At 46.2% G+C, this 144,179-nt stretch overlaps 1 protein-coding gene across 1 annotated transcript; it reads left to right on the top strand.

Moving 5' to 3' along the window:
• The first annotated feature begins 41,961 nt into the window (after window positions 1-41,961).
• Window positions 41,962-104,665, top strand: SYNDIG1 (synapse differentiation inducing 1). The gene is made up of 3 exons (XM_008141149.3): window positions 41,962-42,441; window positions 59,895-60,032; window positions 104,507-104,665. Exons 1-3 carry the CDS (start codon window positions 41,962-41,964, stop codon window positions 104,663-104,665), a joined length of 777 nt encoding a protein of 258 aa, XP_008139371.2.
• Window positions 104,666-144,179: the final 39,514 nt, after the last annotated feature.

The raw sequence follows: 144,179 nt of genomic DNA, 5'->3' as shown, positions 1-144,179 counted from the left end.
GGTCCTGAATTTCCACCAAGCATCTTGCTGATGTTGTGTCCCTTTGAGGAGTGCAGGTTCAGGAGGTTCTCAAATTTGTTTGCAGAGTAGATTCATTTGGGGATATTGAAAAGTTGGTTCACATACAAATAACATAAAGAATATAAATTGACTTGGGTCAATGATATTAAAGAAGCATCTGAGTCAGTGGTGCTTACTGAAGCATCTGTTAAAGCTGCACTCGTCAAACTAATGCGCACACTAAACACCTGGGGTTTGCAGATGCAGATTCTAGCTCAGCTGGTGTGGGTGGGCGCTTGAGATCCTGCATCTCTAACCAGGGCCAGGGGATGACAATGCTGCTGGTCCCACCAGGCCACACTTTGAGCAGCCAGGTAGTAAAGGGCTGAGATGGAGAGGGTAGGGGGAGGCATGGAAGAAGAGGACTACATCTATTGACCCTGGTTTGAGCCAAAGAAGGGCAACAGCTGTTGTGGCTGAAGATGCCAACAGTGCAAGCTTGCTGACCACTCCAATACATGGTTTTATTCGCCTTACGTAAACTTACATAACCTGAAGTTGGGGTCAGGAATATAATATACTTAAAGTTTGTCTTATGTAAGGTATATAAAAAACACATTCTACTGTCTCTTTTATTTAAACACTTAGAGGTAAAAAAAAAAAAATGCTAGAGCTGGCAACCGCTGTGTCTCTGGGTTTATTGAGGTGAGTGTTGCAAGGACATGTGGATGGGGCCTAGGCTCCGAAGGCAGCAGTCCATGGCCATCCTGAGCTCCCGCACCTTTATCCTGTTTACTTCTTGGCATGCAGTGGGTCTAAATAAATACACTAATACATATTACACATACATATAAATACAAACACAATATGCATATATATGTGTGCACATGAATGCTTAATCTCCCTGCCCTACCTCCTTCCTCTTGTAATAGTTTGCCCATGTGAAGTATGGTAGATTATTTGTACACATGGGCGTCAGCAGTTCATTTCCCCACACACCCGCCTTTGCACTGTGACATTCCCACATGTCCCAGCAAGAAGAGGAGTCCAGGTCACCCTGCCCCCCTTGTGTTTGGACTGGATGTGGTCCTCTTCTCCCATGCCTCCAAATGACTTTGACTAACATAGTGAAGTGGGGATGAAAATGTGCCGGTTCTGAACCCAGGCTTCATGAAGCCTTGTGCACTTGAACTTGCTCTTTTGGACCTTGTCCACCAACTTGTGAAAGAGCCCAGGCTATGACGTGTTTCTGCCAACAGCTACCAACGCCAGTGGGACTGTCTCGTGCGCTTCAGACACAGTGGAACCCCTCGTGCCTGGAGTCTCGTAAGTGGCTCCAGGAGAGATCTGAGAACAGAGCAGCCCAATTCAGCTCCACCTGCTGACCCAGAGAATTGTGAACAAATGAAATAGCTGTTCTTTTAACCCACTAACTTTTGGGGTGGTTTGTCATACAATAAATAATAATTGATACATATGGCTAGAAAAAAATAACTGCATAATTATATATATTCTAATGCTCTTGCAGAGAGGAAATGGGAAGTGCTCAGCAAGGATCATTGAGTCCCTGTGGGAGATAAGGCCCAAGGTAAGCTGCTGGTTCACACTGAACCAGACCTGGAGAGCCAGACAGACATGTTTCATTCTTTAAACATACGAAGTGCTTAAAACAGTGCCTTATGAAGTAGCCTCCCTCATCAGCGTTTGATGTCTGTTTGCGACCTAACTGTGGCTCACACTGCCTGGTGGTGTGTTGAGAATGCTAGACCAGATGGAGAAGCACTAAGCGGGATGGTGCTTCTACCTCCGGCCTTTCTTTAGTCTGCGGACCAGAGACGGCAGTGACAAGCCGAAGAGGGGAAGGCTCTTCGTCCTGGGACCCATAGATGTGAGCGCTAGGAGTCCTCACACTGGTTCCTGCCTAGAACAGATGAATCTCCATTTTTTCGGCCTTTGCTGAGAATCCTCTTTCTCAGGCAGGCCCAGGTGTCTTTATCGATGAGCTAAGTGGGACCAAGGGGTGGGAGTTTCACAGAATAGGAGTTAAATGTGGTGGAATCCTCCACCAGGATTCTCAGCTAGAAACTGCTCCTGGATCTGCACTGCCCTTGACACCAGGCCTGGGCCAGGGCATTGCTGGGCTCCGGGGTGAAAGGTAAGGCATTGCTCTGCTGTTCTAGATTGGGGCATTGATCCTTGAGTCGGGATTTTCCCATGTAATAGGTAAAAACCTTTTCCATGTTAGTCTTCATTTCTTCTGTAGTGACTCAGCCCTACTCATGGTCTTGGCAGGTATAAGCTCCCTGCGGAGGCTGAGATTCCTGCAGGTGTCCTGATCTAGAACTGAACATCCAGCTTCTTTAAGAAGACAATATTCTAGACATATGAATATGAAGGTCACCTTCCCATCCCCATTTCTTCACATACACACACACCTAAACACACTCACATAGATACTGACACATATGGGTATATCCACGCAACACATTCACACTCACATGGGCCTACACAGATACTCACACACATACACTGTGAATAGTAAACCCTCGCCTGTGAACTTCACCGCTGTAGGGAGCGCTCCTGGGAGCCTGAAGGGAAGTGAGCCACAGGGCAGCACCTTGGGACACAGACAGCCATGTGCACCAAGCTGAGGATGACACCTTCTGGCCACAGCTCCTGGACTGCATTCAGAAGCCTCATGGGATGTTTTGTGCCTTCACCAAGCAGCTCTCCCCACAGTGTGTCTGAGCCTGTTTCTTCTAGCTGGTGGGATCTGGACGCAGTCCCCAGAATTGGGTTCACTGCCCCTGTGCCCATAAATACCAGCAGAGGGGAGGTGCGGAGGGAGGGAGGCAGACCGGAGCCTGAGAGCACGAGCTGTCAGGAGAGGGCCATGGGGAGAATTTGGAGCCTTAGGCTTTTATAAAAGTAGATTCTTTCTGTGCTGCTCCAGGTATTGACTAGAGTGGTGGGGAGAAGGCAAGTGGGAACTTTCCTGTTGTATTTGGTTCTTTGGGGGAGGGTCAGTTTGTCTCCATGCCTGAATGAAGAGTACACAGATCCCAGTTCCCTGAGTACTTTATGTAAAGCTTGTCTTTGTGACTTCTTGATTTTTATTTATAAAGAGTTATTTCACGCAAAATAGCAGTTACTGTTTTGCCTATGAGCTCGCAAGGATGAGATTTGCTTATGGCATTTGGGAAACAGGCTGAGAGAAGGGGAAAACAAGCCATAGTAACTTGGGGAGGGATTGACTGGGGCTGGAGAGGGGGTGGTATTGGAGTGTAAATGGGGACTCTGGAATGTACCTGGGGATTCTGCAGTCAGTCTGCCCAAATTTGAATCCTGGCTTACCCCTTACCCTTCGGGAAATTATTCAAGTAATTATTCAATTATTCTCTGTGCCTCAGTTTCCCTGTGAATGAAGAGGATGCACCAGTGCCTCTCCATGGTGTTGTCAAGGCAATTACATGAGTTGCAAGATAGGCAGCTTACAGTAGTGTCAGCCAAAGTGGGGTCCATCATGCAACAACTGATGCTAGTGTTTCCTTACCTGCATCCTTAACTGAGGTGAGCCCCTGGGAAATGGACTTGTCAGAATCCTTTGTCTAGGGCCGTGGTTGGAAAACTGTGGCTCGCGAGCCACATGCAGCTCTTTGGCCCCTTGAGTGTGGCTCTTCCACAAAATACCACGGCCTGGGTGAGTCTATTTTGAAGAAGTGGCGTTAGGAGAAGTTTAAGTTTAAAAAATTTGGCTCTCAAAAGAAATTTCAATCGTTGTACTGTTGATAATTGGCTCTGTTGACTAATGAGTTTGCTGACCACTGGTCTTGGGGATGAGGCGATGCTGAGAAGCTGGGAGGCCAGAGAAGGGGGTGACAAATGCCAAGTCATCAAACCATGTCCAATATTCTGTAGGCTTGGACCATCTGAGTGTGGCAAAGTCAGGGATGAAGCGAATCCCAGAGTACCTGGCCTAGACCAACCTTTCTGAGCCCATAGTGAGGTGCCACAGGGTCACTGCCCAGGACTTCTTTGTGGGTGTGATGCTGGTGGCAGGTGGGGGTTGGCCATTGAGGACTGGTACCAGGAGAGGGCAGGTGGAAATATTAATGGGACCAAGGTCCTAAAACTCACAGAAAAGAAATTTTCAAGCCAAATGTGCTTCATTCACGGGCCCTGTGGATTTGGTGCTTAAGACACCAGCTAATTAGCTGAACTAATGTGAGTTCAGTTTCAATCAGTTGTGTGAATTCTTTAAACGTACAAGTCGTGACCACTGGAATACCAAATGAAGCAAAGGAAAGGATGCCCCTTGAGATTCAAGATCTGTGCAGGCTGGGAGAATACCATTTGCAGCCAGACTAGAGAGAGCAGTATACTCATGGAGCCTTTGTGCAGAGCAAATCATGTCAGATCAGTGTAAACCCACGCCCCACAGGTAGGCAGGTGCGGCATATTAAAAGGGTTAGCCTAAGATGCTATCGCCTGGACGTTGTTAGCAGCTGATTTTGACAGAAGCTGGCCCACAGCAGAGCCAAGTACAGGGCTAACAGTGAGGGACTACTGCATGAGGGGGTGCTTTTGACATCTTTCCATGGTAGACCCAGGACTATTCCATCAACGATTCCTGAGGCCTGGGGTGAAGACAGACATCTCAGGAGTGGCTCCCAAGTGGGGATCCCACATTAACCTTTACACTGATCGAATGATGAAATAGGAAACCTAGTCATAATGACAAGTGACATCAACTTGACAGCACTTGGAAGTATTTGAGAAAAAAAAGAGGGATATGTCATGACTGAAGACAGTTCAGTTCATTAACTCACTGTGTCACAAGCCATTGGGCACCTACTGTATGCCTGTGCTTTTTGGAAACAATAAAATAGTAATTGTCATACCTTTCTTCAGGAAGCTGATAGTTCCCTTTGATTCAGGTACATCTTGGAAGCAAAAAACAAAAAGGTATAAAAATACAAGAAGAATAAGAAATACTGAGGATAGGTGAAGAGAGTAAAAATATGGCTAAATATACTATATCATGAACATGTTATGAGTTACTGTTAACTGCCGTTTAGTAGATGGAGTGTCTGGCAGGGTACAGGGGACCCAGCTGGGACCCTGCCCAGCCCTGTCTTACTAGAGAGTTATGCTTCCAAACACTGTACTTTTCTGCCTGCTGTGCCTGTGGTGGACCTGGGGCATCCACACAGGCACTGAGTAGAGACTTCTCTGTCCCTGGCCCTCTGGGGGTGCCCACCCCTTTTTGCTGGTTCCTTGTAGGCATCACAGTTTCCTCTTGGGGTTGGTGCTTTGCCAACACTGAACAGAAGAAGCAACCCCCATAGCTCTGCCTTGAATGGAGATCAGAGATGGGCATTCACTAGACAGAAGGCTGGGCCAGGCAGGGGAGGGTGGAATAGGGTGTGCACAACACCGCTCTGTTGTCTGGTCCGAGAAATTTGCTGCTGACTACCATATTCCTATCCCTGCTTGGGAGACTTTGGTAAACCTCCAACCTCCAAAGAAGAAACAAACAAAAATCCTAACAGTCACCCCCTTGCAGGATAAAGGACATGAGTGCCTTGCGTTTTCTGCAGAGAATGGGTTGAGTGAGGTTTTGCACACTCTTCCATTCCACACCACTGAGCTGGAAAGAGTATAAAAACAGGTAGTGTGTGCCAGGTAGAACTACTAAATATTGGACCTCCTCTCTTTCCTGGAGAATGAAGATCCTCCAGGGCCACATTGCTGCATGGGGAAGGACTCACTGGCCAGCTAGCTCTCCACCTATAAGTCCCCTCAAGCAGCCCTTTATGTGTCAGAGCCTGTTCCTGGCACCCAGCAGAAACTTCCTGCTGCCAGCTAGATCCTGCAGGCAAAGAGAAACTGCACATCTTGCACAGTGGCAGGAATTTAAGGTGTTGATGCAGGTGATGCTGGGGAATGGTTTCATGTGGGATCAAAACAGATTATGACAGTTCTGACATACTAACGCCTTTATAATGGAAGAGAAAATCTATGATGCTTTGGACAAGTAAAGAGGTTTGTAATACAAGACTATTAAAGTATTGAGGTGTCCTCACAAATGTTAGGGAAGCCATGAATCCTTGTGCAAAAATCTAACAGGTGCTGTCAAAATCAATTTCATTCGAAAAATTAACACCAGCAAACCTAAACAACATTCAATCATTCTTTTCTCTGAGAATTAATACATGTATGCAATTGTAATCAAATCTTGTTAAAGAGTAAATGAATTCACTTTTGTAGTTTTGGGTTTCTACTTTGAGCATCAAGCCCACATGTGAAGTTTGGTTCCTGGTTTAACTGGATTTATTGTAACTGGGTTTCCCCCCCAATATCAAATATCTTTGCAAGCAATAACCTCTCATATTAAAATAAGCTCCTGGAGATTTTCAAACCATCTTTTATAAAAGTCTCATATACAGGGCTACTTTGATAGCTCTGATTTTTGGGGTGCCTCTACCAATAAGGGCCCTTGAGCTCACCCTCAGTCCTGGTGACATGCTAAGTCTGGGGGAGTCCTAAAACAAAAGCTAGGGTCTCTGCCCGCTTAGGCAAGGTGAACACTTATGACTAAACCAGTTAAGAAAAAGTCTAATCACATGACCACAAAACAGTGACATAATGGTGGAGGGTGAATAGACAGTGGGCTGGTGAGTGATTCATATTGAAGGTGTCCTTGAGTTTGAGCCTCACAGGTTGGAAAAAGGAAGGCCCAACTCGGAGAGGTTGCCGGGGGCAAGAGAGGGGTGGCCAGGAAAGGGGCTGCCAGGACTACCCCCAGAGTTGGATTTGGGACCCTGAGGAACCAATCTGGTCACCCCTGCTCCTTGGCCATGAGGAAGGCTTAAGTGACTGCCCAGAGAAGCCCCTGTTGTGCTGGCTGTCAGGAACTTGGATGTGGCAGGTACCATGTAGTTCTAGTTTTCATGATGTCCTCTCCTTCCATCATGGCGACCAACCTACAGATGCCCTCTATCCCACTGTCAGTGTGAGGTCACCTCATGGAGGTCCTGCCCAGCTCTCTAAGTTACTATGTCTGTATAGGTTCAGCTTGAATTGCACTGTTTAGTTCAAGGTCCTAGAGATGCCAGTTCTCATTTGTTATGTAAAACTCACTCTTAATAAAAGTTTCTGGTTATAAGAATACTCAATAATACATCTATTACAATTGCGGTCATTAACAGTGTATTTATTATGCTCACCACTTTATGTACTCTTTAATCTAAGACCAGAATATATCCTGGGGCAAAGAACATATGTATACTTGCTCCTACTAGGATGGGATTTGCCAGTTAAATTTTGTGATCTGGACTTTTACAACATGGAGAGGTAGGGTGAGTTCCTTGTAGATTTCAGACAATAGATTTATCCTTACTACTCAGTAAACTAATTTCAGACCAACCCTCCATGCTCTCCTTGGCTTGATGAAGATCCCCCTACCCATCACTGCCCTTTTAGGAGGGGCACAAAACTCTCATCCTTTATTGCCACACTGGCTCCTTAACACTGCTTGTAGTTTAGGCATAATCCTGATTTATAATGTGAGCTGATGTCTTCATTCCCCGCGTTCCCAAGCTGACTGATTCTCTGTAGGATATTGGCATTCAGGCCAGGAATGTTGCGTGGGGGTTGGAGGTGGGGATGAGGAGGGCAACTTGGATACTCTGCTTTTCTCTGAGACACATCAAACTGACAATCCAAATCTTAGACAATATTGGTCATGGTTGGAATAAGCATGGTAGAGACATCCTTTGTAACAATGCCAGTGAGAGTTTATTTGAACAGAATTAGGATCAGATTCTAGGACTTGGACCTCACTTTCTTCATACAAAAAAATGAGAATAATAGAATACTAAGGTTATGGGGGATTCTAACAAGATCATATTGGTTAGCATGCTTAACCCCTAGGGCAGTGGTGGGCAAATTCATTAGTCAACAGAGCGGCAAACCGTGGCTCTCGAAGTGCATGTGGCTCGCGAGCCGCAGTTTGCCGACCACTGCCCTAGGGCAACAGCAACTGCCTGATAAATGGGGATTGCTTCTATTTTTATATTCAAAACTGTTAGATTGACTGCATGTTGCAAGAACAACCAGAGAGAAAACCTGTCTCTTGCACTTTTATGTGAATTTTAGGTTAAGCTTATCAATTTCTGCCAGAAGCCAGCTGGAATGTTGCTAGGGATTGCATTGAGTCTATAGATCAATTTGAGAAGTATTCCCATCTTAACAACATTAAGTTTTCCAGTTCATAAGCTTGGAGTACCTTTCCATTTGTTTAGTTCTATAATTTCTTTCATTGGTGTCTTATACTTTTTGGTGTACAAGTCTTACACAACTTTTGTTAAATACATTCCTAAGTATATTATTATTCTTGATTCTAAAAGTTGGCATTTTATATACTGGGCTGAGTGTGAGCATCCAACAAATGTGGGTGTAAATTCTGATTCTGTTACTAACCAGGTTGTAAACCTGGGCAAGATACTGGCTTCCCTGAACATGTGTTTCCTCATCTATATGGTGGGCATAATAATTTATTCCTGCTTGGGTTGGGAGGTTATTACCCAGGGAAATATATGTGACAATACATAGCACAGTGAAAATAAATATTAGTGTTATTCCTTCCTTTACTAACTCTGCAGTAAAATCTATTATTTTTTCACATATAATATCTTGTTCTCATATGCAGTATTAGAGTTGGGGGGAAAAAGATCTGACTACTTTTGTACTTTAGATATTTTAAAACATTTTTTCACTCATATTCTTCAGTGATAACATTTTTTATCTATTTCTAATTCTCAGCTTCTCCCTCCCGCACCCCAAAAAATCCCTTGGAGTTTTTAGAATTTTATATCTTCAAAGTAGCAGTCATATAATTTTCTTCATTTACTATCTCATTGCTAGCTTTATTATCTTAGAAGCAAGGGATTTTATCAGAATCTCATTCATATATATATATATATACACATATATATATATTTAACTATATTTCACCATATTTAAGAATGTAATGAAATATTTGGGGTTATTGATGCCCAACCCATTTAAATCAAGCAAGTTTATTTCCCTTCTTTGAGTTCAGTGCTTTTTTATCGTGCATAGGGACTGTTTAAAAAAAAAAAAGATTTCAGAAGGATAATGAGGGACTGACCACCAGACCTTGGAAGGACAGGCACCGTTGTCCTATATTTGCCACACTACACACACCATGGTGACGTGATGGTGAGCGTGAATGCCCCACCAGGATTCAGTTGGATGAACTAGTAAAAGCAGAACTTCAGGAACGTTGGGTCTTCTCCCCAAGTTAGAGAGACAAAGGGGCTTTAAAAAAAAACAATCACACTGGAGCCCTAGCCGGTTTGGCTCAGTGGATAGAGCATCAGCCTGCGTACTGAAGGGTCCTGGGTTCAATTCTGGTCAAGGCCACATGCCCAGGTTGCGGGCTCGATTCCCAGTAGGGGGCATTCAGGAGGCAGCCGATCAATGATTCCCTCTCATCACTGATGTTTCTATCTCTCCCTCTCCCTTCCTCTCTGAAATTAATAAAAATATATTTTAAAAAAACAACACTGGAGACTGTCACTATTAAAAAGAAGAATCGTGAGCTGGTGAAGAGTATCAGCAACAGGAGCCGAAAAGTTGAGTTTAGCTAACGACTCCTGTGAGCATTTGAAGATCACACTCTATTCTGATTTTGTATGTGACACATAGGTTCACTTCTGCTCGAGCTAGATGGAAAGGACGGCTAAATACTAACAGTGACGGCTTTCCCAACCTGGACTGTCAAAATCTATGATTTTACACTGCAAACAGTTCACACTTTCATACAGTTTGTCTTCAGTCTGATGCACTGACACACCCCAAACCCTCACAGCCCTCACTCCCAGGTGGCTTCCCCACATGCTGACATCACAGCCTAGACCGGGAAGGAGCAGCCTGATGGGCATGGATGTCACCCTGGTGAGGAGAGAGAAGTCCTTCCTGATCACAGGCGTGACTGGTGAGGAGACCGAGACTGTTTCATGCTCTCTCGTTCCCACACTTAGTGGCACACAGCTCATTGCAGGCGGCAGTGAAGGGCAATGGTTTCACATTCACCAGCGCACACTCGGTGGCACCAGGCAAGGCTGCAGTACCAGGCAAGGCTGCAGTACATGGCCATTATGCTATTTACCCATGAGCACATGAAAACTGCCCAAGTACAGTGCAACTGCAATGCTGACCTGCCATGGCATAAACATTTCTGTCACCTCATGATGTTAATGACTAGAAATAACGTGTAAAGGGTGGGTCAGTTCCAGCCCAGATTTACCAGCTTTGCCAAGAGCTTTAATGGCCAAACAGCGTCCTCTTATGCCGTGTGCAGGCAGAGGTTGCTGGTTGGGACAGAAGCAAGGAAAGGAAGCATTCTGGATAAGCAGGAAGTGGCCACTCTGTCACTTAAAAATTCTGTAGAATAAGATGAAAATCTTTATGAATGGTCGGGATAAATATATAAAGCTGATCCCCGATTATCAGCCCAGGGAGCAGAGATAATAATGCCTTGTAAAGTGTGCCATTGATCCTAATGATTCTGTGCAGAGCATGCTTCGGATACGAATAGCTGCATCTAGAAGTGTCACAATCACTCTCAACTGCATTCCCACACCTCTCCCAAGGCCCCCCAGGTGGGAAGTCAAATGGCCAGAAGGTGTCAGGAAAGGTAAAACAAAAATGGCCAAGAAGTCTTCCCTTCACCAGCCAGAGGTTTGCCCCCAGACTCAGGATCAGGTGTGACCTGTGCGGACAGGAGCACTGGGGCCGTGCTGGCACCTGGTCCTCTAAGTAACATTTGGTTTGTTTATTTGTATCATACTAATGACATTTTAGAAGATGCCAAATGGTGACTGCAATGCTTTTTTAAGAATGAATAAATATAATTGGAAGATGTAAGTACAGTTGGAGTCAATATAATTGGAAGAAAATAACAGAAAAATAGAAACTCCCTTTATGTTATTACTAGAGGCCCGGTGCATGCATACTACTATTGAATACTGTCCTTCTACATATAATTTGTGTATGGGGGGGATAAGGGGGTGTCCCTCAGCTCGGCCTGTACCCTCTCCAATCTGGGACCCTTCAAGGGCAGTCGGACATCCCTCTCACAATCCAGGGCTGCTGGCTCCCAACTGCTTGCCTGCCTACCTGCCTGATTGCCCCTAACTGCTTCTGCCTACCAGCCTGATCACCCTCTAACCACTCCCCTGACAGCCTGATTGATGCCTAACTGCTCCCCTGCTGGCCCAATTGCCACCAACTGCCCTCCCTGCAGGCCTGGTCACCCCTAACTGCCCTCCCCTGCCAGCCTGGTCACCCCTAACTGCCCTCCCTTGCCAGCCTGGTCACCCCTAACTGCCTTCCCCTGCCAGCCTGGTCGCCCCCAACTGCCCTCCCCTGCTGGCCCGGTCATCCCTAACTGCCCTCCCTTGCTGGCCTGGTCACCCCCAACTGCCCTCCCCTGCAGGCCTGGTTGCCCCCAACTGCCCTCCCCTGCAGGCCTAGTCCCCCCCAACTGCCCTCCCCTGCTGACCATCTTGTGGTGGCCATCTTGTGTCCACATGGGGGCAGCCATCTTTGACAACATGGGGCAGCCATCTTGTGTGTTGGAGTGACAGTCAATTTGCATATTACTCTTTTATTAGATAGGATACAAGAAAGCATTGAGCCCCTTTCTACCCAGTTCTGTTTTTAATCTCTTTTCGGTGAGTTTCTACAGAATATTAAGCTACTTAAGAGAATCTGATGTTTCTATAGGCAAACAAAAGTAGTGGCTTTTCTTCTTTTTTGCCTCTGCCTTAATTCAAATGCTGTGCACCACCCCTAGTATTCATGGAACATAAAATCCAGGGTGCTGATTGAGGTGCGTTAGACAGGACCTCCATGCCTGGCTCCACAATGCTCTTGGTAAAAGCACAGCTTTTAAAATGTTGCTCATATCAGCCCTGTCTATTTCAACATCAGCTCTGCCCTGGGAAGAGCACAAGACAGAATGTGTGATTTCTGCTTGGCAGCCTGTGCTATGGGAGATCCTTTTCCCATAAATCAAAATAGATTGTCATCATAGGCTGAGGCTGACAGTGCTAGGGACCCCAGGAGGTCCCAAGGGAGACAGATTTTAACTGGAATCAGCTTACCAACTTTACATTATAAACATTTGTTTTAAATGAAAAAATAAAAGATTTCATCTATTTAATCTAACTACCTAGATAGATAGCATAGTTGCATATTTCATATATTTAAGTATAGTATAAATTTTATTTTATATTTTAAACTAGAGGCCCGGTGCACGAAATTCGTGCACTGGGGGAGGGTGTCCCTCAGCCTAACCTGCACAGTCTCCAATCTGGGACCCCTCGGGGGATGTCTGACTGCCTCTTTAGGCCCTACAGGGATTGGGCCTAAAGAGGCAGTCAGACATCCCTTTCACAATCCGGGACTGCTGGCTCCCAACTGCTCGCCTGCCTGCCTGATTGCCCCTAACCACTTCTGCCTGCCAGCCTGATCACCCCCTAACCCAGTGATGGGCAACCTTTAGAGCTTAGTGTGTCAAACTTCGCCAAAAAACTGAGCATAACTCGGGTAGTGTGTCACTTTGAGGAAAAAACTAACTCCAAGACTCTAGTCGCAAATGTTTCATCCTCAGGAGCAGCAAATGTTTCATCCTCTACATGCTGCCGCATGTCATCAGAAATGGCTACGTGTGTCAGTGCTGACACACGTGTCATAGGTTCGCCATCACTGCCATAACCACTCCCCTGCCAGCCTGATCGACGCCTAACTGCTCCCCTGCCAGCCAGATCATCTCCAACTGTTCTCCCCTGACAGCCCGGTCACCCCCAAATGCCCTCCCCTGCATAATCTCTCTTTATTAGATAGGGTTTTTTCTTTAACATATTGGACTGCTCTAACTGGTTTGGCTCAGTGGATGGAGTGTCGGCCTGCAGACTCAGGGTCCCGGGTTCGATTCTGGTCAAGGGCATGTACCTTGGTTGGGGGCACATACTGCAGGAGGCAGCTGATCGATGTTTCTCTCTCATAGATGTTTCTAGTCTCTATCCTTTTCCCTTCCTCTCTGTAAAAAATCAATAAAATTTATTTTAAAAAAAACATATTGGACAGTGTACCTGCTGTGGTCTTGACAAAACAGTAAAAATGTAAACCCAAACTAAAAGAATCATAAAATAAACTCCTTAAACAGGAATTTCATGAGACTTGGAAAGGTGATATCCTGTGGTTGTTTCTTCCTTTTTTTCTTCTCTTTCTTTTTCTTGATGTTCCATCTTTTGTCCTTTCTTACTTTTCTCCTTCTATTCCTTTTCTATCCTCTCTTTCTCTAAACTTTTCCTTTGGAAGAATCATCAGTACTTGACTCGCTCCCTGGGGGGCGCGGGTGCCTCCCAGCCAGATACCTAGGGCTGCCTCTGGGAGGGGTTGGCGGGGTGGGGTTGAGGGGTGCCTCTGGGAGGGGATGGCAGTGTGGGGTCCTGGGCTGCCTCTGGGAGGGGATGGCAGTGTGGGGTCCTGGGCGCCTCCTATCCAGACACCCCGTGCTGCCTCTGGGAGGGGATGGCAGTGTGGGGTCCTGGGCGCCTCCTATCCAGACACCCCATGCTGCCTCTGGGAGGCGTTGGCGGTGTGGGGTCAGGACGCCTCCCAGCCAGACACCCCGGGCTGCCTCTGGGAGGGGATGGCAGTGTGGGGTCCTGGGCTGCCTCTGGGAGGGGATGGCAGCGTGGGGTCCTGGGCGCCTCCTATCCAGACACCCCATGCTGCCTCTGGGAGGCGTTGGCGGTGTGGGGTCAGGACGCCTCCCAGCCAGACACCCCGGGCTGCCTCCGGAAGGGGATGGTGGCGTTGGGTCCTGGGCGCCTCCCAGCCGGACACCCCGGGCGGCCTCCCGGAGGGGTTGGCGGCGTGGGGGCGCGGTTGGCGGCGTGGGGGCGCGGAAGCCTCCCATCCGGACACCCCGGGCGGCCTCCCGGAGGGGTTGGCGGCTTGTGGGCGCGGACGCCTCCCATCCGGACACCCCGGGCGGTCTCCAGGCAGCGATGGCGGCGTGGGGGCGCGGACGCCTCCCATCCGGACACCCCGGGCGGCCTCCCGGAGGGGATGGCGGCGTGGGGGCGCGGACGCCTCCCATCCGGACACCCCGGGCGGCCTCCCGGAGGGGATGGCGGCGTGGGGGCGCGGACGCCTCCCATCCGGACACCCCGGGCGGCCTCCCGGAGGGGTTGGCGGCGTGGGGGCGCGGACGCCTCCCATCCGGACACCCCAGGCGGCCTCCCGGAGGGGTTGGCGGCGTGGGGGCGCGGACGCCTCCCATCCGGACACCCCGGGCGGCCTCCCGGAGGGGTTGTCGGCTTGGGGGCGCGGACGCCTCCCATCCGGACACCCCGGGTGGTCTCCGGGCGGCGATGGCGGCGTGGGGGCGCGGACGCCTCCCATCCGGACACCCTGGGCGGCCTCCCGGAGGGGTTGGCGGCGTGGGGGCGCGGACGCCTCCCATCCGGACACCCCGGGCGGTCTCCGGGGGGCGATGGCGGCGTGGGGGCGCCGACGCCTCCCATCCGGACACCCCGGGCGGCCTCCCGGAGGGGTTGGTGGCGTGGGGGCGCGGACGCCTCCCATCCGGACACCCCGGGCGGCCTCCCGGAGGGGTTGGCGGCTTGGGGGTGAGGACGCCTCCCATCTGGACACCCCGGGCGGCCTCCGGGCGGCGATGGCGGCTTGGGGGCGAGGACGCCTCCCATCCGGACACCCCGGGCGGTCTCCGGGCGGCGATGGCGGCTTGGGGGTGCGGACGCCTCCCATCTGGACACCCCGGCGGCCTCCAGGCGGCGATGGCGGCGTGGGGGCGCGGACGCCTCCCAGCCAGACACCCCGAGCTGCCCGGCTCTCAGCGGCAGTCCTCCCTGGAACTGGGGAACTCCGGCGGGGATGAGCGTACTGGTCGCCGCCATCTTGTGGCTATGGGGGCCGCCATTTTTGTCGCGGAGGTACGGTTAATTTGCATACTACTCTATTATTAGATAGGATAGTAGTATGTATGTGCCTTGCTTTGAATACTGTCCTTCTACATATAATAAAAACTCTTGAACATTATTATTGTATTGGACTATGGGCTGAATGTTTGTCGTTCCTCCCCCCGCAATTCATGTCAAAGCCCTGGCCTCCATTGTGATGGTATTTGGAAATGGTAGCTTTAGGAGTTAATTGGGGTTAAATGAGGTCATGAGGGTGGGGCTCTCACAATGAGATTAGTGGCCTTATAAAAAGAGGGATCTCTTGCCCAGAAAAGGCCATGTGAGGTCATCTGCACAGTAGGAAGAAGACCCTCATGAGAAGCCAAATCAGCCAGCACCCTGATTTTAGACTTCCTAGCTTCCAGAGCTGTGAGGAAATAGAGGTCTGTTGTGTAAGCTGTGGTTGTTTGATGGCAGCTTGAGCTGACTTTGCATCACTCACAGCACACTAGCCCTGGGTAATGGCTAAGATATTACATGTGACGCTGCTGAGCAGCAGCAGCTAATGAGGACATTCCCCACCCATTTGCTGGGTCCTCTTTATCAGTGTTCATGTTTATTGCAGGCCTTATATTAGGCTGGGTCTATTTGCATGGCCAACTACACTTCTGATGGGAAACTATATGAAGCAGAGTCGGGGACAGGAGCTCTGAGGCCAGACTGATTGAGATCCAATTCTAGTTAAGCCACTTAGTAGCTATCTGACTGTTAGGAACTGGCTTTAGCTCTCTGAACCTCAGTTCCCTCTCCTGAATATGGTAGTGGTAATAACAGTGCCCTCCTCACAGGATGGTTGTGGCATACTGGGTTGTGGGGTACTTGGTTCATATCGCCTCTGATACTATCCATCCATCACACTGTAGGCTGTACCTTATGGAGTTCAAAAAGTATTCCACTTGTGGTGTCTCATCCAAGAGTTTTATGTTCAGGTATACCTTCTTCTTCTTCTTCTTCTTCTTCTTCTTCTTCTTCTTCTTCTTCTTCTTCTTCTTCTTCTTTTTCTTCTTCTTCTTCTTCTTCTTCTTCTTCTTCTTCTTCTTCTTCTTCTTCTTCTTCTTTCTTCTTCTTCTTCTTCTTCTTCTTCTTCTTCTTCTTCTTCTTCTTCTTCTTCTTCTTCTTCTTCTTCTTCTTCTTCTTCTTCTTCTTCTTCTTCTTCTTCTTCTCCTCCTCCTCCTCCTCCTCCTCCTTCTTCTTCTTTTCTTAAACATTGATTTCAGAGAGGAAGGGGGAGAGAGAGAGATATCAATGAGAGACAATCATTCATTGATGGACTGCCTCATGCACACCCCCTACTGGAAATCAAGCCCTCAACCCCTGCATGTGCCCTGACTGGGAATTGAACCCTGACCTCCTGGTTCATAGGTTGATGCTCAACCACTGAGCCACACTGGGTAGGCCAGGTGTACCTTCTGTACACTCACCTCTGCAAGTCCAAAGCTTCTTACTCCTAACACTTGAGATTTTTCTACCTGGGGGCTCTTTTCCAACAGTGGAAGAGCACTCAGCCCACACCAAGGCAAGTTGCAAGGGCCAGAGAGTGAATGTTCCTGGGGCAGCCGTGGACCAATGATGGAGAGGGAGCTTGTGTACAAATGCCCTGGTCCCTCACCCTCGGGTAAGACAATTCTGAGTGTGTTCTCTACATGGTCTCTCAGACTTCTGAGGCAAGATTAAGCCCCAGCTGCCTGTAGCATATACTGGCTTACTAGCACATACTCTTTTGGCTTCTCTCTGGCCCCTACCTCCCTTACTCACCACTACCTGTCCAATGCTCTGGAACCACCTCTCTAATGAACTATTTGCACTTCAATTCTTGTCTAAGGGCCTCCCAATGGGAAGACTTGGGCATCCCCATGGACATAGGAATCATAGCCTAATTGAAATGGTGGAACTGTTCTGCATTAGGCACTTCTCTCCTACTTTCTAAGTGGGCTCTTCCAAGGACTGGCAGAGAGCTGGGACTGCTGTGTCACACTGAGAGGCATTGTCACTTGCAAAGTGGCTCTGCTTGTGCATTGATGTTGCTGCCCTAATTCACAGAGTGTCAAAGCCTCTTCAAGATGAATCACATCCCAGCACAGACAGGAGTAAATCTTAGGGAGACAATACTAGTTCCTCACAAATGAATCTTCTCCTCTAGAGTCTAATTGGAAAGAATATGACTCTGAAATAATCACTCATTTGACCCCAGCAGCAAGAGTGTTATTCCATGGATGTCTCATCCAAAATCCCTTAAGAACATGCTCATTTGCTTTTTTACATCAAATGTAGATTCACCGCAGTGCATTGCCATTTGGCTTCGGGTCAGGAAAGTGTGAAGGCCTGTGGGGCTGCCCATTGCCATTAAAGGTAATAAAATTCAAAGTTGAAGTAAGATGAGTACTAGCAGCTTTATAATAATTAAGATGGACACTTCTGATATATATGGAAAGCACCTTCAATAGAGTTTTACCTGCATTTATTGTTTATTCTAGTACAAATTATGACTAATTAAGGTCTTCAATGGATATTTACTTTGACAAAATTATGTTCAATGATCATTCAGAAGTCATAGCATTAAGCATATCACATTTGTTTTCCAAGTCTCAAGGTGCTTTTACCCCAGATATGTGAATGGTCCTTTGCCCCAAATTCATGGTTAGGGTGTCAGGAGCTTTGTGGTCTTCAGGGGAGGCTGGTGAGATAAAACCAGGAGAGAGGTCAGTACCTCAAATATATGTGTTGATATCCAGAACTGGCTGTAAGCTCATCAGCAGCAATGAAGAGAGGGAGATGCAATCAGCAACATGACTCACAGTGTCCAAGTGGTAAAAATAGTCCAGGGACTCATGAGAAGCTCATCTATTTCTGTCACTGAGATGAGATGCAAAGTTCTCATTTAAACAATACTGCACTGCAATGAGCAGCATTTCCTGAAAACACTCCACTGGGAATGCTTCCCTCCCCCCAACTCAGCTCTCCAGTCTCTTACCCTGCTCTAGCTTTTCCATACTCTCATCAGCACACTTATTAAATCCCCCATCTATCGTTCATCTTCAGGTAGAACATAAGCGTCACAAAAACAGAGAGATAGAAACATCAATGATGAGAAACCATCATCCATCAGTTGCCTCCTTCGTTTGACTGCTTCCCCGCTGTACCCCCAGCACTGGGAATGCTGCCTGATACAGGGCAGGTGCTCATTGCATCTTTGTTAAATGATTGGATTGCATAAATTTTATTTCATTGGGTCTATTCTTAGAAAGGAGATCTGTGGAATCCAGCAAGAACAGACTATTTTGGTGTATGGATCAATGAGTGCTTGTTTCACTACAACATTGATTTTAGTATATCTAGTCCAAATATATATATATCACATAAATAACAAAAATGTTTAAAGAAGCACATTAAAAGAAAATAGGGAAAGGTGAGGATTGAGACAAAGTGAAAAAACCTTTGCAAGCTAGACTTGGTCACTCTCAGGTCACTTGTGGGCTGACCAGTCCTAACTTTGGCTCTAGATCTCCATCTATGGCTATAAGGCTATTTGAGGGGTTGAGTGATCAGGTTTATTTTTCCTGCTGTGTAGCATGCAAGTTATTAGTTTTCAGTTTTCTTCAGAGTAGATCAACATTTAAACTTGAACTCTGTAGTGTATGAACACAAGCTTTTACTTCAAAGAAGTGAAAGAAGGCCAGTGGGCCTGGAGCACAGAAAGTTGAGGGTGAGGGGAGGGTAAGAGTTGAGGAGTTGGTTTATGTTGGGTCTCGTAAGCTACACCAAGACCATTTGTCAGTACCAAGGGTCAGTGTCACTGAAGTAATTATGTAGGAGTGTTACAAGAGCAGTTGTAGTCCTGAGAGACCCCTATGGCCACTGCACTGACCAAGAAAGGGTGTGCAGGAAGAGCTAGAAGATAGTTGAAGTGGCATGGCTGAGAGAGATGATAATAGCTTCAACTAGGGTGATAGGGGAGATAGGTGGAAGAATTGACAGGACTTGTCAAAGACTCAGTTTTGGCGGTGAGGAGAAGGTAATGGCAAAATAGGCTCCTATATTTGAAACTTGGTGGACAAGTGGACAGGTGGTGGAACTGTTCATAGACATTGGGTGGGGTGATAAACCAGCAGAAGGTCTGATGCACATTGAGCTTGGTACTTTTTAAAAAATATATTTTTATTGATTTCAGAGAGGAAGGGAGTGGGAGAGAGAGAGATAGAAACATCAATGATGAGAAACCATCATCCATCAGTTGCCTCCTACATGCCCCACACTGGGGATTGAGCCCTCAACCCGCACATATGCCCTGACCTGGAATTGAACCGTGACCTCCTGTTTCATAGGTCAACCACTGAGCCTTGCTGGCCAGGCGAGCTTGGTACATTTGGAAAGTCCTAAGTGGAGATTCCAGTTGGTCTGGTGATCACTGTCATGTGGTTGATAGTTGGCACCAGGGGTTACAGGGAGATTATGAGTGAAAAAAAGGATTTAAATCCAACAGTTAAAGGCTGGATAGAGGAAGATGACAAAGAGTATGGGGGACTATCTGGGGAGGGAGTAGGAAAAAATGCAGTGGGGGAAGCCATGGGGAAAATTATCTCAGGGAGAAGGGGGCACATGTTTCTGAGAGTTGTCATGAAAAGTGAGGTAAAGCATGAAAAGTATCTTTTTGGCTCATTGATATTTAAGCCAGGGGTTCTCTCAGGGGAATTGAGGGAAGGGACCAGATTGGTTCCTGCATATTCATGCGCCAAACCTGCCCTTTCTCACTCAACATCACAGCTAAATTTGGGTAGATTTCAGGCATCCACATTGATTTCTTATATTTTTGGAGTTTGTTTTTTAGTAGCACTGCAATATTTATAATAAATTTTGAATTTAATAAGATCCCAGGTGACATCCACCTATATTTGTTGTTTCATAGTTTGCTTCTTTGGAAAAGGCAATAATGCTGGGGAAAAAAATAGAAGGCAGCAAGAAAAGAGGAAGACCAAATATGAGATAGATTGACTCATAAAAGAAGAGATAGGCTTGAGTCTATAGGAGCTGAGCAGAGCTGTTGTGCACAGGACATTGTAGACACCACTCATTCATAGGGTCTCCATACTGAAGGGCATGTAACACAGTTTGCTTTACTAACCAGCTCAGGGTGTGTAGGCTAAATATGAGATCTTCTCAGCATTTTCCTTAGAAAGCCATGTCTTAGATGTAAGAGCACAGTGAAGCTAGGGCTTATTCCGGAGATCAGAAGTCCAAACACAGGAGGAAAGATGCTTACTCTGCTACACGCAAAGCAAGTTTTGAAAAGTCTATAGATAGCCCTGACCGGTTTGGCTCAGTGGATAGAGCATTGACCTTTGGACTGAAGGGTCCCAGGTTCGATTCTGGACAAGGGCACATACCTTGGTTGCAGGCATATCCCCCCTGGGGATTGTGCAGGAGGCAGCTGATTGATGTTTCTCTCTCATCGATGTTTCTATCCCTCTCCCTACCTCTCTGTAAAAAATCAATAAAATATATTTTTTTAAAAAGAAAAGTCTGTAGATAATGACATGTCATTGAAAGTTTCAGTATTTCTCACCAACCAGAGGCCTACTACAGAACAACATGTGTAGAGGAAAATGGTTTAGTTTAAGGGGTTCAGAATATATGACCTAGGATGGCAGAAATAAAAGAGGGCCTGTGATATATTCTCATTGGTGACCCTGAGGCTTGGATTAGGATTTAGCTCCCACACCATCAAGCCCCGGCCCCAGTTTCTCCCAAGTGCTTTAATTAGGCACCACGAAATTCTATTTATAAATGATTTCAGGGAAGAATTTTCTATTTGGGTTAATTCAGCCTGTGGTTGGAAGCACACAGCTAGGGTGTATTAATACGGGCATACCTATCTTTAGCAAGCTTTAAGACCAAGGGCACATGAAATAAGGTAAGCTAAACCTTTATCTAAAACATGTGTCCCACTGGCAACACACCCAACATACCCGGAAAGGAGAATACAATTAAGATAAACACATCCAAGTTGTCAGGAAACCAAGCCAGGCTTTGAAGAAAGAAACTCCCCCCGAGGAGATTGAGAACATAACAATCTACCTGGGACTGGTGAGAGTCCAGGCTTTCTGGAAGATGTTGCTTGGAGCTCACCTCTTAGCCTCCTCCTTTGTATGAAGCCCTGTTCCAAGCTCATGCCTCTGCACCAATAGGAATGTAAACCTTACCACCATCAGGCGGCTGGGAGCACAGGAGCTCAGAAGGAAGGGAGCTGCAGGGCCCATGAGGAAGCTCCTCCTTGCCCTTACTCAGCATACAGTGCAGCTGTTGCCAAAGCTGCCCGTTCCTTCTGTGGTCCCTGAAGACTTCCCTCCTGGGAAAACAAAGTGAGCAGCAAGCAGGTGCGAACAGGATGTCTGCCGCCAGGCATGTCTTCTCCACCATCCAACCAAGAGGGAAGCAGCCTGCACCTGCCTCCTGTCAGTAGTCTGTCTCCTCCTTCTCCAGCACAAACTGACCAGAACTCATTATTCCATTCAAGGAGTTCAATGCCAAGAAGGGCTGAGGGGCGAGCCAGCAGGCACACTGTTCCTATGAATCCAGGAACATCTAAGCAGCTAAGTTAGGTCAGCCAGCAGCAGTGGTCCCTCAGAAGATCCTGAGCCTAAAGGGGTCGCTCAGGAATAACTACTGAGAAGGGTCAGGATCTCTCCAAGGTGCAAGTATGGCTTCAAAGTGAAAACCAGTGGAAAGGAAAACTGCCTGAAAAGAGGAGGAGATAAAACACAGATAAGAAAGTAGGGGAAAAAGTTAACAGATTAATACAAAATGTTAATAATGGATATGTGGAAAATTTAAATTAAGGGGAATAATATTTAAATGTTCAATAATTTAAAAGCCCCAATGAAAAAAGACGTGGGTGACATGAAAGATGCTTAAAATAAATATGAAAACAAACATAGAACCAACGAAATTAAAAGAAAAATCTAGAAGTTAAAGATTATATTGTAAAGTAAAACAAAAAACCAAATGAGCAAACAAGTATAAAAACAAGACTAGGAATTGGAAACTAAATAAATACACTACTTCAAAATGATTTTTTTTTTAATGCCAGCAGGTGTGGCTTAGTGGTAGAGTGTTGTCCTATGAACCAGGAGGTCATGGTTCAATTCCCCGTCAGGGCACATGCCTGGGTTGTGGGCTCGATCCCAAGTAGGGGGAGTGCAGGAGGCAGCCAATCAATGATTCTCATCATTGATGTTTCTATCTCCCCCTCCCTCTTCCTTCCTCTCTGAAACCAATAAAAATATTTTTTAATGATAAAAAGGATATGATTTGTCAGTCTGTTGCATGTTTCCATGTCTCTGGATCTATTTTATTTGTCAGCTTATTTTGTTTAGTACAGTAGATTCCACATAAAGCTCAATTTTAAAAATAAAAAAAAAAAAAAAGATTGCTGAAGCTCCCAGTCCCACATTCCCCCACAGGCACAAACTGGAATAGTATGAGAATTGAAGAAAAAGGACATATATAGAGGTAGAATAAGGAGCCTAAAGACTAAATAAAGGGTTTCACTATCAGCTCAATAAGAAATAAAAAACAATTGCCTAGATGACAAGTCCTACAATAGAATGTTTTCATAGTCATTTAGGAAAGTAACATCACATTATTGTCCCTGTGCTGAGCCGTCCTAGCACACGTCCTGCAGCTGAGCTCCAAATCTGAATCTGTACTGCTTGCTTCACCCTGGTGACTCGCAGAGACCCTGCCCCACTCAGCTCAAAGGGATTCCGTCTGGGGCTACATGAAACCTCTTAAAGGGCTCACATACAGATTCCCTCCAAGACAGCATCTCAAAAGATGCCAGGTATTTGTGAGGGGCTGAGTTGAGTGGCTTCAGAGGGGAGGTCTGCTATTATTCCAGTGTTGAGCCCTCCTCCCCCTGCATAGCCCACAGGCACAGCCTGCACTAAATCAGAATATACATGAACACGATGAATACTCCCCTCTCCCCTTGACTCCCTGAGACCTGCCTCATCCACTCAGCTGCATCCTCAGAGAGAAAACAGGGCTGTGGAAACCCATTGTCCTCCTAAAGAGACTGCACACAGATTCACTTGCTCACAGGCACCAGCGCTGTTGGCAGCCAGCCTTGAGTCACAGCGTGGACTCTCCCAGGTGCATTCAGTCATGTACAAACTAGAGTTAATGCTATCACCATTAGAATTTTCTTCCTGTCACCCGGCTGGTGTGGCTCAGTGGTTAAGCATTGGCACATGAACCAAGAGGTCACTGGTTTGATTCCAGATTATGGGTTTGACCCCCAGTAGGGGGCATGCAGCATGCAGCCAATCGATGTTTATATATATATCCCTCTCCCTTCCTCTCTTTCTAAAATCAATAAGAACATAGTGTTGTTGTTTTTTAAATAATTCTATTACTGTTTAATATTATTGTTCATATTTCACTTTCTTCTCACTCCTCTAACACCAGAATTCATCATTATTATTGTCATTATTGTTGCTATATTTTTCTATTAGTCAATGCTTATTAAAGATTACTCATATTCTTTACTTACCTTATATCTTGCCACTTTCTGTGACCAATTTCCATTCATCTGGAGGACACACTTTAGTAGTCTTTTTAATGAAGATCTGTTAGTTATTGGCAGAGTTAGTTATTGTACAGTGCGTTCACAGGAGGTGTCATCATTCCTGACTTTATGTAGGGGTTTCTACTGTCTCCCTGAGGAGACTCAAGGCCTTTCTCCTCTCTTTACATGGCCACTAAACCCAAAGCCTTGTTTACCAAGACCGTTCTCTCTCCCCAAGGGTAGGACAGCATCAATTTGAGTTTCAGTATCTGTATTTCACTTCCCTCTTTAATTTTAGCTCCAAATTTCCCTTACCTTTTTGTGAGTTCAGTTGCAATTTTAAAGGAATCTTTGCTATATTGTACAACATACTTAGATGCATTGTTGTAGGAGGTTTTAAACTGTAGTCTTCCTCGGTTATTAAAGCAGATTTTTCCCTGAAAATTTTGAAGATCTGGCAACACAATGTTTGTGTTACAGCAGGACTAAAATAGACTAGAAACTTGGTTTGGGACATACACCCTTTCTTCAGGCTATAATTTATCACTTATAATACAATTCTCATCCCTTTTTGGCATGAGATCCAGCATTTTTATGGGACCCAGTGTTCTGGCTTTGAGGTTTGCTTCTGTCAAAGCCCACAAGGTAAAGACCAAGCACCCATATAGCCAAATGAGTTTGGTTGTATCTAATCTCTCTGCTTCTCACATAAATGTCCAGGATGCAGCCTGAGAGATTATTATGTTAGATAATTAGAAGGTGGACCATGGATTCAATCTGTGAGATTATGCATTTATTTCTGAATTACTGTATAAAGAAATTGTGTTTTTATATTAAAGAAACACTTTGCTATAGGAGAAATGGGAAGGGATAATCATATTTAGTTTAGATTTTTCTGTTTATTTGGTTTTTGCTTTCAGTTTATTTTAGCAATTCTGAGGTTTAGTAAAACCCCCATTACATGGGGAAAAGAAAACCACTCTACCATTTTGTTTTTGGGTACTTGAGGTTTCATGTGGCACTCTAACTATCTTTTATTTATTTTTTATTGAATTTATTGAGGTGACAATGTTTAATAAAATTATATAGGTTTAGGTACATCATCTGTATATTGAATTGTGTATTTACTACCCCAAATCAACTCTCTTTTCATTGCCATTTATTCCCCCTATACCTCATGCACCTCCATTTTTCTCTGGTAATCACTATACTGCTGCCTGTGTCTATGAAGTTCTTTTTCTTTGCTTAATCCCTTGATTTTTTTTACCCAGCCCTCAACACTCTTCGCCTCTGACACCTGTCAATCTGTTCTCTGTATCTATGAGTCTATTTCTATTTTGTTATTAGTTTATTTTATTCTTTAGATTCTACATGTAAGTGAAATCATATGAAACTTGTCTTTCTCTGACTGGCTTATTTCACTTAGCAAAATGCTCTCCCTGCTTTGAAAGGGTAAAATTTAGCTTAAGGTTAGAATGCAGTGCACAAACCCAACTGCCGATCTCCTCTCCCCTCCTCCCAACTTTTCGGGGTTGTAAAATTTTTAGTTTTTTCATTGGTTGCTATTGTATGTTTAAATGAATATTATCCCATCTCCACCTCCTGTCATCCCACCAGGCAGGATCAGGCTGTGGATGGCATGCTGGCCCTTTCTTCTTTCCTCGTTCCCATTTGCTTTCCCATTGAGGTTGTCTGTGTCCTCACTCCTACATTAAAATGAGTGGATCTAATTTAGTAACGATGAGTCAGACCCTACTTCTGACAGAGGAAAGATGTGGAGCAAGTTACTTAGCTTCTCAGTGCCTAATAAGTGAAATGAGGATAACAACAATACCTACGTCAAGGGATTACTCTGACAATTAAACAGAGTAATTCTTATGAGATTTTAGTACAGTATCTGGCACTTAGGAAATGCCCAATGTTTCTTGGCCAAAATGATGACGATGATGACGATGGTGATGTTGATGATGATAATGTTGGCAGACATGATGATGACTTTGTCTTTAAAATCTGTGTTTTTAATTAGGTTGATTCCAATTGTTAAATTATTAAAGTTATTACAGTGATTCTATAAACATTACTGCCTGTAAACTCAGGTGCTAGTGATAAAATAATATTTCTTCTGGACTAGGTTCCAGTATTATGACCCCTGTACAAGAAGAAGGAAAATATTCTTAGTGTTTAGGTCAAATGGACTATTTTTATATTCCATAACTGCTCAACATAATGGGGAATTTTGTTTTCTTTTGTGTTTGGACCCATGGAATTCTTGTAGTTTTTCTGGTTTTGTCGGTGTGTTTTTTTCTGGAGTTTCTAAATGACTTCGTTTTAACATTGAGGAAAGAAACCTGTGCCTTATTTTCAGCATCACTGTTATCTTCCAAATTTCTTTGTTCTGTTTTTCCTGTTCATGAAGACCGCCTTTGTGAAGCCCACAGATGCAGATATTTGTTAAAATTGTACAGATTGTTGCTGAACAGCTGACATATGGGGATCTCTTTTTATTAATTTCTGGAGTTACCCACTGCCTCTTTATACCTGGTTACCCGCGTTCTGGGTTTCTAATATCATTTCTTTCTAAAGTAAATTTGTAAGTTGCTTATTTAGAGAGGCAATGTGTGAGATAAATTTTCTGAGTACTGAAATATTGATTATTGTTGTTGCTGTTTCCTTTTTGTTTTTGTTCACATTGCAATGATTGCTTTGTTGGTGCCTAACTTAAATGTTTTTTTCTTCCAACTTTGAAGGCATAACCCCATTGTCCTTACAGTACATGTTGTCCTAAGGAAGTCTGACTTCGGTCTGTATGCCTCGTCCTCTTAGCTGCCACCATCTCTTCTCAGGAAATCCAGGCTGCAGTTTCCTCATTCAGCTTAAAGTGACCTTCCTTCTTTCAACAATCTACTGAACTCATCATCTACTATGGAATTTTAAAAATTCTTTATTTCATTAATTATTTGTTACTATTTTATCTTTTATTAAAATATTTTTTATTTTATTTTTTTATTAAAAACTGTTAGTGTTGGCATAATTTCAGGTGTCCCCCATTACCCCACCCTTTGCCCAACCACCCACCCGTTTCTCCCCCTCCCTTTACCTTCACCAATCTATTGTCCATGTCCCTGGAGTCTGCATATATGGTATTTAGCTAATCCCTTCACCTTCTTTATCCAGTCACCTCCATCAGGAAACACCACATTGACATGCTACATGATATTCAAAGGAGATCTTAAAATCAATCGGAGGAAAAAGACAGATAAGTACATGGCAGCAACATTAGAAAGACATCCAACATCAAGCAATAATGGAAGCCAGAAGACAGTAAACTTGTATCTTCAATATCTTGAATGAAATTAGCTATCAACTTTGAACTATACATAATAAAATTGTATTTTCAGAAAAAAGTAAAACAAGATATTTACGGATAGACTGAAAAACTAAGAGACTTACAGCAAAATAAATTCTAAAAGATGCACTTCAGGAAGAAGGAAAATAACACTAGGATATGCAAGGATTGATGAACAGATGAACCAAAGACATATTTGTGAATCCAAATAAATATTGACTATGTATAAGCCACCTCACCCCCTAAATGCTGAGGTGTATTTAAGAAAATGTAAACACTGGAAAATAATAGTATGCAAATCAAAAGGTAGGTGGTTCTAAGCTCCTTTAAATGTTCTAGAAGTATATTAAAATATTCAGTTTTAGATTCAGGCTGAATATGCATGGGCATACCTCAAGGATAACTACCAAATGAATAGAAAGAGTTATATACATTTCAAGCCAGGAGAGAGAAAAATAATAATAAGACAGAAATATACAGATAAAAACTGAGATAATAACAAGTGAAAATATATTAGTATTCATAGTAAGCATAAATTAAATTGCCCATTAAAATAAATTTTAGCTAGGATTTAAAACAATATCCAGACATATGTTATTTTTTAAGAGAAGCACATATGGCATAGGTACATGGAAACATTGAGAGAAAAAGGGTGTAAAACATATCTATAAGGAAAATCATAAGCAAAATATACCAAACCAGGCCCACTTTAATGAATCTAAAACAAAACAGAAAATAAGGACTGGAAAATATTACTACACAGTAACATAATTTCTACATAGGAAGAGGTTCAATTCACCAGTTTCAAGTCTCAACTTCTATGTTCTACATAATTTGTCACAGTGTAAAAAGTAAATTTGATAAAATTACAGGGATAATGTGATATCTCTACCACCAGTACAAGAGCTTTCAAAACACTCTCTCAATTATGGTAAGAAATACACAGACCAAAAATAAGGAAGACATAGAATATTGAAAAAAACAATAACAATTTTAAGCAAATAAGCATATATAAAATTCTGAATCCAACCATTAGAGAATAGAGATTCTTCTTTCTTACTTTTCTGTTTCCTTTTTATCTTTCCTTCCTTCCCTCCCTCCCTCTGTCCCGCTCTCCATTCCTTCTAAAAATTGATCAAGTACTAGGCCATGAAGTATCAACAAACTTCAAAAGACTAGTATATTTTGATCAGTTTTTCTAACCTAAACACAATTGATATAAAAGTATATTTACATTTAATAAAACATAGTTAATAAATTCCACATTCATTTGGAAATTAAGGAAAAATAAATGCTTTCTAATAACCATTGGACTAAGGGAGAATCATATCAAAATGTAAAATTATTTAGAACTGAATCATATTGAAAAAACTACATTTCAAAATAAACTACATCTCAAACTTAGGAGTGCAGGTGAAGCAACATTTAGAGAAAAATATGTAGCTTTAATGCTTATATGAGGAGAATAAAGAGTAAGATGTAAGAAGTCAACAACTAAATTAGCTAAAATAATAATAATGGAAAGGAATACATGTGACAGATGATGATAGAAGGCAAAACTAGTGAACTAAAACGCAAAGATACAACATAGAGAATCAACAAAGCCAAAAGTTTGATCTTTGAAAACCACACCTTTAATGAAACTGATTAGAGGGACAGGAAAAAGTACCAGTAATGGAACCATGCTTCTGATTCAAGGTAGAGGACTGGGCACACATTGCTTTTCTTCCCTCTCTTAAAGACCTGCACTAATAATGAACTCTCCTAAAGAGAAACTAAAAAAAACAACACAACAACAATCCCGTTTACCATTGCAACAACACCAAAAAATAAGATACCTAGGAATAAACTTAACCAAGGAGGTAAAGAACCTGTACTTGGAAATTAAAAAAAAAAAAAAAGCATATAGAAATTCTAGTGATGAAGAACTCAGTAAAAGAGATAAAGAATGAACTAGCAGGCTTAGGAAATAGAGCTGACTAGATGGAGAAAAGCATTAGTGATATTGAAGCTAGAAACCTAGAAATGACACAGATGGAAGGACACAGAGTCTTGAGCATTAAAAAAAAAATCAAAGAATTCTATTTGACACCAGTCAGAAAGAGTAATCTACACTAATAAAAGAGAAATAAGCAAATTGACTGTCACTTTGCAACACCCACCAGCCAATCAGGAGTGAGTATGCAAATTAACCCAACAAAGGTGGTGGTGGCCCCTCCTCCCAGCCGCTCCAGGCCTCTGGGCAGCATGCATGCAGGTGCGGAGCGGCTGGGTGGGGTGGAACCCCTGCTATGAGCGGGAGGGGGGGGGGGAAGGAGGGAGCTACAGGAGCAGCGCTCGGGCCAGAGTGAAGACTGAAGGCTCTGGCTGGAGGGAAGATGGAAGGCGGCGGCTAGAGCGAAGGCCTGGGTCCCGGGTACCAGAGGAAAACCAGTGCCAGCAGCCAGGGGAAGGAAGGCCTATTGCACAAATCTTTGTGTAACAGGCCTCTAGTATAAGAATAATAGACAGCCCAGCAGGTGTGGCTCAATGGTTGAGCGTCAATCTATGAACCAGAAGGTCACAGTTCGATTCCCAGTCATGACCTGGTCATGGCATATGCCCAGGTTGTGGGCTCAACCCCTGGTGCGAGGCATGCAGGAGGCAGCCAATCAATGATTTTTTTTTTCATTGATGTTTTTTTCTTTCTCTTCCTCTCTGAAAAATACATTTTAAAAAATACAAGGAAAAAAACAAAACAAAAGAAGCCCCAAGTGTGCAAAATAAAGGAAATAATAAAAATTAGAGCCAAATTAAATGAAATAGTGAACAAAAAGACTATACAAAACATTAATGCAACAAAGATTAATAAAGTTGATAAACCACTTGGGCTCACTAAGCAAAAAAGAGAAAAAAACTCAAACAAAATCAGAAATAAAAGAAAATGACAGAACCCACAAAAACAGAAAAGCTAATACAAATATACTATGAAAGACTATATGCCACCAAATGCAAAAACGAAGCAATAGATAAGTTCCTAGAAATATATAACCTACCTATACCGAATCACAAAGAACTTCAAAATATAAATAGGCCCATCAAAAACTTTCCAAAATGTAAAAGTATAGGACCAGTTGGTTTTACTAGTGAATTCTACAAACATTTTTTAAAAATTAATGCCTATCTTTCTCAAACCCTTCCAAAATATTGAAGAAGAGGCATTGCTTGCTAACACATTTTATGAGGCCAACAAAAAACCTGATACCAAAACCTGGCAAGGAAAACAAACAAACAAATAACAGCAGACCAATATCCTATACAATAAAAGACTAATATGCTAAGTGTCTGGTCGACCGGTCAGCTGTTCAACCAATCAAAATGTAATATGCTAATGATATGCTAAGGCAGCTCAACTGCTTGCTCATTGCAGCATTATTTATAATAGCCAAGATATGGAAACAACGGAGCTATTATTCATTGATATATGAATGGATAAAGAACATTGGAATATTACTTAGCAACAAATAAGAATGAAATCTTGCCATTCACAATAATTCGGATGGACCTAGAGGGTATTCTGTTAAGTGAAATAAGTGATACAGAGAAAGACAAATACCATATGACTTCACACAAATGAATAAAAAAAGAAATGCTGCTGGATAAGCCTAGCAATCAACATTTTACCAAGCCCTGTAGGTGATTCTAAAGCATGCCTAAATTTGAGATCATTTTCATAAAGAATCTTAGCAGAAAAATGAGGATTCAGTCTCAACTTCTTGATCTTGTGTCTCTACCAAGGCTGTAAAACTAACTGCCATTGTTACTGTTGGCTTTCTAAATCAATGCAACTCTACCTTTTCCAGTAATCTTTGTATGGGACGGTGGTAATCTTTGACAATTTTCCTCCATCACCAGCAATGTCTAAAAGTGTGTTCTGATCTATAATCTTATTTTGTAGTAAAAGAATCCATCAGAGCATCTAGTCAACTTTAATGCCAGAAATGACAGTTTATGTATTGAGGTTTTAATTTCACGAATGTATTTTGTTTATTTCTGATGTTCTAAGTTCTTCCTTTTAAAAAATATTCTGCATGTTTATTTTATAACCTTTATTTGATAATGTCAGTATCTTCAGGCATTTTTCTATCTAATTTGGTAGCTTATTTCCTAAAGTGTTTAATTCCCCAAACTCAAGTTTTTTATATCATTACTAGTGACCCGTTGCACAAAATCGCATGAGACCTGGGACCCCTCTCCTTACTCCTCCACCCCCTTCCCCCATGCCATGGGACCGCCCCAAGTCCTGGAGTCCTGCCCCACATGGCCCACGCGCCGTGGGACAGCCCCGAGTTCTGGAGTGCCGCCCCAATGCCCCGCCTCCAGGCTGTGCAGAGCAGCTGCTGGGCCCTTCCCCTGTGGCGGGCACATGGGGCTATAGAAACCCTGGCAGAAGTTGAGAGAAGCAACCACCAGGACCCCCGCTGTATGCACACGCGGGGCTGTGGAAACCCCAGCAGAAGCTGTGCGAAGCAGCCACTGGCCCCGCCCCCGCTGTGCACACTGCCATCTTGTGACCGTGTTACGGCATGAGGGTCAATTTGCCTATTACCTCTTTATTATATAAGATTTATGGAAATTTCCTGAGGCCAGAAGGGGTTTGCATTTGCTTCTGATAAGAATTAGGGCTGGGGGATTCCCTGCCCCAAACACTCCAGACTAAGTGTTCAACTGTGTTGTTCAAGGCACACTGACATGTGTGTGAGTCCAGGCTTATAATTAGAAATTCTGAGGTGAAGTCACCCTAGCACACTCCTAAAATAACAGGTTACCCACAGGAATTTTAGAGACAAGGATTCTTTCAAGGCTTTCTGTCTCACTCAGTGGTGGGAGAAAGACTTCTGTTTGAGTCTGTGTCCACATTGATAGTCTCCTCACTGAGTTCTTCGACTGCATGTGCAGCCTCCACATCTCTAAGCCATGGAGTGGTGTGTGTGGGTGGGAGTGTGGTGTCGTTGCTGTTGATGGCGATGGTAGTGGAGGCAGTACTTGTTCTGATGGCCGTGGTGTCGTTATTAGTGGTGGTGGTATAACGGTGGTATAATGGTGGTGGTGGTATAATGGTGGTGGTGGTGATGGTATGGAAGGGCTAATGGTCTTGAATTAGTCATTTTTATCTGTGAAGTTACAGATAACTATTTTATGGACCATACGACCTCTGCCACAACTATTCAACTCTGCCCTTGTAGTGCAGAACCGCCATAGGCATATGTGATGAAATGGATGTGGGTGTGGGTCAATAAAACTTTATCTATGGATACCGACATCTGAATTTCTTATCATTTTCATGTGTCTTGGAATATACTTCTTTTCTTCAACGTTACATTTAAAAATGTAAAGAGCATGCTTAGCTTGTGGGCTATACAAATGCAGGTTTTGAGCTGGATTTGTCCTGTGAGCTATTGTTTGCCAATTCCTGTTTGTGGTGTTAGTGGTGGGAATAACGGTGGTGGTGAAAGTGCTGAAGGCAGTGGTGGTGATTGATGATGCTGGTAGCGGTGATGGTTGTAAAGGTAATGAAAGTGATGGAACTGGTAAAGGTGAACATGGAGATGCTACAGGTCAAGAAGCTTCCTCACCCGGCCATTATGGCTCAGTGGTTGAGTGTCGACCTATGAACCAGGAGGTCACAGTTTGATTCCCGGTCAGGGCACATGTCGTGGTTGCAGGCTCAATCCCCAGCAGGGGGCGTGCAGGAGGCAGCTGATTGATGATTCTCATCATTGATGTTTCTCTCTCTCCCTCTAGGAAATCAATGGGAAAAAAAATTTTTTTTAAAGAAGCTTCCTCTTACAGCATCTATCTTAAAACAGAGATAGAGCCTCAAAGCTAAAAGAAGTTAGTGCAGCTTGCACAGTCGGCAATGGTTCAAATAACTTAGGTTTTCTCATTTGCAATAGCACAGCATTTTTTCTGCACTCCCCTGACCTTTGATGAATCAGATTTAGAATTTCTGGAGGAGCTATGACAAAGCCTTGCTCACTTAGCATAAGTGTTGGTTGGCTTTGTGACCAAGCTACCACCAGTGATAAGTTTCATGATGCAGCATTTTGCAATTGTAATGTGCCATTTAAATGTTAAATAATAATAACTGATCTGGTTCTTAATGCTTCATTAACTATCTCCACTGCCAAATCACAGGCTCTTCTACTTGTTAGTGCTAAAGGCAAATTTCAATTGTTTTAATGAGAATTTGCAAGTAGCTTTTTTCTCAACATTTGGATTTGGGCAGAAGTACATATATCATTTGCTTCTCAGGAGGAAAGCATTGCTGCCTACGCAAAAGGCTCCTAAAAGTGTTGGGGTTTAGGGAAGACCCAGCACCTAGGGCCCTCCTAATGCTTTGCTTAAATGAGTTAAGAAAGGATTAAAAGTGTTAGGAGCAATCTAACCTGTCACACATCCCAAGCATCCAAGCTAAACTAATCTGCTTACTCGTTTAATTTTCCTCATCAGTTGAGTAGTTTGCTCTATTCTGTTTCTAATTGGAGAAACTGCTTTGAAGGTTTTGTGTTAAATGTGACTGTTACTGCATAAAACTTGGCAAATAAAGATTTTAATCAGACACACAGGTACAGATATTAGATACCACTTTGTAAAATTATTTCCACTTCACACACAAACAACTCTTAAGCCCAACAGTGCAGACCTTTAAGTCTTCCAGTGGAAGAGGTATGGGGAGAGGGGGAGTGAGCAATTCAGGGGGAGCAGGAGAGATTTTTGTAAAACCTAAATTGTTCACGGGCTCAGGGACAAAAAAGGACAACTAATCTGAAAAAGTTTTAGTACTTCCACTTGTCTTTATTTGGTTTATGCCTTTGTCTGGAAATTAGTACACCGACAACACTGGTTCCCAAAACTTTCTTTTGAGTTTTTTTCTAGTTTATTTTCTCAGAGCAAATCATCTATTAAGTATTAGAGACAAGTCTGAGAAAAATGCAGCTTGTAATATATAATCCTAATTTCTACATGGATAGGTCCATGTTTAATTCTGTCATACTCATAAAGTATGATTCCTGGTAGAGTAGGATTGAAGGGCTGAGCTGTTTGGAGAGTGATTTCTTTTTCTTTCTTTTTTCTTTTGGAGAGTGGTTTCTAAATTAGGTTTAATGACATCAGAAGCAACAAGAATCAAATTCCAACCTAAAAGCAACAACAAAAATGGTGGGGGCACCAAGAACCCTATTCTCAGCCCTGCTCCCCACTATCCTATCACCACCACTCTACTCTTCATTGTTACCTATTTTGGTTGTTTTTCTCTTCTTGGATGGCTCCTCGACCTTGGAACCTGTTTATAATTATTTTCCCCATGAATTATTCACCAACAGATTCAAGTAAATCCTCATTTCTTTGACCAGAGGGTCAGTGTCAGCTGTTGCTCCTTCACCTCCTTCTGGACGAGCCCCCTGCTCTGCCTCCAAATCAGAGAACCTCAGGCTCTCTGTGAATAGGCTGCAGTTAGTGCTCCACTTGTGAGACTTGGAGAGTCCCAAGTTAGCAAGGCCACCAGCTGCCCTAACTCTCAGAGGATCCAGCCCAGTGTGCCCAGGTCACGGGGGCTGTGCAGTGAGTACTATGCACCTGGCCAGGAGTTCTTCCTCGGCATTTTGGAGATGGCCTCAGTCCACACAGCCACCCCAGTGTTAGAAACCCAGTCTATAATTCACACACATCCTCACCCAGGTGATCCAAACAGAACACAGTCTTCTGGAAAGTGAGAGCCACACACAGCCTGGAAGAGTGGCTGTACGTGAGATGACTGAGTGAGAGGGACAGGCAGTGCACCTAAGTTCATCACCTGCCTTCCTGCCTGCCCCTGCAGGACCTCATCAGTTAAAGGGGAAGCACTCACTGTGGAAGCAGTGCTTTCCAGTAGGGTGTCCAGGCACCGTTGTCCTCCGGTTAGGCCTCTGTTATCTGGTGTCAAGAGCATTGGGGGTGCTGGTTGTGTACTGTTCCAGCCATTGATGTGGCTACTCAGGTTGCCTCTTTATGATTCATTTGTCAGAGATAAAATATATAAAACAAAGGAATCATAACTAGTGCTTTGTTAGTTCATGTCACACTAAAGGTTCCTACAGGTCACCCAGCTGAGCATTAGAGGAGTACACTGTGCCTCATTGCACCGTGTCACTAATGTTTACTGTGCTTTCTCTTATACGCATTCCCCACACTGTCCAAAAACCCATCTGTGAGTATCACATTCCACTCAAGAGCCTTTCTTCAACATCCCCATCATTTCCTAAAGTAAATGCTGTATCTGTAATTGGCATTCAAGACCTTCCAAGTAAGGCTTCTCCCGAGCTCCGTCAACTTTATCTCCCAGCTCCCTACCACTAGAATTTCCCTAAATGCAACCTGCACATGTCCCTGCCTCTTTGCCTTTGTTTCACGATGTTCCCTCTGCCTGGAAGATTTTTCTTACACATCTGCACCTGTTGGTTTTTAAAAAATACTTTATTATAGAAAATTATAAGCAGACATGAAAATAAAGAGAATTACATAATAGACCCAAGGTACCAACTTGACTGATTATCAACCCATGGCCAGTCTTGTTTTCTCTGTTACCTACCCACCCCTCCTCCTTATCCAGATGATTTTTTAAACAAATCCAGATATCATATCATGTTTTTACCTGTAAACACTTTAATATGAAACTCTTAAAGTAGGTAGCTCTTTTTTTAATTCTCATCATATACCCTCAAAATTAACAATATCTAAATAAATTATAGGAACTTATTTATTAGTGTCATCAGCTATCCAGCCAGCGATCTCATTTCCCCAATATCTTAATATAGAAATGTATAAGGATATATGTATAAATCTAGAGATATTTCTGTATAAATATGTATGTATATGTGTTTGTGTGTACATACATATGAATGTATATGTGTGTACATGTACATACCTATATCCATATAAAAATTTTAGTTCATTTGTTTGAATTAGATTCAAATAATATATATATACATATGTATATATCTTTATATACACGCACATATATAATTACTATGTCTTCTAAATCTATGTAACCTATAGAATCTCTCTCTCTCTCTCTCTCTCTCTCTCTCTCACTTTGTTTCTTAATCCTCACAATTTCTGGGTTATTTTTCCTGTAGAGTTCTCCACATTCTGAAATTTACTTGGTTGCATACACCCATGATGTCACTTGACATGTTCCTCTTTCCTCTGAATTTCCTATAATTGATAGTTATCCTATATAATAAAAGGGTAATATGCAAATAGACCAAACTGCAGAACAACCGAACAACCAATCAAAGCATAATATACTAATGATATGCTAAAACTGCTCAAATTCTCGCTATGATGTGCACTGACCACCAGGGGGCAGATGCTCTGACCAGTAGATTAGCTTGCTGCTGGGATCTGGCCAATTGGGACTGAGGGAGATGGGCCAGACACGCCCTGGAGCCCTCCCATGTTCTCTCCCTGGCCTGATCATGCACCGGTGAGGTCCCTCAGCCTGGCCTGCACCCTCTCGCAATCTGGGACCCCTTGGGGATGTCAGAGAGCTGGTTTCAGCCCAGTCCCACAGGCCACTCCCCTTGGGAGGGCGCCAGACACATGGCTCATGGCTGGTGAGCGCTGCTGTGGCAACGCAAGTCTCTCCTGATTGATCAGGACTGATTGGGCGAGAGCCTGTGGCAAGCACAGTGGGGCCGGGATGAGTGGGAGCAACAGGTAGGAGCTGCAGGATGTGTTGGACTGCAGGTTTCAGCCTGATCCCTGCAGGCCACCCAGAGGGATACCACCCGTGCACGAATTTGTGCACCGGGCCTCTAGTATAAAATATTTGATTAAAATAAGGTTGTATTTTGTTTTGTTTTTTTTTGGCAGGAAGATTTCATGGGTGATGGCATGAATTTCCATCAGAAGGCATAATATAATGTCCATTGTCTTTCTTTTTGTCATGCTGGTAGGCATTGAAAATCACCTGTCCTTTGTAACATCTCTCAGGTCATTTTGATTGTTGTTTATATTCACTTAGATCCCACAGGAAGATCTCATGTGAATAATATTCCTTCAGTTCTTTCATATCAGCTTACATATAAGCCTTTAAACTTGAAGTTCATTTTGACTAGATATAAAACCTAGGCTCACATTTTAATGCCTTGGGTATCTTCAGTACTTTATTTTATTGGCTTGTTATAAAGCTTTTTTTGTTGACAAGTCTGAAGATAATCTGATTTTTTTTTACCCTTTTTAGTGATACAGGTTTTCTGTGTCCCCCCCACCCCCGCCGCAACCCAAAATAACCAAAGTGGGGTTTGTTTTTGTTTTTATGTTTGTTTGTTTTTCTTTAAAGTTTAGTGATGTACTATAATTGATATTTTGGTTGGTAATACTGAGTCAGTTTTTCCAAGTAATTATTGTACCCTTTCACCATGAATATCCAGGAAGCTTTATAGAAACCATAGTTTTAGTACTTGTTCATATCCATTAGTTTTTTTCTTCTCTAAGTTCTCCTTTTATGTGCATATTGTGCTTTCTTTGTCTTTATTTTATATTTATCACTTTTTTCAAAATATTTTAGTACTCTAAATACATACATATTTAGTGTTAGAATTTGATTAGTTTTGGTAAATGCATACGTCTACATAACCTCTATTCTCCCAAGATAAAGAGTATCTGCATCACCTCGGAAAGTTCCCTCTTGCTCTTCACACAAAATAGTCCTTCTCACCTGAGTCAGTATTTTGATGGCTTTCACATCACAACACTTTTGTCTACTCTAGAATTTCAAATGAACTTAAGTATTAATTTTTAAAAATTTAAGACAGCTTTCCATGTTCTACTTATTTTAAGGTACGATCCACTGTATTTTTTCACTCTTCTGTCCTTCCTGGTCTAGCCTTGATTTCTGAAATTACTTTCTCTTTTATTTCTAATTCCTGAATTCTGTTCACAAATTACATTGCTTCTGATTCTTTCCCGGTTCTGATTTATGTTGTTTCCTCCCATTACATTGTTTTTCAATTTCTCTTAGCTCATTTTGAAATACTAGATTTCAGTTTCACGTTGGCATATCTTTGTGATACGTTCATGTTTAACTACTATTACAGTGGTTTAATATTGCTTGTTTTCATTAATTCAACATTTAATATTAGGAACTCACCTTATTATTTCCAGGAAGCATCTAGCATAGTGCCTTGCACTAATAAGCTATTGATAAATACACATTTTATTGAACTGAAACCTAGCCTATTGTGAACAATGTGAGATTTTCACCACCCTGTAGTGAAAGTGATATCTTAATTCCATAAAACCTTAAGACTTGTGTCTAAGACCTACCAATCACAGAGCTGCAAGGACCTTAAAGCTCTTGCTCAACTGCTTTATTAATAATTCCATTTTCACCGAAACCGGTTTGGCTCAGTGGATAGAGCGTCGGCCTGCGGACTGAAAGGTCCCAGGTTCGATTCCGGTCAGGGGCATGTACCTTGGTTGCGGGCACATCCCCAGTAGGGGGTATGCGGGAGGCAGCTGATCGATGTTTCTCTCTCATCGATGTTTCTAACTCTCTATCCCTCTCTCTTCCTCTCTGTAAAAAATCAATAAAATATATTTTAAAAATAAAAATAAAAAAAATAATAATAATTCCATTTTCACCCAGTGTGGGGCGTGCAGGAGGCAACCAATCAATGATCCTCTTCATCATTGATGTTTCTCTCCCTCCCTCTCCCTTCCTCCCTGAAATCAATAAAAACATATTAAAAAATAATTCCATTTTCATAAACAACTTTACCAAGATCTTACAGACACGTAGTAGCAAAACTAAGGCAAAATCCCTGGTTTCCTGACTCTCAGTGTAGTGCCATATATATATTTCTCAAAGTAAAGAAAAACTTGTTTCTATACAATATAAAATATGTGCAGATGTTGCATACCTACTTTCTGTCCTTTTTTATTCTCCCATTCATAGTCAGTTTCTGATAGAGACTAAATAAATATATACTTATCAATAGCTTATTATTGCAAGTCACCTATCCGATTTTCACCCTAACTTGTGGACAAGAAGGTTCCTTGAGCAGTGGTACAGAGAGCAAGAACAAGAGAAGAAGTAACGGGGGATCACACTCGGGGACAAGGAGGCCCCTTTTCACCTCTCTCCTCTCCCCACTGCCAGCATTGGGAAAGCATCAGGCTGAGTGTGATTGGCTGGTGATGCACTCAGTCAGCTTCCTCTGCCAGACTCACACAGACGCCAAAGCCGCACCCAGAGGATGGAGTCAGGAGCTTAGCTGTGATTGCAGCCTAGAAAGAGTTTTGTCAACAGAAGGCAGCATCCTAGATAGACATAGCAGAAGCTGTTCAAGCAGAAATAAAGGATCGAGTGGGAGGTTTTCCTCGTTGCAGCCACTGGTTCAGAGTATCAAGGGCTGATGGGAAAAATACAAAATAAACAAAGTGTTGTTTGTCATATAGTATACCAATCATATTATATGATTATATAGCTGTTGTGAAGAGCCTTAGAAGAACAACACAGTTGCTGGGTACGACCCCAGAGGGCAATGGTGAGGGAGCTGGTAGATCACCCAGCCAGTGGCAGCATTGGGGGCATTCTCTCTCCACTATATCTCTGAACTGCTAAGCTGGGGCTTGAAGAAAGGCTTATTAGGAAGGAGTGCATAGAAGGAAACAGAAGAATTGGGTTAAGAGGAATCATGAAGTTGAAGTCTATGTATGATAAGCCAGTGTGTGCTAAAAGAGATACTGAAGCATGATGCAGGGACAAAAATAAAATCCCACTAATTCCAGTCCCTTTTCTGCAAATGTAATTATCCTATATAATAAAGAGGAATATGCTAATTATCCGTTACGCCATAACATCACAAATCTACAAGTGGTGGAGAGCTACAGGAGGGCAGGGCAGTGAGCTACGAGCAGTGGAGAGCTACCAGCGGTGGTGGGCGGGTGGCCAGCTGAGGCAAGCGGCAGCAAGCTGCTCGCGCACGGATTAGTAATTTATAATACTCAAAGTTGGAAAACTTCACTTCAAGAAGAAAATATTTATTTAAGAATGCAATTGTTTGATATGTTTATTTTTATTAAAAAAAAGCCTTTCTAGGCTGATTCCTGGGGCTATGCTGGAAGGCCAGTAAGATGCTTACAGTGGATCTGAGTGGAAGGAGCTAAGTCTGAGAATGAACTGACTTCAAGAAAATTATTCTAGTCTTGATAGTACATCCTGTAGATCACAAACCAGATGAGGGGCCCGGCATTGAGATCAATCCTGTGGCTTCTCTGTGGAAGGAGGAAGATTAAAGAAGTGTAGTGTTTGGACCAGAAATACCTCAATAAGCATATGATGCTAGCTTGGAAGATGATCAAGCACAGAGGTGATGCTCAAACACATGGTGTGCCTTGCTTGTTGCAGATGGTCACGAAATCTTGTTCAAATATTTAAATTTGAGCAAACTACTCTGTGCTGTGTAAGCAGAGGTGGAAGTATGTTTCTGACCTCTCTTAAGTTTGACACAGTATAACGTTAATAATAGGACCAATCTCTCCGCACATATACTGTAGTTCGACTAGTCATTTGTCAACTCTATTAAAATATTATTTCCCAGTTAGTCACCAAAGTGTCCTCTCTATCTCTTCTCCTTTAGTCAGTCTGAAATTGTAAATTCCAATAACTTCCACCAAGTAAAACAGTTATAACGTAAGAAAGTGCTTGAATGTCATAGAAAGCCAGAGCACCCAAAGCCCCCAAGACAGAATATTTTCCTGAATAATAGTTAACTTGCAAAGATGAAAAACCTGAGGAAATTCATTCATTAGCTCTGGAAATCTCAAGCTTATCTATCTTTTTATTTTTCTTTTAACATTTGAAACCCTAGAAAAAAACACAATCTAGGGAGAAACAATTTGGAGGACTTCTTAATTATGTCCCTAATATGTAGATATTTCTCTCAGTTGAGCACCATTAAGGCAAAGACATTTCTAGGCTGATTCCTGGGACTATGCTGGAAGGCCAGTAGGCATGTGTGTTGAGCTAATTCTAATACCTACCTCAGAATATACATGTATTTCCTCAGTTGGGGAATTTTGTCCATCTACAGTACAATGGTATGGTCTTGTCATTTATTTTCTAAATCTGTGTGGGACATTATTCTAAACCCTTTCTTCTTTGGGGGGAGTGTTTTTTGCTGGAATGAGTCGCCATGGATTTGGAAACTCTAGCTCTATTACAGATTTACAGCCTTGTTCTCCCTGAGGACCAGTCTGAGGCTAATGTGAATGGGTTTACCTGTGAGACTCAGGATGAGTGCTGCCCATCACAGGTTTCTCAGGAGCTGCAGTGATTCCAATTTCTGCAGAGTCCTTTTTGGAAACAGACTTTATTGAGATGCACATAATCAGTGTCTGCTTTACTCTGGCTGGCTGCTCTGATAAAGCCTCTTTAAAATTGGTGGATTAGTTGCCCTGGCCCGTGTAGCTCAGTTGGTTGGGCCTTGTCCAGTGGAGTGAAAAGTTTCTGGTTCGATTCTCAGTCAGGGCACATGCCTGTGTTCCGGGCTCAACCCCTAGTAGGCGGTGTGCAGGAGGCAGCTGGGGCATGCAGAAGGCTGCTAATCAATGCTTTGCTTTTGCATCAATATTTTTCTCTCCCTCTCCCTTTCTCTCTCTCTAAAAAAAAAGTCAATTAAAAAATCTTAAAAATATAAAACTGGCAGATTTGGTAGGGCTGGACTCTCATCTCTCTCTCCTAGCTATGGTGCGTACTGGCTGACTAGTATACCTGAGAGAACAAGGGTCTGGGTGATTAGCTCTTTTTCAGGTGTGATTTCCTTGTCTCATCTCTGTTTTCTTCTCCTCCAGGAGACATGGGTTCTGTGAGGCAAGTGTGACCCTGAAGCCCAGCCCTGCAGCCACAGCCCGACACCCAGCTGGGCAGGCAGAGCACCATGGATGGTATCATTGAGCAGAAGAATATGCTCATGCACAGTAAGATCAACGATGCTGGCAAGAGGAATGGCTTAATTAACACCAGAAACTTCATGGCTGAGAGCAGAGACGGCCTGGTGTCTGTTTACCCAGCACCCCAGTATCAGAACTGCCGGCTGCTGGGCAGTGCAGCAGCAGCCACCCTGGACAGCGGCAGGAGTGAGCCAGTCCAGCAGCTGCTGGACCCCAACACCCTGCAGCAGTCAGTGGAGTCCCACTACCATCCTAACATCATCCTCTACTCCGAGGGCATGCTGCGCTCCTGGGGGGATGGCGTGGCTGCCGACTGCTGCGAGACCACCTTCATTGAGGACCGCTCACCCACCAGAGAGAGTCTGGAGTACCCCGATGGGAAGTTCATTGACCTCTCAGCTGATGACATCAAAATCCACACCCTCTCCTATGATGTGGAGGAGGAAGAGGAATTTCAGGATCTGGAGGTCAGATGGGAATGGGATCTGGTGATTTGGTGGGAATCCACGAGGGCCTGGCAAAAATTAGGGAATGAAACTAGTGAAAGATAAAATGCAGAGAAACTGAAACATTTTTGGTGCCCCTTAAACTCTTCAGTATTTGCAAAAGATGGGAGGAGTGGAGAGAGACTAAATGACCAAGACCCAGTGAGGGCTTCAGCAGGAATTCTCATCAGAAATGCCCTAAGGTAATAGCTGTGGCGATGGGGCTACAGGTGGATTTAAAGGTTGGCAGCACCAGCAGGTCACTTGGGGACTCCCGCTAACACCCCACCCACAGGAAAGAGGGGTCATTGGCAAAGTGAACAAGATGAGAGGGACATGTGGTGCTAGGCAGCAAAAGGCTAGAAATGCATGTGTGGTGACAATTTGGGATGTATTTTTGCTGCCAGATGTGCATGGTTTCCTTAATTTGGCATGCCAAAGTTTCTACTAAAGGAAACTTTTAGTAGAGCTAAAACCTGCTGGAAGAAGTAGTAGAATTGATAGCCTTAAGAGAAGGGAAGTTAAATTATTGCAAGAGTCACTTCTTCATTAGACTGGAGAGCAGGTAAGGGTGGTTGGATTACATTCTTAGAAACATGCACATTGACTTGGTGTAACATGCACAACAGCCTCCAGTTTAGCTCGTCCCTTCTCCTTCGATGAAGCACCCCAAATGGGAGGTTCTTTTGTTCACAGATCTGAACAAAAGCCATACATTTGTCAATTAAGAGGCAGGAACCCAAGCTGAAGGAAGTAATTTCACTGCCTTGAAGATAGAGGATATTCCTCCAGGACATGAGTGGCAGAGAAAGAAGAGCCAGATTTTCTGGTGGAGGCTGGAGAGAGCATGAAGGAAGAGGTTTGGAGTAGAATCAGACCCACACTCATGGGGCCCCAGACTAGGTAGAAGGCCAATGAAATAATGAGGAATTGATGGGTCAACGAGACCAGAATTGTCAGGATTGGAGGTGAAAGAAGCAGCTGGAGAGAGATGTTCTTCCTTTTTAATTGCATTTATTACGGTGACATTGGTTAAAAAATCATACAGGTTTCAGGTACACAGTTCTATAATACATCATCTGTATATTGTATTGTGTGTTAACCCCCCAAGTCAAGTCTCCTTCCATCTCTATTTACACCCCTTTACTTTCCTCTACCTCCCCCCACTGCCCTTTCCCTCTGGCAATCACCATACTGTTCTCTGCATCCACGAGTCTGTCTGTCTTTACTTTGTTTGTTAGTTTATTTTGTACATTAGACTCCACATATAAATGAAAAAATCTTGGATGTTTCTCATAGCAATAATTTTTTTTCCTGATATATGACCTCCAGCAAGGGAAACAAAATAAAAAACAAATGGGACTACATCAAACTAAAAAGTTTTTGGACAGCAAAGGAAACTATCAACAAGATGAAAGGGAAACAAATTGTATGGGAGAACATATTCGCCAATGATACATTAATTTCCAAAATATATAAAGAATTTATACAACTCAACACCAGGAAAACAAACAATCTAATTTAAAAATGGGCAAAGGACCAGAATAGACACTTCTCCAAAAAGGACATACAGATGGCCAATAGACAAAATGTTCAAGGACACTAATTATTAGAGAAATGCAAATTAAAACCACAATGAGCCCTGGCTGGTTTGGCTCAGTGGTTAGAGTGTTGGACTGTGGCCTGAAGGGTCACAGGTTTGATTCCTGGTCAAGGGAACATACCTCAGTTGCAGGCTCCATCCCTGGCTGTGGTTAGGGCGAGTGCAGGAGGCAACCAATTGATGGGTCTCTCTCACATTGATGTTTCTTGCTCTCTTGCTCTCCCTCTTCCCCCTCTCCTTCATTCTCTCTAAAAATCAATGGAAAAATATCCTCGGGTAAGAATTTAAAAAACCACACACACACAATGAGATATCACCTCAAGCTTGTCAGTATGGCTATCATCAATAAATTAACAAACAACAAATGCTGCTGAGGATGTGGAGAAAGGGGAACCCTCATGCACTATTGAGGAGAATGCAGATTGGTGCAGCCACTGGGGAAAACAATATGGAGAGACCTAAAAAATTAGAAATGGAACTGCCTTATGACTTAGCAATTCCACTTCTGGGAATATATCCCAAAAACTTGAAATCCTAATTCAAAAGACTACATGTACCCCATGTTCATTGCAGTGTTATTTTCAGTAGTTAAGTTTGGAAGCAGCCCAAGTGTCCATCAGTAGATGAGTGGATAAAAAGGCTGTGGTACAGTTACACAATGGAATGCTACTCAGCCTTAAAAAAAGAAGGAAATCTTACCTTCTGGGACAGTATGGAAGGACCCAGAGCCTAATTAAGAAATGGAAAAATAAACAGTGATGTAGCAATCCCTATGCATAGAGCTGAAAACCTGACAGGCTGTGGAGAGAAGTTGTTCAAGTAGGAAAGGCTATACAAGGAGACCTGTTAAGGGGAAGAGACACCTGCTAAGGGGAAGAGAAGGGTGTGAGCTCTGGCAATGCTAGAGTTTTGAGAAAGTTGGGAGAGGGCTATGGCTTCCATTCAAAAGCCTCTGTTAAGTGTCCACTCTGTTAAGGTCTGAGGTCTTTTGCTGAAAGCGAAAGTAGAAATGCTGCTTACCTACATAGTTTAGGAAGCAGATACAAAAATGCAATTTCATCATAACAGAGAGTTGTAATAGACTTCCCAGTCTGCCCTGAGAGCATCTAAGGGAGGGGATGGGGCTCCTGCACTGCATCTTGAGGAGGAGAACCAGACTGTTGGCCAAGAAGGGCTGTGGGGAGGTGGTGGGAGAATTTCAGTCCAAGGAGACATGTGAGCAGATAAAGCCTGGAGGCATCCAACCTAGATCTGCAGGGAACGCTAACTAGTTAGAATCGAAAAAACCTATGGATCATGGTGAGGTCTTGGAGACAGGACCTAAAAGAAGTAGAGTCCCATCAGTGAGGGCCTTACCAGCCCTCTAAGGGAGGCTGGATTTTAGGTGGGTAACTACAAGACAGGAAGGATGGACAAGTAATAGTGTCAAGAAAGAGCCCTATGGAGAGGTGGGTGTGGGAAGAGAGCCCAGGCCCATCTATAGCCTCAGGCCTGTTCAGGGTGCTGCTGTGCTGCACCACACAGGCCAGGCTGCTGGACACCCTGATGGCTGCTGGGAGTGGGAACCACTGAGGGGTTTCAGGCTGCAGGACCATGGTCAGATTCGTATTTTTGGAAGCTGTTCTGGCTGCAGAGTGGGATAAGAGTGTAGGGGAGATGGAAGTGAGACAGGAGGGAGTATGGGGCTAGTTACACTGGAGGCACAGAGCCTGTTGGGGACCTATTGTCAGGGATGGTGAAAGAGAGAATCAGGACAGCACTAAACTGAATATTTTTAAAGTGAAATAAGCCATTGTTTGGAGATGATGGGAAGGAAGGAGTTAGGCCTCTTTCTTTTTTTAAAAAAATTGAATTTATTGGGTTGACATTGGTTCACAAAACCATACAGGTTTCAAACGTACAACTCAATAAAACATTATCTGCACACTGCATCATGTGCCTAGCAACCCAAGCAAAGTCTCTCTCCATCCCCACTCCCCCCACTTTGGTCCACCTCCACCTAGCCCCCCAGCTCTTCCCTCTGGCTATCACCACACTGTTGTCTGTGTCTGTGTGTTACTTATGAAGGTGAAGGAATTAGCCAAAAAACATGCATCCACAGACCTCTCTTTTTTTTTTTTTTTTTTTTTAAATATATATATTTTATTGATTTTTCACAGAGAGGAAGAGAGAGGGACAGAGAGCCAGAAACATCGATGATCAGCTGCCTCCTGCACACCCCCCACCAGGGATGCGCCCGCAACCAAGGCACATGCCCCTGACCGGAATCGAACCCGGGACCCCCCAGTCCGCAGACCGACGCTCCATCCACTGAGCCAAACCGGTTTCGGCTACAGACCTCTCTTGTACATAGATGTTTCCAGTCCCCTAAGTGGCCAAGTTGGCCAGCAAAGGATTTTTAGTTTTGCTACGAGTTTTGGGAAAACAGCTTCAATATATAATATCCACCAGCAATAAAAAGTTTGGAATAGAAAATGTAAAAGAAGTTCCTGAATGTCTCCATCATTCTCCTGTCACTTGTTATACCCATGTGTTTCATATCCATATCCTTGAATAGGTACAGTAGGCCAAGGGCAGTGGAGATGAACAGACAGCTCTCAATTTAGTTTTGTCTGATGATTCCTTTGATTGGATTCAGGTGACTGCATTTTTGGCAGGACCAACATGTAGGTGATGCAATGCCCTTGTCAGTACCTTCAGGAGGCCCTTGGTGTAAATGTGCCCCATTCCTCATGGTGGTAATTTTATCACTTGTTGAAGTTTCTCACTGGCCAAGTGATGGTGTTTCTTTGCAATTATTAAGTATTTTTTAGAAAGGTACTTGTTGGGAGAACACATCGTGTGTTCCATTAGCCGTTTACCTACTGTTTTTACCATTCATCAAATTTCCAACTCTATAGTTCTTTCTAAATGTATTAGTTGGCATTCCATTACAAGGAAGAGTTATTCCTCCCCATATTTATTGTTTTATCTATTTATTACTTTGTTTCAGGCTGGCCATTGATTCTTATTTTATTCAGTGGGTTGCTGTCACATTTATTACAATGTGTATTGCATATTTATTCTGTTGCTCACTTTGTTATACTGGAAAGGAAAGGCCCCTTCAAGTTGGCTTCTGTGCCTTTTTGCAGTAGCTCATCATTCTTTAATCAGCTGTGATCATCATTTCCTGCTACGGCAAGCTGCTCCAAATGTATCTTGTCTGTTGCCAGCCCCAGCCCCGAAATCAGCCATCACTCCAAAGAGCCCAGGCTCCTTTTGTTGAAGAAATTGCATTCAGAAACCAACATAGGACTACTAAATCTCCTCATTGCTACTTGGGACAGGTGGGGGTGTCATTGTATCTAAGCCCTCTCAGCAGACTGAACTGGGAATATATATAAACATATCTATATAATAGTGTGCATTTACATGCACATATATTTTTATATTATAGATAGATAGATAGATAGATAGATAGATAGATAGATAGATAGATGATAGATAGATAGATAGATAGATAGATAGATAGATAGAAACTGATACCCTCAATTACAGTTTAATCAGTGCACATTCTTTGAGAGAGCAAGAAAAAACACTCATAGACACAGACAACAGTAGGGTGATAGGATGATTACAAGAGGGAAAGGGGGCTTAGGGATGTAGAAGAGGCTTGTAAAGGGAGGATAAAAGGTGACACAAAGAGACTTGACTTTGAATGGTGAACACACAATACAATATACAGATGGTGTGTTATAGAATTATACTCGAAGCCTATATACATTTATTTACTAATATCACCCCAATAAATTCAATAAAAATTGCAAATTATAAATAAATAAATAATAAATAAATAAATGTACAATATTAGCTTCAGGTGTACAACACAGTGAGTGATTAGACATTTATATTCCTTATGGAGTAATTACCACAATGAATCTAGTAACCACCTGACACTGTATATACTTATTATGATATCATTGACTATATTGCCTCTGATGTACTTTACATTCCTATGACTATTTTTATAACTGGTAGTTTGTACTTCCTAATCTCAGCATTATGGGCCAAAGGAACTGGATTGCATTCATTCTGGAAGATGCAAGACACTGGTATTGTATTTTATTTCCCTTTCAGTTAACTTTATTTTTCCCCCATCTTTAGAAAATTTTATCTTTAAGCTCTTAATCGGATTAGTATCTTCTAAAAATACCTCCTTCCTCAAGGAATGTAAACTCATTTAGGGACTATTGTACCAGATACTACTAGGAGGCCAAAAAAAAAAAAAGTTCTAAGTGATGTATTAACTCCCATATTTTCAAACTTTTTTTATTTTTTACTTGAGAGTTTTCCTGGGAACCCAACATGCAAAAGAGGAAGAGGGGAAGCTGTTTGGGTGCAAGCCGGTTTGGGAATTTAGGGCTGTAGATCTCATCCCCCCTTCACAGAGGCCCCAGGCCCGCTGCGTGCCCTATAGCACGGAAGTGCCCCTCTTAAAGTGACACATGACACTGCCAGCTGAGCATGCTCTCTGTGATGTCCCCTAAAAGGCAAATGGAGAACAACTGTTTAGACCAGACCCACCAAAAGCAAGTGGTGTTTTCCCCATTTCCGGGCACACAGAGGGGGGTAGATCTAGATGGCTATGACTGAAGTCACAGCAAACATGCTGCAGTTAGAAACACATATTTGTTGGGAAATCGTGTCCCTGTTTTTACTTGCCTGATTAATGGAGAGGTGGTTAACAAATACTGAATTCCAAGCTTTTAGGAATTAGAATAAAGAGTGCAGTATTCAGTGCAGTATCACATCTTCCTATGATACTCCAGGGTGCTGGTTTAGAGGGGTGATTATTTTTTCAATAATTCTTTATTGTTTAAAGTATTACATATGTCCCTCTTTTTTCCCATTAACCCCCGCCAGCCCACCCCTGCCCCCACCCTAGGCCTTCAGCACCCTATTGTCTGTGTCCATGGGTTATGCATATCCTATATAATAAAGATCCTATATAATAAAGATGTAATATGCAAATGGTTATTATGCCGTGAAGTGTAATGACCAGATCACGGATCAGCAGGAGAGTGGTGCAGCGAGCTACTGAGTAGGAGGATGACGGTTGAGTGTTTCTGAGGAAAATCTTGTATCTGCTTTGGGCTATCTCAGTGCAGGGGAGGAGAGGGCTGGGCTGCACAGCACGTGCTCCCAGCATTACATACTTGAAAGAGGCTGCAGCAAGGGCTGAGGTCTGGCTTCGTGCTATGCTTTGCTCCTTGTCCTGGCCGACTGATTCCAAAATTGTGAACTCAAATGCCTTGGCCCTCACTGAGCACTGGGAAGGGAGTGACAGACACTGGGAGTGTTTCTAGGATGGCCTCTACCGGTGTGGTGGAGAATAAGGATGGCCCCAGGCCTTAGTCTGTCCCTGCAGCCTTGTTGCTCACTGGTCACACCCTCTGCTGTGCCCCAGGCCCAAGACACCCCCTGACCCCTCTCTCCACCTCCCCTCTCCCTCCCACCTTTTCTACACAGCTTTCCCTAGGAATCCCCAAATCCACACCACTTTTGGAAAAATGGTGGGGCTCTTTCCAGCTCCTTGTCCTGTTGTCTACCTGGCCCATTCAGGTACAACATGCTCAACAGACGAGCTCTTTAAAAGGGCCCCAAAGAGACAGTTTCAGTCTTGCAGTAGAGGGGTTTGTTGCCTTAATTTACTTCCATCGCACCTGTGTAGGAAATAGTCTCTATTGACAAGAAAATTACTACCTAGTAGGAGAAACTAAATTTTATTCCTGGAATAATTTAATAGTAATTTAGGGTAATATGTGTTCAGAAACTAAAATATGATTTCTTTGCATTTCATAGTATTGAACCCCCAGATCTCTATGCCTCTTTGCATCTGCAAGCCTTGTACTCATTACACAGAGAGGGTCCTCAGGAGACATCTGTGGTGTTTATTGATCTAGTTTTGGGTAAAGGAGAGGCTAGTGGGGCTTCAAGGTGCTGGGGAAAGCTGGGATGATTTCACCTAGTCTTCCACAGCCAGGCTGCCCAAATAAAACCCCTAAGTGGATACCCGGGGATCTTTGGGGCCCACCCTAATGGTGTAAGTGAAGGAAGATAATCCCAGTGTCAGCCTTGTAAGAAACCCAGGGCTCGCCCGGCCGGCGTGGCTCAGTGGATGAGCGTCAACCTATGATTCGGGAGGTCACAGTTCAATTCCCAGTCAGGGCACATGCCCAGGTCATGGACTCAATCCCCGGTAGAGGGCGTGATTCCTCTCTGAAATCCATAAAAATATTTTTATAAAAAAGAAACCCAGGGCTCAAAACCCAAACACTAGCCTTGCCATTTCCTTCTGTGGCAGTAGAAGCTCTGCTAGGTGTTGACCTGTCTGGGATATCAAAGATGCTTCCCCACACTTCTCTACTCTGACGCAGACAAAGATACCATGCTGCATGCTGGCTACCAAGACCATAGGACATCGAGTATGCAGCTGACAAACACACGCAGGTTGACAGACACTCCTGCCTGCATGCTGGCCATGGTTCATCCTTAGTTCTGTTCATCAGCTGCCCTGAGTAAGACAGCCTTGAGCCGGATGGGTCGTCATTCTCCCCCATCCTTCCTGCGATCTCACCTGAATGGCGGCTAGGGTGTGCATCCTGGAATACACAGGGAAGGCGTTTTAGGTGGGGAAGGAGAGGAGCCGCGGTGGGGCAGAAGGGCTGAAGACGGTGCATTCATGGGCAGTGATAAGCCTAAAGGAGCCCAGGGCATTCTGAACAACCTGAGAGCTTTGCTGCGTCAGTCGGTGCTATCAGTGTTGGCTGAGGGCACACATGAATTCTTCACTCACTTGGCAAGTATATTAGGTGCCTACTGTGTGCCAGGCGTTATTGTAGGCACTTAGGATATAGCTACAAATAAAACATGCATAGACTTCTGCCCTCCTAGCACTTAGAGGAAGGGACTCAGACAGTAAATAAGCCAGCACCACCTGGGGATCAAAGGGATGCACCAGGCAGGTATGAGGGTAGAGGTGGGAGACAGCAGTGACAGTCTGGCAGGGTATTCTGGAAAGCTCTGAGGAGAAGTGGCATTTGGGTAAAGCCCTGAATATGGTGAGAAAACTAGTCATGTGTATACCTGGGGAAGAGAGTTCCCAGCTGGGGAACAGCAAGTGCAAGGGCCCTGGGGCAGGAGCAGGTGCCGGCATGTTGGAGGAACAGCAGAGAGCTCCCTGTTGGTGGGAGAGAGTGGGGCAAGAGTTAATAGGGATCAGACCCCATAAGACAGGGCTGTCTAACAGAGTTTCCTGAGATGATGGAAATGCTGCGAATCTGTGCTATCCACCGTGAGAGGCACCAACAGCCTCTGGCTACTGAGCACTGGCATATGGTAATGTGGCTTGGGAACTAGTTGTTAGGTGTATTTGATTTGAGATCATTTCAGTTTTTGGAGCTCCCTGTGGCTATGGCTGCTTGCACCAGTCCGCACAGAGGTGGGTGTCCTGGGCAGCTCTGAGGCCTCTGTGCTCAATCCTCAGTCAGACAGGTCCAAGGGACCAGGGGTTGTGGGTGAACTGCGTCTCAGCGCACGCCCTCAGGTGGTGCTGGTTCCTTCGGATCCTGCTCTGCCCGCGGCTCGTTGAGCACCAGGCCCATGCCATGAGATTTCTCTAGGCTGAGTCTCAGGGAAACGTACTCCACAGAGTTCTTTGTGAGGACACAGGGATGGTGGAGGCCTCTGCACTGTGAGCACCTCTGTCCCTTTATAATTTCCATTGCCAAATTCATCTTGCCTATTTTAGAAAAAAAAAACAAACACACACACACAAAAACCCAGAAATGCAAAAAGAAAGAAAGAAGTTAATGATATGCCCTCCATTCAGAAGCATCTAACTAACTCCGGGAGGAACTATGATACATTCACTTTCTACCCTGGTTTTTCACTCCATCCTACCTAATAATAGACAAATACGCAAATTGACCGTACCTTCGCTTTGCCCGTGATTGGCCAGGAGGCACGGGGGGGCGGGACTCGGGGTGGCCAGGGTGGCCGATTGGGACGGCGGCACCAGGCCTTTCAGAAGCCTCCGCCACGCCGGAGGCTTCTGAAAGGCCTGGTGCACCAGCGGACAAGCACCCAGCTCCCCCGTGATCGAAAGCGAAAGCGTGTAGGGGACCCTACACGTGCATGATTCAATCATGCATTGGGCCTCTAGTTTATTATAAGCACCTTCCCTGGGCAACCAATAAGCAGCCATGCCACCAGTTTTAGTTTTCTCACCATATTCAGGGCTTTACTCAAATGCCACTTCTCCTCAGAGCTTTCCAGGATACCCTGCCAGACTGTCCCTGCTGTCTCTCACCGCTACCCTCGTACCTGCCTGGTGTGTAGAATTCTTTTATGATTTTACTGTTTTTAAACAGTGCTGCCAGGAACACTCTAGAAGGAACACCCCTGCATGCTGTCCTTGTGTTTCTTAAACGGTGCTCCTGCAACCTGAGCCTCCACAGGAAGGCTGCATCCTGGGCTACTCTGCATCCTGGCCTAGTCGAGGCCCACGCCTGTACCATCCTGCTCGCTGGTCCTCTGCTCTCTCCCTCAAGCTGAGCAGTAGGTGATCCCCAGAATTAGCAAGCAGAGAAGGCCAGGGGGGATTGGGAGAGCAGCATGTGGCCCAGAGGGAGGCATTGTGGGGATGGGTGAGGCCTGAGGGAGACTAAGTCACACAGCTGAGCACAGCTTCCCACCCCTGAAAAGGCACCCTGCAGCCCTTGCTCACAGAGCTGAGAGAATGGGAAACAGAGACTTAAAATACCCCAGGGAAGAAAACCCCAAGCTGCCTAAAAGCCATTCCACTGAGTGGAGGCAACAAAAATGGGACAGAGAATGGGCAGATGGTGGGTGGAGCGGCCAGATCAGCGGGGCACCGGCTGAGGGACCCAGCGGCTCCTTCCTTTCTCTACCTTTTTGTAGCATTTGCCTCCTGCAAAGGGTTAGCTCAAAAGGGAGGACCTTCATGTGGACTGTCACCTCCATTAAATTACTTTCAATCTGCGTTGCAGCTATTCCAATCCAACGACCCATGAGGAGGAATTTTAGAAACAGCTGCTGTGGGTGATGATGTATTGGTGTTGGTAGTTATGCATATTTTCTCCGTTTGGTTTATTGGTGTGTACATCGCCTCCTGCACGCGCCCTCGTTTCCTCTCCTTGCTGTTTGGTGGCACGAAGCCCACAGCCACTTACAACCTACTAATGGAAGAAAGAGCATGAAAAGAGCTGGGCCGTTCTGTCTACCCTGTAATTTGTCTGAATCTATTTTAAAATCTATTTTAGTCAAGATTGACTAATTGTTCTGGTGCCATGTAGCCACAACTTGGTAATTTGTAGTGTGCTTCCTTACGCTTCTAAATAAAAATCTGTGAGGATTCTGGGGGAGTGCCCTGAAGTCTAATTCTTTGCTTCATGGGTGTAGTGGTGTCATTCTAAGCAGTTTCCAAAGGCGGAAGTTGGTGCTGCCGGCTGCCTGTGTGGCCTGGGCCAGCAGTTCACACACTCTGGCCATTTGATTGAGAAAACTCTCAACTGGACGCTGTCACCACTGGCCTCCATGTCACCACCATGAAACAGGCCAGTCAAGAAGTTAAGTCATGCCCAACCGGTTGGCTCAGTGATTGAGTGTCGACCTATGGACCAGGTCACAGTTTGATTCCCAGTCAGGGCACATGCCCACATTGAGGGCTTGCTCCCCAGTGTGGGGCATGCAGGAGGCAGCCGATCAATGATTTTCTCTCATCTCTGATGTTTCTCTCTCTCTCTCTCCCTCTCCCTTCCTCTCTGAAATCAATAAAGATATATATTTTTTTAAAAAAGTAAGTAAAGTCATCAGAATCCTTGCATCATAGGAGACACCTTATCTTTGGATGAGAAGCGACTGAGGTAAAGTGGAGTTTATTCATAGCCACGTTTTTGGTTGGGGTCCAAACACAGCATAATCTGGACTGAGCAGCCACTGACTGGGTGGTTCTGTGATTTGGAAAGATTTCAGTTTCCCGGAGTCCAGCTCTGTCCTTTGTAAAATAGAAATAACAGTAAAGACAGGAATAACACCTATTTCCAGAGTTGCTGTTAGAATCCAGCCAACTCGGGTATATAAAACTCTTTGTGAACTAAAACCAAAAAACAAAAATTATTTTTTAAAAAAACCCACAAAAAAAAGAAACAATCAAAAACACTAAACAAATATCCATAGAGAGAGTTGCTGTACATGTGCAAGGACACCCAGGAGCAGTACCTGGACCCGTCAGCATGAAGTTCATGAACTCAGGAACTGAGCTGAGGGTTAGAAGAGGCTGTCCTTTCAGTCCTGCCCCTCCACCTGGCTCAGAGGATCTTTGGATTCACTCAACCCGGGACTGTCACCGTAGGCTCTTCCCTCCCCAGAAAGTGCAGCTCAGCCTTTCCAGCACAGCTCGGCACTCCAGGCCCCTTGTTTCCAGACAAGGGCCTGGAGACCCTGGGGTGGACACGGCTGCGGAGAGGAAGAGCTATGAAGATATTCAGACTCTGCCCGGCAACACTGCACAGCCTCCATTCAAATAAGAGATTTTAACTTCCAAGGGGCTGGCACCTGTGCATCTCCACCTCATACCATTGTAATAACCTGGTTATTGTTTAACAGGAAAGGAGTGAATGCGGAGACCAGATAGTATAGGCTTGCCAGTTACACAGCTTTGCCAAAAAGCTGCATTTAACACTCTCCAGGTCTATTCCCCGCTGATCCATGGGGGAAGGGACTAGAGGCAGGTTTGACGCATGCCCAGTAAGGTCTGAGTGATGTGGGAGGCTAATTGCCCATCAATCAGACCTGGAAATGGGTAATTGGCCAGAATGGGCATGGCCACTGCAAGCACACAAAACCTGAATATTTCAACTTCTAAACAAAGAAGTGAGCTCTCTTGGCTCCCATGCCCGTTCCCGTTGGGCCTCCTGCGGCAGGGGCTGCGCTCCCCTCTGCCCACATGGCACACGGCCTTGTTGGGCTCCACAGAAGGACTAATAGACTCTAACCTGGCCTGAATGCTGAACCAGACCCGGCTGCAACATGGGATGGAAACTCTGGACACTGGCCCTCTTTCTGGCTCTACGGAACTCCCAGCTGCCCCTCTTCCTGGACTGGCTTGGGGGAAATGGGACACTGGAATCTGAGAGATGTAGCTCTGCACCAATGAAATATTCTGCCACCTCATCCTCCCGTGGGGGCTTCTGAAAATTTCTATTTCAGCCGCGCCCCAAGAATCCCGCAAACAGTGGAGGGTCCCCACTCATGTACCCCTCTGGCAGCACACCCATGAGGCAGCCCTCATCCACCCATGAGCCTCACCCATGAATTATGCATCCCTGAAGGCTGCTCAGTTCCCGTCTCTGACAGACATAAAGGGAGTAATTTTCATTTCCCTCTATTGTTGGGGAGACCATCTGGGAGGTGATGCTGCAGAGTAAAAGAAAGTGAATTCCAGACACAGCTCTGGGGGGGCATATGCTGTGTGATCCCAAACTCGGCAGTGCCTGTGACTCACCTGAGAAGGGGCAGTGCCCCCCGGCAGGAAGGGGCTGGTCCTCAAAGCCCCGGCCCTGCAGGGCTGGAGGGACAGCTGCTGTGTAGACTGTGCGTCACCCACGTCCATCACGGGGCCCTCCAGACAAGGTCCTTGTTTGTGGTTTGAGTGAGCCCATCAGACTTTGCCTGTTTTCTCAGCGAGACAAGAGAAGTCCTAACAGGAAGCTTCTACCATTTCACTAAAGCACTGCTGCTGTCTGCACACTGATTAGAGGCTCTGGTGGGCATTTCACGTGCATTTTAATTAACAAAATAGGAAAGGACATCGTTGTCACCTGTGGGCTTCATCGGTGCCTGTCTGCGTAGGAAGGCAGGGGAGACACGAGGGGCGTTGCTGGGTGGTACTGGTGGCCATGGCACCCACACAGGTGTTAGGCTCATACAGAGCACCCACCTGAGTGTGTGGTACCTCTGAAGCCACCTCAGGCCAGCATGCACTGCGGTGGTCCTGCATGTCTCCAGCCTGCACCAGGAGGGCACGTGTTGAACAACCTCCTGCAGCTGACAGAAGCTGGAGTACAATGTGACTCCATCTCTATAAAATCATCACGGAGAGTGGCCCCAGTTTGGGATGAATCGGCACGAGTGTGCCATATGCTGATGAGGAGAGAAAACGTGTCGTGGCGGCCCAGCAAGTGGGATAACTAATTGGAACAAAAGCATCCTCTGGCTGGCATGTAGGAGTGGAAGCACATTGGCATGATTATTACCAGTCAGGACCGACCCAAAGCAGATCTGCCTCAAGATGGCCTGTAGTGAGTGGGTTCTTGACTTTGTGTAGGAAAGATTTCACATCAGGAGTGCAGATGGGTTTGAGAGTGCATTACTAAAGCTGGGGACCGTGGAGCAAAGGGAGGGATTAGGGTAGAAGAAGCAGCAGGGGAGAGCCTAGGTGGGGCTCTACTGGTGCTTTGGTTCTCTAGAAATGTTACAGGAAAGAGCTGAGCCAAAGCAGGGCTGCTTAGCTCACTGGGAAGTCAGAGAAAGGTGGAGGGTGGGGGGTCCTTGGAGACAGACTCCGGGGGTGAGCCCAGGTCAGGCTTCAGCTGCCCACTGCTCCCTGGTTGCAAGTCTCATGGGGACCCTTAGAGTTCAGGAAGAAATCAAATGTTCGTGCCCAAGAAGGGGCATAGGCACCACACTGATTCTTTGTCCTGAGGGCTTTTTATCCCCGCTCCCCCCACTTTTTTTCCGCAGGTGAGAATCTTAGGGGAGGGTTTCAGCAGAATATTCATCAGCTTTCCAGCCGCATTTTTAATACGCTGATGTATCAAAATGAGTATATTGGGGAATTTTGGATTATTCTTTGGTCCGTTTTACTGTTGTACTTTTACCTTAGGTCTGTCTGGCTTTAATGGGGTTTTTGTTATTTGTTCCCCAGCTTCGTCTGTCCTTGGGTTTAGCTGGCACAAATGGCATTAATTGGGTCTTTGTCCTCTATTTTCCCAGGCCAGGGTGATGGAGCTCTGTGTTCGCTGGTTAGGGAGGAGAGGTATAAGTCACTACTCTCAAGTGTCCTTGGTTGGGGAAGGGAAGGTCTTGTGATCCACAAGCTGGCTGCAAGTTGCCCACACTGTTTGGCCTTGTTTAATTTTCTTGTCTCAGTTTCCCCATTCCACGTGCCCAGGGATTTCCCTAGTTTCTTACCATCCTGCCACAACATGACTGCCTTTTTGTATCCTTGAGCTCCGCTCCAGTGTGCCCTCTGCAGGGAGGTTTGATCAGAGTTGGAATTGTCCAAGCTGCTTTTTAAAAATCCCTGTTTCAGCCCAGGCTGGTATGGCTCTGATGGTTGGGCATAGTCCCTGCACCAGGAGGTTGCTGGTTTGATTCCAAGTCAGGGCACATGCCCAGGTTGCAGACTCGATCCCCAGTAGGGGGTATGCAGGAGGCAGCCATCCATGTTGCACTCTCACATCGTTGTTTCTCTCTCTCTCTCTCTCTCTCTCTCTCTCTCTCTCTCTCTCTCCCCCTTCCTCTCTCTCTAAAAATCAATAAGCTAGTCTTTTAAAAAATCCTATATAATAAAGAGGTAATATGCAAATTGACCCTCATGCCATAATGCCATCACAAGATGGCTGCCCCGCCCAGCCCCTCCCTCGGCCCCACCCCTGATCAGCCTCTTCCACCCCAATTGAGGGTGGGACAGCTAGCCAACCCCCACCCCCCCATGGCCCCTCACTCAGGCTGGCCACACCCCCACACATTCCTGGGGTTGGGGGTACCCCAGGCAGGCTGCAGGCATGGCGTTGGTCAGAGGCAAAGGTCCTGGCTGTCCCTGGCCTAGAGAGTCCAGAAAACCTCAAGCAGTGACCAAAGACCAAGACCGAGTGGAAAGGTCCCTGCCGGCACTTATGGCTCAAAGTGCCAGGAGGAGGTGGAGCGTCTTGAACCTGCAACCCTGGTGTCTGCACACCAAACCTTGGGGCACACCATGCCGGTGGCGCCTGTGGGTGAAAGGGGGAGGGCAGGGGGCTGGGGTGCGGAGCTGGGAGGGGCCTAGAGTCTTCGGGAGCAGCCTGCCTGCCGAGGTTGCTGTGACCCACGCACTCAGGCTTGGTCAAAGCCCCTGGTCAGCTCTGCCGCTTGCCTTCCAGGTGCGGCTAGCCCTGAGCCGGCTGGCGTTGTGCTCAGAGAAGCAGCTGTCACTGGGCTCAGTTAAATAAGAGAAATCAAAGAGCCGAGAGTAAATATCCTCCCAGCCCCTTCCTATGCCCCCCGGGTGAGGAGGGCTGGGGATGGGGGTAATGGAAAATGGCTGCTGCTTTGCATTTTATAATGAAAAGACTCCTGCTATGTAGAGAGGAGAGCTGATTCATTTCCAGCAACACCTGGCATGTTCCCTACCCCAGCCCTGAAGTCTGATAGCACCTAGCAAAGGTGTGTCCGCACAGCCATGTTGGCCTGGCTCCTGGAACGTTGGGAGCAAGTTTGAGCTGCATTGGTTAAAAAAAAAAAAAAAAAAAGTAAAGATTGAAAAACACCTCTTTGTATGCAAATGCCACTATAAAATGCAGATTACAGCATCTGATTTTGTCTTCTGTGTTGATTTTGAGGCAGAGCGCAAATAGGTTCATGAGAAAAGCAGAAAAGAAAAAAAAAAGGGAAAGGAAGAGGATTCTGCCGTCCACAGCACTGAACATTGTTTTTTTGTTTTGGTTTTTGTTGTTATTTTTCCTTCTGTTCTTCAAGTCAGTATATGCCATTTAAACCACTTTATGGCGTTAGGTAATGAGCTAATGCTTCCTCTATTAAGAGCAAGCAGCAGTGCCTTTCATATGAGTCACATACATTTAATCCATTCAAATAGAGCATACTGAGTGGAGAGAATGGTATGTGTCATTACATAAAGAACTTGGCATTATGATGCTATCTGACTGAAGATCTTATTTATTTTGCAATTTAGAGAACATAGACAAATCAGGCATTGAAAATGAATGTGCATGCTTAAACGCATGACTTTATTTTTATCCGTAACGACCAAACGACCAGGCACCAGGAGGTGCATTAATGGGTCCCGCAGAGCTGCAGGTCTGGGGTCTCACAGTGTGTCCTTCTGAGAGTCTGGGTGAGGCTGCGTGGCTCAGGCCAGGGCTGGGGAACCTGAGGCTGCGCCCCCCACTTCGGTGCCAGGACGTGAGGCTGTGTCCCTCACCCGGCAGGGCTTGATGGGGGTGGGGCCGGCTGGACACTTCTATTACAGATAAAGGGCAAATAGCAATATTAAAATATTTCCTCTAATGAATTCCCTTTTAATGTGCATGAATTTCATGCACCGGGCCACTAGTGAATTAAATAAATAAATAAATAAATAAATAAATAAATAAATAAATAAATAAATAAATAGAAATCCCCCTGTGTCAGAATAAAGAGTGGAATCCACAGAATGTGTCCTTCTGAGAGTATCCAGCTCTATTTTCTGTAGAGTAGACCTTTACACCCACTGCCCAGCCCTCATCCCAAAAATCTGTGAGTAATTGACTCCTATAGGGTTTTGTCATCTGTGGAATGACCCAAAACCCTGTGCCTGGAATTTTTCTCCTCCTGTTCTTGGTAAGAGTTCCCTCGGTTGGGCACTTCCTTTTGAGGGGAAGTACTTGCAGGCAATAACAACAACAGTGACCTTCCCAGGGGCCAGGCTCCACCTCCGGATTCAGAGGGCATCGCAGAGTGGTTCCTTTATTAACCCTCTTCTCCTGCTTCATCCCCCCTTTCTCTCTTGCAGAGCAACTACTCCAGTGATACAGAGAGCGAGGACAACTTTCTCATGATGCCTCCCCGGGACCACCTGGGTCTCAGCGTCTTCTCCATGCTCTGCTGCTTCTGGCCTTTGGGCATTGCAGCCTTCTACCTGTCCCACGAGGTAAGGCCACACACACCCAGCACACCCAGCAGTAAGGAGGAGAGTCAGAAAAGACATTCTACTCATGCCACCAGAGGACTCTTTACTTTATGGCTGGAGAACATGCCTGGGTAAGTCGGGGTGCCACAGGGAGCTCAGGGATCAGGGCCACCTCACCTCAATAGTTGTCCTGGGACTGCCCCCATGGCTCCCCAAGGTAAGGTGGGCAGTCTTCTGGGAAAGGGCTGAATAACGGAAACAGGTGTCCGCTGGGGAAAAGCAGATAAGTTGGGGAGCTTGGCCTTCACGCGGGCACTTGGGCCTCAGCCGTGACATTGACCCAGTGCCGGAGAGCACTGTGCCCAGGGTGAGGACATCTAACCAACTGATAATGGACTCAAAGGAGGTGCGTTTTCTTTGTGAAAGGGCCATTCAATAAAATAGGTTCTAGTTGCACAGCAGCCTATGTGTACTCACCCCCAGTCCATGTTCTGCCAGAGGAAATGGTGTATGTTGGTGGGTGGCCAGTGTGAGGGCTTCGGAAGGGTTCGGTGTCTAGCCCTCTTTCACGGCAGAGCATCCTCCTTGCTATGCCTTCATGGAACCCAGGCTTTGAAAGATTTCCTCTAGCAAATGAAAAGCATTCTTTCAAAAATAACCTACCTTCCCATTTTTATTAATCTAAGGAAGACATTTATACTTGCCCATTGAAGCACGAGGTTCCAGCAACACCACCAGAAACCTCTTCGACTTGGGTCTGATCAGTCATGACATTTCATACCTTTGATGATAAAGAGGATTCCAATTATTTGTTCAACAGTGAGCGTGAAATGCCATTTCCGTGGAGGCCTCTGGTCACATTTCTCTGAGGGGAAGGCGAGGGTCTGGGAGTCGAGGGTTTGCTTTCACTGTGGGGATAAGAAGAGGTCCCAGGCTTTCAGACCTTTTCATTGTGCTCTGAGGATGGATTTCCCTTTAGTGGGACCAAAGCGGAGAAGAAATCTCTGGAGGTAAGTGCCCTCTACAGGGTCTGTATCCAGATTTGTCCACCTGGGAATGGCCACGCTGACCAGGCCCCTGCAGCTCTCTCCATCACCGTCCACACTGTGGGGTTCTGGGCTCGGCTGCAGACCAGGGGGCGACCCCCCACTCCCCGACACACAGGCTTTAGCACAGCCATGAGGCTGTGGGCGTGCTGTTTGTGCTTCTCCAGCCTGCCTGCAGGCAACAGTCTTCCGCAGGCATTCGAGGGGAGCGCGCAGCTGCCCCGGGGAGAGTGTGCACCTGCAGTGAACAGACACGCTGAGCGTCATTACACCACATTAATCAGCGCTTTCTCGGGCACGGCGTCTGCGAGTTCTGGAGAGAGGAGGGCACCGGAGAGAGGAGTACCCAGAGCCATCTCTACAGGATCCTTTGCAATTGCCACCACTGCCTCCTGCTGCCCAGAGGTGCTGGGGGCTGGAGTGGTGACGTCAGAATAGAGCAAACGGAATATTGATGAAGCCAAAGCTCCCCAAGTCCCAACGCTGTTTACAAGGAAACCTTCGACACCGGTGTGACGGCAGCTTTTCTTCATTTATCACAGATCATAGTTCACTGTCTCACTGACAAGTAGATGGTGTTTGCACTTCGTTAAATAACCACTCAGTGAGGTCGAGGGAACCTGCAGGGCCATTTTAGAAAAACCAAACCAGTATCTCAGTGGTTGGATGACAGGAGGCAGTGGTGAGACAAATCCACAGGCTCCCTGGACTCGCAAAACCCAGGGTGGTGTTTGTTCTGTCCTATTTCACCTGGGCCCCGATCGGTAGGCAACTTCTTCACGCCTTCTTCATCCCTAAAGTGGTGATAAAATAACGTATGGCATGGAGCTCACCAGGTGTTCGGGAAGTGAAGTTAGAGAGGAAGTCCCCACAGGTACCAGGGAAAGCAGCAGGTGCTGAGCATGCTCTCCTGCAAATCCAAACTGTCGGTCCACATGTGGGGCCCTGGATGAAGAGACTCCTAGGAAAAGATGACTTAGGGTCTTTTCTCCAACAGACTTTATAATTGAGAAAGGTGTCGTGGTCGTAATGGAAGCAATAAAAGTGCTTGTAAAGCGGGAAACATGTTGATCCACTAAGTGTTGGTCCCGTGTTAAATATTTCGCACCTGCTACCCGGGTGTGGTCCTGGCCAACAGCATCAGCATCCCTCACACAGGTAGACATGCACCTTGTCAGGCCCCACCACAGGTCTGCTCAATCAGAGCCTCTGGGGTGGGTCCAGGAACCTGCATTTGAACAGGCCCTCCCGCTGGTCCTGATGCTGCTTCAGTTTAAGTAGCTGTTGCCCGTGCATGATCTCATAGCAAGCCTGTGATGTGGCACTGCCATAGCATCACTCTGTGGCCTTGTACCAAGGTTCAGTGAGTGGAAGGTGTCCTAAGCCTGAGCTGGCTGGCAAGGGGCTGGGCTGCCAGGATGCCTGGCTCAGAGCCATCCCTGGAAAAGGCAGCTGCTTGGGCCTGACTGTGATGAAGGAATCAGCATGGAGGCCTGTGGGGGAGGGGGAGTGTCGCATTTGCCCCAGACATCATTTTACACCACCGGCGTTAACCGATTCAGCTCCCAGTGCACGCAAGCTTCCTAAACCACTTTATAAAGAGGGAAGTGTTGTGTGCAATTTTGGTAGGATATCTAGGAATGGATGCTTCTGAATGATGTGGGGGATAGAACTGAATCCATAATTTGCTGAGCAACTTCTGTGAGTTAATTAATATGCACACTTGTTTAATCTTTGCAATGAGTCTGAAAGGTGGGAAATTATGATCCCCATTTTATGGATGAAGAAACTGGTTTCAAGGGATTAAATAATTTATAACCATCAGAGAGGTAGCGAGTATTGGTACTTGGTGCAAATAGAGCTATTTCTACACCTTAAAATGACATTTTCTGCCATAAAACTTTGACCTTCTTATCTGTTTAAAACAAAAATAGAAGCACGGTACTGCCTTCTAAATCCAGCCCCCCACTCACTCTGCCTGGAGGGTGGTGCAGTGAGGAAGAGAAGCCGGTTCTAAACAGGGCTCCTTACTCACTCCCACAGGCAGGTGCCAGCCGGAGCCTGAAGCTGGAGACCCTCCCCCGTGAGGCCGTGGGTCTGGAACTGGGCAGGGGGCAGGCCAGACGGTTACATGCCCAGCACCTGCTGCAGGTGGCTTCTACATTTGAGCATTTTATTTCATAAAACGTTTCTTTCCTTTGCTAACTGCAACCATTATAACAGTAATTAAATGAGGAAAGGGTATTAAAAATCAGATTATGAATTTTATGAATGGCACCAGCAAAGGGAATTGAATAAATTAGGGAAGAAGGAATCTCTTTAAAACCTAGAACGAGAGTCCAACCCGGCCAGGAACTATGTCCTTGAAATCCATTCATTCATCCAGCATTTACTTAGCGCCTACTCTGCATCAGGCCCTGTTCTGAGCGCAGGGATATAGCAGTGAATGAAACAGAACCCTAGCTTCACAGAGCTGACGTTCTAGTGCTGAGAGGCAGGGAACAAACAAAAGAAAGTCATAGAGGGCCTAACAGTGATAAGTTATAAAGGAGAAGAAATGGATATGGGGTATACATTTTTTTATGGGGTATACATTTTTTAAAAGGGTGATCATGGGATGGCTTTCTTAGAGGATAGCATTTCACCATAAAACTACAGGCTGAGCATGCGGATCTCTTGAGGAGGAGCTTTTCAGGCAGAGGGACAGCCAGTGCAAAGGCCCTGAGGTAGGAACATGCCAGGTGTGTTTGAGAATGATGTGGGGCCCTGTGGTGAGGCAGGTGCCCTTTGGGTGTGGAAGTAGGGAGTGGGGCAAGAGAAGTAACAAGACTGAGGCATGTGGGGGCAGACCCCACAAGGTCTTTTAGACTGTAATGTTGACTTGGGCCTTTTCTTTGGGGTGAGATGTCAGGGGGTGTTTGCGCAGGGGACAGACACCATCAGCACCCTCTCGGAGGAGCCTGTGGAGGGCAAGGTGGAAACAGGGCCCCCATGCCGGCAGCTGGGGTGACCATCCAGAAGAGGCAGTGGTGGTCTGAACTGCGGTCCTGCTGGGGATTTAGTGAACAGGGGGACAGATGGACTGCGGAAGGATAGCCACGAGATCTCTGTTATGGGTGCGAACGGAGGAGAGAACAGGATGACTGGGAGATGGAGTCTCCACTAGCCGGGGGCGTAGGTGCCGAAGGAGCAGGTGGAGCTGGGCTTTGATCCTTTTCCTCTGGAAGTTTCGAAATGCCTGTGAGCATACAGGTAGAGGCACCCGCAGACAGCTGGGTATGAACATTTGGGGGTTCAAGGAAGAAATCTAGGCTGAGGATAGGCATATAAGACCAGGTCTGAGCATTAAGCTCTCAGCAATGAGGCCAGCGGCAACACTGACCAGTGCAGTCTCAGGGGCTGGAAGTGAAAGCCCATTGGTGTGGACTCAAGAGAGATCAGGAGGAAAAGATCAGCCAACACCATGTCCTGCTGCTGGGAGCTAGAACGGGGCACTGGCAGGGTGCACAAGAGCGATCTCTGGGTGCTGGCTACACACTTGCCACCATACGCATAAGTGAACTAGTTTCCACTGACTGAGCTTTACAAGTATGATTTGTGCACTTTTCTGTAGGTATGTTATACTTTTGAACGTTTTTTAAAACATGGGAAATGACCAATTGGGTATGGTACATCGAGTTATCTTTTTTGAAGAATTTTGTTGTAAACAGAAAGAATTGGGTCATCGCTAACAGGAAAAGTGATGTCAAGAGCATTTCTTTAAGTGGGAGAAATTGTCGCATATTTTAATGCTCATGAACATAATCCAACAAAGAGGGAAAATTGATGTTGTCGGGGGGGGGGGCTGGTGAAAGACAGTGTTTGGAGAGATGTTCTTGAGCAGATGGGGGAGTGAGAGGTGGAGCTCGTGAGTTCATGCCGAGTGGCAGGAGGTGGGTGAGAGCCGCCAGGAAGCTGGGCTGGAGGAGCAGGTGTCGAAATGTGGGGAGGAAGGGAGAGTGACGAGGCTGCACCAGGGGCTCAGGGAGAGCGTGGCAGGGCTGTGGCCCCTGGTGGAGGTGCAGGGCCTTGGCAGCTGGTCCTCACCAGGGGCTCCTTCGCCACATTTTGAGTGCACGTGCAGCTGGAGCGAGGGCCGGGAAGGAATGCACCGGGGCTGCCCACCTGCCTGAGGAAGACCACAAGCACGAGATGCAGGAACTCAGCGATGTGGTCAAAGGACCGGTTATGATGCCGGCCATGACATCGGAGCAAAGCGGGAAGGGAGAGGGTGAGGGCAATGGGGTGCTGATAATAAGCCCCCTGTGCACCAAGCATTTGCAGCTCCAGGCACCATGCTGGCCATGGGTACACACCTCCCTGCACTCACACTGCAGCAGGCCTGAGGGCAGTGCTCCTCTCAGGTAAGGGAATGGGCCCTGAGAAGTCGACCAGCCAGTCCCAGGTCACATTCCCGGGGGTAGAGCCTAGATCCCCACGCCCCAGCATCATTGCCCACTGATGGGTTGGTGCTCGATGAATTAAGTACTTGGTGGCGGATTCTACCCAAATAGTGTTAAAGGAAACCATAGGCCTCATTTAGATTTACAAATCCCCAAATAGGGAAGAAACATATTAAGTCCAGAATCATTTCCCTTTTTTCTCAGTGAGATAAGAACCTTGACTACAGCTCCCAGGGATCTGTCTATCCTTCCCCCATCTGACTCCATCAGGACTGTATACTATTAAATCATGGAGGAGAAACAGGCAATTCTGATTAATGATATAAACTAACACTACTATTTCTCCTGAATTTGACTTTCTCCACCAGAGCAGGTATATAAGTCAAGTCCGTTGCAGGCTGTGCCTTTTCCTCTCTCAATAAGCAGCTCTGCAAATTCTGCGAAGGTGGAGGGGAACAATTATGGGATTTGGGGTGTGAAACCTGTCACTCAGGTAAGCCCTGGTAGAGCGCACGAGAGACACCACCGCTGTTCCAAAGGGAAGTAAATGTTTGCCTTCTGAATCTTTACTCCAGATGTTAATACCAATCGCTTATAGCTGGCTACTAGGATTCTTCTCAATGTTTTCAGTCCATTTCTCAGAAAGAGCCTCAACTTCTATAATCACTGTCAAGACATGTGCCTCTCAAGGAGAGCGAGGGCCTGGTTTCTGTTAGCCTACCAAAGAATGCTGTTTGTTGGATTTCTTTTTCATAGTTGGTTCTTGAGCCACCATGCTGTTGGTGTTACAAAAATAAACAAACCAGGAAGGCCATGAGGACTTAGAAGACTTCCTCCATATTTCAGTTTCTACTATCAAAAGAACATGAATTGAGTACTTGATTTGCCCTTGGAAGAATGTGAGGTTGGTAAGATGATTGGAAAAGAGAGAACAGGGAACTATTGGGGACTTCTGCTCATTGCCTAGACTTCTGACCTCCTGCAATAAGTCAGATGTTTTATGTTTATTTGTGTGTGTTTCTGTGTGTGTGTGTGTGTGTGTGTGTGTGTGTGTGTGTGTGTGTGTGTGTAATTTGCCAAGAAGCTCTTCAAAGAGATGATTAAATGTGGCATTTTCTTCATGCCATTTGCTTCTTGACACTCCCCACACATGTGTTTTACCTACATGTCATTTCTGGGTCCTGGCACTACCTGTCCCTTCCCCTCACAGTCAGAATGGTTCAGCAGTCACCTTCTGGATGGGTGACTTTCTGGGTCCTCGCTCTGCCCTCCAGCCCCACTCAGGAGATTCAGTGGCCATCAGCGGGACATCTTATTTACGTGTTTTGTCTCTATGCAAACCGCACGGTGTCACTTGTTGCCCACAAGTGTTGCAGCCTGTGCAGGGTGCAAAGGGATACCAGCCCTTGTTGCTGGGGTGCAGAGAGCTTCAGGGTACCACAGAGGGGTACATGCAGTGCCTCAGGTGTGCTGAAGGCAATGGGATTATTTCCTCTGTGGGGAGTCAGGAGAAAGATTGCCCCTGAATTTCTTCCTCCGTCCTTTCTTACCCTAGCCCACCACCCAAGGCCTTCTCACAGCCTTCTTCCAGAATGCATTTGGAGCCATGCTTCCCAGCAGACAGATGATGGATGTCATGACCACTGTGCGTCTGTCTGCACGCAAACGTGCAGGTTGGGGGAAAGAAATCGTGTGCGCAGTAGGGATTATGGCTCTGTGTTATGGGCTGCATGTGCTTCCCCTTGTTCCTGTCCTAATATTTCAGGACATAGTTTACCTCTTTAGGGACTGTCTCATTCCATTTTATGTCTGTTTCAGAAAGAGCTGCAGTTATTACAGAGTGTAGGGTTTTTTCCATGGTATCGATTTTGGCTTATTCTCCACGGGATGTGGACTCAGAGTGACTGAGGGAGGGCTGGCCCATCAGGGCTGGACGCAGGCCCCTGCTTCTCCTAGGGGCCCTGAGTGACACCAAACCCCACAGCTGGGTGGCTCGTGAGCACTAAGCAGAAATGCCTGCCATCCTCCTGGCCTGGCCCAGGCTCCCTAGGACTCAGACCCCACAGCAAGCTAGGGTGCTAATGCTTTATTTGGAGGTAAAATCCCAAGCCCACAAAAGTGAGGGCAGATGGAAACAAGGTAGGGAAGGAAGGAAAGAAAAACAAGCAGGTGCCTTACTAGGCTGGTCAACACTTCCCAGTGGAGGGAGCTGCCTGCTCACCACATGGAACCTCTTGGAGCAGTGGAGGGATTCTGGAGAGGGGGTTCTTTGTCCAGCCCCCACAGTCCCCCCTCCCCAGGTGGAGTGGCATGGCCTGCCTGGGTTCGTCAGGAAGGAGAGGCCTGGGGCAGAGTAGGCAGGGATGAGTCTGAGAGGCATGAGGCTTAATGACTCAGAGGCATAGAAGATGTATCTGATGTGCCTCCTCCTGGAGGCAAAAGGGCTGGGCTAGAGTTTCCTGGGCATCCAGCAACCTGAGGCAGCCCCTCAGTCTCCTGAGTGAGCCCCCCTCCTCTGAGGATGCTGGGCAGTTGAAAATGTAGCATGTAGCAGGCAGGCTTGGCTCAGTGATTGAACTTCGACCTATGAACTAGGAGGTCACGGTTCCATTCCCAGTCAGGGCGCATGCCTGAGTTGCAGGCTTGATCCCCAGTGGGGAGAGTGCAGGAGGCAGCCCATCAATGATTCTGTCTCATCATTAATGTTTCTGCCCCTCTCTCCCTCTCCCTTCCTCTCTGAAATCAATACATATATTTAAAAAGAAAATTTAGCATGTAGACTCATTTTGCTCTGGACCGCGCCTGACAGCAAAACTAAACCAGGTGATATAATAAGCTGACATTCAGCATTTTTTTCAAAATTCAAACAGTGTCAGCTACACTGGACGCCGCATTGGAGAGGGTAATCCTTCCTGGGACAACTGTTTGGACTGCTGAGATCCACGGTGTCCTGCTGGGCCAGGGCAGTGCCCCCACCTCAGGCCTCTGGCAAACAGTACTGCAGGGGGTCGGGTGAAGCCCCTTCACGCCTCCATGGGACTAGAATGTTGCTATGAATATTAACTAGGCTATGTACCAGTGCTTTGCATGCTCCTAATTATCACAGCAGGCCTGTTAAGTGTGGTACTAAATTATCACCATTTTACACATGAAAAAGGCATATGGACCCTGTTCAGATCAGGGTCTGTGCTATGTTTAAATCCTTTAAATACACCCAGAGCTACTTTTTCAGAACAGGGTTATGGTCGATTTTATTTCGTCCTCACAAGGACCACTGAAGGAGAGGCAGGCCCTGTGGACCCAGCAAGTGGGGAAGCTGGAGGTCAGCGAAGCTGTTACACTTCTGCAGAATCACACAGCAGGTTAACTGCACACAGCACGCACCCGCTGGGCAGGGTTGAAAGGAAACAGGGGGTGCTGAGAGAATCTCTCTGTGGATGTTGGATGTTTAGCTCTTAGAGATTCTAGTTCAATTTATTCATGGTCACATTTTTTTTTTTCAGTTCAATGCTACTTGGTTTTGATTTACTACTTTTCCTTGGAAAAATTGTTTTCAGTTATTTCCCATTTCTCCTTCGAACAAAGACAGTTTTGTGGCTTCAAAAATTATCCCATGGCATCCAACTGTTTGTTGGGAAAAGTAGTTAAATATTTTCTTCTTATGTCTTCATTTGAAAAAATGTTGAACTCTCCGGGTATGAGATATGCTATTGTATATTTCTTAAGTTTAGAAAAAAGGAAAAGGGGCTGAAAGAAAATCACCCCAAATATTGGTTTTCTTCTCCTTTCCACATGTGTTTTTGTGTGTATTTGCTTATTTGTTTGAACACCATTAATGTGAAGATGATTTTCAAACCTATCATAGTTTGAAAATTTGTATTGCTTGACAAATTATTTTAGAGCATGGAGCCAAGTAACCATCATCCAAGATGAGAAATAGAATATCCCCAGGATCCCAGACTCCACCCTTCCTTGCTCCCGCCTGATCACAACCCTTGTCCCCACCATTACACACTATAATGGCTTCCATAGGACTTACTTCCTTTCATATCTTTATGATTTCACCCCCTAAATTTGCATTCCTAAGCCTTCATTTTTTTAATATTTTCTTACTGCACTTATAAACACTGTGTTGAATGTAAGTGACATCCTTATCTTGTCTTGGGTCTCTAAGGGTCTCTTGGGTCTCTAGGTCCAACTTTCATTGTTAAGTAGGATCTTTAGCACCTTTTTAAATTTTATCATGAATGAATGTCGAATTTATCAAAAGCTTTTTGTGCAAACGAAAATAATTATGAGGATTTTCCTTTAATCTGTAAATCTTTCTAAAATCATCTTTAATGTGGTAAATTGCATTGACTCATTTGAAAATGTGAAACTGACCTTGCATTCATAGAGTAAACTCTCATGGTCATAATTTTTATATGTTATTGAATTTGTGTGCTTCTGTGTTCCTTGAGATTTTTACATCTGTGTTCATGGGAGAGATTGATCTGTATTACTCTTTCTGGTAATTTCTTCCTTAAGTTTGTAACAGTATTATCTCCTTGTGAAGACTTTCCGTTTGTTTTCTGCTTTGTCACAGTTTTATGAATGTGAAATCATTTATTTGTTGACTTTTTGGTAGCACTCACTAATTGGATCTATCTGGGCCTGGAGCTTTTTTGCAGGAAATTTTTAATTACTGATTTAATTTATTTAATATTGATGAGTCTAATTAGCTTTTATTTTGGCAAGCTGTATTTTTTCCATAATTTTATCCATCTTTTCAAAGTATGAATTTAGGCCTTACTTATTTCTCTTTTGGATATAAATAAAAGGACATATAGATAGACAAACGGACAGTCAGCTAGATAGATGGATAGATAAATATACCTACCTCCAAAAACACAATGTTGTGATTGTTTTACTATATTGTCAATATTTACTTGTATATACCCACATATTCCACTTACTATGTTCCTTAGTCCTTCCTAAATCTTTGACCTTGTACTTGAATAATTTCCCTTTTGTCTAAAGAACATTCTTTAGAATTTCCTTTAGAATGGGTCTGCTGGTGGCAATTTTCTCTGTTTTGTGTCATTGGAAATGTCTTTTCATTACTTTTATCCTTACAGGTGTTTTCACTAGGCATAGAATTCTGATTGACACTTTCTTCTTCAGTTGTATTGAAACTTCTGATAAACTTATTCACTGAGTTATAATATCCTTTTTTTCAAAATTTATCAGTTCTAGAATTTGTCTCTTTCTTTTTCTGATTTGCTATAACATTTTTTATCGTTGCCAATTACCTGCCAAGATATTCAAACTTGTTTTTATTTGTTTTCTTGAGTAGAGTAAGCAGAGTTATTTTATAGGCTGTGCCTGATGATTACAACATCTGGAATCCCCATGAGTCTGAGTTTTCTTTTACTTTCTTTTTCTTATTCTCACTCATGGTATATTTTCTTAGATTTTTTTCTTCATTGCATGCTGGTAATTATTTTTTTTAAAGAATTCATGGTAATATTTTGAGGATTAGGATGATGCCACCTTCCTTCAGATAGGGTATTTCTTTGCTTTCACCAGGACACAGGGCACATTTCAGAGTCACCTTAGTCTAAGCTCATGTTTTGAGTTGATGCAAAGATAGGCTGTAATTCATGAGAGAGAGGACATACTTTTGCTTCACTCTTTATCCTATGCTTTTGCTTTTTGATGTTCCATTCTATGGCAGGGGCTGATTTGCCAAGATCTCCCTCCCCTCTTTGATTGGCTCTGAACCCCTGAAGTAACCCCAAACTCACCGTATCAGGCATTTCTTATGGTCAGCAAACATCCTTGTGGCTGACTCACCCCTCCAGATTCTTGTTCTCTCTTGGCCTTGGCCTAATAGTTCCTCATTTTTTTTTTAATCTCTTCGATGTTTTTAAATTACCTCATACTAGAGGCCCGGTGCACAAATTTTGTGCACTGGGGGGGGAGGGTTGTCCCTCAGCCCAGTCTGCACCCTCTCCAATCTGGGACCCCTCAGGGGATGTCTGTCTGCTGGTTTAGGCCTGATCCCTCTCACAATCCGGAACTGCTGGCTCCCAACCATTCACCTGCCTGCCATCCTGATCACCCCCTAACCATTCCCCTGCCAGCCTGATTGACACCCAACTGCTCCCCTGCTGGCCCAATTGCCCCCAACTACCCTCCCCTCCCAGCCCGGTCACCCCCAACTGCCCTCCCCTGCTGGCCCAGTAGCCCCTAACTGCCCTCCCCTGCTGGCCTGATCACCCACAACTACCCTCCCCTGCCGGCCATCTGTGGCAGCCATCTTTGACCACATGGGGTGGCCATCTTGTGCGAGAGCGTGAGGGTCAATTTGCATATTACCTCTTTATTATATAGGATATCTTCAATGATTTTTAGTTGTCTTCTGCAGATGGGTTTCTAGTGTTATTATCAGGAGCAGAAATATGCCTTTTTCTCTTTCCTTAATTGTTTATACAGAGAATGTATTCCTCTTTTAACAGGAATATTTTTTAATTAGAAAAGTAAGGTTGGTTGAGGAATTTAGATTATCTGTGCTTGAATTCCCATTCTTGCTGGTGCTAATAGAAATTTGAACTGTCTCTTTGCATAATCACAACAACTACAATTCCACTTAAGTTGACAGAGTATGTGAGAAAATGGGACACAGTCCTCATATGCCTCATCAAACTCTGGGAAAGTGGCATCCTGTATAGAATATACAAAGCACAGGGTCTGGCACTTCATAGCTACTCACTAAGTCCTGGTTGAATCTATGTGTGATGCAGAGACCTGCACACCAGTGTTCTGCTTGGTCATTTCCTAAAGATGAACCAGGTGGCTTATAAATGTAGTGTCATCTAAATGTGTCCAGGCAGAGTTGGGAAGAGTTGGCCATGCATGAGATCAAATCAAGTCACCAAATGCTCTGCATGTGCCCTCTGCAGGACTGTGGGCAGCTAGCACTAACCCCACCAGGGACCTCTAAGGGATAGTATGGATATCACTCCTCCATGATGCTCCATCATGAGTGGCTTGTGGTCAGTTATAGGTCTAGAGCTTCCAGGAAATGTTAATTTTCTGGCTCTTCTGGCTTGTTCCTCATGCATCATAGGTGGAAAAAATAAAAAACAGAGGAACCTGAGTGGTCATTCAGGGAGGAAGTAAATCATACTGATATAAGCTTTATGCTGCAAAAGGAAGTAGATTGACATAAGACTGGGAAGGCAGGGTAGGGCCTGAGAGTCTTGAATGCAAAAGCATAGTCTGTCTCTTAACAGAACATTTTAAGCCAGAAAGTTGGAAATAGAACAACAGGAAGAATAATCAGAAAACACAGTATGGAAACAATTATAGGTGAATATGTTCTAAAATAGACTCTTCCTTAGACCATAACATCTTGTCACAAGGAAATGAGCAAGCATGTTGTCAAACTCTGTGAGGTCACAGGGCATAGATGGAGGAAAACCCAAAAGAGTTCATCTCCCTCTGCCTTCCCGACAGCCAGCAGCATAGTTACAGTAAACCTTAGACTGGTGTGATAATTGAACTGGGACTTTTTCCAACATTTGAAGTAAAAGGCTTTAAGTGTTTTCAGCAGCTGCCACCTGCCTTTTCTCACCATTTATCTCACCAAAGCATTTTCATGTTCTCCTATCTAAACCTTGTCACAAAGACAGACCTTTGAAATATTCATCACTCCTTTTGTTTCCCCCAAAGGTGTGTGCTTGAAACATGTTCATTACATTTAAAAAAAATGGACCTTGCGTATTCCACACACATTGAATGGTGTCATTCATAATCATTAACAAGTCTTGGAGTTAATGTTTTATGTATTTCACCATATCCCTCTTTTGTCCTCAGATTCATTATTCTCGAATGTCCCCTGATTTATAGTAAGTTGAATGCACCCAGTGAATGCATTCAAAATTAGCTTAAGATCTAACTCTTTACATGAGAGTCACAGGATAGCTGCCGAAGCCTTAAAACCTGTGCTGGAATGGGGGGGGGGGGGGGAAATGATCTGGCAAAGCATGCCTCAGCCCCAGGAGGTGTAGAAGGAGTGATGGGACCATGCGGGAAGGAAAAGGCTACCACGGGACAGAATGGGTGGAAAGGACTAGCACCAGGACCACCTCAGTTTCCAAGGTGAATGACATGTAAATTAAGGTTTCATTGAAGGAACTGCTGGGGCTGCAAGAGACCAACCAGCCATAGGAATAGCATTGCCGTTGCACACAAACGGATTATAATACACTGTTAGAGGGATAGGCCCAATATAGCAATGGATATATTTAAACTCGAATCAGGAAAATGTGCAATGGTAGCTCCATGGTCATCAACTGAGATTTCCTCTCTCCTTTTCTCCTCTTACATTCTTCATCTCTCTCTTCCCTCCTCCTCCTCTCTCTATTTCCCTCCCTCTCTTCTTTTCCCTTCTCCCTCCCTCCCTCTCTACCTCCTTCCCTTCATCCCACCCCCCCTCCTGCCCCATCACTCTCTCTATCTCCTTATGTATATTTTAATATAGAAATTATAGCTTCTGAAAGCTGTTTTGCAACTTCTGGACTTAAACAATTCCATATAAATATTAATGATCCAATGCAGGGAAGACAAAACTGACTTGTGATCTATTTCTTTTCATCTAGAATCTATGCTGGAGTTAAGTTACTGCTTTTTACTTGTTTGGGTGTATAAATGAGCAAATACATCATGTCTGTTTTGTTCCTTTGATGTATGGATGGGTCATTTTTCAATTATAGGTGAAACAGTGTCTCAGTGATGAGTATTTTGATTTTGTGATTGTCTGTAGCAGAGAAACTCACACATTAATGTCCAGGGGCAGAGATCATGCAATGCCTACATGTTTGGAATCTAGGATTAAAATAACAATGTGTTAAATTTTACATTCTTCCATCTGTCCTTATGGGTCACCTCAAATTTCATTTCCAAATGTGTTATCTTTTTGCTTAGAGATGATGTAGCTAAAGCTCTGAGGACATAGCATGCCTCTAAAAGCATGGTTGTTCCTGTTTCTTTTGCATCTCTTTTATGATTGAAGCACCCCTGCATGGGCCCATTGACTTCCCGAGAACTAAACAGAAAGGGCAGTGCCAGGAGCTCTGGCCACCACCCATGGCCATGCCCATGAATGATGACTCCAGCCTGGCCATCACCTGTGAGACACACTCAGCTGGGCATGCCCTGGTCTATGAAGAGGCATCAAGGGGTCACCACAAGTGTCTCTGGGTGCAGCCACATGGGCAGCCCTGCTGGCTTCCAGATGGCCTTGAGTCAGATCTCGGGGCTCCAGGTGTGTCAGTGGTGTGACTAACAGTGTGGTCCGTGGGACACCCCTGCCTCCTAAACAAAGGATGGGCCAGGGCTACTGATCCATCCTGCCATTCACAGCATGAAGTACCACTTTGCATGGAGGATAGCAGTTTCATTTGCTTCAACTCATATGTATATTGGTGCAAGCCAAACATACAAAATCAGGAAAGGTTGCGATTAGTCATTAGTTATGAGCACTTTATAAATTTTCATGGATTTTGATTTGACATCAGTGGAATTCAGTCTTTCTCACAGACAGAAACCCCTTACCATTTAGGCCCATTGTACAAGGACATTTTAAAGGTGCTATAACATCCCCATCTGCCATAAAATATGTTACTGCAAGAGGACAGGGCCCTGCCTTATGACTCTGGAGGTGTCTGCTCTCACCAATGCCCCTCTTTTCCTTCCTGATGAGCTTTAGCATTTTCTGGCACTTTGAGAGTTATGTGAATCCCAGACATAGAGATTAGCAGATACTGAATGTAGAGCTGAAAAAGTTACCTTGAGCATAACATGTGCTGTGACCTGCAGAGAATGTATGTTATACTCCTCAATTTTATTTTTCTTATCTCTTTTTGACAGGGCACTATTTTTTAACTTGTCCAGATTATGTATAAAATAGTAAGGAAACTTTGAACTGCAACTACAGAATGTGTTTCCATTGATCTATATCTAAATCCATCTGAGCTTTGCTTTGCAGCGATGTTCAGGCACACACAAAAATAGAAACATAGTGAGCCCGTGTACTCAGCTTGTAAGCTGTAGGTGAGAGCTATGAGGCTGGTTGCCTCAAAAATAATTCAAAGATAAATAACAAAACAGAGATCATGCAATGCCTGCATGGTTTGGGATCAATGACTTAAAAACTCATTCAATGACTTCTTGAATGAGATGGCTGCAGATTACTTAGGGGACTTGGAAACAACAAGATATACAGAAAGGTTTCTTTTAGAACTGGCTGGCCCTGTGCTGGGCTATAGTAGAATGCAAGTGAGTTTATGAGTATAAGTCAGGTGTTCCTGGGGCCAGTCACCTCCTGTGGCCATGTGGTGGACCCTTCTCATCCCCCATTCCAGAACAGCTATTGGTCCTTGTCTCAGCGGCTCCTGCAAGGCACAACCTTCACATGGACAGCATCACCTCTCAGGACCCCCTTGGCACTGCCTGCTCCATTTAACTTGGCATTTCAAAGCCTGAACCCCAAGGCTACCCCTCTGCCCCAATTCTGCCATTATCCCAGCATCCTGATACGTTGCTACCTCCAATGCCACCTGCCCTCATCCCACCACCAGATATGGTCTCTGATGGTTTTCTTAGTCACCAAGAAAGTCACAGGAGATCTGGGCTGTCCTCGAATGGTTTACAGGCATAGAACGCACAAGAACAGATGGGCTGTCCCCATGTGGTCCTCCCAGAAATCCTTCTATATGGAGTGGAGATGTGGTGAGTGGGTGGGGAGAGAGATGGCCATCTTGAGACACTTTCTCCTATAGCTCAATCTTAAAATAATTCTGTGCATTTCTGAGATTATTTCACATAATTTTGCCTGGTCCTTATAGGTGTATAAAGTGCCTTGCATTCCTTTGGAAATGACATGCAGAGATTGAAAACCAAATGAATCTCGTAAGCAACAAATCTTCCTTTCAGAGCCATCTGTGTTTATGATAACTGCTTGGAATCACCCATCAGCAGCTCTTGGGAGCACGTTTATGCCTATAACCGTGCCCCTGAGGGAGCCAAGCACTAATCAGCCAGACTTGGGGTAATAGTCCTGTCCCTGATTCTGCAGCAAGGGCCTGAGTCAGGCATACTGCTCACAAAAGTTCAGATTTGTACAGTACCTGATTGCTTGGTCCTTAAGCTGGTTTTTTAAGTAATTGGCAACACATCTTGCAGGGAACACTCAGCATGGCACTATTTACTATGCGTGAATGCTGAACTAGGAGAAAGGGAGTTGCACCTCCAGCTGACATGCTCAAGTCTGAAGGAAGCCAGAGCCCTGAATGCAGCCACCAGGCCTCTCCCTCTGGGCGGGTGCTATATGTTTGCTTGGGTGCATGTGGGTGTTCTTTGCCAAAGTTGTGCTTGTCACCTGTTAGGGAGAAGCTCATGGGTGAAAGGAAGCTGCTCAGGGCAGCTGTGCCTTCTAGGGAAGGTTTGCATCTTCCCTGGAAGCCCTGCTGCAGTTACAGAAATTGGGAGGTGCTAGCATCTGTTTTGTAGGCGGAGGGGTGTTCTCTGGCCTGGGTGCGCTCCAGGTACAATGCCTAGAGGATAGTTTAGAACCTGCTCCCATGTGTGAACCTTGCGATTCTCAGGATATTCTGGGGATGAGCTGAGAGTGTTTTATTTCTCCTAATGGAGCTAGCGTTTGATGGCAGTAAGGGCTCCAAATGCTGTGTGAATGTCCGGAACTCCCCATTTCTGAGCTGTCCTCCCCACAACCTATGACCTGCTCACAGGGGCCAGCAATGGCCCATGCTCCCATACCCACCACTGCCTCACACTGCCCCCAAGAACCCTTCCTGGGCCTTCCTCCCCTGTGGGCTTCTACTTGGTCTGCAGAATCAGTGCTGAGTGCTCTCCGTTAACCCTTCCTGCTGTGACCCAGATGTGCACCCAGTGTGCCCCGCAAGGGAAATGCTCTGGTCCTTTCTGGTGCTGTTTCCATTTTGTGGCACCAATCTCCGATACCTCTGGGAACTTTCTCTTGGCTCAGACTCACAGGGACTCAGGGCAGACCCATCTTCTTGTCAGTGTCACCCAGGAGGGGTGAACCTGTAATTCAGAAGTTTCTATGTGTGTTTTTTAATATTTTTATTGGTTTCAGAGAAGAAGGGACGGGGAGAGAGAGAAACATCGATGATGAAAGAGAATCATTGATCAGCTGTCTCCTGCACGCCCCTACTGGGGATGGAGCTCACAACCTGGGCATGTGCCCTTGACCGTAATCAAACCTGGGACCCTTCAGTCCACAGGCCAATGCTCTATCCACTGAGCCAAACCAGCTAGGGCTTTGTGTTGTTGTTTTATATATATATTTTTATTTGTTTAAGAGAGGAAAGGAGAGGAAGAGATAGAAACATCAATGATGAGAGAAAATCTTTGATTGGCTGCCTCCTGCACGCCCCCTACTGGGGATCGGCCCACAATCTAGGCATGTGCCCTGACCAGGAATCGAATTGTGACCTCCTGGTTCAACCACTGAGCCAAGCCGGCCGGGCCAGAAGTTTTAAAATAAAATACAGGAACACACGAATCACTGTTGTCCTGTAATTAGACAACTTCATGAGCATGTCCTTGCTTTATCAAGTGCATTGCATAACTGAGCTGACAGTTACATAACCACTTAATGGTAATGGCAAGAAAATATTACCCTAGTGAATATTCCATGAAATTATCACATTCTGTAAGCATATGATTGGTTAAATGCAGACTAATTCTACTTGTCTGAATTCTTGCCCTCCAAGCCTTTCATGGGAAAGGCCAATTCCTTCTGAACATTCATTACTCCTCATCTCCACTTTAGGAGCAGGAGGCTCCCTAAGGTGACTCAATATATTTCACCATAGAGTGATCTATTCCTCAAATAATTTTCACTCTTTTATTAGAAAGGAACTGTCTGACTTCAGTTGAAGGGTTTGGGGAGGTGGTGTCGTTGACTTAGGAGAGAGGACTTAACCTTTAGTGCCAGGACAGAAATCAGATGTGCTCCGAACACCACCAACCCCCATCCCTGTCCAGGTGGGAATATTGTGACTGGCCCTCCCAGGGCCCGTGTCATTAAGCAGGAGAGGTAAGAAGCCTGTGCACATCACACATGGCATGGAAACTGAAGAATGGTCCTGGAGCAGAACTTAAAAGTGATCTGCAAAGTGATTACTCTCATTAATCTGCAAAGTGATTACTTTCATTTTACCATAACAATAGAATTCAACAACGAGAGGAAAGGGCTTAAAGCAGAGTCAGCCTTAGATATGTTTCTAAATGTATCTAATCTCAGAACTATTTCCCCTCAGCTCCTAGCAAAGAATTATAATAATAGTTTATCATCTAAAACAGTGGTTCTCAACCTTTCTAATGCCGGGACCCTTTAATACAGTTCCTCACGTTGTGGTGACCCCCAACCATAAAATTATTTTCGTAATGTAAATATCTGTGTTTTCTGCTGGCAGGGTCGCGACCCACAGGTTGAGAACCACTGCTGTATAGCCTAAGACCATCGGAAAACAGATATTTACATTACGATTCAGAACAGTAGCAAAATTACAGTTATTAAGTAGCAACAAAAATAATTTTATGGTTGGGGGTCACCACAACATGAGGAACTGTATTAAAGGGTCGCAGCATTAGAAAGGTTGAGAGCCACTGATCTAAAACATAGATTAAGGGTTTTAGTTCACGATGATCTATGAACAGTCAAGAACTCTGGGTCTGAGCAAGTTCCCTGATCTAGACACATCACTGTCAGCCACTCAGGGACAGGCCACGTAACCCATTGCCCGCGCTAGGGACAGGACACCACCCCAGCCTACCCTATTGACACTGACAGTGATTCTTGCCATCATCTCTTGAGCACTTGCATGTGCCAGGCACCCTGCAAGGCATTTCATGAGCCGTATTGCACATATCCTTCCGTAGTTCTGAGGTGAAATGAGGAAACTGAGTCTCAGGGAAATCAGATCACTTGTCCAAAGCCCCAGAGAGGCTTTGCCTTCCCTAAAGGCAAGAGTGTAGGATGGAGACCTGGGCTGCAGACCTGACTCAGAGCATACCCCTTCATATGCATCTCTATGTGATTCATATGAAGGCTGTAAGTACTTGGGGTTGGGATTCTGGAGATCACCCTGGCAGTATCCACTCCCAGCTGCGTGACCCTGGATACGTTACTCACGGTTCCTGGGCCTTTAAGATAAGACAACACAAGATAAAGGAAGTGATGTCATTTGGCCTCACAGAGCTGTTTGTACCCTGGATGATAGGGAGTGACCATGCTCTGCAAAGTCAGAGGAACATCACCTCTCACACCTGGACAACTGTCCTGCCCTTATCTATCAGCTGGAACAGTTAATCCTCCACACCCAGTGCCGTTTTCTTGCTGGCCCCACAGACCTGCTCATGGGGACCCCAGCATGGAAACTTCAGAGCTCCACAGGGCCAACAGTATAGAACAGGGGTCCTCAAACTTTTTAAACAGGGGGCCAGTTCACTGTCCCTCAGACCGTTGGAAGGCCGGACTATAGTTTAAAAAAAAACTATGAACAAATTCCTATGCACACTGCACATATATTTTGAAGTAAAAAAACAAAACGGCAAAAACACCCGCATGTGGCCTGCAGGCCATAGTTTGAGGACGCCTGGTATAGAATGTAAACACTTCAACCTGCCGGGGTGAGAACATGCCTCTAGTACCTGTGGAGTCTTGCCTGCACCCACACCTTGTGCACCCACCTGTTGCAACTCCCAAAGCTGCCTGCCCACCCCACCTTGGAGCCTTCACCTAGAGGCTCTCCCTTTGTGCCCATCCTCTTCTCAACACGTGGGAATTCCTGCTTCAACCACACAGCCACCTCCTTGATAACATCATTCCAAAGCCCCTCTGCATGGCTGAGAATCACTGCCCACCCGCCCCTTACCCCCCAGTCAGCTCTTCTCCAGCTACAGTGAAAGACTTCAGGGGACTTTCTAGTTTGAACTGTGACCCACTAATGACAAAGATGTAAGTAAGATGTGAGTCTGCATTCTTAGCATCTGAAGGCAGGAGAGGATGGGCTTATAAGGCTTCAGGGATGGCTTGGATGGATAGTGTGCTGCCTCCCATACGGCATGAGGGCTACTCACAGTGCTGATTACTAAGGAGAGCACAGTGACAGTCACAGGGCTGTGCATCATTCTATAGTCTTAATATGCATTAGTAGAGTGTTTAGTACCTGTGCGATCTGTGGCCTAGTAAAGGGTTATAATAAATGCATGTCCATCAGTTTGTTGATTGGTGGTGTAAAGACTAAAACTTAATCCAAGATTAAATGGGCCTGGCATGCACGAACTCTTTTTCCAAAACCTTCCATTGGTTGAAAAACGGTGCCACACACCCACCTGAAATCTCTAGTTGGTGGTTCAGCCAGGTCTTCTGACCCTAATTCCTCATTTAAGATGTTGCAGCGATCAGGGTAATATAGTCCATCAGAGCTTAGAAACTGGTACTAGGAAAATGCAATGAGAATGGGCCACTTACATGAGGGAAATGAGCTAACCCTCTGGACTAACCCATGGCTATCTCGCTCCTCTGCTGGCTGAGGAGGGGTGCGGGGGGTCCTGCAGCATCTATGCCAGTCAGAGCACCTGGCCTTGCTGACTGTGAGGGCTCAGCCTGTCTCTTCTTCTCTTGCCACGGTCATCTCTGACCTGGGAAATTATGTTCCTGTCACTCTGCCAACCTGTAAAGCCCCCAGGGAGAAAAGACATCATCCCAACAGCCATTTTATTGCCTTTATATTTCAGTCTTGTCTTTTGAAGCTGGAAAAAGATGTTCTACATTAAAATGTCCCTTCCCGTGTGCACAACGCTAATGCTCTCCACATAATAGAGCTAATGGAATAGTTCACCCATTGAAAATAGCCATAGTGACCTTTCTTCTTTCTAGAGGAGTCTGTTTTTTCCCCTTCTCGGTCCTTCCCCTCCACTTTGCTTTCCCTTTGTTGCTTCTTTGAAATTCAGATATCAGTCCTCGATAGCCAGTGACCAGGGCATCTTCCAGAATTAGTATTTCCTCAACCGAAGCAATAGCAGCAATGAAGAAAATCATGAGATGATATGGAGGGAAAGAGATGCACCCATTTTCTCCATTTGGGCCTCAGCAAATCTCAGACTCTTATATGAGAAGATTTAGACCTTGAGGTGTAGTTGGGAGGTACAGTTCAAAACCCAGGTGGGGGGAGGGGGGCTTTTATTTGAGGTTTTCTATAATTCAGAACTACTAAAAGGGTCTAGAGGAAGACTATGTCCTTGGGTTTATCATTTTCCCCTCAAGCTTTATTGAGATATAATTGATAAATAAAATTGTATATGTTTAAAGTGTACAACATAACACTTTGTTTGAATGCTGGGAAGGAAGAAAGTAAGTGTTAAGCCTAGAAGTTTGACTTATTAGAACCCTTAGCCAGACTTGACCATTATTGGGCCTTACAGATCCTTAACCAGGTGGGTAGGAAAGGCCTGGACTGGGGTAGGGCAGCGTGTCCAGCTAAGCTCCCTGCAGGGCAGCAGACTGTGCTGTGCCTCCTCCAAAAAGCAGGCACACCCAGGCCATCCCGAGCTCAGCTGTCACTTGTCACAGTGAAGTCTGTTCTTTAAATGTCACTGTCATTAGGCGACTGGAGGCAGCAAGTATTAATCACACCTCCTTTTATCCCTCAGTATTGAGGAGAAACAAGACAGGCCAGACTATTTCTACCTGACCCAAAGGTGGAACACAACAAAAGTAGTTACCCAGAAGAGGTGGGAGTAGGAAAGAGCAAAGTTTGGTCTATTGTTACTAATTCCCCAGCCAAAGGGGCACTTTACTTCTAGAGATTATACTTGTTTCTTAAATGGAAAAGAGGGTGGCAAGAATATTGAGGCTTCCGAAAGGGGTAGCCACACAATGAAAAGCAAGAGCAGAGAGGAAGTGTGTGGGCCCATGACACCTCTCCAAGTCCCTTCTCCACCTGCCCTTTATGTTTTCCTGTTCAGAGATGATTCTCATGGGGGCTAAAATGTATGTGGCATGAACAGGACTGCACATTTGCACATGTACATGCCTGCATGTGCACACACATAATTTAAGAACCTTACCCATACATCACACTTATTTTTAATGCTTATATGCCAGATAAATGTAGTATTGTCACTATATAATAGTATAGCCCTCACTGTCTATAGTATTTCCATTAGCTTATCAGACTACAGAGCTCCAGTGATAAAAGGGAGGTCCTTTCCTAGTGACCAGAACATGCTGTATTCCTGACCCAATGCAGCGTGTCCCAGCCTAACTTTTTGGTCTAAACTCAGTTCATCATTTTCCAGTTGAGAGTAGCATGAACCAAGGCACTTCGTCAAATTCTGCATATGAGGTAGCTGAGTTCCTGACGTTATAACGTGGACACAAGAGTGTACCAACTAATAAGAGGTACAAAACCCTGGCTTCCAAGGAGAAATGCTCTAAGACTTCTACAGAAGTAGCTGGATTCCTCTGCCTTTAAGAGGCTTGTAGAATTTCCTGCAAACTCCCACAATCTGTGTACTTCTTGGTTTTACAGTGAAAGTGTTTTACATGTGACACCTGCTTCCAGTTTTCTGGAAAAAAGCTTTACATTTTATTTAGGATGCTGATTCCACTTATTTCTAAAAAATAAACCACTTTATACTTAGTGCCATAAGACATTTTCACTGTGTTCGCTGTTTCTGTGGGTTGGGAATCCATGGGTATCATTAGGATGGTTTGTCCTAAATGGGAAGATTCAAGGTTGGGCTGACTTGACAGCTAGTGGGGAAAGGCCTAATAGTGCCTCCACAGACATGTCTTATAACTGATGCTGAATGTTGGCTGGGACTTGAACCAGACTCCCCCACAGGAGTACCCATTACATGACCTTCCCATGTAGTCTCTCCGAGAGGGCTAATCTGAGCCTCCTCACAGCATGGCAGTGGGTTCCCAGAGTGAGGGTCCCAAGATATCAAGGGAGATCATGAGACCTTGTTATGACTTAGCCTCCAAAGTCATGCAGCATCACTACCGCCAGACTTTACTGGTCAAGGCCTTGGTACAGGTCCATCCAGACTCATGGGAAGGGACATTGAAGTCAAGGCTCTAGAACAAGGAATGGGAAATATGGCAGCAGCCATTTGGGGAAAATATAATCTGTCACAGCAGCATTTCTAGGGAGGAAAGAAAATTATGCACTCAATATACAGGGGTAGGCAAAAGCAGGTTTACAGCAGTAAGTATGTGAAACAGAATTTTTTCTTATATTATTAACTATTGTATTATTTTCTATATGAACAACTGTAAACCTATTTTTGTCCCATCCTGTATTTATATTACTAGGTTTATAGGAAAATTTGTAATCCAGAACAATTTTCTTTCCTAAATACTATATTTAGAAAGATTATATGAAATTAACAACTCTTCTATTGAGACCTAAAATGCCTTCTCCGTTATTAGGTCATGGCATTATTACAGTAAAAGTAAAGAGTATTTTTAGTTAAAAGCTGTTATACTGATCAAATACACATTGGCATGCACAACAGTGTTGAAAACACATTGCCTAAGGAAGATAGAAGGGCTGAGAACCTTGTAAATCTTCAGTCAGCAGAGCAGACAGCATTATCTTGGTAAGGGTAAATGATCACATTAAATTTTTTAAATAACTTAAAAACAAGTTAATTTAATATATTCCTTCAAATATCTACAGCCTAACACACTATGTGTATGTACAGGAAAGAAATAGAAACTTTCTGAGCAAAAGAGAGCTATCTTAGAGCATTTTAAAAAAAAATCTCCAACATGTTTTTCATTTGTCAATCTAAAAGCAAAGTGCTGGAAAAAGCTTATCATCTTTACTTTTGCCATTTAAGTAAATAAATGACTGCATCGTAAGTGCATTGCACTTCCAAGGTTTGAGCTTAGCTTAGCACATGGTTAGCACCAATTTAGCACACCGTCTTGTTAAGTGGCCATTTACAAAAGATGTCATCTCATATTTGCTGAAATCCTGCATTTCTAAATTGCCACAGTGCTTGTTCATGGTTTTAAATAGCTCTTTATCCCAAGCCCCCTTTTGAATGTGTCTGCTGGTATTCATATCTGATGCAGGGTGGCCTCTGACATACTTTTGATGGGGGGGGACCCTACCCTGTAGGAGGAACAGAAGGATTGTGAAATGTATACCTCTGTGGGGAGTGCACCGTAGGCCCACTATGTATTCCAAGGGGTGAGACTTAATTAGATCAGAGAACATTCTCCTCCCCATACCCTACCACCATGTGAATAGGCCACCAGTATGATAACCATGGGTTTGAGCTGGGAGGGATGAAAGACATATACTTTGTGTAAGGAGAAGTATACAGGGAAGTCAAGAGGGAAGACAAACATGAGGACCTAGAGGACCTTGAAGCTTTTGGTACCTAAAGCTATCACAAACATCAAATAAGCTCCACCCCTGGTAAAGCTAGCATACATTTTCACACTAAAGGCCTATTTCCCTCAATATACATTGCCCTATACAAGATACCTTTCAACAAATATTGCAAGGCATGCCAAATATCAAGAAAAGTTTTAAGAGACAAAGCAATCATCAGAATCAAACTTGATTATGATTTAGATGTTGGAATTATTAGACAGGGGATTTAAAACAACTATGACCAATTGGTTAAAGGCTCTAATAGAAAAATCAGACATGTTTATACGAATGAGCAATGTCAGCAGAGAAATTAAAACTGTAAACCAAAATGCAGTGATAGAAATGAAGAATGTTTTTGTTGATAGACTTGACACAGCTAAGGAAAGAATCAGTGAGCTTGAAGATAGGTAAAAAAAAAATTACTGAAATAAAAAGAAAAAAAGAATTTTAAAAAACCCTAACAGAGCAGAACTTACAACAACTGAGGACGGTGGAACCACAGGAAATGGTGTAACATGTCTAATTGGAATACCAAAGGAAGAAATATATTTTTTAAAATAATGGTCAAGAGTTTTTCCATCTTAGTGACAGACCAAACCACTGTTCAAAAAGCAGAGAAATCTCCAAGCAGAATTAAACACAAAAACAAAAACAAACAACAAAAATAATATCTAGATGTGTCATATTTAAACTGTAAAAAATTAAAGACAAGGAGAAAATCTGAAAGATCTCCATGAAGGAAAAAAAAAACAAAAAACCTTACCTACAGAGAAACCATGCAGCTAAGAATGCAGCTGAATGCAATCTTAAAGTGCTGAAACAAATAAAAACCTGCCAACCTAAAATTGTACATCCAGTGAGAATACCCTTCAAAAGCTGAGGATTAATAATGATTTCAAAAAAATAACTGAAAATTCATTGCCAGCAGACCTGATAGCTACAAAATTATTATAGAAGTTCTTCAGGACGCAGGAAAATTGTATGGGTTAGAAAATAGGATTTACATTTAAAAAGGAAGATCAGCCAAAATGGAAAAAAATAAAAGTGAAACATAATCTTTTAGTTTATTATTTTTAATTTATCTGAAAGGTCAATGTCTACTTAAAGCAAGCATGTCAAACTCAAAGGCTAACATGGGCCAAATAAACAAGGTTTAAGTTTATGTAGGCCGCAAAAAAACAAAAGCTTCAATTTTCATAGAAACATAGGTTTATTTCAATAGAAACATGGTGAATACAAAGGGCTGAAATAAATGGGTAATCATTAACATAAAATAATAGAACATTTTAATAAGAATTAATATTTTTTCTTGAACATAACTTACCAGACACTGAATAACTGCACCAATTAAGAAGCATAACACAAATAAACCTATTTTTCTTGTTCTCCGAAAGTGAAATATTTCCTGTTGCGCACACCAGACAAGTCATTCCAAGACTAATGATGTGGCAATTGGCTGCTAAAATATTTGCTGCTAGTATTAGTGGAGAGAAATGGTGCACCTGCACGTAAGGCGAGTAAGGGAAATGAATGCAATACGATTATAGTAATCAGTCGTTAGTGAACATTATAGTTTGTTATTAATAATCCTATATAATAAAAGGCTAATATGCAAATTGTCCCCTTGACCAGAAGTTCAACCAGCAGGCAGGCCCACAGGTTGAGAACTGCTAGCAGGGTTGCCTAAGACCATCGGAAAACACAGATATTTACATTACGATTCATAACAGTAGCAAAATTACAGTTATGAAGTAGCAACGAAAATAATTTTATGGTTGGGGGTCACCACAACATGAGGAACTGTATTAAAGGGTCAAAGCATTAGAAAACTTGAGAACCACTGCCTTAATCAATAAAGAAATTTTTAAAAAATGAAAAGTGACAATAATATCAGAGGGACAACAGGATTTGGGAATATTCTGTCATAAGGTATGAACTATAACTGAGACATTAGGTGTTATTGAAAGTAGTCTTAGGCTAGTTAAAAATGCTACTGTAAATTCGGGGACCTCCATTGAAATATATATTTTTAAAAAGAAGTATCTAATCTAATAAAAGGGTAATATGCAAATTAACCATCACTCCATTACAAAGATGGCAGTGCCCATAATGGCCAGGGTGGGAAGCGGAGGGAGGGAGGGCATCTGGGCAGGCAGCACGCCCCCCAGCCCAGCAACACAATGTAGGGCTGGGGGCATGCTCCCGGTCGCCGCCACATGGCTCGGAGCACGCCCCCAGCCCAGCGGACACAACACAAGACTGGGGGCATGCTCCCGACAGCCACTGCAGGGCTCGGAGCATACCCCCACCCCAGCGAACACAACGCGGGGGGGCCTCTGCATGTCAGCTGCAGAGGAAACACCTTTTCTGACCGCTCATTGGCTAAGCTCCCTATAAGCCGCCACTTGCAGTGTTCTTGGTAACTTGGGTAATAAGAATCCAGGAAGGTGATCTAGGGTTTTTCCACCACACTCCTGGAGGAAAAAACTAAGGTCTGCTGCTGGAGGGGCTAAGAAATGTCATATCCTGCCCTAGCCGGTTTGGCTTAGTGGATAGAGCCTCGGCCTGCCAACCACAGGGTCCGGGTTTGATTCTGGTCAAGGGCATGCCGGGGCCCAGGTCAGGGCTCATGCAGGAGACAACCAATCAAAGTGTCCCTCTCACATTGATGTTTCTCTCTGTCTTTCCCTCTCTCTTCCAAGCTCACTAAAAATCAATGGAAACATTATCCTAAGAAAGAAATGTCATATCCTATGAAAGACACATCTTGAAAAATGCCTAAAGAAAGTTGTCATTTTTTTGTGGTGAAGGGACTGGAGTCCTTGTTGATGAAAACACATTGGTGGCTGCGGCGGCCAGCAGTGGCAGCAGCAGTGGGGTGATGGGGCTGGCACCTTCCCCTGATCAGCCCAGTCACCTCCCACAGAGGAGCAGGCCTAAGCCATCAATAGGACATCCCCTGAGGGCTCCCAGTCTGTGAGAGGGGGCAGGCTGGGCTGAGGGACCTCTCCCCAAGTGCGAATTTCGTGTGCCGGGCCTCTAGTACATAATAAGTTAATAGAGGGGATAAAAATGGAATCATATAAATTGCCCAATTAAAACCAGAGAAAGCTAAAAAGAAAAAGGAAAAATACAACAAATATATAAAGTAGGTAAATATTAATTCAATTATTTTAATAATAATTTATATTTAGTGGTCTAAATACTCAATTAAAAAAAAAAACACAGAGGTTGTCAGACTTGTTTAAAAAAGAGACCCAATTATATGCTATCTAAATATAAATTATATACTGTAAACAGTTAAAGAAACCTATATATAAATACCCAGATAGATTAAAAGTTAGGATATGAAGAAAGATATACTATGCCAACCCAAAGCTGTAGTATCTATATTAATGTCAGAAAAGCCTACGTTGGAAGAAGGATAGTTATCATGAATAAAGAGGCTCATTGCATAATAATAAAGGGTCAATTTCCAAAAAGAAATAATCCTAAATGTGTATGCACCTAACTACAGAGAGTCAAAATAAGAGGGAAAACTAATAGAAATGAAAGGAGAAGTAGATATATAGTTGGCGACATCAACACTCTGTCAGTATAGATCAAGTAGACAGACAATCAATGAAGATAGAGATATCTTTACTTGATATATTGCTCTATTAATCAACTTGACTGATATGACATTAAAAGAACATGCCAACAAATAACAGCAGAATACTTATTCTTCTGAAGTACACATGGAGCATTCACCAAGACAGACCATATTCTGAGCCACAACATAATCCCTAAATCAGAAAAGAATAGAAAAAAAATACAAAATACATCTTATACCACACAGGAATTAAAGTAGAAAGCAACAACAGGAAGAGAACTGGGGATTTCCCAAATATCTGGACCTTAACCACCAGGCCATGAAGCTCTTCCATCAATAAACATCTCCATGTCTGGAGTTTCTAAAGACTGAAAGGTCAGGTCAGGTCTGCTAGAAAAGACTTCTTCAATTATTTGTATACAGCCTTGAACATGTTCTCCTGTCATACTGGGGGTAGAGTAGATACCACCTTTAATTTAACAGTCCAGTTGTCAAGTAATATGACCTGGTATTTACCCAGCATCCTTTTGTTCAAGTACAGGTAACACACAATGTGGAGTGTGCACAATGGTAGGCTGTCTCAGGATACATTTTTCAGCCTCCTGTAAAAGGTCACAGTTTGAGGCCACAGCCCAGAGGCAAACTGGCCATCCTTGAATTGCAGTTGTTTAACTAGTTAGAAGAGTAAGGTACTGGTCTTCTGGCTTCTAAATTTTGAGTTAGCGTTCCAAGACTCAAACTGTGATATTGTGCACAAAAAGATCAAATGGCTTTCTAATGTCCCAGAGACCAAATGCTGGAGCTGTTAAAAGTGTCTCCTAAATGGCATGGGACGCCTTAAGGCATTCTGCAGTCCAGTTTAATGGTTCGTTGTCATTTCTTTTAAGAGCTTTATGTAGGGGTTTGGCTCTGAGTTCAAAATTTGGAATCCAAAGTCAAGAAAACCCAGTCATTCGTAAGATTCCTCGTAATTGCCTTCTGATAGTGGATACAGCCACCCTGGCTAATGCCTCCTTTCAATCCAGCAATGAATTTCTTTGTCCTTTTGATCATTCAAATCCTAGATATTTTATTGTATTTTGGTTTGAAGCTTCCTTAGTTTTACTAGCAATTATTATGTTACCTCACCTTCATTCCACTTGATTCAACAATAAGTTCTGAGGCCCAACTTTCTCTTTCTCACTATGTCACCATCACACATTTGGGGTCTCTTCAGGTCAGGAATTCTTACAGCAGGAAAATAAAAACAAATGACTGAATCCCGAGGGAGTATAATTGGAAAGTGCACACCCCCAGCTGGCAGACTCTGCAGCCAACCCGAAGGCAGTGAGGTTCCTCAGGAAGAGGCCAGATGGTCAGGAGTGAGCCCAAAATGAGGACCAGCATGGGCTTCTTGCTGGCAGCAGATGCAAAATGATTTTAGGGCATACACATGCAGCTCTCTGCTAAGCAAGCTGTCATAAGAGGGAGAGAGATAAATGTCATAAATGAGTGTGCAAGCTGAGCACAGCCACACAGAGGCCAAGTCGCTTGAGCCACTCACTTTCAACAATAAACATTGTGATGTTAACAGCTGGCAGAGGCCTATGTGTGTAAGATGCATCATTGCTGTCTTCACAAGTCAGCATGGTGTTTGAGTTCATGTTGGAAAAGGCACTGATTCAGCATCATCCTGCGGACTGAAGGGTACCAGGTTCGATTCCGGTCAAGGGCACATGCCCAGGTTGTAGGCTCGATCCCCAGTGGGAGGCATGCAGGAGGCAGCCAATCAATGATTCTTCTCATCATTGATGTTTCTATCTCTCTCTTCCTCTCTAAAATCAATAAAAATATATTTATAAAAAAATAAAAAGAAAAGGTACAGGCATTAAAGGAATATTTTTAATGCCATTAATGTGCAAGGTGCTGTGTTAAATGTTGAAGATAAAAAAGTTGACAAGAAGATGACCTCTGTTGTCTTGGAGCTTATAGTCTAGTGGGGAGCTGAACATTTTTTGGGGGTGAACTGAACATTAATGTCGTAAATGGCATAAATGAAGGGTCACGGTTGCATGAAAGCATGTTTCAGAGGAGTGTGACCAAAATGGAAGTTAGGCAAAATTTCCCTGGTGACTAAGGGCTTGCGTTCAATCATAAGATGTCCTGTTGTGAAGGCAGATAAGGGCAAAGAAGGCTAAAGGTAGGGCGCCAGAAAGGCTGGACAGAAGAGAACAAGACAGAGAGGCAGAAAGGACCAGACCATGCAGGTCTTGGGAGCCCTTTAAGGATGAGAAGCTACTGGGGGCTGTTTTAAGAAGAGAGAAGGGAGAGCATGTGGTGCATGTTTTAAAAATGTACTCCATTCCTCTTTCAAATTAGCTAGAGTGAAGGATAGGGAATAGAAGCTGGCATCGTCAAAGATTAAAGCAGTGAAACAAAAGGAATTTTGTTTTGGGGCTTTTAGGCAAAACCCAGTGTCCTGAGAGAAGACTGGAAAAGCAGGTCATGAGGAAGACCGGCAATGATGGTGGTGGTGGTTGAGGGGGACAGTGGCCAGCAGGACAAGGCCAACCTTGTCATGGCCTTGGGCACTGGATTTGAGTTTATTTTTGAGATATCCAAATAAAGATATCAAGCTATATATATGCATCTGGGCTGGAGTTATAAGACCAGAAGTTCACTATATATGGGTGATAATCAATGCTATGGGTATCAATGATATGCTTAAGGGTAAAACAGTAAAGTGGGAATGTGAATGGTCTAGAATAAGCCTTTTGTTGATTCTTTCAATCCATTCTCTTCAGTTCCACCATGGTGTGTCTTTATGTGTATTCAGTTTTATTTGTTCTGCTCAGAATTCAGTGAACACCTGCAAGCTGATGATGCATATCTGTCAGAGGTTTGGACAATTCCCACCTCTGACTATTGCTGTGACCTCATTAGTTCCCCATTCTCTCCTCTATAATTCCTATTGGTAGTATATTGGACTCTTTTATGTGCTAAGTCACCTATTTTTCATCTCTATCTTTCTGTGCATTCCTAGCTGATTCCCTTCTAAACATCTTCCAGCAGATAGATTCTCTCTTCAGCTGCATCTAGTCAGTCTGCTATTTGACCCTTAAATTGTTTTTATTTTTATATCAAGTACTCTATACTTTTTATATCAAGTACTCTATACTTATTTTTATATCAAGTACTCTATTTTTATATCAAGTGCTCTATATCATTGATACCCATAGCATTGATTACCACCCATATATAGTGAAGTTCTGGTCTTATAACTCCAGCCCAGATGCATATATATAGCTTGATATCGTTATTTGGATATCTCAAAAATAAACTCAAATCCAGTGCTCAAGGCCAACCTTGTCATCCTTCCTGCTGGCCACTGTCCCCCTCAACCACCACCATCATCATTGCCGGTCTTCCTCATGACCTGCTTTTCTAGTCTTCTCTCAGGACTTTGGGTTTTGCCTAAAGGCCCCAAAACAAAATTCCTTTTGTTTCACTGCTTTAATCTTTGACAATTATAAAAATTCTAGCTGTGGATTTTCCAACTTTGCATTTTTTAAAATATAGTCTCTTGTTCTTTCACTGTGGATTTCTGTTCCTTCTTAATCACTTAAATTCTTTTAATTACTTTAATCTTTTTGAGTTGTAATAGAGATTAAAAATGAATTGTTTTTGGAGTCATTTAATTCTGGAAGTAATAGTTCTGTTTTGGGAGATATATCTGCCAACCACCCTCTTATGTATTGTATTCTGCACACACACACACACACACACACACACCACATGTAATTTAAAATTTTCTATAGTGGTTTTATCTAGAGCTAAGATTAAATTTCCCCCAATGGAAACTCATGAGCTCTAGCTTGCAAAACTGTCATTGTCCTTAGAGAACATCTTTGTACTTTCCATGGCTTAAGTCCTGAATCCATGTATATTTTAATTTGTTAGCAGGGCTTCTGCACTGTGCCTATATATAAATTCAGGGCCGGCACCTATTTTTAGCCTGGCCCTTAGGTTTTGAGTGTGCATTCAGGATCCAGGACAGACAAAAAACTTACCCTCTCGTTTCTCAAGGTGTTTCTCAAGCTGCAGGAAGAAGTTTCTAACCCCTTTCATAAAGGGACACTCTTTGAAGCTATGGGATTTGTGTATGGGATCTCCCCTGGCCAAACACGAAGGCCTCTCTCCCCTCAAAAGTGTTAGAAACCCAGACATGGACCCCAGACCTCTCTCCTAAAGTGCATTCCCTTTGGGCTTCACGGCTTTTTTTTCTCCCCAGGAGGCATCTCCCATGTCAGCCAGCGTATCGTTTGCCAGAACATAGGACATAGTGCCTTTTGTAGATAAGCACCAGTAATGATAGCAAAGGTAAATACTTTTTTTGAAACAGGAAACAATTAGAAAAGAAAATGCAAACACAACTGTAATTCAAAAGTAGGTAGTCATTCCTCCCTGTGGTATATACTAACCTTTGGCATATTCCATGGAACAGGTAGCATGCGGAACAGAAAAAGTGCTGGGTATGATTAAGAAACACGAGTTCCACTTTCAAACCTTTGCTGACTGCATCCTTGAGTCTTTCCCAGCCTCCATTTTCTCATCTATCACATAGCAGCTTGACCAGTTCTTAAGGCTGTTCTGAAAGGGGCCTCACCGAAAGTAAACCAACTAGGAAGTAGCATGCAAACAAGCAGAATGCTATGCCTACCTTCCAGGAAACAACAGGTTCATAAACAGAAAGCTGCAAGTTTGCCAGCTGTGCTAGAAATAAACAGTTCTTCCAATCTGTGCTGTGTCCTGGCCACATTTGACTATCCATTCTCAGTCCACAAAAACCATGTCCAACTGTGTGTCTCCAATCTGACATTTGGGTACCATCAGTGCTATGTGGCATTGTCACTGCTTCATTATGTCTAGGGACAGCATCATGGAATCAAATAATACAAATGGCTTGGGGCAGCACCATTTCCATACTTGTTTTTCTTTTACTTGAATTGTAGAAGATTCAACTCTGTATGTTGTACAAATTCTCCAGGTAAGGAAACGGTCCTAGTGTTCACTTTAAGCATTGAGTCCCAGAATTCAAAATGTTAACCTACATAGCTGGGATTAGAATCCCTTAAGGTGCTGCTGTCAGCTGTTATTGTTTTGTGGTAAATATTTAAATTGACTGTTTTATAACATGAAAACAAATCTGTGTTCCTTGAAACTGCAAGACATCTCGTACTTCTTAAAACTCACATCTTGCCACCAAGGCCAGTGAGCTATGTAAGCTTGCCAGAGTACCAAGAAATTTCTTGTCTTTCTCTTCATGCTTTTATTTTTCATTAATGTTTTCTTGTTGATGTATCTTCTTTTTATTTGTTCATATATGTTTACTCATAAGGCCAGCATTCTTGAATTTACCTGCCTTGCGTTCCTGCAAAGAAGTCAACTGTAAGCATTGATGCCCACCAGGGCCATGTCCCAAATATTATCTTAGGGACATGGCAATAGGCTGAACTAGTTCTATAGGAAAATATCACACAAAAATGTCACAAATGTCTCTCTTAATCAAAAATATGAGGAAGCAAGAGATTATGAGTTGGTTGGTTTATAAACTTTCCCCATCAAGAGTCCATCAAAATTTCTTAAAGTAGTGAGTAGGCAACACTACCACACAAGTGGCAAAGGATCAAAAATGAATACACATGAACCCACCACCGCCACTGCGCTCGCCAGCTGTGAGCCCGGCTTCTGGCTGAGTGGCACTCCCCCTGCGGGAGCACACTGACCACAAGGGGCAGCTCCTGCATTGAGCATCTGCCCACTGGTGGTGAGTGTGCGTCATACTGACAGTTCATTCCACTGTTCGGTCAATTTGCATATTAGCCTTTTATGATATAGGATTATGTTTAAAATGTTATAATAAAATAAAAATCATAAAGCCATGAAAGAAAAAGAGAATGGACATGGACCAACAAGAAACAAAAATAGCACCTTTAGGAAATGTAGGTATAGAGAACATCTCAGTAGCACACAGAGCATCTAGTTGGCCTTTGGTGCTCTTAAATGTCAAGTAGCCACCAGTGATTGCCTGACATTTGAGAACGCCTCTAACCTGAAAAAATGAGAACTGAATTTATGGGTGAGGGTAAGAGGAGAGACAAATAAAGAGACAATGCAGGAAGTAGAAAAATACCTTTCAACAGTTGAGGAGATCTCCCATAAAATATTAACAAAAGGCCAGAGATGGACAGTAGTACAAAAAAAAAATGAGACAATTAAAGGATTAATTCAGATATTTAATATCAAGGCCTTTCAAATTAACATTTCAGAATCCGGGACATAAATGGGGGATTCCTAAAAGCTTCTAGAGAGAAGAAGCAAGTTTCAATAGTGAGTGGGGTATAAGGAGGATTCTAGACCTTTAGGTAAGTAGGGAAAAGTATGAACAAATGTCTTCAGAAATCTGAGGGAAAATGATATCCAATGTGGAATTTTATACCTAGCCAAACCATCAATCAAGTGTGGTGGTGGGGGTGGTGGTGGTGGTGGCGGCGGCAGTGGTAATATACAGTCATTTATATATATGCAAAGTCTTACGTATCATCCACACACTAATAGTTCTCAGGGGTTTTCAATAGCATGTACTGCAGGGATGAGTCTTCCTCAGAAAAGACCTGAGGAAAAAAAAAATTTAACTTAGAGGAAAAGCAAAAGGAAACCTCAAAATACAATTAAAGGGATGGCATCAAAGAGCAATCCTATTAAATTGAAGCAGAAGGATAGCAGATTCTGGGAGTGTGGTCTCCAGGAAAATAAGAAAAGAAATGGATAGGTTATCTGACACGTTTGATCATATAATGAAAAAAATATATGGAAAGGCTATTGGTGAGTATGGTAAAGAAAATGAATAATTCCATAACATATGAGAAACTATAGTAATCAATGCTAGAAGAGAAGAAGCAACACCAGTGTGCTTGGCTTGGTCAGATAAAGAGTTAACTAAATGCATTAGGAGGTGGGGGAAGGGAACAGGTGACAAATGGGAGGTGGGAGCAGGGGCAGGAAGTTCTGTAAGAAAGGACCACAATAGGTGGTCAGTGATAAATAGTTGATAAGTTGATAATTTAAGAAATAAAATGTATAACCTTTTAAGAATTGAATAAATAACAGACAGATCCACTAAAAAGTTCATCACATGTCTTTTGGAAAAGGCCTCAGAGGTACAGAAGTATTTATGACACCGCTGTTGATGGTTTAGTTTAGAAACCATTTGTACCATGTATTTTATAAACCCTGCATTCATCGGTTACTATGATTATAAAAACTACTTTATGAACTGAATATATACATACCCTATTACTAGTAGTTCTATTCTTAGCTGTATACCCAACAGAAATAAATATAGATGATCATAAAAATGTGCTAGAATGTTTATGTTCATAGCAGCCCTATTCATAATAGCCCAAAACTGGAAACTACCCAGATGCCTTTGCACAGGAGAGTGGACAAATAAATCATAGTATATTTATGCAGCAGGACACTAGAGAATAAATGATGTAATTACTGCAACAGGGATGAATCTCACAGAATGAAGGAAGCCAGTTTTTATTTTTTTATTTATATATATTTTTTATTGATTTTAGAGAGTAAGGAAGAGGGAGAAAGAGATAGAAACATCAATGATGAGAGAGAATCATTGATTGGCTACCTCCTGCACGCCCCCTACTGGGGATCAAGTCCGCAACCCAGGCATGTGCCCTTGGCCGGAATCGAACCTGCGACCCTTCAGTCTGCAGGCCGACGCTCTATCCATTGAGCCAAACCAGCTAGGGTGGAAGCCAGTTTTTATACTATAGGATCTGTTATAGGAAATTCCAAAGCAGGCCACACAATCTAGGCCAGCTATTTTTAACCTTTTTTACCTCATGGCACACATAAACTAATTATTAAAATTCTGTGGCCCGCCAAAAAATATATTTTTGCCTATCTGACCAAAAAATAGGTATAATTTTGATTCATTTACACCGGACGGCTATTGTTTTGTTAGCTGTTGTCATTTTTTAATTTGACAATCTAAGGGAAAAGAAGTCAGTGCCCTTGACTAAATAGTCAGGTATTGCAAATTCTAAAGAATCTTGCAGCACACCTGTGTGCCTGCTATAGCACAAAATCACTGATCTGGGCTAAATCAGGACAGTGTTTATTGCTGGGGAAGAGTGACAGCCAAGGGGCAGTGGAAGGCTTTCAAGTGGCCATACTGTTCTGTTCTTGTTCCAAATGATGGTTACATGGCTGTGTGCACATTGTAATACACCAAGCTGTGTATTTATTAATTTATAAATTGTGCACTTTCTCTATGAGTCTTATACTTAGTATGTGTGTATGTTTATGCAAACAAATGTTTTAAAAAATATGAAGGACACAGGGAAAGCCAGTATACAAATTTCTGGTCAGTTACAGCTGTTCATATTTAAGAAATGGAAATAGCAACTTTTAGTCCTTCTGATTTTGTCTATAATTCAGATTTAATAGTAGAAATTCTTATTATCATTGTTACTCCCTGAGCGCCAGTAACACCCAGAAGAGAACGGGAGTGCAATGGGGCAGCACTGGGTAGGAGCGTCGAGAGAGGGTATTTGAGGATGTGGATGGCAGGCTGAGTCTTAACCACCAGCCTAAATGGGGGGAGGTGGCAGTGAGAGGGCACCAGGGGGCAGGGCTGAGTGGAAGGCGCCCCTTCATCCTCCTCCAGGGGTTCCCATTTTGCTTGCATGGCTTAGGTTTCCTGGGCCGTTGCTGGAGGAGTCCCAGCCTCCCAGCCCCCCTCTCACAGCAGAGAAAACCTGAGTGTGTGGAAACCAAGGCGGGCTTCTCTCTGGTTGGGACCAGAGCTTAGCATGTGAGAGAGTGCAAGAGCGTGAAACTGCTTCAGGCCCGTTGGGAAGGCCACTCGTGAGCTGAGTGGCTTAGAGGCTTTGAGATTTCTCTGATCTCACGTGGAGATGGAGAGATAATAGCAGCTCAGGTGTCCTGCATGGGCCGGGCACAGTAACTGTTGTTCCATTTATATTTATGTTGTTATGTTTATGATGCTGTGGTCCCTGTAAAATAAGATCCACAGAAGGGGTGACCTTGAGGAAAGGAACTGCAGACATCTCTGTGGGAAGTCCCTCCCTCTGAGTGCAGCGATCCAAACCAAGGACAAGCCGGGAGGCTCTGTGGAGGCCGGAACGCAAACCCAGGTGAACCAGTTACCCAGATACAGTTGGTACATTTGTTTTGTAACTGATATCCTTTCTGCCCTTCAGACCTAACTAACAACAGATATACACTGAGTGGCCAGATTATTATGATCTCTGAATGCATAATAATCTGGCCACTCAGTGAATTCGTGCATGGGTGGGGTCCTGCCAGCCTGGCCATGAGGAGGGGACATGGGCGGTTGGCCAGCCTGCCTGCTGGTCGAACTCCTGGTTGAGGGGACAATTTGCATATTAGCCTTTTATTATATAGGATCATAATAATCTGGCCACTCAGTGTATTTTTAATGGCTTAAAATAGAAGAGTTGCTTCAAAAGATCTGTGGGGGTGGGGGGTGCATGAAAATACACCTGCAATTAAACTCATGTAAGGAAAGAAACATGTGTGTTGAGGCTTGTGTGTGAAACCACCTGCGTCTGAGAGGTTTTTTCATCCTCGAGGTGTAGTATGTCTACATTATCTTGTTACACAGAATATTACACCGAGTCTGCCTATTTTTCAAGTACAGCTCCGAGTGCCTGGTGAATGCATAGCGAATGTTAGGCAGTAATAAATACTAGAAACAAACTTTGTGAGAATGCAGAGAAATGTAAACCAGCCAGCCAGAGACTGGTACTGGAGGGAAATGAGCCACCATGCCCCAGGTGTGCTATACATTTCTGAAGAGATGGTTGCAGGGGCAGTGAGTATCTTGGGGAGCCCATCACACATCTCGGAGGCTGGGGTGTAGCACGGGCTTTTCTGTTAAGGCCCTCCCGGCTGTGCCTGGACCCGGTCCTCAACAGGAGCAGAATGAATATATCTCTGGATTTATTGGAACCTGGGAACATCCAACCTTACCCCAAAAATAAGTGTGCAAGGAAAACAAAACAGCAGGGACATATCTCAGGGGAAAATCATTTTTCCAAAACCTCAATCAATAGCAGGTGTTTTCTGCCCTAGCCAGTTTGGCTTAGTGGATAGAGCGTTGGCCTGCAGACCGAAGAGTCCCAGGTTTGATTCCGGTCAATGGCACATGCCCAGGTTGGGAGCTCGATCCCCAGTAGGGGGAGTGCAGGAGCCAGCCAATCAATGATTCTTCTCATCATTGATGTTTCTATCTCTCCCTCTCCCTTCTTCTCTGAAATCCATTAAAAAAATTTTTTAAATAGTGGGTGTTGCCCTAACCAGTTTGGCTCAGTGGATATAGTGTCAGCCTGCGAACTGAAGAGTCCCAGGTTCGATTCAAGTCAAGGGCATGTACCTTGATTGCGGGCACATCCCCAGTAGGGGGTGTGCAGGAGGCAGCTGATCGATGTTTCTCTCTCGTCGATGTTTCTAACTCTCTATCCCTCTCCCTTCCTCTTTGTAAAAAATCAATAAAATATATATTTTAAAAAATAGTGGGTGTTTTCCAAACTCACACATAAATGAAGACTTTGGCCAAAGCCTATAGGAAACTGAATCCAGAGCTAAGAGAAACGTTAGCCCAAGGTTCCTGGTCCATCTGAGAGAGACCGAGCCCAGGCCCCGCAGAGCAGCTCTGGGCTGGCTTAAGAAGGGGAGATGGTCACATACGAGGGGAGGGAGTTCTGTTTAGAAGTCCTTGCCGCAGGGTCCCCGAAGGCCGGGGTCAGTGCGTCTCCCAATTCCAAATGTAAATGAGCCCTGTGTGCACCCCAAATACAGGTAAGCTCATGCCAGGCCATGCGGAAGTTCAAAGGCCTCCCCAAGTTATCTGCAAATTCAAGGGGCTTTCCCTTGTCATGGGTCACCTGTTTCCTTCCTCTTACAGCTCTTTCGCTGTCTCAACCAGACACTGAACCAAATTGGGTGGGCAGTAAAATAAGCTCACACATGATCCACACAAGGCAGGCGTGTGTGAGCCCATTTCCCAGGTGCCTGGGGGGTGCCCCACATGCAGTGCACAGCCTGGTAGACTCCTTGAACCTCAGTTTTAGGCATTTTGCCTTCTTTTTTGGTTCACTCCAGCACTGGGGTCCTTCTCCCTCACGTCTCTTCCCTGTGGAGTCTTCTGCCATGTTTTCTCATGAGCCTATAGCACTTGTGTTTAATAACCACAGGTGGCTAGTGGCCACCACGCTGGCCAGCACAGACATGAAACATCTCCACCAATCACAGAGAGCTCCTCCACAGCACTCACCTGGCAGGCTCTCTCCAGCCTCGGTCGTCTTGGCCTTTCTCACCTCCTCCCTGAGAAGCAGCAAGTACCCCTCCTCCTGTTGTGCAGAGCATTGCCTCATGCCCACACTTAGATTGCCAAGTCCTTCCAGGCACTCAGCAGAGCTGAACAGGCCTCAGCATCCATAGCATGGCGCCATGGATGCTGAGGCCTGTAAATATTTTCTTTCTAGATGCGCCTGATTCTATCATCTTTATCAGCTTGTAGATTCTGTAGAAGACCAGTGATTATCAGCCGTGAAGATGCATCCAAGGGGTTCCTATTTGGAGTGGCAGTGTTTCTGACTAAAGCATGTTGTGCTCAGAATGGTGAGAGAAAAGGCCAATTGCCACTGGGTAGTCCTCTGTGGTTTATTCATTGAGTGAACATGCACTGAGCCCGTTCAGGCACAGGAAACATGCCGCCCCTGCTGGGTGAAGGGCTCAGTATGCAGGGAGAGAGGCAAGTATGAGTGCACGGGTGCTGTGTTCTGGGATGAAAACCTCAAGAGCCCCCAGGGGCCTATCCCTCAGCAAGGGGCAGGCCACGCTCCTATGAAGATATAGATGAGTCCGGGATTCAAATGATGATGAGTAATGAAAACGCCACTGCAAATACAAGGGCCTCGACAGAGCAGCCTGGAGAAGAAAGTCTGGGGCACACCTTGATGAATCTCATTTACATCTGTTTATAGGGAAATTAGCATCTCATTCCTTTTCTTCTATCCATATATATAAAAAGCCAGGGGCCCTAACAACCATAACAACCAGATGGACAACTGCACAGCAGGTGCATGGGGCAACCAGGCCAGCAGGGGGGTTAGTGAGGGACGACCAAAGGACCAAACAGCAGGCTGCGTGGGGTGACCAGGCCAGCAGGGGGGCGGGGGGCAGTGAGGGAAGACCAGGCCAGAAGAGGGGGGCAGTGAGGCTGGTGTGGGGGGCTGTTGGGGGCAATCAGGCCAGCAGGGGGTGCAGTTAAGGGCAACCAGGCTGGCAGGGGGGCAGTTGGGGGCCACCAGACTGGTGGGGGGGTCAGTTGGGGGCAACCAGGCCAGCAGGGGGGGAGGAGCAGTTAGGGGCGACCAGGCCAGAAGGCAGAGGCGGTTAGGGGTGATCAGGCTGGTGGGGGAGGGGCAGTTAGGGGCAATAAGGCAGGCAAGCGAGCAGTTAGGAGCCAGCGGTCCCAGATTGTGAGAGAAATGTCCGACTGCTGGTTTAGGCCCAATCCCCAGGCCTAAACCGACAGTCAGACATCCCCATCCCCCGAGGGGTCCTGGATTGGAGAGGGTGCAGGCTAGGCTGAGGGGACCTGCCCACCAGTGCACGAATTCGTGCACTGGGCCTCTAGTAGTTTCATAAAATGAGTTTATCTGTTCTTTATTGATGCTTCTTATCTGTTCATTTAATTTTTGCTAGAATCATTTCTAAAATTATCTTGGGGTGCAAAATTATATTTTTAAGCTGTGCTTTCTTCCAATTATTGACCTTCCCCATAGCTATCCACTAACCTGACTTCTTCGTCAACAAATAGCATAGATTACTTTGGCCTATTACTTTGTACTTTATATGAATGGCATCATGTGTTAGACTTCTTCTGGTCAACATTATGTTTCTGAGATTTATTTCATTACCATGTTGGGGTACCATTATTATTTATACTTTTTACTGTTGTTGGACATTTGCCTGATTTTCCATCTGGGGGCTACAATGATTAATATTGCTGTGAACATCCTTGTCGATGTCTTTTGGTGAACATGGGAATAATTTCTGTAGAGTATTTACCAGGAAGGGAATGGTTGTATAATGTAGCTATATGTTCAACTATAAGAAGTACTGAAGTTTCCCCAAGTAGTGATACAAATGTACACTCTCACCAGGAGTGGATGACAATTTTAGTTTTTCCATATTGTTGCTGACATTTTGTACTGGGTCACTTTTCCATTTGAGCCATCCTGGGGGTTGCTATATAGCGCTGTTCTTTTAAAATGTAGTTGCCAATGGCATTCCTGCACACTGGGAAGGAGGGGTATGGTCTCTCCTCTCCCCTCCTCCTCCTAGATTGCCAACCTTGATATCTGCCACTGTGGAGTGAGGCAAGCTGAGCAGGAACAGATAGCGGGTAGAGAAGTCTTACCTCTTCAGCAAATACTGATGGAAAATGCATCATGGTTCTGGTGGTAGAGATTTTAGACAGAGAACACGTGTGCTTGTTTCGTGCCCTGTTTATACGATTTTCATTTCCTCGGTTTAAATAATACATTACTCAAGGAAGTCTGTTGTTTTCATGAGCTTACCACTAATGTTTCACTTTTGCTCTTGAATTTAAAAATTGGGTTTTCTAAGTATCTTTACAACCAGGTAAGTGGGGGTAGATCTAATAAATGAATTTGGCAAAGTAGGAGGATATAAAATGAATAATCAGAAATCAATTGTATTTTTATACACCAATAATGAACTATCAGAAAGAAGATCTAAGAAAACAATCCCACTTACTATTGCAACAAAAAATATAAAGTACCTAGGAATAAATTTAACTGAGGTAAAAACAAAAAAACAAAACAAACAAAAAAAACCTGTACTCAGGAAATTACAGGACATTGAAGAAAAAAATTGAGGAAGATACAAATAAGTGGAAGCATATACCGTGTTCATGGATAGGAAGAATTAACATCATTAAAATATCCACACTACACAGGGCAATCTATAGATTCAACACAATTCCTATTAAAATGTCAATGGCATATTTCACAGATCTAGAACAAATATCCCAAAAGTGTATATGGAACCAAAAAAGATTTCGAATAGCCACAACAATCTTGAAAAAGAGCAAAGTTGGAGATATCACACTACCCGATATCAAATTATTCTACAAGGGCATTGTAATCAAAACAGCCTGGCACTGGCATAAGAAGAGGCATGGAGATCAATGAAACAGAAAAGGGGGAAGAACTACTAAAATGTGTGAACTCTCATGGGATAGTCCTCTGAGACACAGGAATTCCCTGCAGGGGCCTGAGTCCAAGGGTAAGGAATGCAGTGTCCACCTTGCCTTCCTCTCTGTATGTACTGCTCTGGCAGCAGAGCCGTGGGCGGATGGGGACAAGGATAGGGCTACTGGCAGAGATAGCAGCAAATGACATTCTAATAGAAGATGGTTGCTGAGCTGAAGACGGGCAGTGACAGTGAATTATGTTCTAGGACCTTGGAGGGTAGGAGCACTGCTAGAAAATGAAACTCAGCTAATTAAGACTTAATTACTACTGCCCTAGGAGACTTCCCATTTTGCATTTCCTTAGCCCTGCTTCATTAGAAGTCGTTGGTGGTTAGATCCCAACCTCACTTCCAAGCCAAAAAATTTAGGGAGGAGGACGTAAAAACTGGCCTTCGCGATCCAGAAATTAAGGGAAAGAGAGAGCTGCCATGAAGCAGACACAAGTCCCTTCTCAACCTGACACAGGGATGCAGACCTCATCAGATGGGGTCTGGACCACAGAGAACGGAAATTCATTTTGTGAGTCCTCTTGGGAGTTTCCCCCCTTGTGGTCCATTGCAAAGGCTTTGGTGTTTTCAATTTGAGTAAAAAATATCCTGACTCCTATACCTGCCTACGCAATGCAGAAATACCACTGGTGACACATGGAAATGAGACCCGGCCAGAAACCTTCCTTCAGAAAGGAAGGAAGTGAGAGGGAATACGTGGGTCTACCAAAAAATACCAACTCTGATTCAACATCCAAAACCACGTTCCTGACACCTCATGATCATAAGAAATGAACCTAATTAAACTAACGCCGGGTTATGTAACTGAGCAACCAGATGTCTAGATATTGCTCTTACTTCAAACCACTGTATTGAAGGATGAGTTGTAACAAGTCTAGCTGTGCAAGGAAGGGAGACGGTAAGGGAAGCATGACTCCAGGGCCACCAGCTGAGGAGTAGAGTGTCAGGTATCCTGCGGTCAATTTAATAATCTCATGCCACAGTATCTTTTCTGGGAAATGAGAACCATAATACCCTTCCCCACACTCCTCCTATGCTGTAAAGATTAAATAAAGTAAGTGTGAACATATTTTAGAAAATTTAGTGTTATTCAGATGAAAGGAAATGGCATTACTGGGTAGAAAGCAGGGCGCTGGAGGAGTGGTAGCTATTCATCCCTGGCGGACTGCTGCCGAGACCCCGGGCCCCACATGTATGGTGCTCAGCTGGGCTACTGCTGACCATGGGTGTTTGCTGGAGGCCCTTTTCTTTTTTCTTTTTTTTTTTTCACTTTGAGTGCCTTGCAGTGGAGAAGCCGTCACAAGCATCAGTCCCCCATCCCTTTCTTGCCAGTTAGAGAGAACTGCTGTCACCAGCTCGGAGCAGGCACAGTTCCCCTCGGCGAGTCCTCACTCCCTGGAACCAGTCAGGTTCAAGGTTGGAAGGGAGCCAGAAGTGAGCCACGCACGCTCCTCATCTGTCCTGACTTGCTCCTCTTGACTTCCTTTCTCTTCCCCCTCCTTTCTTTTCAACTCTGCAGACCAACAAAGCCGTGGCCAAGGGGGACTTCCACCAGGCCAGCACCAGCTCTCGGCGGGCCCTGTTCCTGGCTGTGCTCTCCATCACCATCGGAACTGGCATCTACGTGGGCGTGGCCGTGGCCCTCATTGCCTACCTCTCCAAGAACAATCACCTATGAGCTTCTTCCGCGCACGAAGGAGAAGAACTCGGGGCCAGGGTTGTGCCCACGCAGAGCGAGCAGGGCTAGCAGGGGAGAAACACCTGTGTGACGCTGTGTAGTATAAATTATTGCCAGACAACTCCATAACACCCTGAAGTTTTCTACTCATCGATTTGTTTTGTTTTGACCCTTTATTTTCACAACGCGTTGTAGAACAGGAGACAGCTGGGCACTGCTAACCCTTCCAAGTGGAAGCTCCAAAGATCCTTACCCTGAGGCTGTGTCTGGATGGGTTCTGGTGGACGAGTGGCAGTGCAGCTCCCGGCAGCCTGCCAGTGCCTGGAAAGCCATAGCACTAGCAATATACAAATAGTAAAACTGTGTTTATTTTTATGGGATATGGTGCAATAGGCAGAAGGCGGGGGACGTCACTCTTCTGTCTGTTGCCCTGCTTGACTCCTCTGTCATTTCCCCAGGCCATGTACCTTCCCCATGGAAAGGAAACAGGGCTGATCAGAAAGACAGACAAAGCTGCTGGCAGGAACCCTGCTGTCCCTGGTCTTCAATGGGTGCAGCCCTAAGAATGCCAAGTCAGAACAGTGTGGGACCTGTCCCCAGGCCCAGTCTTTCCTTCCCCCCTCTCCCCAGCCTAAACTCATCCAGCCTCCCTTGTCATGTCCAAACTTAGCACTCACCACACAGCAATCTGCAACCTTGGGCCTCATTGATCTAGGGTGGGGGGAGCAGGCCACAGTCTGTCCCAAGACTCCTCCCGGAAGGACGCCAAGGTTGGCTCCAGGAACTGTGGACACCATCTCAGCATAAAGACCAGCGTTGGCGCTCGCCTTGGTGATAAGCAGTGGCTCTAGTGATCTTAGGAGGAGATGAACCTTCTCTGTCGATTAAATGAATAGCTATTTTCTTGTCATTTTTTAAAGTGCAACTACTGCTTCATGCTGCTTAGTTATCAGACAAATGCTGAGAAATAATCACAGACATTTTATTACCATTTCATTGCTGTTTCACGAGTGTTCATTATTTAACAAAAATTATCTTTTAGCTATTTTGTTTAAGACTTTTTTTTGATTAATACTATTTCTTACATTTCACTTATAGTTATTTCTTTTTAAAATAATTGAAGAGCCAACCAGGACTCGGTTGCTAAAACAGGAAGAGGGTCTCCTAAGATGAGAATCACATCATCTCTGACTGCTTAAGTTCCACCTGGAACACTGTTCACATGCACTGTTGTTCTGATACTTTCTGTGGATGCTGAGACCATCTCTCTAGGGCAATGGTTTCACCCCAGCACCTACAGCATTCCTGCTGCCTGGACCCCAGCCCCAGATTTCTGATTTGATTGATTGGGGTGCAGCCTGGTGATTCCAGTGTGAGGAATCACTGTCCTGGAATAAGGACTCAGGTTTGATCTCCCTCACCCTTGACTTTAAACACTTAATATTGTGAAAATTATTAGCACTGCCTTCCTAGGTTAAGTCCAAGATCTTCTACCATTTGGTTGTAATAGCTGCTTCAAAAATGTGCTCTAAAAAAAATATATGGAAGAAATCCAAATGTCCCTGTAAGAATCAGAGTAATCCAGTGATAGCGGGGATTTGGGATCAAACCAACCTGGACTTGAATCCAGTTGTGCTACTTTCTAGCTGTGTGATCCTGGGTAAGATGGGTGTACTTCTTGGAACCTCATCTCTAGAAGAGGATAAGTGAGGCCCACTTCCTAGGGTTGCTGGTAAGTGTGTGAACACAGAGCCCAGCTCTTGGCCTGGGTCATATGAAGGAGTTGGAGTAGCTTCTGTTATTCCCAGTAATCATCCCCTGGCTTGCATGTACCGTCCCATCATTTCAGCCCAATCTCTCCATGTTTATTTATCAGGAACCACTGTGTGAAATGGGCTTCTTTGTATTTGTCCCAAAAAGGTTTATTTGACGTTTAAGAGGTGCCCGAAGTTCCATGACTTTGGATTTGGTTAAGAAGTAGAACCAACGCTGTATGTCATGTCCCGCCATCTCACTACCACATCATGGTTGCTCTACACTAACCCTTCTGTGCCCAGACACCCTGTCTCCTACTAGACCAACCTCCCACTTCTCTCAGCCCCTGCCTTTCCAGTTGGAAAAGCTTTCATTTCCAGTGCATCATCCCTTTCTGTATTTTTTGAAGCTCTACCAAGTCCTTCCCAAGGACCAGTACGAGGACCACATGTGGTATCATATGGTGTGGATGGTCATATGCGTAGGGTTAGGGCCAAACCTGTCAGGACAGCTGAATGAAGTGGGTGTGGCCTCACAGCTCACTGGATAGATAGACACAACACAACCCAGTTCTCTGACCAGCGGGGGAGGTGGTTGCATGTCACTTCGGTGTCCTGTTAGTGGCTGCTGAGCAGCATAACAGTCTTCTAAGTGAGTTGGGGCTGCCATGAACTTCTAAAGTCACATTACCTTAGTTGTCATTGCGGCCACTATGGACGAGGCAGTGCCCTGGGCAGGCCCTACATTAGTCACTGGGCCCACATTATCTCATGTATCCCAAGGACCCCGGATGTAGGTGAAAAGGTGATAGGACTGAGGTTCAGAGAAGGTAACTCACCCAGCACCACACAAGTGACAGCTGTAGAACACCCCAGCCCCGTCACCCCTCCAGGCAACATAGCGCCCACTGGTAGAACCTGTTTCCATGCCCCTCATCATGTGAGGCACAGCTTTCCCTTCAGCAGCTCACTCCATTTTGTAAGTGCTCTTTATTACAACCATTTTATTGACATACAGAGACCCAGAGCACATTCATAATTTTCCTCTAAGTCGTGCACCTGGAAAACAGCAAAGCCAAGATACATCCTAGACCATTGGATCATAAGCCCCTTCGGATTCCTCTTACACTGTATTGCCTTAGTTGTGGCTTTACAAGTGAGAAAAATTGCATCTGGGCCAAGATCCCATTGTTGGTGTGCCAAGACTCTTATGGGACTGGAAAGATGCTTTTGGTTTATGTTTCACAGCCTGTCTTTGCCACTAAGTGGTGGGACAATGTGGTGAGAAGGGGGGAGGGCTGAGGTGACTTCCATGGGAAATGACACCTCAGCAAAGGTGACTAGGGCATATCTTATTCCTGTGCACAATGCTCTCCTTCCCACAGCCTTAGAAGTATCCCTGGCTAACCTATCTCCACCAACCACAAGGCTCTTCCTGTCCCTGCTTCACTAGGCATGCCTGGCCTCCTCAGGTGTCCCCCCTTCACCAAGTGCCTCCGGTTTCACCAGGTGTCCCCACTTCACCAGATATCCCCACTTGCCCAACTCTCCCCAAGGAACTACAATGGGCCCACAGAGAACATGGTGAGAGAAGCCGCATCCGTAGGTCACTGTGTCATCAGCAACTGCCCAAGGTGCCACAGACAGTTAGGCCAGCTAAACAGAACCAGGGCCCTGACAACAGGACCAGCCTCTTCAAAAGCTGGGCAGGGCATTCCTCACACCCAGCTAGTCTCTCGGCACCTTTTAAGATGCTAGAAGCCTCCCTCATATGAAGCAGCTTCTGGATTTAAACTGCATTAATGGAGCAGCCTTCCCATTTGCCAACAACTCCTACTGCTCCAGGATATACAAACGTCCAATGGTCACCACAGCTAAAGCCAGGGCCAAACCTGCCTTTTCGGAGGTCCTGGCCTGGGTTTCTGGGCCTCACCCCTGAGGTTCTACAGGGCCTCTGAGGCCTCCTGTGGACTGGCTTCAGTCCTAACCCTTATGAGGACAATTTTGTGTTTCACTCTTTCCCCCTCAAAGACCACCTGCATTTGTTGCCATGAGTGTTGACATCTGTTGACCCAATTTACCAATAAACCATTTAGTGTAAATGGTTTACACTAAACTGAGACTGACCTCCCTAAAAATGCAGCTGTCCCATCTCCTACCTAGAGGCCACCTTTGCATCTGTGCTCTGCTCTTGATGCCATTAGAAATATTAGAGGGAGCCAGAAGTTGTGTGTGAAGCTGTGGCTCTGATGTCTCCACCCCCATGACCTCTTGAAGCCCCTCCCTTATCTTCAGGATGTGCTGAGCTAGCCCCTGCGGTGGGGGGAACCTCACTTCCCTGGGGTTCTCATTTGAAGACTGTACATCTTAGGAAAGCAATGGTGGACACTAGACCCACAGATGGTCGAGGCCAGCAGACAACTGGCTCCCTGCCAAACAAGCACGTAAATAAAGAAGTGAACTTGTCCCCTCTCTGAGCCCCACAGGAGGGATCAGGGCTCCACATGGGTGAGGAGGGAGGGGGGAGTAGCTGTCTGCCCTGTGTTTAAGGTACAGCAGGGTTCTGTGGGCCAGTGGCTGTCCTGCATTGCAGGAAGGATATTGGTAAGATCACTGATAACAGCCAGTACAGCTGCCCACACAGGAGCTGTGATCAGGAGTGGAGCTCCCTGTGGGTTTTCCTAGTAGAGAGTGTGTCTTGAGTGAGTCACAGGTCAGGCGAGATTACTGGGGGCTCTAAAGATTTGCCCACACCCATCACGCAGAAAAGCGAGCATGGCAGGATGATTGGGGTGATGAGGTGGAATGTGGGTACCTCCATGGATAAGCACTGAGCTGGAGACATTCCCAGGGGTGGGGCTAGCCTGGGCTTTTTCAAATCCAGACAATGGTGAGCGGAGCGGCCTCCCCAGAGTTCAGTGCTGCAATTGCTCTGGACTTTGGGCCATGGTTCCTCTGCTGTTAGGATGAATCTGGGCTCCAGGCCGCGAGATAGCTGTCTTTTAGGCAGAGCACTGCTGTCAGGCTCCTCGGTCACCCAGAGGCCCTCTCCTCAGTGAGCTCGGGCTGCACTTCCCAGGCCAGGGAGACAGGGTCCTGAACTTGAATTCAGCACCTAGCCATGCACTTCACTGACCAGCAGGGGCTGACTAAAAACAAGGCACTCTGAAGTGGGGGCGAGGGGGAGAAGGGGGCAGGTAAATGCCAGGGGGTGTATTCACTGCATCCCTATGACCTCTAGGGCAGTGGTCGGCAAACTGCGGCTCTCGAGCCACATGCAGCTCTTTGGCGCCTTGAGTGTTCTAATGCCACTTCTTCAAAATAGACTCGCCCAGGCCGAAAACCAACTTCTGCACATGGGCCACGAAGTTTCAATCCCACTGTACATATGTGTGTGCCTGCACGTGGTATTTTGTGGAAAAGCCACACTCAAGGAGCCAAAGAGTCACATGTGGCTCGCGAGCCACGGTTTGCCGACCACTGCTCTGGGGGCCTATGCCTGGTTTTCTTCACTAAAATTAGGCCATTCTGGGCCAATATAAAGATCAAAGTTGATAGATGGAAGGAATGGAGGAAAGGAGAGAAGAAGAAGAGAGGAGAATGGGTGAGCGCGCACAAAATCACAGCACCAGCCATGCATGCGGCTCTCAGGCCTTCAGCTATGACACCTGTCACCTGAACCCAACTCATGGCTCAGCTGAAAAATAAATGGTGATTTGGGAATGTTGCCTGTCTACACAAGAGAATTCATATTTGGATTCAAACTATTTTATTAAACAAATCAAGATTTATAGGTGGAACAAGATGGAGAATGATTTGCATTCTTCTAAAACGCTTAGTATATTTGTTCCCTGAATATGATCCCAGAACATATTAAAAATATATTTTTCTATTTGACTTGGTAAACAAAATATTATTCCTGATAAATAGAAAGAGTCTGCTATGATCTGGCCCTTCAGTCACCCAGGGCCTCTGGGTAACTGAGGGGCCAGACTGTACATTGCTAAGGGCTGAATTCGTTGAAGGGCTGATAAAGAGCTATGAAATCTCCTCAGCTTAGCACCACGAGGCAGGGTTTTCATTCATTCTCTCACGAGGTCCTGTGTGATTAGAAGCAAGAGGCTGTCACTGTCCAGAGACAGACCCTTTTTAATTTATAAATAGGGATCAGGCCACTTCAGTATCGCTTGCCCTTTGTTTTAGCCCATAATGGAGTTAAAGGTGATGCCCACAGATAACGCTCCCCTCATTACCATTCCCACACAGAAACCCAGCTATTCGAAAGTCTTAAACCAGCTCTTTATCTGGCATCCTGTGAACTCCCGTACAATAGGTCTTTCTAAAATAGCATGCAACTTGAATTTAGAGTGCATTGCAAGTGGATCCAGCTCCATGCCAGGCCTGTCAGATCCTCAGTGTCAGATGAGCTTGGGGAGGCTATTTCCCCACCATCACCAGCCAGGAAGTGACAGAACCTGGCCTTGGGCTCAGCCGAGCAGCTCTGGGGCCCGTGCCCTCACAACCAGGGCCAGGAGACTGTGGGGCTCTCTGAGATCTTACTGAGCCTGGTCCAGGAGGGCACCTGGCGGGAGGAGCTGATGAACCTGCAGGAAGATGGGCAGGAGCTGGAAAACTGGGAAGGCCAGGCTTCCTCCTCCTTAAGCCTGGCGTGTGGCTGCCTTAGAGCCTGTGCGGCTTCTCAGGTGGTTCAGGGAACGTCCCCTGAACCCAGTCTAGGGATCTCAGAGGCCAATTCACAGGAAAGAGGGAACAACAGAGAGACCCCAAAGACATCCAGCCAGGAGGAAATGAGGCTGGAGCCTGGCCGACCCACCACGGGCCAGAGATGGAGGTCTGATAGCATAAGAACGAACAAACCAGGGTCAGTTTCCCTACCTGCCCGCCATCCTGGGACATCAGTCAATATCTGGAGACATTTGGGGCTGTCACAACTGCTCATCTAGTGCATAGAGGCCAAGGATGCTGCTCAACATCGTACAATGCACAAGACGGCCCACATCAGAGAATCAGCCAGCCTGTGCTACACCATCCATCTTGGTCATTCACAAAATATTCTGAAAACTGACTCTGAATTCGGTGCCACCTGGGTGGAGCACCAACCAGCCCAGTAAGCTTGGCATCCACTCGCAGAGCCACACTTCCTTCAGACCTCTCCATAGTCCAACTAGGAGAGAAGGGAAAGGAGGAGGAGAGGGAGAGGAGGGAGGCACCCTATCTCCTGGAAGAAGCCTCAGTTTCCACAGCCACACGCCCACCTACCTCCACCAGCATGTGTCCGTTCCAGCTAAACAGTGGCAGATGATAATAACACCCCTCACATGTGATATGACTTGGGGTTTGTAAAGATAACTTTCTTGTTCACTCAATAGCAGCCACACAGAAATCCTCTGGTTCAAAGGGATCGAGGGCCCAATTCCTGATAGGACCAGGGTCCATGGGGTGGGCCTTGCTCAGTTCAGCACTGCCAATGGTGGAGAATGGGACTCAGCTCTCCTCACCAGAGCCCAGGTCTCCTTCCCGGCTGCTCTGAGAAGGTGTGGGCCAGGGAGGCGGTCATGCCAGGTTAGGCATATGTTGCTAGTGGCCCGGCTGTCATTTCCACGATGCTGGTCCAGATGCCTCTGGGAGCCACATGCCTCCACCCTCTCCAGGCCCTGATCAGAAATCAGATGCACGGGGCCAGAACTGTACATGGGAACAGCTCCCTTTCTCCCACTCCTTTCCCGTGAGGAAGGAAAGGACTGAATTTAGAAACTGCAGATGAATGGGGTCCAGTAGGGGCTACGGGAGCTGCAGACTTAGTCACAGGATTATCCAGCCAGTTGTTCAGCGTCGCTGGGAACAGAACCAGAAGTGGATGCTCAGGGCAGCCTGTTCACATCAGTGTGGCATGACAAGCATTAGCTGAGCACCTACCATGCACAGGGCTGTGGGGGGCTTTTGGGGGACAAAGATGGGAAGGGATTAGATCTGGGGATGCTCACAGTCTCATGGAACCAGTATAGGAGTGGAAGCCAAGACCGGGTACTGGCACATGCAGAGTTTGGGCTTCAACATTTGGATTTGGGGGGCACACATTCAAGCCATAGCACCACTCATGCATGGTATCCCAGAGACTGCCTGCCTCTCCACAGATACCCCCACCCCCATAGTCACCCTGAGCCCCTCACCACCTTTTCCCTCCACCTCTGTCTTCAGCCCCAGCCACATCTAGCTGTCCGCCTGTGCCCCTGGGCCCTAAACCAAAGCTGTCTGTTGGACAAAAAGTTCATGTGGCCAGTAAGTGGTCCAGCGCCCCTCTCCTTCACCTAGGGCAGGGCACCAAGTTTGCACCTGTGTGAGGCCCTGACCAGGTGGTGTCACCTGAGCCAAGCTCCCAGAATCCTGCAGGCAAAGGGCACGTCAGTATCTGAGACAGAAGGAGCCAGGCTTGCCGTGTGACACACCTACGAAGCCTCTGAGGCTGAAGGCCCCGCTCATCCCTCTCAGCCTGCCTCGGGGCACCTGACAGACGGGGCACCCAGTACAACTAGAGGGCCCACCTTCAAGCTCTTGTCCTCTTAGTGGGGAGCCCCTGGGGGGCTGGCCCTCTCAGGTCAGGTTGGGTGGGAGAGGCGGGCCCTGCTGGGACACAGGTACAAGATGCTTGGGCACAAGGCTACCCCAGCGGGGACACAGGAGAGAAGGATGGCATGTTCAGGTGTTGGTGACATGTTCATAAGCACCGGGGTGCCCTAGGAAACCCCCAGGAATGCCAGCCAGGCAGTGTTCACACTCGTGAGGCCCCACCTGAAGCTGCCTGGGGGTGGGAGCCAAGGTCCCTTCAGCTGCTTTGAGTGGCCCTGTGTCTGACACAGACGCTGTACTCAGACCCTGGCGCCTGCTGTGAGGAGTGTGGCTGCTGCTGGCTGTGGTGTGGCAGCTACAGCCGCAGGCTTCCCAGGACAGCCCCAGCCAAGGCGGAGCCAGGTGGTACACAGGGCCCAGCCACTTCTCCCAGCTCACGGCTTCTCCTCCAGCCCTCTGCTGGGAGCGCCCTCTGGCTGCCAATGCGCCCTGTGTTCTGACAGCTTCTCCTGCCCAGTCCGGCTTCCTCCATTTCCAGTTCACACCTATTACCCCCCAATAAACCTTTCACCTTCCACCTGGAGTCTCTTTCAGGAGAACCCGGCCTCCATGGGTGAGGTCTGGGAGCTGTGGACACAGACTTTAGGAAGTGAAGCCCAGAATTCATGAGCAGCTAGAAACTACCCACAATGCCTCCCCCTTCCCACCATCAAACCAGCATCCACACTGCAGTGTGTGAAGCGCCTTCACACACTTCGCTTTGTCCCCACACCCCCCACCTCCTTCCCTGTCACAGATGACACCCAGCTCCTGCAGTGACCAGTTCCAGAATTTACCTGCCTTCCCCTGGGCTCCTGGGCCCACATCTCGTCCCTATACTATCCAGGTAGGCCCCCTGCTGCTGCCCAGCACAGAGCAGCCCCTGCTCTGGCAGGAACCCCTGGAGGGAAAGGGGGTGCACTGCTCGCCGACTCTGCACTGGTGCTCAGCTCAGCCCACACAGACTCGGTTTGATGGAGACAAGCCTTCAGACTGAGCAACCCACTGCGAGCCCACAGCGCAGGGCAGACTGGCCCTCTGTCTGTGGAGAGAGCAGGCAGGGTTTGCAGAAGGGTTTGAGAGCAGAACCCCATGGAGAGGGTGTCCTTCAGGTTCAGTGCCAATGTTTGCAGAGCCCTGTTTGTATACTAATGGCAGTTTATTCGGGTTTTCATCTCGTTCCCTGTGCAGTTAAACTTCCTCCACTTTCGTTTGCTCATCACATGCGGGAGGTCCCCTTCAGGCTGAAACGCGGCTCAGGTGTCCGGGAGCCGCGCGGGACTGTGCGGTGCAGCTGGGAAACTCGTCACTTCTAAGTGGTGCGCCAAAGAGAAAAATGAACACGTCTTTCAGTTTGAAAGTTTGAGAAGCAAATTTGATTCCTTTGAAAATGAACCAGGCCAGCTCCTCTCCTGCACCCCAGGCATAGCTCCTGGGAGTGGGCCTGGGGGGATGTGGGCCAGCAAAGAAACCGCCAGCAAGTGCGCTGCCCCAGGGTCGCCCCCCAGCCCTCCTCGGCAGCCTGGCAGCGTTTCCACACCCTCACTGAGCAGCCCAAGGGAGAGGAGCCCTGTGTCACTCCCATTGTCTCTGCCCACCCCATGCCCACAAGCAGATGCTTTCCCAGGAATCAGTTCCCAGCAGCCATTTGGGGCCCTCCGCACCCACACTTCCAGCAGAGATCTCATGCTCTGGCTCAAAGTTGATAGCATTGAGGTTTTTCCCACCTGGACCCACTGTCCAGGAATGTCCAAGGCCAACTCAGTCCCCTGACAGTCCCCTCCACAATGCAGGCAGCAGCTGGCAGGTATGATAGTGGTCTAGGTGCCCTGCCCTGGTACAGCTACCACATTCCCGGCCCGAGGCCCACAGGCCACACACTGCCCATCTGCCAAGGCCAGCCAAGGCTCTCCTTCTCTGGAAAGCCTTCTTTGACCCCTGCCTGAGCCCACTGGGACCCCTGCCCAATCTAAACATTAGCCCTCAAGCCCCGACTCGGACCGCTGATTGGCACGCAAGCTTAGCTGGGCACCCACACATCCAACACATTTCTACTGCAGACCTCCTCCGTGCTTAGTGCCACTCTGAGCTCTCGTGAAAGGGATCAGCGAGAGACAGGCCAGCCTCCTGGGGGCAGACAATGAGCGCACAAACCAGAAGCAGATAAAGTAACTGCGGAGCATGGGGAGGTCAGGGAGAAACAAAGGCAGGGGACAGGATGGGAGTGGGAGGGACCAGTGGGGATTGTCAGGGATGGCCGATCCCAGGGAGTGACACTGAGATGCCCTGAAGCCCACTCAGATGCCATTGACATGGAGTCCTGGAACATGATGATTTGGATGCTCATATCTGTTCTTGAACCTCATGTGTCATCAGTGATGAAACACACAGAGGGGTCTGAGCCAGATCAATTTACTGCTCTGTCATGCTCACGTCCTTGGCCCCAGGCCACACCCCTTCCCGTCCCTTCTCCTCCCTTCTCTTCCCTTACTGACAAAGTCACGGGCAGAACTCACTGCCTGTATCCATTCAGCAAAGGATGTAGGAGGCTCGAGAGAAGAGAGATGTAAGAATTTAGGGTGGCCAGGGTGAGTGTGAAGTCAGGCTGTCACACCAGTCTGGTCACAAACACCAGCTCTGATGATGATAATTTGTGACGTGGGTGCTGAAGATGACCGTATTTGGGTGTTACAAGATCTCAGGTGGTACTCTGGAGCTGCATTTTGAAATAGTTTCTAACAGAGCATAAAATGAAAACCTCGTGGTCAAAATTACCCTTAAAATTTTATAATGTAAAATGTAAAAATCCTATAATATAAGAGCATGATGTTAAAAAAAAAAAAAAAAAGTACATGTTTAAATCAGCCCAGCTTATGCCATCACACGAGACCCCGTCCATCCGGGGTCATCGCCGTGTTTGCTGCTGGCGACAGAGCAGCAAGGGCATGAAGATTGCAGCGCGCCAGCCTCTCCTGTTGCTAACTGTGAACCCCAATCCATTCAAGCCCCAGTGACAGGTAAAGGGAACTTACTCTAAGACTGCTGGGAAGGGACTTGTATTCCAGACGCGCTGAGGCAGCCTCCAGCCACCTAAGCTGCTCATCTGGCGAAAGCTGGCCCCTTGAGAAACGTCCTGCGAGTTGAGAAACTCAGAGAACAGACGATAGTTTGAAGATGAGTGCAGAGCTGTCACTTGCCTTGCACGGCTCCCTTTTGGGGTGCACACATTGCAGGGGGGCTGTGGATATTTAATGTGATTATGGAGGAAGATGACTGAGGTGTGACCATAACGCAGGGAGGTTAATTTCCTGCCACAGTGTGTGGCATATGCCCATGACCTCAGCTCCACTCCGACCTGTGCAGGTGGAAAACAGGCCTCCAAGAGGCCCCTCCCACTTTACAGCACACACCTGCCCGGGGCTCCGCACATTCTCCAGGGGCCAGTTTTGCATGGTTCTCTCCGAATGGTTTTTGAGCGTGAACAGTGGGGATGAAGGGAAAGTGGCTTCGATCTTCTCCTGCTTTTCAATTGATCCACTCCCACTGAGCCATCAGTTTGTTCCTTGACTTTACTCCGGTTTGGGATTCTAATTATTTTTTTCTCAATAAACGACTCAAATATGAATGTTTCTCTGGGGTCCAGAAGCAAACTGGTGTTCTCTCCCCCACCCCCCACCCCCACCCCACCTCTTCCTCTCTCTGACAGGCACACACAAGAGAATAAATGTGCACACATTGCTATCACAATTCTGCTTAAAAACCTTCCATGGCTGCTGAAGACCAGAGCCCCGTCTCCTCAGCCTGAGAGGCAACCTCCCACCCGCTGACCCAAGAGCCTGGCGGCTGGCCCTGTCCAGGACACACTCTGGCTTCAGAAACATCAAGCTGGCTCTGTGTTTCCTAACTCTTCACGGGGACCGAAGCAGAAGCCGTCCCACAGGAGAGACAAAGAGATCCACAGAAAGTGGGGACGCATGGCCCAGGGGGCTCTGTCTCAAAGGAACTCATTTGCCAGGGCTGACAAGCTGTCCTAGCTTCACTAGGATCATCCTGGGTTTCTGTCAGCCTGTGTCTAGTAGATGTGTGCGCTGGGAGCAGTCTTGGGTAGACACAGAGGCTGAGGAAAGCAGTATGCTGCAAGGGGGAACTATGGAATGCCTCTCTGGACTCTGTAAGCGACCACATTTAGGGGTCCCACCTAGCAATAATGGTGATTCGGTGACTCGGAGCTCATCAATGGGCCTTCACGGTGTGTGTGTCTACCTCAGCCATCCTGCCCTAAGGCAGGGAGACTCTGGCCTCAGAAGGTCCTCGGGACCTGGCCTCATTCCCCTTGGAGCTCGAGTCCGAGAGCCTCCTCCGAGGAGCACTGTCCGCACATAAAACTGAAATTTTAACTTTGGCCCCAGGAAGTGCCTCTCACTACACCTCTCCCCCATCCCTGCCCTCGGTCAGGGATCCTTCAGTGTGGCACGCCCTGACCTACCAGGTCCCTGAAACCCCACCCGCCCCGACCTGCCCCCAGCCCACACAGGTGCTCACCAGAGAAGGCCCAGGCAAATGCAAGCCCATCGCCAAGCCTTGTCTTCGGGCTGCCTGCAAACTCCGAACTCCTCTCGCCATCCTCTGTGCTGAGGCATCTGTGATTTTTTTTATTCATTCCCTGAACCAGCAGCATTTATGACAGACCCAGCACCATTAATGCTACCATGGAGGGACTCTGGGGTGTGAAAATGAGTGCAGAAGGAACTTCAAAACACAGGTAAGAAAAAAAAAAAAAAAAGTCGCAGAACATACATGATGTCATCCGTTTAGATGTGGTTCAAATGAAGAAAAACTGAACTGCAATGAAGAACACATGAGTGACTGAAAGAGCATGAGAGGCTGGGCTGTGAGAGCACACAATCCAAGGTGGTGATTATTCTCCATTGAGTAGGGAGGAGGGCAGTCTGGATACCAGCAGGGTTCCCTTTCTCAGGCTGGGCGGGGGGAGGGGGGGGCGGGGCGGGGCGGGGGGAGCTATTAACAGGTGCTGCTGATTGCCATTATACATATTGCTTGTATTTGTGATATGCTTCATGGTTTAATAAAGTTGGAGATTTAGTTTGTACCAGGCACTCTGCGGGTTTGAGACATAAGGAGGCCGATTGGTGTGTGTGTGGCGGGGGGGGGGAGGCCAATTGGGAGCCAGCAGCCTGGGGGAGGTGCCATGGGTGGTTGGCCGGCAGGCCCTGCCTTTGATCAGAGTGGGGGGCCTGATCAGGGGTGGAGATGGCTGGGAGGAGGGGCCACGAGTTGATGGGGTGGTGGGGGCCCATTGGGGGTGGGGCCGGCAGGGGGGAGGGGCTGCAGGAGGTTGGCCAGCCAGCCCCACCCCCTATTGGGGTGGGGGTGGGGGCGATCAGGGGCAGGGCCGGCCATGGGGAAGGGCTACAGAAGGCGGGGGGGGGGGGGGGGGGGGGGGAGGTTGACCAGCCAGCCCCACCCCCTGATCAGGCTGGTTCACTGGCCGCTGAGGGCATCATAGTGACCGGTTGGTCGTTCCAGTCGTTCCGGCATTATGGTTGCTGGCTTTTTATACACTAGTATATAGATTGATTTCAGAGAGGAAGGGAAAGGGAGAGAGAAATAGAAACATCAATGATGAGAGAGAATTCTTGATTGGCTGCCTCCTGCATGCCCCACACTGTAGACCAAGCCCGCAACCCAGGCATGTGCCCTGACTGGGAATCGAACCATGACCTTCTGGTTCATAGGTCAATGCTCAACCACTGAGCCCACCTTCTGGGCAAGAGTGCTTTTTTTTGCTGTTTGTTTTGTTTTGGGCAAGAGTGCTTTTGATGACGTGTATAATGGGGGCATATGTGGATGCTGATGAGATAAAATAAGAAAACAGAACAATATGTAAAGCAATTTGCTTTTCCTGATAATAAGACATCTCCAAATGCAAGTTGATTTTGTTGACACCAACTGTAGTGAATGTTGATGGCACCTGCCCACATTCTCTGTCACACGTGCTGACAGTGTCTGAGCCTCCGACTCTGCCCGCGGGGCCACAGTACCATGAAGTTACTGTCAAGAGCAGCCTCACCCAGGGAGGTGGGAATGAATGGTGAATAAAGCCCAGCTTCCTCTCGGCTCAGAGACAACGCTGAGGTGATCTGCAGGCTCCCAGGGTTCCCTGCGGGATTGAGGTGTCACCCTGATGTCGCCTGTTCTTTACCGCCTTCTCAGACTGGCTTCTTCCCTGACCCATCTCATTTCCCTACCCCCACTCCCACCACTGCTTCCTGGACAACCTCCCAAATATGCCACGGGCCCCAAGTCCCAGTCTGGGCCTCTGGTGGAGGGTGGGCAACCTGAGGCCCCAAACGTCCCTCCATGGCCCCTGCAGAGTGAAGTGCTTCCAAACATGCTCAGGGCTGTCCTTGTCCCCACGTCTGCTCCGCAGCCTCCTGAGATCCCACCTTCAAACCCTGCTGGGTTCCTCCTTTCCTCCAGACTCACTGGCTCCCTGCTGTGAGCATGGCTCTCCCGCTCTGAGGTGCCCTGCAGCTTTTAGACCTGAGAAGTCTGGCTCAGCTCAGCCTGGGTTCCCATCCACTTCCGCCTCAGACAGGTGTCCTGGCCACATCTTTATACACACAAGTGCATGGAGCCCAGCTTTGTCGCTTCATTGGGAGCCCACAATTCACCTGTTCTCGTGTACAGTTCCACGAGCTGGACAATATACATGACCCTCTAACCACCATCACAGTCAAGATACAGAAATGTCATCACCCCCTCGAAATCTCACATGCCCTTTGTAGTCAACCTGCTCCCTGTGACAACCACTCACCACCCTCCACCTGCAGTGCTCCCTCTTCCAAGTGGCCCAGGAACAGACTCACAGAGCGTGTAACCTCCTGAGCCCGGCCCTGAGGCTTGCCCAGGCTGTGGTGAGCATTGCTGCTTCCTTGCTCATTATTGCTCAGTGGGCACCTTCACAGTCCGTCATCCACTCACCAGCTGAAGGGCCTGTGGGTTATCTCCAATTTGGGGCAATTATGAATAAAGCTGCTGCAAACGTGTCTGTACAGACTTCTGGGGGACCACAAAATCTCACTTTATTTAAGTAAATACCCAAGAGTGGGGCGATTCGCACCTTTTTAACTGTCTTCTTTGCTTTCTCGGTCCCACATCACCATTTCCTCACCGGTGCTTCCTGGAACCAAGTCCTTGCCTTGAGTCTGCTTTTAACAACAAGTAAGTGATGGTGAGTCTAGGTGGGAGTCAGGTGAGTGTTGGAGAGTGGGAATTTTTGAGCACTACTGAGACCGTGGACTATGCCCCAGATAGAGATGTCAGTGCTGACACCAGGCCAGGCCTTGAGATATGGTCTCATGGCCCCTTCCCAGCACGTAGCCTTCTTTCATAGAACACTGTCAGCTTTCTGAAGAACAGGATGACCCTGTGAATAACATGGTCGTCATTGGCATGATCCTGACGTTGCTTGGGAAAAACTGTTTTGTCTTGGGTTACTTGTTCTGCAAAAACCGGATGTGGTTAATGTGCTTAAAAGCGGTCCTACACAAAGGGTCGCTGCTGCTCTCTGGTCTCCCTGCACGGAGAATGGCAGAGCAGTCGCCGGGTCTCCTGGCCACCCGGCTAATAAAGGCTCCCTAAATTGTAATTTGGTCTGGGCTCCAGTGGTCATTCACTCGCATCCGCTCCACAACAGTGAGCAGCAGCCTTGTCCTAGGCACTGTGCTAGGTGGAGTCCACCCAGGGGAAAGGGGAGGAATGGACGTGTGTGTGTGTGTGTGTGTGTGTGTGTGTGTGAGTGTGCGTATCTATCTGTGTGGGTATCTGTGTGTGTCTGTGAATGTGTGTGAGTTCTATAACACATATAATGAAACAAACATGAATGACTATAAGAAAAAAGAGATAATGGCCCTACGAGACGTGCAGTAGGATGTTTTGTGGGAAAGGGTATCAGAAGGGCTCTGAGCAGTCCCCAAGACTGACGGGCACACCAACCCCAGTGGGTCTCCACAGGCACCAAAGCAGGATGATGTGAAGAGTTGGGAGCAGCCTGAGGTCAGAGGCTGGAGGTACAGCACTGAGCACCAGCAGCCTTCAAGGTCAGCCTTACTCACTAACCCCTCATTTCCCGGATGCCCTGCAGCTGTGGTGTAATGAGCACCTCATTAATTTGATTTTGCATATTGGAGGCCATGGTTCTGTGTTTGCTGAACACTGGTGCAGACCATGTGTGGCACACAGTCAAATGCACCCCAAGATAAAGATGGTCCTGAACCTCAGACCAGGGATGTGACAAGGGCCACAAGAGAATGCAAATGAGTGCTCAGGGCTGAGAAGGGAGCAGGAAACCCTCCTGGGGTGAGGGTGTTATGCCCAGAATTCAGGGTCCCCAAGAAAAACCACCAGGGAACCAGACGAGTCCAATGCAAAAGCAAAGAGTCTGTATTCAAGCTAGCTTGAGCTCAGTCACACACACACACACACACACACACACACACACACACACACACACACACACCGGTGCAGTGGCAAGGTGGGGAGAGAGAGAACAAAGGCTTAAAAAAAGGGGGTCCAAAGCAGTGGGCGGGGGGAACGTTCGTGGCCCCACTGATTGGTCAGGGGGCAGGCACAGGGGTCTGGTTACACGGGGGGTACTGTGCAGCCCGCCCAATTTGGACTGAATCCACCTCTCTACATTCCCACTGGCAGGTTTATGCAACTGCTACACTCTCGCGGTTTTCTAAGAAAAAGGAGTCATATACATAGTTCACAGGATGGAGGGTACAGTACATTTTGTGCTGTCCTGCTCTGCCCTTTCAAGGGGGAGATGGGGAGGACAGGATTCAGAGATGGTTAGTGGTGAGAGGGAAGGTGAGAAATGACTTGCTAGGAAGAGAGAAGCATGGAATAAACCCGGAAGGAAACAGGAGATGCAGCTGTGGGAGCAGCTAGAAAGCCTGGCGAGCCAACAGGGACCCTGCACTGCACTCCAAGCAGGTGCAGGGCCGAGGGTGGGTCATGGTGGGCAAGGGCGAGGTCAGGGCAGTGCTGCAGGTGCAGGAGTCTCGTGGGTGGGCTGCGGGGAGAGAGAACATGCTGAGAGGCAGGCAGGCTGCTCTCCTAGAGCGTGCGCTGAGTCTGGGCTCAGAATGTGAACGGGGAAGAGGCAGTGCTGGCTGTGCCTTGCTCACACAAACACAACCTTGTGGCCTCACAGAGACCTTCCACCTAACTGGAGGAAGCTACGTCCCTCTGCGTGGCTTCTGGCCCCGGAAGAATCAGCCTTAGCCCACCTCTGATATTCTGCTCACAGGTGCTTCCTAGGGATTTTAGCTGGGCCACCAGGGCGACCCTCACTTGCTTACTTTGAGTTATTTCAGTAGGCACTAGAAAGTAACAGACAACTTCTGTTAACTTTGGTGACTCAGACTTCTGGTCTTAGAAGGGGTGGGGGCTGAACCAGTGGGCCGTCTTGTCCCTCAGGTGGACAGTGCCAGCCACTGCGGGTTGTCATGTTGGAGAAAGAGGGCTGTCCATGTTCAAGTCTGTGTTCACATCTGCTCCTGCCCAGCTGTGTGGTCACAGAAGCTCTCTGAGGCCGTGTGCCCCTGGATAAAGAGGGTTGTACACAAAGAAAGAGATGCAAGTCACCACGCTGAGAGCCAGCCTTTCACCATCAGCCTGGATGCGTCTGCCCTTGTCATTCACACCTGTGCTGTGAGGCCACCTGGGGCCCCACTCACCTGTCCCTGTGTGCTGCCTCCCCTGCAGGTAGGTGTGGCCAGGTAACAACAGAGTTCCCACCAAGAAGATGTGGGCAAGAGAGGCCGATGGTATCTAGTCCCAGATTTATTTTATTTTATTTTTTAAGTCTTTTTTAAATTTTTTATTTTCTTTATTGATTAAGGTATTACATATGTATCCTTATCCCCCCATTGTCTCCCCCAACTGCTCCCCTTCCCCCCAACCCCCCCACCCCTGCTCATGCCCTCACTCCCTGGTGTCTGTGTCCATTGGTTAGGCTTATATGCATGCATACAAGTCTTTTGGTTGATCTCTCCCCCTTCCCCCCACCCTCTCCTGCCTTCCCTCTGAGGTTTGATGGTCTGATCGATGCTTCTCTGTCTCTGGATCTGTTTTTGTTCATCAGTTTATGTTGTTCATTATATTCCACAAATGAGTGAGATCATGTGATATTTATCTTTCTCCGACTGGCTTATTTCGCTTAGCATAATGCTCTCCAGGTCCGGATTTAAGAAGTGGCTGTGCCTTCTGCATACTCATTCCCCTTCCGCAGGCTGGATCCAGGCAGGGAGGATGGGTCGCTGGAGGGACCTTCAGATGGAGGAGAGCCACCTGCCCACCAGGAAGTCACACTCTGAATTCTTCAGTGAATAAGCAGTGAGTTTCCATATGAGAGATGGGACATTTGGGGGTCTTTTTGCTATAGCAGCCATACTAGTATACCCAAACTGAGTCAGACCTCAGTTATCTGCAGAACTTCTCCAAGGACAGTGTCATGGGGAGATCTGCGTTTGGAAGAAAGGGCTACGTTCCTGCGTTCTGGTCAAGTACGGACAGGCACATACCTCAGGCAAAAGAAGCAGCCCACACTCACTCTCAGGAGAGTGGAGAGGCAGGTAATTAAGCAACAGTTCTGTGCTTCGAACACCTAACTTCCCAGAATGAATATCTGACACCGGTAACCCACAATCCTCCAATGCGATTATGTCTAACAGCCCTACTTAGCCTAATGGGGGTGGGGGAAATCTGATAAATCTGCAGGTGAGCACAGATAATGATATCATGTCCTAATTAGGAAGCTGGGAACAGTGGGGCAAGGGACATTAATATGGGACCTGGGCCACTCCTGATGGTGAGCATCAGTGCTGACTGCCCGCTGCAGGCCCTCAGCATAACCACAGCTTGTTGACCCTCCTCAGACATCTGGCCTGGCTCCTGCACAGTCCCTGAGTGCTGGTACAAGTCAAAAACACTCCAACCCTTTGGAAGGAGACACTGCAGCCTTCTGGACAGAACTGACTTCTGTGTTTAACTGGCGGGAGCACGCTCCCCTGCACCACGCATGGAGCAAACAGTGTAACTCCCCTCTCCCTGCTCCGGGTCCAGGGCCTCATGACACAGTGCAGGGCAGACAGGGGCAGGGGGTGGCTCAATACTGTGGCAGAGACAGGAACCATGGCCAACCCTGGACCCTGCCTCCCTCCCAGGCCTGAGCACTGGAAACCCTGAAGTCCCTACTCAGCCACTCGCTTGCTCTGTGACCTGAGGCAAATTACACACCATCTCTGAGCCTCTCTCCTCACCTGAAATGCAGGTGACATGCTCCTAGGTGACTGAGTGGACAGTGTGTGCCCCCAGCTTGGCACCTAATGCTGTGGAGCTGCCCAGGATCTTCAGCATCTTCACCAGGCGCGAGGCTGGACCAGTCATGACTGAGCTTGTATGAGTCACCGGTCCTCAGTGAACCTCTGTTTTTCTTTCTGACCAGTGTTGCACCAGCCGCTCCCTGCCATCCCTGTTGGTGTTGCTGTGCGGGCACGTGGGAAATACCGAAGTTGGTTGCAACCTGCCCTGACAGCCTCGTGTCACAGATTCCTAGGCAGGGGACACCATGGGGATTCTCAGGAGTTGCAGAAGGAAAGGTGCTGGGCAACTTGTAAATACTGCAGGCACCTGGGGCTCAGAGCCTGAGCTGTCTGAACCCCGTGTGGGTGGAGAGTGATGTGAAGACACAATGACTTTTCCTCACCAGAGCCCTGTGGCCATGGCAACCCTCAATGGGATGATTTGAGAATGATTAAGAAACATTTACATTAATTAACAGTCTAAACATCTTGTCCAGGCCAGGCCATGATTCACACATGCCTCTTGGGCTCAGAGCTGGGAGACACTGCTAGACATTGGAGACTGGCCCTGTGGACAGAGAATTCTAGTTCGCTCCCAGTCTCCAGAGTGGTGGGGTCCTGGGCCTTCTCAGAAACTCCCTTGGGTTAACACGCTCCTCCCTCCATCCCTCCCTCCACCTAACTGTCTACGTGCGCCACCACATATGTCCACGTTACTCACAAAATTGTCATTGCTAGGCAATTGCTGGTGCCACTCCCCTCTTTTACATCATGCTGAAGAGTTGCTATTTTGTTAACAATAATTGTGCAGAGATACGAAGTCCCTCCTAGTCAGCATGAGGAATGTGACAAACCAAAAGTTGAAACAGAAACCAAGTTCCAGGAAGCACCCACAGACAGCGGCAGTGAGCTTGGGCGCCCGAGGGACTCTGGTGGAGCATGTGGACTAGCAGGTGGGAGCTCCAGACACCTCTGCATCTGCAGTGCCTCAGCCCTAACCCCAGAACGTGCCCTGGCTCCAGCAAGGCGGCTCTTTGTGGAGACAGGATGTGGAGGACAGGCCCAAAAAGACGAGCATACCCTGAGCACATGACTGTACTCCCGCAGGAAGGCAGGTGCAGCCCTTCCTCCAGGGTCCAGTCCACAGCTTCTCCCCATAGTGTCCACCTTGCTCAGGGACTAAGCCACAGAGCCTCCCTCTTACACTCTGGGTGACAGAGCTGCCAAGCCCTGAACCTCACCATTACTCTAGCATGGGACTGCTCCTGCCCCTTGCTCTTCCATTTCCTGGTGGCATTGTCCACTTTCCATTCCATTTCCATGCGCACAGGACACAGCAACCTATCGCTCAGGAAAGCCCTCCTGAGCCAGTGGGGCTGAGAGCCAATGGCTTGTATGGGCTTCAAACACGATGCCATCTCCCACCTGTCTCCCCACATTCCTGACCCCATTCGTCCTTGTGGCAAGTGGGTGGGAACCACAACCTTCACAGCCGAGCCACTATTAAGGTGGTCTGTGCTCTCTGTGAAATCGACAGTGCTTTGCACCTGGAGAACTCAGCCACACAGGACCTGCTGCCAGCCCCGGCTCATGCACATCTTGGAAGGTGGGAGTTCAGGGCAGACACTGGAACTCTCTTTGCAGGAAGTCACCAAGGGCTTCCAGAAGGAAGGTGAAAATGGGGGGAGGATCCTGAAAGGATTGAGCGTAAGCGGTGATGGTGTGCTGCCACGCTTTCCAGGCCAGCTCAGGGCGCCCCTGCACCCCCTGCGGGAGTGCGCTTCTTCCTCTGCTCTTCAAGCTTCATCCTTGAGACCAACAGTGTTAGAGACTGTACAGGGGTCAGCCTTCACAGGCCCCACCCCGCGGGGCTCCTAGACTCCCCGGCCTATTTTTACCGGGCAGAAAGGCCAGCAGGCCCTTCACCCAGTAAGGCAGACCTGGAATCAGGTTGGAAGGGCCTTGGTTAAGGGACGGGCTAACGGAAACCTTCCCCGCTTGCCTGCATCTGGCTGCATGATCCAGCTTGACACCTGGACCCTTCCTTGGCTGGGATATTGCCCGGGTGGCCAGCCTCCCCTTATTTCCTTGCTCCCCACCATTGGCTGGGCTCCTGGTCTGAATGAACTGATGAACCCCCAGCAACATGGTGCCCTCTATTGTCAAAATCCCCGAGATCCCCTTCCTGGACCCTTCTGTGGTCACACTTTACCACTGGGTATGAGCAGGGCCTGGGTGAGCCAAAAGCCCTCCACAGCACCCTAGGACAGCCTCAGCCTGAGAGTCCCAACTCACTCTCTGGCCCAGCGACATATATCCCTCGCAGCTTGTGGGCTGCAGGCCTCATTTAAATAAACCGAGGCCTGTGGCACGCGAGCCGCGAGTTTGACATGCTTGCTGTACACCCAGCTTGCATGACCCCTGAGGTCACCTCTGTGAATCAGCAGCCTGGAAGATGCTTCTCCAAAGGTGGCTGCACTGAGAGATGTCCCCACCCCGCACTCTCCTCACACTGGGATGCTGATTTCTGAGCTAAGCTGCTTCTCTCTCCAGGGGCATGTGCCTCTGCAGCCCTGGGTACCACCTGGGGGTCGGTGGCCCATGTGGACAGGATGGAGGCCATGTTCTCTGTGCCACATGGAAAGAGCACATGGAGCCCAGATGGTGTACAGCAGAGACAAGCCATTACACTGCACTCATCCAAATTCCTGACCCACAGGCCCTCGAGGCCAATGCATCTGGTAAGTTCTGTGGTGATTTGTGTTGAAGCCATAGTAACTACAACAATTGTGTGTCTCCAAGTACATTTTGCTGGGCTTGTGGCCTATGGGGACGCACTGGGTGGTGAGCGAGGTTGTGGTTTCTGTTTATTATAACAGGGGGCAGGGGAGGCAGAGGTTATTCAGGTTGATCCTTGTTACTTCACACCTCTTAATCCAATGTTGCTGGGCTTTTTCTCTGGGTCACTTTAGTGTCCTTGATGATCAATAACAGCAAATATGCAAAACCGAACACTTAATGCATGAGAGCATGTCCCTGGCTGGTAGCAGATAATGGAAGCAAACACCACAAACGTGCTGCTCCCTCAGAATCTCCCCCAGGCAGGATCTGTCTCCAGGGGCGACAGAGATGCCAGCCTGGAGTGGGAGACACCAAGAGCCACCTGGGACCTGGGACCTGCCCCCACCATAAAGATTCGTGGGTTCTGGGTGTGTTGCTCAGGCAACAGTGCAGTAGGCAAAAGTGAGAAATGAGATGTAGAAGGTTTACTTCAGGAACCAATTAACCACACTGTAAATGTGGTTAGCCACATTGTAGAAAAAAGTCACGGTGCATCCCTTCAATGGCAAACTACCTGCCCCTGAAAGCCTGGAGGTGTGTGCACACATGCCTCTGGAAAGCAGAGACCAAGGATTAAGGAAAACTGATGCTGCAAAATCACGCCACTTTATTAAGTGAAGATTGTTAAGAAGAGAACAGCTGAGAGAAGTATACACTAAACTGTTAATGTGATTCTCTCTGGGAAAGAGTATACATTTTCCATATATATAAATATAGTATATATCATATAATTTATATTTTTATATAAATACTAGAGGCCCGGTGCACGAGATTTGTGCACTCGGGGGTGGGGGCGTGTCCCTCAGCCGGGCCTGCGCCCTCTCGCAGTCCACGACCCCTTGGGACATTACTCTCACAGTCTGGGGCTTTTGCATTCCGGGGCCCCTAACACCTTACTGCCCGCCTGTAGCAGAGGCAGGAGAAGCACCTGCCACCACCGCTGTGCTTGCCAGCCATAAGCCTGGCTTCTGGCTGAGCAGCACTCCCCCTATTGGAGCACAGTGACCACCAGGGGGCAGCTCCTGCATTGAGTGTCTGCCCCCTGGTGGTCAGTGCACATCATAGCGACCAGTCATTTTGCCATTTGATCAATTTGCATATTAGGCTTTTATTATATAGGATAATTTTTATTCATTATATTTAGACATAATTTATACATTTATATAATTATTAATATATAAATACATATTTGGAAAGCTGGGATTTGGAAAGTTATTAAAAGTCTGTTAAAAAGAAAGACTTCCCTGCTTTGGCCACTTGCCAACCCTAGGACTTTCAGGAACAAGCAGGACTGTACTGTCCTCGTTCCTGATGACCTGCATTAACTAAAGACCCAACAGTGTCTCTTTACTGTTCAGGTCTCGGGTCTCAGCCCAGGCCTCCTGGTATAGACTCTCCAGGACAGGACGCACTGTGTCCTGACCAGTGATGGTGACCAGTTCAATGCACATTAACATCAGGAGACTCTAGACCAGCCTTCTGGGTACTTGCAGTTCAGAGGCTCAGAGACCTGAGGAACACTTGGCCATTGTCAGTCTCTCCTCTCTTCACAGCTCCTCTCAGGTGGGGTCACCTTCCCCTGCACCGCCCTCTCTTGGTCAGACAGTGTCTCTGCTTTGACTGTTGATAAAGAGCCCCATCTATAATAATAAAAGTGTAATATGCTAATTAGACCGGACAACCTTCTGGACGAAGCCAGGACTGTGAGGAAAACCCAGGTCCTAGGTGCCAGAGAGAAGCCAGTGCCAGCAGTTAGGGGAAGGAAGGCCTACTCTTGCACGAATTTCATGCATCAGGCCTCTAGTCTATATATATAAAACCCTAAGCAACTAGTGGACCATTCGACCAGTCGACCATTTGACTGGCTGCTATGATGGGCCCTGACCACCAGGGGGAAGACGCTCAATGAAGGAGCTGCCCCCTGGTGGTCAGTGTGCTCTCACAGCAGGAACACTGCTCAGCTGACTGACAGGCGCCAGGCGCCAGATGCTGGGCTCACAGCTGGTGAGCACAACTGCAGTGGCCTGAGCCTCTCCCGCCTCAGCGGCAGCACTACCAGGCAAGTCCAGGATGAGAGCATGCGGCACCTGGCCAGGGCTCAGGCTCCTCCCTGACTGCCTGCTGCTTTGCGCACTACTACATCCCTTGGGGGATGTCAGACTGCTGGTTTCGGCCCGATCCCCACAGGCAGTCCAAAATCCCCTGAGGAATCCCAGATTGCAAGAGGGCACATGCCAGGCTGAGGGACCGGACCGAATCCATGCACCAGGCCTCTAGTTTACTGATGTTTTTCTAAGGATTGCCAGTTGCCTGATAACTTGCAGTCATAATTTAGAAACATAATATAAAAGGCTGAATATGTAATACATATTCGAGACATTCAGCAAATCAATCACCCCCTTTTGAAGTTCCCTAAGGGAGACAGATGTTTCAGATACGCGTGGATGTGCAGGAGCTCAGGACCCTCAGCTGCTTGCTGCTCAGAGCACTGCATCCTGGGAGCGTCCACACACAGAGTCCAGGCCCAGGCCTCTGTTCTATCCAGCTCAGAGCATCTCAGGTTCAAACATGAGACACCTGGAACTCTTATAAAGAGGGAGGTTCTGACTCGGCAGGTTCTGTCTCAGCAGGTCTGGGCAGGTCAGAGATTTTGTTTCTTTGGTTTTTTTTAGAAATTAACAAACCCTCTGGGCGTGTTGGAACTGCTGGTATAGGGACTACACTTGTGATCTGCTGTCACCCACAGAATCCTTGTAAAGTAGGTAATTAATGCTCTGACCCCATTACTGACAAAAGTGCTATCACTCTTTATAGATTTACTAGAGGCCTGGTGCATGAAATTTGTGCATGGGGGGGTGGTCCCCTCAGCCCAGCCTGCACCCTCTGCAATCCTGGACCCCTTGGGGGATGTCCGACTGCCCGTGTAGGCCCGATCCCAGGGACCGGGCCTACACGGGCAGTCGGACATCCCTCTCACAATCATAGACCACTGGCTCCTAATTGCTCACCTGCCTGCCTGCCTGGTTGCCCATAACTGGCCCCCCCACACACTGACCTGATCGCCCCTCACTGCCTCTGTGTGCCAGCCTGATCGCCCCTAACTGCCCCTCCTGCTGGCCTGATTGCCCCTAACTGCCCCCTGCTGCCAGCCAGGTCATCCCCAAATGCCCCCCTCTGCCGGCCTGGTCACCCCTAACTGCCCCCCTCGTGCCAGCCTGGTCACCTCTAACTGCCCCACCCTGCCAACCTGGTCACCCCCAAATGCGCCCTGCTGCCAGCCTGGTCACCCCACACAGCCTGATTGTTCAGACATTTGGTCGCCCCTCACTAACCCCCCTGCCAGCCTGGTCATAGGCAGCCATCTTGTGAGGGTCAATTTGAATATTACCTCTTTATTATATAGGATTTCTGATGCCTGCTACCTTTTTTTTTATCAAGATGTGTCTTAGCCAGGACCCCTCACCCTCTGTTTCCGTTATCTCTTGCTATATAAGACACTTGAAAACTTAGTGGCATAAATAGCAATAATGAATTTGAGCTGGGATTCAACTGGGCAGTCTTCAGCTCTAGATTTGCATGATAGGGCTGTGGCACCCAACATTCTTATATCTGGCTCCAGCAAGGAGAGCCAGACAGCTAGGAGCTGTCAGACATAGCTGTTTCCATATGACCTTATGTTGGCTAGTGTGGACTTCCTCACAGCATGGTGGCCTCAGGCCATTTGGACCTTTCACGTGGCAGCTGGCTTTCGTGAGGGAGCATTTCAAGAATGCTCTACTTGAATCACACTTGCTAATAGTCCATCCTAAACACGTCACATAGCAAACCCCTGAGTCAATGGGGAGTGGCCCACACAAAACAAGGTCATCGGGCAGTTTGGTTCATGGGCGCCACATACAGAACCTCTGACTTCTGATTCCCTTATTTATTAGTTTCTATTCATCAGTCCTTATCTCATGATTTATTCCCTTGCAAATTAATTCACCAAATAGTTCATTTAGGAGAGTCTTCGATCTTAGCAATTATCAGAGATCTGCTTTTTTAATTCAGTTCCACAGGAATATTTTAAACAGTTCATTAGAAGCTCAGAACCTTTGATTCTCATGCAAGATTTGCTTGCTTAAGTTATTACATTGAAAATTAACTCTTTTAGTCATATTTTTTAATGCAAGGTTAATTAAATTGTGTAATGGACAAATTTCTGCTAAAGATTGACAGGTGTGGGCATTCATCACTATTCTCATTCTGAAAACCATTCTTTCAACTCAATTTTATTATTTCCTGGTTAAAAAAAAAAAAAGAAAAATTTGAGTTGCCACTGGCAAAAATAGAATTTGGGCCTCAAAGCTCAAGTTATTATTGCCACCAGGACACTTGAGCAGGTGGATGCTAGGAGGCCATTACAGAGACCAACAGCTACAGCACCAGCTAGTAACATTCTGCATACCCTCGGCTCACATTCCAAAGTTCTCCTGTGGCTTGTCTCTAGGGTTGTTGATGAAAAATAGGCATGGTGGTCACTTTGGCATTTTCCGTAAAACTCTTTTTGCTACCACTTTTCTTTAAATTAAAAAAATGGTAAAAATGATTGAGATAGATCAAAAGTATATGATCTGTAATTGATATTTACAGAGCATTTCACCCCCAAGCAGCAGAATATACATACTTTTCAAGTGCACATGGACCAATCTCAAGGATACCACGTTTGCGCTGAATACAGTTTTCTTCTTTCCCACACCCCGAATCGGGGATGCCTGTTGGCTTTGAATTGGCACCAACTACTATCAGTTGACAGCACCAACCTTTGGAAGCCAGTGGGGGCAGGGGGCTTGGAGCTGGGTCCCTGCTGCCCTGCTGCCGCGGCCGCTGCTTGCTGCAAGGAGCACAAAGGGGCAAGGTCTCACCTCCATCGCACGTGGTGCTGCTGGGCGTGCGGCACCGCAGGCCGTCTGATGCTGATTTATGCACAGCTCGTTGAAAGTGTGGGTGAAAACGCTTGGAGACCCCAGGACAATGGGAGGTGGGGTACATTTCTCTCCACAGTGGCTTCCTAAGTCTCTCTGAGGATGCCAGTGCAGCCAGCAATGCTCGGAGATGACCTCCCATCTTCTCTCCCCTTTCCAGCTCGCTACCTTCCCTTCCCTGGGATCGCGCTTTCAGTGAAAGGTGAGCACGTGCTCTGTATGTCTCAGGCTCTCTTTTCTGGGGAGTCCAGTCTAGGATGGACCCCAACAAGAATCGACTGGGAGCAATATCAGAACCAGGAGGATGCATTCACCCTGAGGTCATCTCCCTTTACCATCAGGAAGAGAAAATGAGCAATAGGGCCCTTAAATAAACTACCGCTGCCTGGTGTGGCAGGCCTGGCCCTTAAAGCTTGTGGTGCACTGGGACTACCCAGCAAACGTGTTCCTGGCCTCCTGCTTTCTTTGCTGTAATACAAATACAATTGCAGAGCGCTGTTATTAAGAGAATAGACCAGGAGCCTCCTGTCCCAATTTTCAAAACCTGTCGTTTGCTGTCGTGATTTCTGGCCCACACAAATTCAGGACACAGCAAAGCAGCCATCCAACACCCTGGAAAAAGGGACAGGTTTAAATAGGATGTTATGAAATGGAACTTAAATCAGTCATTTGAATGTAAAATCATGAAATTACAGAGAACTCTGTTATTTTTACCATACCTTGGGAGCTGAATAATTTGACACATTAATCAGTTCTCAAAAATAACATTTACATCAAAATTTCAGTTGCTTCTGATGAGTTTTTGTCCCAGTTGTTGGGGTATCATCTCAGCCAGGGGTGAGGGAAGGATGCTTCAGGTGACTTGTGATGGCACCACCCACCAGCTTGCAGTCGCCACTCCAGCCACGGTCAATGGGAAAAACCATCCATTCCCTGGAAAAATCAGCCATTTCCTTGGAAGTTTCCTGAGGTCTAGTTGTTTACACCTTGGGTATGACGGTCAGGCTCCCCCTCCAGGCCTGTAGGACAGGAGAACAGGACACTTCCCTGCAGCTGATGGAGTAGGAGGTGCCTGGCCATGGGGAGCTGGCAGGGATCCTGGCGTTGGCAGGGCTGGAAGTGCTGGTGCTGTGTTTCTGCCTTAGTTTCTGTCGCTCGTGGAAACTAAGATCATGGCTATTGGCATGGGTTGTCTCCTATCTCCGCCCTTTCTCCAGTTGAGGTTCACCCCTCTCCATCATGTACTACCACCATGTGCCAGTCGCCACAAGATAAGCTGAAAAGGAAACCCCAGCTCTTAAGATTTGTGTTTTGAAGGGGTCCATAGATCAGGCCCTTCTGCTTCACACTCAAGTTCAGAACCAGTGGAATCATACAAATTACCAATTTCAAAACCAACTGAGATAAAGTAATAACCAACTGAGGCATACTGACTCAACCAAGTCATCAGAAACCAAACGTCTGCTTTGTAACCATCACAGCTGATCCTGGAGAATGTAGCAAGGTTGGGGTGGGGGGTGGGGAGGGAGGAGGCAGGGTCTTCCTGGTTCTGTGCCCTAGAAGAGGCCCTTTACCCATTAGTGACAGAAAGTCCTGACTGTAGGCTTCAGCCTGGGGCAGTGTCCCTTGAGCTCACCAGATGCTCCTGCACATCCCTAAAATAAAGGCGGAAGGAGCTGAACCAGGCATGCCTAATTCCTTCTCCCAGCACTCTCCAATCTGAACATTCCCTGGAAGGGAAGGAGTAAGGGGGGATTGAGAGGCCAATACCTTGCATAGAAGGAAACATCATGAGTGAGGAGCAAGGGTTTCATAACAATATCCCAAGTCCATTAACAACAGTTCTAAAGGACACTGTGCCTCACACCCGCTTAAACTGGATGGCTCTCTTTAGTTTAGAGCAAAATTTCCTCAGGAATACGTGTTCATACAGTGAGATGACACAGTGCATGAACTTAAACAGGTGTGACTAGCATCCAGGGGAGAAGGCATGTGAGAGCAATCATAGATACAGAGAACATTGTGACAGTTGCCAGATTTTTGGGGGGAGGGGTAGGAAGACTGGGTAAAAAAGGTGAAGAGATTAAGAAGTACAAATTGGTAGTTACAGAATAGTCAGGGGGATGTAAAGCACAGCATGGAAAACATGGTCAATATATTGTAATAACTATGTATGCTGTCAGATGGGTAAGAGATTGATCATGATGATCGGCTCATTAGTTACATAAAAGTCTAATCACTGGTTTGTACACCTGAGACTAATATAATCCTATCTAATAAAGAGGAAATATGCTAACTGACTGCCACACCCTCAAAGATGGCGGCACCCAGTCCCCTCAGCCCCCCAGCCGCCCAGGGCTGCCTGAGGCTTAGGTAACCAGGGCTGCGCCACTAGCAGTGGCAGCAGCAGAGGTGTGATGGGAGCATCACCTTCCCCTGATCACAGGGTCACCTCCCACCCCTGAGAGCTCCCAGACTGTGAGAGGGGGCAGGCTGGGCTGAGGGACCCCCCCCCCCCCCGTACCAGCTCCAGTGCATGAATTTCCATGCACCAGGCCTCTAGTATCAACTATAATTAAAAATTTTAAAAATATATTTAAAAAAAGGATGATAGAGGCACCCAAGGGTGGGCAGCCACAACAGCCAAGGTGACACCCCAGGTTTGTTGGCAAAGCTAGTCACGTCCATATGCAGGTGACTCAAGCCCATGCGGTGCATGGCCACAGCAAGTTCATGTCCTTTCTCGAGATTGCAAGGACTTGCCTTTCAGATCATGCCCTCTCTTAAGTTCACTTTCACCAAGTGAGATGCCGAGAGTCAGGAGACAGGTTGAGGGAAGAGTCAGCGTGAAGGTGCTTAGACTTGCTAGAGTGACCATGGTCCCCTCCCCTGGCTCCTGGCTAGTCGACTCTGCTCTGGGGGCAGAATGGGAATGGAGAGCCCTCAAGGCAGAGGTCAGGGGCACAGGGGAGGGAGTACTTTGCCTGAGACTTTTTTGTTGTTGTTTGTTAATCCTCATCCAATGATATTTTTCCATTGATTTTTAGAGAGAGTGGAATGGAGGGGGAGAGACAGAGAGAAACATCAGTGTAAGAGAGGCACATCGATTGTTTGCCTCCCGCATGTGCCCTGACCAGGGCCAGGTATCAAGCTGCAACTGGTATGTGCTCTTGACTAGAATCAAACCAGGGACCCTTCTGTCCGCAGGCTGATGCTTTATCCACTGAGCCAAACCAGCTAGGTCTGCCTGAGACTTTTTGAAGCTTGCATGTAGAACCCAGATATTCTAACTCCAAGGTCTGTGTTTGTGTGTGTGTGTGTGTGTGTGTGTGTGTGTGCTCATCATGATACACCTTGACCTCATTAGCTTAATCTCTATCTAAATCTATATATCCAACTATTCCATACATACAGTGCATAGTGGATCTAAAGTCTATTACAATCATCAGGACAAAGAAAGGAAACCCCTCGATGCCTTCCGAGAGAATGAGCTTGAAAATATTTGATGTGAAACATTCAGAGAAGGCACATTGTCTAGGCAGGTAGTGTTCTCTATACCTGTCATCCCACAGAGATGTAATAAATAATAATAATAATAATAATAATAATAATAGCAGATATTTATGCTGTGTTCACTATAAACCGGTGCTGTTCTAAGCACTTCACAAACATTGAAAAAGTAAACAACTAAATGGAATAATTTTGCATGCTGATGAGGGCTCTGGAGAAACCCAGACAGCACAATGTGAAAGGGCTGCCCCTTGCCTAGCACAGTGAAGGATGATGCCTCTGAGAAATAAAACATGACAGGTGAGAAGGGTCCAAAGAATGTGAATAACTGGAGGGCCTGTGGTACAGAGACAAGAAATGGCAGAAGCCTGGGCAGGAGCAGGGCGGGGCAGCACACGCTCCTAATTCATCCAGAGAAGGCTCATTTGGGGCTTCCCTTTCTCCTGGTGGCTTTGGGTGATTTCCAACAGAAGAATGGAGATAAGCCAACTCCATGTCCCCAAGGATACAAGGAATTCAAGTGTCTACCTGTGCCAGAGTCCTCAGTGATTTGCCTGTAATGACTCCGCTAAATCCACACAACAGTTTCATGAGGCTTGTGAACCTAATTTCACATTGAAGGCAACAGGGCTCGAAAGTTAGGCACCTGAATGAAGGTCATGGTGCTCGAGGAGGGCCTCAGATATTTGCCGTACCCTGAATAAGCCCCTGACCCTTCACACCCCACGTGCTGTTTTCTTCCGTGAATTGTTTCAACAGACTTTTTCTAGTGATTTGGAAAAGTTTCAGAATCCCATCCACGAAAATCTCAGGCATGTTCTCTTAGAGGTGATCCTCCAGCTGCAGACATTGTAGATGCTCAGGGACAGGGTAGGGAGGGTTCCTCTCTCCAGGGGCAAGTTCACACTCTGGTTCATTAAGGAACCCAGCATATGGCTCTGATAGGGCTGCCACGATGCAGGATTCTGAGGCCAGCATCAGAATCACTCTATGGATTACATCGAACTGGAAAACACTGTGGTGCTGCTGGGTGCACATTCATATCCAAAAATAATAATTTTTAAAATCTTCATAACTATGGGAAACCACACAGTCCGGCTCTGAGCACCTCCTTGAAAATGAGCTTGTGATTTTTCATCCGGATGCAAGAAAGCCTGGGGAAAGGCTTTCAGGTTTGTAACTCACTTCATTCATTTCAGCTTGGAGTGTGAAAACTCCCGTGGGAAACGAGTCAGAGATGTCCTCTGGTGAACTACGACTTGCCTCTTTAGAAGAGAAAAAATAAACCCTGAATCTGTTCTTTTTTTTTTTTTTTTAAGGACAGTGCTTGCAACGTTGCTTCTACAGAATCATGTTTTAACCCCCTTAAGCCCCATATGCACAGGGCCTCTTAATATTGGGGCTGAGAATGGCTCAGAATCTAACAGTTGTTAAGTGAAATATTCGACTTCCCACCATGCACTGAATTTCCAAGTGGCTGAACATAGGCTGCACAGAGAACTCTGATGATCTGACCTCAGATTTAGAGGGAATGGCTGCATAAAGTGGCTTCAGCACCAACTTTCCTGGAAGCTTTGTCAGTTGATCTAATATAAATAAGTCCTTGCAGGTCAATGATTTTTGAAGAGCTTGACAAGATACAAGCCCCAGTGGAAAACGAAATTCCAAGCAGCCACAGCCAGACCGGGGGCACACGACAGCCCTCTGCTGTCCATCTTCTTACAGGAAACGAAAGGTCTCAGGCACAGGCAGCAGGACCCTGGAAAGAAAGCAATGCACACGGGCTGTGGGATTCCACCCGACCCCTCCCACCCCAATTCTACAACAATTTCCAGAAGCAGAGATGAGAAATAAGCACATTAGTCATCAGTTACGTGGATCCTGGAAGTCTCTATGAGTGACAGGTGAGGACTGAAGAGAGCAGCAGAATCTTCCAGTAAATGACCCAAGCTTCCCTGCATGTCTGCAGTGAGCGGGATGTCTGCCTCACCCACACCCCAGCCCCCCATAAACTGCAGCTAACACTACACATACTCCCGGCCCCATTCTCAGGGCAAACAAGGGACGAGGGACCCAATCAGACAGCCTGCCAGATGCCAACGGAGCGCTTAGCAAGGCCTCTCCCACCTGGAGATGCTGTGGCTGCTGAGGCCCTCCTCGTTTTAGGCATCCACTCTTTCAGGCGTGCATTCAACCAATGTATGCGTGCGGTGCCCTGTGGGGGGTGCTGTGGACCACAAAGACAGTGCAGGACAGATTCCCAGAAAGAGTGCTGGGAACGAGGGTGCCTGAGAGCCCAGGGCACAAACCAGCTAAATTACCTGGATCTTGCTCACCTTCTTGGGGTGCAGAGCAGAGTAGGGTGCTGCCGCCGCTTCCCAGGGAGACCACGTCCTGCCAAGGGAGGTGCTCTGGCCATATCTACCTTTCTGAGAGGAGCAGTTTCCACTGTCTCCATGGGCTCATGGGCTCCCAGACTCCCCCATGAACACAGGACCCAAAATAGCCAATGCGATTTGGAGAGAGAAGAACAAAGTTGAGGTATCATGCTACCTGATATCAAACTATACCACTAGACAGTATCAAAACAGCATGGTGCTGGCATAAAAAGAGACACATGGATCTATGACAAAGGAGGCAAGAACATACAATAGGATAAAGATAATCTATTCAATAAATGGTATTGGGAAAATTGGACAGATACATGCAAAAATGAAACTAGATCAGTTTCTTACAACATATACGAAAATAAATTCAAAATGGATTAAAGATTTAAGTGTAAGACCTGAAAGCCACCCAAGTGCCCATCAATAGACAAATGGATAAAGAAGTGGTACATATATGCAATGGAATATTACTCAGTCATAAAAAAGGATGAAATCTCACCATCTCTGACAGCCTTGATGGACCTAGAAGGTATTATGCTCAGTGAAATTCAGTCATAGAAAGACAAATACCATATGGTTTCATTTATATGTGGAATCTAAAGAACAAAATAAACAATGCAACCCAATTGAAACAGAGTCATAGACACAGAGAACAGACTGATGGTTGCCAGAGGGGATTGGATGTGGGGGACTGGGTGAATAAGGTGAAGAGACTAAGAAGTACAAATTGGCAGTTACAAAATAATCACTGGGATGTAAAGTACAGCATAAGGAGCACAGTCGGCATTGTAATAAATATGTACGGTGCCAGGTGGGTACCAGAAATATCTGGGGGAACACTGCAAAGTGTACGACTGTCTAACCTTGTCTAACCATGAGGCTGCATGCCTGAAACTAATACAAAATAATATTGAATATTATGCTAAGTGAAATAAGCCAGTCAGAGAAAATAAGTATCACATGGTCTCACTCATCTGTGGAATCTAATGAACAAAATAAACTGATGAGCAAAATAGATCCAGAGGCATAGAAGCATGGACTAGACTTTCGAACCTCGGGGGGGGGAGGGTGGGTGGGTGAAAGGAGATCAACCAAAGAACTTGTATGCATATATATGCATAACCCATGGGCACAGACAATAGGGTGATGAAGGCCTGGGGTGGGGATGGAAACTAGAAGAGATCAATTGGTGGGTGGGGTGGGGGGGGAGAGGGACATATGTAATACTTTCAACAATAAAGATTTTTTAAAATAAATAAATAATATTGAATGTAAACTGTAATTGAAAAATAAAATTTTAAAAAGTAAATGTCACTCGGAGGAGAAAAAGTTAATTGCAGATAACCAATCCCCCAGCCCCCGTCCCCTCCCCCCCGCCAGAGATCATGATGACGCCACAGAGTGCCGGAGCGTTTGTGCACAGGCCTTATCTCCTGGAATTGCCTCCGCCACAGGAAGCTGGGACAGTTGCCAGAAAGGTGGTGTGACTTCCCACCTCCACAGCTCGTGGGAGGGGAAGCAGCGACGCACTGGGCATAGCCTTCGCCGCGGCTGTGCTGTGCGGGGTGTGGTGGGGGCCTCCCAGGGAGGAAGCAGAGGGAGCCCAGGGCTCAGTGAGCAGTCCCAGGAAGGAGACCCTGTACCTCCAGTTCCCCTGAGACTTTGCCACGTTAGTGCCAGCTGCTGGACTTCCGGCTGCCAGCACCTCCTCTCTCTGCAGGGGCTTTCCCTGACCACTGGGACCTGCTCTGTCCACAGCCAATAGAGCATCAGGAGCAGGAGTAGGATTCCCAGAGAGAGGCCCCAACCCAAGATCCAGGCTTCCTGCTTCTCCAGGGGGGGTGCCCTCACCATCCCGCAGCGGTCCCGCAGGATTCAGCCCAGTTGCCCACAGTGGTAGGTAGCTGATCCGAACCCCTCACTGGCTCGCTCTCCTTCCCACCCAGTCCCCTTCCTTCGCCTGCCTTCTGGACTCTTTCCAGATGAACACTTGTTCCCATCTCAGGGTCTGCTTCTGGGCCAGTGCTGCTGCTTAAGACACCCCACTTTCTCTTCACTGGTGCCTCCATCCAGCTTCCCTCTGCAAGCTCTCGGTCCACTCAGAGGTCAGCCTCCTGGCATGGCCATTGAGCACCTGTGGGGCCGGTGTCTGGTTCAGAGCGGAAACACACGCTGTGGTTAACCCTGCCGTGGGGCTGCCCCTGGCGTGGGCAGAGCAGCCCTGGAAGGCCGGGCGTGCGGGCGGGCTGCTCCTCTCTGCCTTCAGCTCCGGGCTGAAGCTGCTCAGGGAAGCACTAGAAGGGACTGGCCCTGGCTGCCCCCCAGCTTCTCTTCCTCTGGGGTAACCTGCGTGCTGAGCTGGCAATTGCTCCGCTGTGTCTCAGGAGAGGAGGGTGGCCATGTGCGGTGCAAGCAGGAGAGTGGCAGGGAAGCCGGAGCTGCTTTCTTTTTTTGTTGTTGTTTTTTATTTTTGTTTGTTTGTTTTTTGTTTGTTTTAACCATGTAAAAACATGAGAAATATTTATTTCTTTATACCTGCTTATATTCCAATATTTAAGTTTAAAATTCTGGCTGCTTATGTTCGATGTTCACCTCTCGCTGGGAGACACCTGCTTCCCACACCGCTGTCTCTAGGCTGTGAGAGTCTCACTCGCTCCTTCCCCTCTTGGAAAACAGGAAGAAGGGGAGCGGGGAGGACGAGAAGCAGAGCAACACAGGGCTACCTTATTTGAGCAGCCCTCACCACCTGCCTACTGGGGTGCTGTATATCCCTTTTCTTACTTCATGCTCAAAGCACACATTTTAAAGGCACCTAAAGAACAAAAGGGTTAATACCTCCCCAAGTCCCACAGCCAGTCGGGGACACCCAGGTCCCACTGACTCCCTTTGACACAGATGCAGTGGAGGTGCCTGGGGGTGACTGCCAGGAGCCAAGTCCCAGACCAAACCATCAGGGGCCCTGAGACTCAGAGCGTATTCTCTGTGTGCCGCCCACCTCTGGGTGACAGCCAGGGAGGCACCCCCGTGCCCACCAAACCAAAACCCAGAAACTACACAGATCTGAAGTTGCCTTCAGCACACAGTGGGTCCAACGGGATGGGGTCAGGCCAATCTGGATCCAGCTCAGCCCTTTCCCTGCAGGGGAGTTTCAGGGGAGCATTCTACTTACTGCCTCTAAAATGGGGCTGAGCAGAGACGGGTAAGATTCCTCAGGGAAGGAACAACCTAAGACAGGCACAGTCGCACAGGGGCCATCAGGAGAGAACTTGGGGGTCAACAGAGGTGGGGCACAGACCTTCACCCCCCCAAGTTTGCAGGGGCCTGAACCCTCACCCCTGCTGAAGGAGATCTCCTGCCCCCATGGCTGCTCAGCTTCACATGCCCAGCTCAAATCGGGACCCAGGCAACAGAGACTTGGCCGACAGCAGATGCCCTCTCACCGCAACAAGACTTGATGGAGATGTCTTGCACCCATGATCCGGGGAACTGGGGTCTAGGATATCTAAATCCAGCCTAGCACCAGGAATGCTCAGGGCCTACTCAAGAAGGCAAATAATCCTCTCCACTAATAATTACAGGGTAAAACAAGATGGTTGTTAGAGTATTAAATTTGACAGTAAAATAGTGGTCAAGTTTTCAGACTAATTTAAATTGGCCAATCAAAATAAGCAAATACTCTAGAAAAATCAATTGTACTGGACAAAAAAGCTGTTACTAAAGTGTTAACTAAAATTTTTATTGGTAGTTCATCTCATGGTAAAATTGCATAACATATAATGAACCTAAAGCAGTCACATTTTAGTGCAAAAAAGTAAAATTTAAAAGCTACCAAGATTACAGCATAAAATTTCCAAAAGCCTCCCAATATTTAAACCAAAAAAGGGGGGATAGTAGAAGAATATCATGTAAGGAAAAATATCCTGCAAATAAATTACATCTAGAAAATTTTTACTTTAGAAAATTAACTTTCATTTGTAATGCTAACAGCAAGCCACCCAGGTAAAACATACATGGTGTCAAAACAAGCCAAAGGAAAATCATTTGGGCAAAAAAATGAAAAAGGATCGCAAGTCAAATTTATAGAAAATATTCCTTTATTAACTTTTGGTCGAGAATATGTTTGTATATTTTCAGAAAACAACTCTGAGACATGTGGATTCCTGCAACAGAGAGGAATTGACAGGAGTGCTCCAGCCATGAAGTCAGAAGAGAAACAGTCCAGAGATGGAAGACGCTGACAATGCCTTGCCATACTAGCAGTCAGCAGATATGCGTCACTGCAGATTGCCCAGGACCAAACCAGAGAGGGTCGGACCAGCAATACCACCATTTGTCCACCATCCAGAACTGAAATATCATTGCTGTTATGAACACATTAACAACTGCTGGACATAGAAACCGGGACTCAAAAGAACTGTTGGCCCAGAAGGAAACTCACTACAGACTGATTCATTTGCTTCTCAGCATAACCATTATTGCTTGTCTCATTTTCAGTTCCTATAAGTGTATTCCTAGTATCACATGAGCTCACTCATCTAGGGGAAATGATGAACAACATAGACTGAAGAACAAGAACAGCAATGATCAGACTGTCAGACCTCAGAGGGAAAGTAGGGGAGGGTGGGGACAAGGGAGATAGATCAACCAAAGGACTTGTGTGCTTGCATATGAGCCTAACCAATGATCACGGACAACAGGGGGAGGGGGGCTTGCGTGTGGGGGGGATTGGGAAGGGAACGGAGGGAGGGGGTTGATGACAAATATGTGATACCTTAATCAATAAAGTAAGTTAAAAAAAAATAAAAATAAATAAAATGGGGCTAAGAAGGCCTGCCTTGTGGGGCTATGAGCAGATAGAAGGCTCCAGAGTTAGGACCCTGAAGTGGACCCTGCCCAACACCAGAAAGAGAAGGCCCGGCGTGTGGCTTTCTTTCCACCCCACCTGCATGTTAGATGTTTTTAAAAAAGAAAGTTGTAGTAACGTTTTCTTTTGTTACTAACCGGCCAGAGTTTTTAAGGACACAGTTGGCTCGCACAGAGGCATTGGGAAAAGTGAGTGGCCTGGTTTTACCTAATATTTAAGAAACTAGGAAACAAGGCAGCTTTTTCTCAAAGCCTGCACTTGATCCAGTAGAAAGACATAGGGGAAAAGGGGAGGAAGGAGGACCAGGCTTTGCAGTTGAGAAGTCAAAAGATATCTGTGATGAGCTGGGCCCTTAGAAAACTAAGGAGAGTGGATTACACGGTCTTCATTTAAGGCAATGCCGTGGAGAACAGCACTCATTGCTGTGGCCTGAATTACCCAGAGACTTGAATGGGAAACCAACTCTCCAGCTCATCTCAGAGCCAGGGAACAGAACCATGCCCCCTCCCACCCATGAATGGCTGCTTGGGTGGCCACCCAGGATTCTAACAATGAGAAATGATCATGTGTATGAAGAGTAATTATCAAAGGCCAGGGCAAGGAGTCTGGGCAGTGAACAACCCCAACCTAGCGCCAGAGAAAGCCAACTGAGCTGGGTGAGCAGGCTGGCCAGGGGGCACATGGGGATGGCTCTTTGTAGGAAGCAGGTGGCTGATGCATCCATCTCACTGAAACTGGTCTCCTTTTGCATCAGGAAATACTGGGGTCATTTTCTAAAACCAAAATCATCTGAGTAGTCAGCTTGGATGGAAGCCCCTCTTTTAGCAAGGCGAATTGTCGCTCAGGACCCCAGATTTCATGTGTGGTCACTCATAGCTTCAACCAGCCAGTAACTCCAGATGGTTAGATCTCTCCCTCAGATCTAAAACTAAAGGACTTTGTGAAACTGGGTGGCATGTGCTATGTGGGGAAGTGAGAAATCCATTTCTAAAAGCAGGGAAAGAATATACTCTGGGGCCTGGGAGGCCCCGGGCGGGCTGTGGGGAACATTCCCACAATCTGCAGTGGCCAGAGCCCGCCCTCGTGGCTGCCACCCCAGGCAGCCTGCACAGGTGATCCCTCCAAAAGCCACAGGGGTTCAAGGAAGCAGTCGTGTCTGCATAAAATCCTGCAA

This window comes from Eptesicus fuscus, chromosome 12 (genome assembly GCF_027574615.1).
Source record: "Eptesicus fuscus isolate TK198812 chromosome 12, DD_ASM_mEF_20220401, whole genome shotgun sequence".
In the NCBI taxonomy this organism is placed as follows: domain Eukaryota; kingdom Metazoa; phylum Chordata; class Mammalia; order Chiroptera; family Vespertilionidae; genus Eptesicus; species Eptesicus fuscus.
The sequence above is the reverse complement of the archived record's forward strand: the minus strand, read 5'-3'. Positions and strand labels throughout refer to the sequence as shown.

Bases quoted from the DNA above. Each gene is read 5' to 3' on its own strand.
- SYNDIG1 (XM_008141149.3), top strand. From the start codon at position 41,962: ATGGATGGTATCATTGAGCAGAAGAATATGCTCATGCACAGTAAGATC. The intron at 42,442-59,894 runs GTCAGATGGGAA...TCTCTCTTGCAG, and splicing joins AGGAATTTCAGGATCTGGAG to AGCAACTACTCCAGTGATAC. The intron at 60,033-104,506 runs GTAAGGCCACAC...TCAACTCTGCAG, and splicing joins CCTTCTACCTGTCCCACGAG to ACCAACAAAGCCGTGGCCAA.